We start from the raw sequence: 144,179 nt of genomic DNA on the forward strand, positions 1-144,179 counted from the left end.
TATCGATCTTATTAATTCTTTCAAAGAACCAACTTCTAGTTTTGTTGATCTGATCTACTGTGTTTCTGGTTTCTAATTCATTGATTTCTGCTCTAATTTTAATTATTTCTCTTCTAATGTGTGGCTTAGGCATCATTTGTTGTTTTTTCTCTAGTTCTTTAAGGTATAGAGTTAGTTGTTGAATTGGGGATTTTTCTATTTTTTTTGAGTGAGGCTTGGATGGCTATGTATTTCCCCCTTAGGACCACCTTTGCAGTATCCCATAGGTTTTGGACCGATGTGTTTTCGTTCTCATTGATTTCCATGAATTGTTTAAGTTCTTCTTTGATTTCCTGGTTGACCCAAACATTCTTGAGCAGAGTGGCCTTTAGCTTCCAAGTGTTTGAATTTCTGCCAAATTTTTTCTTGTGATTGAGTTCCAGTTTTAAAGCACTGTGGTCTGAGAATATGCAGGGAATAATCTCAGTCTTTTGTTATCGGTTGAGACCTGATTTGGAGAAAGTCTATTCTGGAGAAAGTTCCATGTGTGCTCGAGAAGAATGAGTATTCTGTTGTTTTAGGGCGGAATGTTCTGTAAATATCTATGAGGTCCATCTGGTCCAATGTATCATTCAAAGCTCTTGTTTCCTTGTTGATTTTCTGCTGAGATGATCTGTCCATTGCTGAGAGTGGAGTATTGAGGTCTCCTACAATTAACGTATTGTTATCAATATGACTCTTTATTTTGGTTAACCGTTGGCTTATGTAGATGGCTGCTCCCATGTTGGGGGCATAGATATTTACAGTTGTTAGATCTTCTTGTTGGATAGAACCTTTAAGAATGATATAGTATCCTTCTGTGTCTCTAATTACAGACTTTAGTTTAAAATCTAATTTGTCTGATACAAGAATTGCTACCCCAGCTTTCTTTTGAGGCCCACTGGCATGGAAGATGGATCTCCATCCCTTCACTTTCAGTCTGGATGTATCTTTAGGTTCAAAATGAGTCTCTTGTAGGCACCATATGGATGGGTCCTGTCTTTTTATCCAATCTGCAACCCTGTGCCGTTTTATGGGAGTGTTTAGGCCATTCACGTTGAGAGTGATTATTGAAAGATATGAATTAATTGTCATCATGTTGCCTGTGAAGATGTTGTTTTTATAGATTGACCCTGTAAATTTCTGTTGTAGATCGCTCTTGGGGTCTTTCTCCTTTTATAGAACCCCCCTTAATATTTCTTGCAGGGCCGGCTTAGTGGTCACATATTCTTTCAGTTTCTGCCGGGCGTGGAAGCTCTGCATCTCTCCATCCATTCTAAATGAAAGCCTTGCCGGATAAAGTATTCTTGGCTGCATGTTCTTCTCATTTAGTACCCTGAATATGTCTTGCCAGGTCTTTCTGGCTTGCCAGGTCTCTGTGGATAGGTCTGACGTTATTCTGATGTTCCTCCCTCTGTATGTAAGGAATCTCTTTCCCCACTGCCCTTAAGATGGTTTCCTTGGTTCTAAGATTTGCAAGTTTTACTCGAATGTTTGTTTCATTCCCCAGATTAGGGAAGTTCTCAGCTGCGATTTGCTCAAATTCATCTTCTAGTCCTCTCTCTCTCTCCACTCCCCCTGGGATTCCAATTATTCTGACATTGGAACGCTTCATGGTGTCACTTATTTCTCTGATTCTATTTTCATGGATTCTGAGTTGTTTTTTCCTGGCCTCCTCTTTTCCCTTTTTATCTATTATATTGTCTTCCAGGTCATTTATTCGTTCTTCGGCCTCAGTTACCCTAGCTGTTGGCTTATCTAGATTGGATTGGATCTCATTGACAGCATTTTTAAGTTCTGCCAATTCAGCTTTCATTTCTGTCCTTAGAGACTCTATGTTGCCATTAATTGATTTCTCCATTCTAGCCATCGTCTTCACAATTGCTAGCCTGAATTCCAGCTCCGACATCTTGGTTATATCTGCATCCATTTGTAAATCTGCAGCATAAGTCATAATCTCTGAGTCTTTTCTATTTTGGGGGCTCCTCCTCCTAGTCACTCTGTTGATGGGTGTTTGAGGGAATGTATAGAGTCCAAATTATTGACCAGAACCCAAGCAAGATGCACCTGTTTTCTTGGGACCTTAGCGTTGCTGGCCTCTTGTTTTCTCAGCCTGTCTTGTGCAGGTGGGGCCTGCCGTGCTGTTACTCAGGCAACCCTGTTTGGGCGGAGTTGCCCTGCCCCCCTGTGGCGGGGGATGGGCTCAGCGAGAATCAGTTTTTGGGGGCTTTTGTTCTCTGGTGGCTTTCCCTGGTGGCTTTCCACTTCTCTTCCATGAGTCAAAGCAGAGGAGACTGTTTCTAACCCTCTGCCTCAGAGCAGAGAGACCGCAGTCTGTTCTTCAGTGAGCTCTCCAGGGCACCCCCTCTCCGTTTCTGTCCATGCTGCTATAAACTACAGGGTCCTGAGTTGTGCGCCCCTCTGCAGCACTCCCAGTCCTGCCTCCAGGTTGGGCACGTCTCTGCCCTTGTGCTTCTAAAACCGTCAGCCGCTCCCAGTTCGTCTGTGTGACCCCGCCGCTCTGGGTTTCCATCCGGGGGGCTACAGTTCGCAGGCGCGACCCTGCTGCTCCAGGTTTCCGTCCTGGGGGCTGCAGTTCACAGGCGCGACCCCGCCGCTCTGGGTTCCTGCCCCAGGGGCTGCCCTAAAGTCCTTTCCCTTCAGCTACTGGTCTGCGAGTCTGTGCCCCCCGTCCACAGTGCAAGGCTGTCACTCACCGGTGGTGTAGGTTCCCCATGGCCAGGCACCCTCCCGCTGCTGTTTATCCTCCGATATCTGCCCACAGAAGCAGGTCTCCCCGCTTCGTACCTCGAAACCAACCGCCTGTGGTATTCTGTTTGTAGAGATCCAGATCTTCTTATATCTCAGGCTGGTTTAGTGGGTGCTCAGAGTGGTCTGGTAGATATCCAGCTCAATTCTGGGAACCAGTTGAAATAGGGTCCCCTACTCCTCCGCCATCTTTCCCCCCTCTCTGTACCAGTTCTTCACAATGGCTTCCAGAAAATAGAAGCAGTGGTACTACTTTCCAACCCATTCTGTGAGGTCAGCATTACCCCAATACTAAAACCAGGTAAACGCATTACAAGAAAAAAATTTATAAACCAATGTCTCTCATGAACATAGATGTAAAAATCCTCAATGAAATATTAACAAGTAAAATCCAACAAAATATAAAAAGAGTTCTATACCACGACTAAGTGGGATTTATTCCAGGTATCCAAGTTTGGTTCAACATTCAAAAACCAATTCGTGTAACCCATCACATTCATGGGCTAAAGAGAAAAAAAAATAATTTGATCATATCTGTTGAGATACAGAAAAGCCTTTGATAAAATCCAGCATCGATTCATGATAAATACTCCCAGAAAACTAGGAATATTATAGCTTACATCATATCTAGTGATGAGAAACTAAACGCTTTTCTGCTAACATTAAGAACAAGCCAGGATATCTCTTCTCACCACTTCTGTTCAACATGGTATTGGAAGGCCTAGCTAATGCAATAAGACAAGAAAAGGAAACAAGAAGTGTATAGATTGGGAAGGAAGAAATAAAATGGTCTTTGTTTGCATATGACATATTGTGTAAGTCATAAATCCTGAAGTACCAACAACAAAGAAAACCCTCCTGGAACAAGTAAGTGATTATAACAAAGTTGTAGAATGTTAATATACAAAAGTCAATTGCTTTACTACAGCAGCAGTGAACAACTGGAATTTATAATTAAAAACTACTATTTTTGTTAGCATCATAGGTATAAATTCATTAAAACCTGTATACAATCTAAATGAAGAAACCCATAATTCTCTGATGATGAAAGAAATCAAAGATGATCTAAATAGATAGAGAGATAATCCATGTTTGTGGATGGGAAGATTCAATGTTGTTAAGATGTCATTTATTCCTAATTTAATCTATACAATCAGTGCAATCCCAATCAGTTATTTCATTAATATTAGCAAACTGATTTTAAAGTTTATACAGAAATGGGGTGCCTGCGTGGCTCAATTGGTTAAGTGTCCTACTCTTGATTTCAGCTCAAGTCATGATCTCAGGGTTGTGAGATCAAGCACTGCATCAGGCTCTACGCTGAGCATGGAGCCTGCTTAGGATTCTCTCTCTCCTTATCCCTCTGCCCCTCACCCCTGCTCATGCACTCTCTCTCTCTCTCAAAAAAAAAAAAAAAAGTTTATAGGGAAAGGCAAAAGATTTAGTATTGCCAATATAATATTGAAAGACAAGAATAAAATTGAAGGACCAATTTTAAGGCAAGGAGAAGAGGATAAAGGTCTTCCATGGGATGTTTCAGTCCAGCACAGTGTGATTACTGAGCCATCCTGGACCAGTGCATTCCCAGGGCACTCCTCCCTGTGTCTCTGACCTCCTATTGGAACTTACTCGACTTATAGGAGCCAGAGTGCAAAGGAATGAGCGGCAGGTAGAGGGGGATTTGTGCAGCATGACACCAAAGCTAAAAAGCATAAAGGAGGGGCTGGCTTTAAGACTTAATTCTATAGTAATCAAGACAGTGTGGTACTGGCGAAAGAATAGACAAATAGATTGAGAGAGCAAAGGTAAAAGCCCAGAAATAGACCCACACAAATATAGCCAACTGATCTTTGACAAAGGAACAAAGGCAATTCCATGAAAAATGTCTATTCTTTTCAAGAAATGGTACTGGAACAATTGGACATCCATATGTACAAAATGAATCTAGACACAGACCTTGGCCATATACCTTATACCTTTTATAAAAATTAACTCAATATGGATTATAAAACTAGATGTAAAATACAAAAGTATAAAAGTCCTAAAAAATAACATAGAAGAAATTTTTAGTGACCTTTGCTTGAAGGTGACTTTTTAGATGCAAAGCCAAAAGCCAAATTCATTAAAGAAAAAATTGAAAAGTTAGACTTAATTAAAATTAAAAACCTCTGCTTTTCAAAAACACTGTTAAGAGAATAAAGAGCCACTGATGGCAAGAAAATCTTTGCAGAACACTTATCTGATAAAGAATTGGTATCCAAAATCTACAAAGAACTTTTAAAACTCAACAATTAGAAAACAAATAGCTCAATTTTAAAAATGGGCAAAAGATTTGAAGAGATACTTCACAAAGAAGATAAAAAAAACAAAAAGATGCTCAACACTATATGCCCTTAGGGAAATGTAAATTAAAACAGTGAGATTCTAGGGGCACCTGGGTGGCTCGGTCGGTTAAGCAGCTACCTTCTGCTTGGGTCATGATCCCAGGGTCCTGGGATCAAGCCCCGCATTGGGGTCCCTGCTCAGTGGGGAGTCTACTTCTCTCTCTCCCTCGGCTGCTAGCCCTGCGTCTGCTCTCTTGTTCACGCTCTCTCTCTCAAATAAATAAAATCTTTTTTTTTAAAACAAAACAAAACAATGAGATTCTATACCTTCCAGAATGGCTAAAATCCAGAACATTGACAACACCAAATGCTCCCGAGGATGTGGTGCAACAGGAGCTCTCATTCATTACTGGAGGGAATACAAAATGGTACAGCCATTCCGTGGAAGGCAGTTTGGCTGTTTCTTACAAAAACTAAACCTACTCTTATGATCCAGCAATCACATTTCTTGGAATTTACCCAAAGGAGTTGAAAACAGGTTCACACAAAAACCTGCACACAGATGTTTGTAGCAGCTTTATTTGTCATCATTGCCAAAATTTGGAGGCAACCAAGATGTCCTTCAGTAGGTGAATGGATAAATAAACTGTGGTACAACCAGACAATGGAATATTCTTCAGTGCTAAAAAGAAATGTACTATCAAGCCATGAAGAAACATAGAAGAACCTTAAATGTTTATTGCTATGGGAAAGAAGCCAATCTGAAGAGTCTATATGCTGTAGGATTCCAGTTATATGACATTCTGTGGAAGGTGAAAGTATGGCGACAGTAAAAAGAACAGTGGTTGCCAGGGGTTCAGGAAGAGGAAGGGAATGATCAATAGGCAGAGCACACGGGATTTTTAGCACAGTGAAATTATTCTGTAATTCTATAGTTGTGGATGCATGTTATCCTACATCTGTCCAAACCTACAGAATGTACAACACCAAGAGTGAACCCAGGTGTAAGCTATGGACTTTAGTGAATAATGTATCAATATTGGCCTTATCAGCTGTAACAAATCTATCGTCCTAATGCAAGATGTTAGTCTGTTAACAATAAGGGAACTGTGTTTGTGGGAGGGGAAGGTGCTGTATGAGAGCTTTCTGTACTTTCTGCTCATTTTTTTCTGTAAAGATAAAGTTGCTCTAAAAAAATAAAGTATTAATTTTAAAAATGGGATTATATTATATAAACTGTTTTGTAACTTACTTTTTCCACTTAATAATATGTTGCAAACATAAAAAAATTAATAATTGCACGGTTGGAGGTTTCATGAATCTTAAAAATTCTCCATTGTTTCTACTTTTTTACAATTTCTAATAGTACTGTGAAGAACATCCGTAAACATGCATATCTGTCAATTATTTCCTTAGGATACATGTCTAGAAAAAGAATCAGTTTGTATCAAGGGGTATGCACATTAAAATTTTTACCTGTATTTCCCTCCATAAAGATTGTGCCAGTGTATTTTCCTCTGAGAGAAATGAAAGGGCTCATTTCTTCCTACTTTGGTCAAAACTGAATGTTCCCAATCTTTTCAGGGTTCATTTACTTGACGGCTAAAATAGTAAATCATATTTACTAGTTAAATATTATTTTTGAATAATAGTAAAGTTAGACATATTTTCCTTTGTTTTCCTTTTTGTTTCTTCTCTTATGAATGTGAATTTAGTTTCATCTTTAAATGTACTGGAATGTTCACCTTTCTCTTATTGATCTATAAGGAATTAAATAAGGATATTAGTTCTTTACTGTCATAGGTTCCAGATGTTTATTTCATAGTTTATCACCTGCCTTTTAATTTTATGTATGATATTGAGACATTTCTATGAATCTTTTCCTTTATGGTTTTTAGCTTTGGTGTCATACTGCACAAATCCCCCTCTACCCGCCACTCGTTCCTTTGCTCTCTGGCGCCTATAAGTCGAGCCAATAGGAGGTCAGAGGCGCAGGGAGGAGTGCCCTGGGAGTGCACTGGTCCAGGACGGTTCAGTAATCACACTGTGCTGGATTGAAACATCCCATGGAAGACCTTTATCCTCTTCTCCTTGCCTCACATCCCAGCTCCCCTACAGCCAGTCCATAGGAGATACTCTGTCAATAGTAGTAATAGAGTTGGCTCAGCTAAAGACCAAGTGTAATTATGCATCAAGAGCAGACCCCACCATGTTTGACGGTCTTGGCGGGTAATCCTGACTGATCTCGGGCGTGTGTTTTAGAACTTTCACAAAACCAGGTATGTTTCCATTCTCTAGGCCGAGCTACATTTGGATTAATTACAAACGAGCAATAAACAAATCTTGGGACATTTAAAGACAGAGCCCTGTCAAAGGATTTTCTTTATTCACTACTTAAGATAACATTTAGATTTTATTCACAGTGATTGCAGCCCTCTACTGGTGAGATGAACTTCTTCTGGCTGAAAAGTCTAAGTTCTGGACGTCCATTTACTTGATCTTGAAGATGGACATTAGTGAGTATGTCCATAGCTCACAACCAGGCTCTGTGGGGTGGACTCAGTGAGAACTGGTCAGGGAAAGCATTGGGGGACCTCCACTCCCTAGAGCAGACACCCGATAATGTCTTGGTGACACCCGAAAATGTTGCTTGAAGCAGGTTCATTTCTGTTCTTTAATAGAAGCATTAAAAACGTGAGCAGCCATAACTTTGGGGTACAGGGAGATTTCCTATGGGGATTTTTCAAGCATCATATGCTCTGTTTCTGTGATGTATATAATTTATCCTTTTGGTAAAGGTGCATGTGGGCCTCAGTGTGATCCACATAAGTATAATTGACAGGAGTTAAAATTTGCTGATCCCCTTTGTTTCCCACCAGAAAGGAAAGAACATCATTAATTATTAATTATATGAGTGTGGGGCCTCCAGATCCAAAGAGGAATCTGAACTTGAACTGGAGTCTCCCAGAGAAAGGGAGAGAGCAGTCATTCATGTATATTAATGGCATCTTATATTATCCCATTGCTGTAAAACATCTGTGATCTCACCGCTGCCCACCCACAGCAACCTTCCAGAAGCAAGGGGATAAATGGGAAGGGAAAGTTTGATCCAGGAGTTTGTCACTCAGTGTTCCTGATGTGATGTGCCGCTAGCTGTCTGCATGGGGGATATTCTGTCAGCCTCTTGGCAGCCTTAGTCGGCCATTCCCACTTTCCTGAAACACTGTCCTCTCTTGGTGCCCATCCCACCTTTTGAGTCTTCACAGGCAGATTTTTTTCTAATTGCAGTGGAAATATCAGACCTGGGCCCTCTTCTGTCCACCATCCTCACTTTGTCCCCAGGAGGTCTCATAGTGTCCTCTGGCTTTAACCACTGTCCTAGTCCATTCAGGCTACCATAACAGGATCCCACCGCCTGGGTGGCTTATAAACAACAGATATTTCTTTCTCACGGTTCTGGAGGCTGCAAAATCCAAGGTCAAGGCACTGGCAGATTGGTGTCTAGTGGGAACCTGCTTCCTGGTTCATAGATAGTTCTTCCTGTGGCGAAGGGGAAGGGAGCCCCCTGGGGCCACATTTTTAAGGATACTCATCCCATTCATGAGGGCTCTGCCCCCATGATGTAATCATCTTCCAAAGGCCCCACCTCCTAAGATCACCACATTGGGAATTAGGATTCAATATACAAACTTTGGGAGGACACAGTCAGTCTATAGCAATTACCATCCATGAGTTAATGACTCCTAAATAAACCTAAGCCCTGACTTCTCACTTGAGCACTTTATTATTTCCATTTGGTGTCTAAAAGACATCCCAAATTACCATGCCTCAAATGGAAATCCCTTTCACCCCCATGGAAATGTTGCCCTGCCTCATATTTGCACAGCCCCACATCAGCCTGCTGCTCTCCTCGCCTTTCTTATATTGACCAGAAGCGCCACCATTCCCCTCCAGTCAGGCCTCAGATCTGGGATTCACACTTGATGGTTTTCCTGCACCTCCCTACATCCAATCCAGCCATGATGCCTGTTGCCAGGAGCAACGAGAAGGGACATAGACTCAGATCAGACCTCAGAGGCTTGATTCCTGGCTCTGCCACTTACTAGTTTTGGGTCCTGGAGAAAGTTCCTTAATCTCTCTCTGTTTTCCCCCACACCTCACAGGGTTTTGTGAGGATTAAATGTAAGTATTACGAGGATTAACCCGAGTTAATACATGTAAAGCACTTAGAACAATGCCTGGCACAGTAATTACTGAAAAAGTGGTAACTGTTAATATTACCTTATCCCCAAAGTAAATGACATACCCCTCCACTCCTCTCTGTGCTACTGCCCACTCGCTACTCTTAGTCGTGATCAGCTTCACCTTCCTGTAGACTGTGTCCCAACAATCCTCCTACTGTCCGGCAGCCAGAACAATATATAGAAAGGATGAATAGGATTTTGTTGCTCCCCTCAAATGGTTTCCTTTTAAACACAGAACAAAAATCTAAATTTATTTCCACGGCCTAGAAAATCCTCCACATGTGGCCCCTCCCTACTGCTTTCACTTCAGTTGTACGAGGTAGATATTGCTGCATAACAAACTACCCCAAAATGCAGCAGCAAAAGCCAACAATGGTTTTATTATGCTCCTGGATCCTGTGGGCTGGGAATTTGGACACAGTAGAGGAGGGATGTATTGTCCCTACTCCATAACGTCTGGGGACTCATCTGGCGAAACTTGAATGGCTTGGAGTGACTTGAACAACTGGGGATGGAATCATCTGGAATTTTAGCAATGATGGCAGGAAAGCAGGGCTCAGCCAGAACTGTCCATTGGAATTCCTACATCGACCTCACCATGGCTTGTGCTTCTTTCCATCATGGCAGCCTCAGGGTACCTGGGTTCCTTACGTGGTGGCTCAGAATTCAGAACATGGTCTTTTATGACCTGTTACTTGGAAGGCAAATAGCATCTCTTCTCACAGACTCTTTTAGTCAAAGCAGTGACAATCCCACTCATATTAAAGGGGAGGGCACTCGGACCCCACCCAAGGTAGGAGGATATTAAAGAATTATGGCAGTGTTTTCATACTGCCATACTTATCGTTGTCTCTCTCTCCTGCTCGCAGCTTTCCAGTCACACCAGATTCCTTTCTGTTCTAAAAACACACCACCTAATCCTAAACTCAAAGTTTTCACCCTTTTTTGTACTCTCTGATGTGAACTCTCTTCTCCCAGATGATTGCATGATTGGCTCCTTCTCAGAGTTTGGACTAGGTCTTCACTTTAATTCACAGAATGACTTCAAAACTTTGCTGCCAGTGATGAAGCCCTAATAGTTCCTTCCAAAGATGAAGTCCTAAACTCAGTTCCCAGTCAACTTCTCCCTGTAGGGTCAAACTCTTGACTTCTGCTGCCTGAGGCTAAGTCCAGAATTTGCCTCCAGAGGCAAAGACCTGATTTTTGCTCTTGGGACTAAATCCCTACTTAAATGTCAGCTGCCCAGAAAGACCTTCCTAAACCCATATCTAAAGTGACTCCGTCTTGGGGCACCTGGGTGACTCAGTCGGTTAAGCGTCTGCCTTCGGCACAGGTCATGACCCCAGGGTCCTGGGATCGAGCCCCATGTCGGGAGAGTCTTCTTCCCCCTCTCCCCCGTGCTCCTGCTCTCTCTCACTCTCTCTCTCAAATGCATAAACAAAATCTTTAAAAAAATAAAAATTAAAAAAAAAGAAAATGCCTCCATCTGTCTATCCTCTGTTTATCTCATGGATAGTGCTTAGAGCAATCTGTAGTCATCTTGTGTATGTTTCTTTACCTGTTTAAGGTATGTAACTTCCATGAGGGCAGGTTGTAAGGTTTGTTATTTTGTTTTTTCCATTAATCTATCCCTGGGCATGTAGGAGGCACTTAATATATCCTTGTTGGATGAATGAATGAAGGTTGGGAGGGGTCAGAAATGAAGATTTCGAAGTCAGAAACATTTAAGTGGTTAAGCTGCTGGTTAATCATTAAACAAGCTCAGGAGATAATAAAAAATCATCAACATTTACAATGGAGTAAGAATGAACACTGAGATAGAAGGGGCATAAAGGTATGAGGGGAGCTAGAAGAAAGGTACCAAGAAGCCAGAGAGGGGAAGTTGAAGAAAAACAGTAGAGGTGATAATGTTAAGTATCATAGGGAGGTCAATTAAGATGAAGACTGCAAAATCTTCCTTACATTTACCAAGGAGGGGGCTCTTTGCCAGAGCCCTTTCAGTGCAGTTAGGAGAAGAGCCAGATGACAGCGGCTGAGAAGCTAGTGGGAGCTGAAATTGAGGAGGTGGAGACCATGACACTTGACTATGAGGGAAGAGCAATGCCAGGGCAATAGCTGGTGAGAACACAGGGCCAAGGGGGATAGGAAAGGCTGGGGAGTGTTTCGAAGCTGAAGGGAACAAGTGGCAGAAAGGATGAGGTTCAGGAGGAAGAGGGTGCGATGCAACAAGGATTAAGAAAGAACACTTGAACAGGCTGTCCTCTTCCAATGAGACTGTAGGCAAGGAGAGAAGATGGGCATACATGATTCTCTGCTAGGAATACTCAGCATCTGCCTGGCCAGCCAGACTGAGGTCCATGAGAGCAGATGGTAAAGGTCATGACAGCTGCTGAGACACACAGCTGAGGATATGAGCAAGTCAAGGCTTTTCTGAGATAATCTGTCCCAATCTTTAAGGCAGTGTGTTTTCTCCGGCATCTCTCTGCAGTATTGGCGCAGGAATAGTGAGTTTCAGGGTTGCTCCAGGATCGGGAGGTTGCAGGGTAAGAGGAATAATGGAAGGATGCTGCTGAGAGTTGGTCATGTGATGATGGACTGTGGAATTCAGCTGGGATGGAGACGGTGACTCAGCTGGCCTTGACAGTGCAGTGTGGTGATGAGGCTACACGAAGCCCTGGAAGCAATGGCTGAAGATAAGGGCAGGCCAAGGTTGCTGGGATCAAGAAGGTGAGGGAATTGAGTGTGTGTGTGTGTGTGTGTTTCACAAAAATTTTAAATCCAAACAGCATTATGATCGGAGTTGATAGAAAGAATATTGCTGCTGTAACAAATAGACCCCAATAAGTATAATGGCTCAAGCACAAGAGGAGTTTATGTCCATATCATATAATAGTACAAGGTGTGTGTTATTGATCAGCAGGCGGGGGTGGGCACAGGGTCCCTGCTCCATGCAGTTAATTAGAGATTCAGGCTGCTGATGGCTCTAACTGCCAACATGTGGCTCCCGAGGTTGTCTGGGGAGCAACATCTCAGTCAGCCAGAAGGAGAAAGGAGCTTGGAAGAGCACAGAGAGAGCTCTGTCTCTAGAAGAGACAACCATAGGTCTCCCCCCCGCCCTGCCCCATTCAGTTGGCTAGAACCCCGCCACATTTAGTTGCTGAGTAGGCTGGGACATTGGTGCACTTGTGTGTCCCAGAGAGGAGAACGTGGATTTTGTGAACAGGTAGCAGCCTCTGCAGTGCCACGGAGAGAAAGACTGATCCAATTGCTTACACCCTGGATAAATGTGGAGAGGTGGCCCGGAAACTGAGAAATACCAGTGCACTGGAGGGGGGGGGGCTTCTGCAGGCAATGGGAGTGTGATGGTCTGGAAATGACTTTGTCCAGTGGACAGATGGAGTGTATACGAGTCAGATTTATCCGGTTTGAATGCTGGCTATGTTACTTTCTGGCTTTCAGTTGGGCCCAGTTATTCAATTTAATTATTTAACTTCTTCCAGCCTTAGTCTCTTCATCTGTAAATGGGATGGATGCCCCTGATTTCACAGTATTCAATGGATAATGTATGTCATAATTTTTAGTGAATAGCAGCAGTTTCGTAAGTCATTTTTCTTCTGCTGCTTATTTAAGGCTCTTCAAAGTCACAGACTGAGAGCAATGTTGTTCAAGAAGTTGGGTGAGGTCCGTGGTTGGCTAGAGCAGACCTTACATCAAGGCTACCTGGAGCCAGGTAGGTAGATGTGTAGCAGTCGTGAATGAAGAGGGTCCAGGTAAATGCTGTATAGTAACTGTAACTCAGTCTCAGTGTGGGGGGAACCCACACTGAGTGGAGTGTGGATCACACAAGCAGAGCCCAGGACCCTTCTCCAGGGGCAGCTGCTACCCTCGTCCAGCCACCTGGGAACAGACGTTAGAGTTTCCTGGATCTTCTGATTTCCAGAAGGTGAAAGTGTGGCTTTTTCATGAGAAGTCTCCTCACTCTAAAATGTTGGCCCAATTAAAAATCCATTGAAAACACGGTATGGTGAAACAAAATATGTCTCTGGGCTGATCTGGCCCATAGGCTACCAGTTTGTGACTTTCATATTCTCCATCACTTAAGGCCAGCTATAAGCCTTGGCTTCTGGATCTTTGCTGACCAACGCAACAGCCATAACCACAAGGAGCTATTTATATTAAAATTAATTTAAATGAAATAAATTAAAAATTGAGCCCCCCCCCCATCACACTAAGCATGTTTCGAATGCTCCACAGCCATGGGTGGGGGCGGGGGTAGTGACTATTGTGTTGGACAGAGCAGATATAGAATATTCCCCTCATGGAAGAAAGTTCTTTTACAAGGCACAGCTCCCTGGATGGAAGAGGCATGAAAGGTAGTTATCACGTTACAAGTGCTTCCCTTCCTTAGACATTTGTTATGTTTTGCCTGTCTTGATGAATTTGGTGTTGTCACACAGCCAAGATGGTGATCAGAAGAAAGACTCGCAGAGTTTCATGTTGTCTCACACACAAGTGTAAGACCCATCTCTGGGCTGTAACTTTGGTGAGTTATGGAGACTTGACTGTGTCGGATGGATGGAGAATCCTCCACTCCCAGCTTGGCTCTCTCCACTGCACTCTGAATGTACAAGATGAGATACACGCCCTGTGTGAGGAGAAGGTGTTACATCCTAACACCTTTCAGGCAGGACGCTTGGTTCCTCCAGTGGGAAGGGACTGTGATCTGTCCTAGGTCCTCCTAAGTTGGAACAGATATGCAAGGAAGGTGACTGTTTGGCAGAGATAGGGACTGGTGCTTTAGTCAGGCAAGTACAGTCCATCAAACAGTTCAGTTCTCTTGCATCCTATTTTAGGCAAAATGGGTAGCAGTGGCAGTGGTTGGTGGGGGGGTGAGGGGATCTCCAAGGTGCAAAGGCCAGTGGTCCGTCAGTTAAGTAGAGCCCTGGGATGGGGTCCAAGAATAGGTCACTCTGAGAAGTACTAGCTGGTAGGCAGGCAACAGCCTTTCTGTGGGAGATCTGCCATTCTGTGGGAGGTCCGCCATTTCTTTGGTGGTCCTCCATGCATATCAGATCCCAGTTCCTGGAATCCACCAGGCTGGGGTCCAGGGCTAGACTTCCATCCTCAAAAGGGAAACTAGCAAGAGCCAGGCAGGACCCAGGCCATAGGGGTTGATGGCACCTGGGAGGGGCTGGGCCCCAACTCCCAACTTCCAGGAACTCCCTCCTTCAAAGGGTCCATGCAGGAGAAGGGGGGGCAGTGGAGAGAGTGGAACAAGAGCTCACTGTTAGCTGCAAAATCCTGAATCCCCTCTCAGAGAAAAATACCTAATATCCAACCCTGACTGTGGCACCTTGCAACACTTGCATCCCATTTGGACTTGTCTGGAAACTGAAGAATGTGGTCAACAATGTGATGGGCATTCATAGGACTGGGGACAGGTATGGATGTTTACAATGCCTTTGAGGCAAACCTCATAAATCTGACAGGGAAGGGAAAGGAGAAAAAAATGAGGAGACAAGGAAAAGAAAAGAAGCCCTCCACATTTGACCAAAGGTCTTTTTTGTCCTCTTGTTATCTGCAGGACATTTGAGGCAAGAGAATAATAACCACACAGAGAAAACTAATGCCTAGAGGGTGGTTTTAAGATGATGCAAAGGCCAGCAAAGATTTTTGTTCAGTTCTGTCTTGGTGGCTTCGGCAATAAGAGCATGAAGCCATTTGGGTCACTCTATTCCTCATGCTTTGATGAGAACCACAGCCTGGAACCTTCCAAATGACACTGTCTCTCTTGGGAATGTGTTTGCTGGTTGGTGTGGGCAGACACAATGGCCATAGGAGAGCTACTTCAGGTTTGCATGTTAAATGGGCCTGGAGGAAACTGTCAGGAGATGGAGAACCAGGCATTTGGTTAGGTTGCCATCCTAGGAAGGTGATGGGAGGATGGGTTGGACCATGGTCCACTGGCCTGCTCATTGCTGTCATCCTGGGCACCAAACTAACTTTCACAAGCAAGTGGGAGAAACTTCCAGATTGTCCCAGTAAGAACTGCTGTTGAGCATTAACCTCAGTGGGCTGAAATAGTGACGCAAGCAAGCTGCATTTTGGCCAACTGGCTGTGGCTATCCGTGGGCTGAGGGGCTGGCTTAAGCCAGGAATGGCCACGTATCCTGATATTGCATGCTGTGTTTTTTATTATGATGTTGCATCCTTGCTAGTCAAAATTACAATGGCCTTGATGTATTCTTCCCCTCTTCTTCTCCACCATCTGACTTGGAGGCTGTCATGTGAGTGCCCAGACCTGGCCACCCCAGCAGAGGAGGACTCAGGAAAGGATCGGTGTGGAGCTCAGCTCTGGCCTTGACCCCAAAGAGGGCTGAAAGAGAAGGTCTCAAACCACTGGCTCTCCAGGGGTCACACTGGAAACTGCTTCTGGCACCCTGCTAGGAATCTTTATAGGGCCCAGTGGTGCACAACAGAAAGAGTGGTCAGATCTCTCTGGGGGCTCAGGAGTGCTGCATAGAGGAGGTGATGGTGTGAGTGGCCAGAGAGGGGTGCGGTGCTGGGAGAGGTGGAAATATGTGTACAGACACAGACTACAAACAGCCTGACACATCTAGGGAAGATGAAGAGCTTGACGTGGCTGGAGCATGGGGGGTGGAACAGGGATGCCGACAGCGCCCAAGAAGGCACGAGAAGTAGGCAGAAGCCAGACTATGCGAAAAGCCTGGACCCAGTACTGAGGACTTTGGACTTTGTCACACGGGTATCGTGGAGCTGTGGAAGCATTTTAAGCGGGAGAGTAACAAGGTCAGATTTGCACTGTGGGGCAAGTACTAATTCAGGACCGCATAAGATCCAGAAGCAGTGGGGCCCTTAATTCAGCACAGGAAAGATGGTGACACCCCAATGAGACAGTGGCCCTTAGTCTCTTGGGCCCCCAGGATTACTTTCTTCCTGTGTCAGCCAATCACCTTAAAGCGGCCATTTTACTAGTTGAACATCATTCCTCAATTCCTGAGGCACTTCACCTCCTCCCCTGGTTTGACTGCATGCCTACACGAAGTCAGTGTGGCCCATACCTATAGAATCCGGTTTAAAAGCCCACATATGTGGTGGGCAGTCTACTCCAGTTGGTGTAGCTTTCAGTCACCTCCTTATCTGCTTGTGTCCTATCGGGTCCTGTTCTGCTTCTCGAGGGAGGCCAGGCATGCTCAGAAGTTGGGGGTGCTCAGTCTTTGGTGGGTGACATTGTGGGGGCCCAGGCCCGTGGCAGAGGGGCACAGCTTCTCTGGGGCAGTGGGAGCACCATGTGTCCTCAGCCCATGGCCTCGCCACGCACAAGGCCTTGCAACCCACGGAGGGGCTGTGCGTGAGGAGCTTGTGAGCTTACCTCCCGATTACCCTTTGGTCTTCTTGGGCTGGTACACTGTGGATAATAAACTCTAACTCGGAGACAAATGGCAGGTGGGCAGGGGAGAGGGGAGTGAGGAAGGGGGGCAGGAAGCCTAATCTGATGAAGGGAAAATTCAGCAATTCTTTACATCTTTACAGTATCCAAATGGACTACTTCCAAAAATCCATAGACCAAGCTAATAAATCGCCCCCCAAAGAGGTCTCTAGGGAACCTGTTTGGACGAATGGGCTAGAAGCACAGAATGTTTTTAATTAAGTGGGTAGTTCTCAATATTTGAACACGACTTGATTCTTCTAAGAGAGTGAAGCTCCTGACATATTTGGACTCTCTGGACACACAGTTCACATGTTTCCTGAGCCCTCTGTAGAAATGACATAGCTTCTGAACCAGGGAGGGCCCACATGGACGAGCAACTGCTTTATTTCCTAACTGTGTTGGAGCCCGAGCCCTAAGCGTGGGCTTGGGAAAGGGAATCCACCTGCAGGTACCACGGGCGGACCTGCATCTGGAGTCATGCTTGGTGAAGGCCAGGCCCGTGCACCTGAAGGCCAGGTCCCAGTGGGAGAGAAATCTGCATTCACTGCCATGGGGGTGGGGTGGGGGTGGGGGGAGCCACAAGCCTAGGTGACCCAATCCGGTCAGGTGAATTCTTGCCCTCTGGCATTTTAAACACTCGGGTGAATGAGGACTGGCGGGGTGGCAGGTGCACGTCAGAGAGGCAGAGGTGGAAGGCGAGGCCTGGGTCGCCTAGGCTGGAGGGCCAGCAAGCTGGGGCAGGGCAGTGGGAGGCAATCTGCACTGGGTTGCCAGAGAGGCTCTGCTGTTGGGCTGCTCCCCCAGCTCGTGTTTATGGGGTGCTGTGAGCTCTTTGCTGGGTGGGGTGGAGAACAAGGTGGCTTAGGGAGGCTGCAGTTGTCAGGTAGAGACTAAAAAATACAGATGGAAACAAATACACAAAGTACTTCCGCCTGGGATCCCTGCTGTTGAGGGGCTGCTGAGATAGGGAAGGTAGCGAATATGTGGGCGGACTTCAGATAGGGGGTCAGGGCGAGTGTCCCAGAAGAGGGCACTGAAGGGTGAGAAGGAGCCGTCCCTGCAGTGGATGGAAGAGGAGGGGACAGTAGCAGCTACAGGAAATCCGGGTGCTGAGGAGGGGAGGCGGGGAGGGCAGGATGAGGCCGGGAAAGAAGGAGGGCAGGATGAGGCTGGGAAAGGATGTCCAAACCAAAACAGTTTGGACAGTTCGCATTTTCTTTAGGCAAGCCGCCCGCCAATCAGGGTCTTGCCCTTTTAGCTCCGGGGTAGCATTGTAAGGGTTCAGTGCTCCTTTAAAAGTTGGTGTTCATCTATTATGTTTCCAATGAGAGGAGAGCTGACCACTGACAGAATCTGAATCTTGCTGGATGATGAAGAAAGAGAGATGGAGAATTAATTTTGGGACGAGGGGCAGTGCCGATGGAATGTACTAAGTCCTTGGAGCTTCGAGTGGTGGCAGCCGGGGGAGTGGGACAGGGGGTAAAGAAAGAGACAGCAGGCCACCCACACCCACTTCTTTCACAAGGTGGGTCCTGGTTTCTGCTATTACTTTATCGTTTAAAGAACTAGCGCCTTGGGTTGTGGGGTCACACAGATCCGGATTCGAGTCCTGTGCTCACTCTTGCACGCACCTGGGCCTGGAACAAGAGGTTTCTTTGAGCTGTATTCTCCTAGCTATACAATAGGGATGTGAAGATTTCCCTAGTAAGATTTTTGGGGAGGATGAAATAACATGTATTTAAAGCACTCTGCTTCACGTAGACTACAGTAGGTGCTCAATAAATATTAGTTGCCTCCTGCTGACTACATGAGTGTTTTACTAGAAGGCAATCAAGTGGAAGGATAGTGGGAATATTTACTACTCTTTCATAAGATGTTTCCATGGGGTACAGAGCAGGGCCACTGATATGTATTTTGGGGAGTGGAAAAGTCCTGGGTAGGCCTGAGACCTGAGTGCTCGTCCATGTTCTCCCAGCTTCCTCTTCTGTAAAAAGCAGGGTGTAGTGGGCTACTAGCTGGAGGTAAACTGGTTAAAAAACATCCCTGGGCCTTATCACTGGAGATTCTAAACAAGAAGTCTGGCGGGTCCAGCTGATTCCAATGCAGAGGCAAAATCACTCCAGGAACCCTGGGACCAGGCGCTTTCCTAGTTCTGAGTGGAGGACAGAGGGGACCAAAACTGCACTCTCCTCATTCAGCACCAGAGGGCGGGCCTGAGGCATGACGGCCAAAGCAAGCTGCTGTCTCCAGCCCTGGGCGGAAAAGACCCCAGAGAAAATCTAGAGTTACACAGAGGATGATGTGCAAGGTAGGTAAGGAAGGAGTGATAAGAGGAGAAAGCCAAAGGCTACTAGATTCTGAAGTGTATGTTTTCCTCTGTGTCCCAATGTCTGACGGGACGGGGACAGATGAGCCTCTTGTCTTCACCCAGTAAGGACTTTAGTCGGGATGCTCTCATAGCGCCTACTGAGCTGACCAGTACTCTTTTCTGCAAAAGCGGCATCTGGCTCAGAGGGCCAGTCACTCCCACCCTCATGGGTCACCGCTCCCCAACCCTGGGTAAAGGATGCACCCCGTGGAAAGGCTTGGACGGGCTAGCCCTTGGCTGTCCCTCTGCAGGCTGCCCCTTCAGGGTTATGCACCCAAACAAAACGACTGTTATGGCCGGATTCCATCTGCGGGGAAGAAGGCATCATTTCCAGCTCAAGTGTCCTCGTCAGTGCCCTTAGTTTTTGGCAAGGAAGAATTCCAGCACCTTCTCTTTACCACTGCATTAACTGTAACCTCCTCTGCAGACTGCATTTAAAGCCGTAGCCCCTGGCGGCAGTCCTGCCGTGATGGGGGAACTTCGGGTGTTCTCTTCTTTGCCCCTTCTGGGCTCTGTTCTTCTGATCAAAATGTCTGTTTTGGGGTTTCCCTCCTCTGTGACATCCTGAATGTTGCACTTCCACAGAGAGAGGCCTAGGGGGTCCGTGGAAGCAGAACTGGCAACTGCAGCTTCCCAAAGGGGGAAGCTGAAACCAAGAGCAGTGGTGGGCCTGGTCCGAGACGGGTCGCGGAGTGAGCCGGCTGCTGAGGAACTGAAAGCAGCCCAGTCACCCTGCAGTGTCCCCGGTGACAGCACTTTGTCTCCCCACCCCCAGTGCCCGGCGAGCTGTATGACTTGAACATCTTAAAAATCCTGACTGGATGTCATCCCTCTTGAGCAGCCCCTTCCCCCCCCCCACCCCAGGCCCTGTAAAGGGTGAGACATGAGGAAGCGTTTGGAAAGAGTTCCTAGTCTTTGCGAGCTCCAACTTTCAATGGAAGGAAAGTCCTGCTCGCGTCGTCATGGTAGAGGTGAGGATGGTATGGTGTAGGTGGTAGAACGTGATAAAGGGTAACATGCAGGCATGTAGAAAGAATACTGGAAGGGTGAAGAAGAGAACGGTTTAAGAAACTTGAGCTCAGGGGCACCCGGGTGGCTCAGTCGGTGAAGCGTCTGCCTTCGGCTCAGGTCATGTCCCAGGGTCCTGGGATTGAGTCCCGCATTGGGCTCCCTGCTCAGCAAGGAGCTTGCTTCTCCCTCTGCCTGCTGCCCCCCCTGCTTGTACTCTCGTGATCTCTGTACCTCTCTCTCTTGCTCTCTCTCTCTGGTAAATAAATAAATAAAATATTTTTAAAAAGAAAAGAAAAAAAAGGAAACTAGCGCTCAGGAAAAAATGACCTGAGATGCCTTGTAGGACTCTAGAGCTCTGAACTGGATGCTCTCTCCCTGGATTTTATCAGGCGTGGTGGTATGTGGCAGCTTTGTTTAGGGGATGCTTAGCTTAAAATCCAGGCAGCTACGCCCACACAAGGAATAATGAGCTGCATTATAACAAGGTTCTCTTGCAGTTTCCGGGACTTGGAGGAGAGAAGGAAGACCCAGCAAGCAAAGCGACAGTGCTAAGAGAAAGGCTGAGCTGAGGATTTTGTTGACATTAAAACTCACTGTGGCAGTGACATGGAAGAAACGTGGAAATTCTCTTGGAAAAGCAATGACAGCATTTAGTTATATACCAAACCTTGAGGGCCCCTGCTACAGGTCAGGCAGTGTACTGGTCACTGGAAAAAGAAATGCCCAGCTCTTGGCTTTTAGGAGTCATGCTCTGACGGAAGAAAAGGACAAATAATTACAATACGGAAGGACGTGTGTTCCAGTGGTGGTGAATACAGGAGGTTGTGCTTAATGTTTTCGGAGGCAGTAGGGAGGCAGACGGCACCGAGGAGGTGACCTTTAAGCTCACTTTTAGAGGAAGGGTTGAGGGAAAACGGAAGGAGATGAAGGAAACATGGGGCAGGGCACGGATTGGAAAAGCCGCACGGCCTCGAGGGGCAGCGTGTGTGCTGGCCCATGTGTGCATGCACCCCCTGAGCCTGGGGATGGAGACATGGGTGTCAAGGGACGGGAGGTGAAGTTGCAGAGGAGGCTGTGGGCAGAGACTGATAGAGATCCTGGGTACAACGCTCTTTTTTCATGTTTGATACACATTTAATTTTTAAAAAGATTTTATTTATTTATTTATTTATTTGAGAGAGAGATCATGAGCGGGGGGGGGGGGGGGGGAGTCTAGATGGAGAAGCCGATGTGAGCCTGGATCCCAGGACCCTGGGATCACGACCTGAGCTGAAGGTAGATGCTTAGCAGACTGAGCCACCCAGGCGCCCTGATGTGCATTTAATTTTTTAAAAGTTTAGAAAAATCATGCCCGAGAATAGGCTAAAATATTTGGTTCAGGGATAATGATGTGTAACTTTACAGGAATTTTCGTTGAGTGTTTATCTAAAGACAATGTGAAAAAACAGTGTATATTAACAAGCCTATCAGTGCAGTGTGGGTGGAAAATTCTTCCCCACCCTCTTTACTTTTCTGCAGTGCATTGAGCAGTATGGTAAGAAATGCGGATTGCAGACAGTTCCTTGGCCAATTAAAACTATTTGGTATCTTCTTTGTGCCAAATACTCTTAGGCTGTAGTCGGAACAGACAAATCAATTTAAACTTAACTCTTTGGATATGTATGAGTGGAAATGTCAGTTATCATGGACTAAGAACCTCATATGGAAGGCTATAGAAATAAGGCTGATACAAATAAGACTGACGTACAAGTTTTTTTTACAGGGGTGTCTGGGTGGCTCAGTCGGTTGAGCGTCCAACTCTTGGTTTCAGCTCAGGTCATGGTCTCAGGGTTCTGGGATGGAACCCTGTGTGGGGCTCTCTGCTCGACAGGGAGTCCGCTTGGGATTCTCTCTCTCCCTCTTCCCCTGCCCCTCCCCCTACTCTCCCTCTCTCAAATAAATAATAATTTTTTTTTAAAGCTTTTATTACAAAGCAAAGTACTCACTGGCAAAGTAGTAAATAACAAGATAAATCTGTTAAGATCAAACAGTTCAGGAGCAGGAAAACTTAACAAGAATATTTAACAATTTAATTAGAAGTCATTCTGTTTTAAATTAATTTGAATCTCATTATTTGTGTGCTTGCCTAGTGGTATTTTACTCATGATTTTTTTTTTTAAAGATTTTTTTTATTTATTTGAGAGAGAGAGTCAGAGAGAGAGAGAGAGCACAAGAGGGAGGAGTGGGAGAGGGAGAAGCAGACTCCCTGCTGAGCAGGGAGCCTGATGCGGGACTCAATCCCGGGACTCCAGATCATGACCTGAGCCGAAGGCAGTCGCTTAACCAACTGAGCCACCCAGGCGCCCTTTACTCATGATTTAATAGAACACTTACCCCCAGCCCTTTTGGAACCTACAGTTGGCTTTCACTTGTAGCAGGGCACATTTTAGCTTTCTCAGACTTGTGACTTTAACCCTTACAGCTTGACACCAATACCTGCTGACATCAAGTCACTTTGCTCTTAGCACATCACGTAGTTCGAGGGGGGAGTGCTTCCACTTTGTTTTCAAGATGCACAGCTAATTGGAACTTGAATGAGTTAACCAGCTATGAGTTTTGCTGCATGCCCCCACAGCTCTTTTCTGGAACTTTAGAATTTACCAGAATAGGAGTGAAAGAGTACAATCTTATACAATCTTACACCTTCTGGACAGACAGGTAACCATCCAAAGTGGCCGGATGCAGAAAGACATTGGAACGTGGCCCACAGTAGCCCCAGGATTATTTTGTATTTATCTGGTTAATCTTTGCTGAGCAGGTATGAGCCAATTAAATAGACTCTTATTTTTTTCCCATGGCTGCCTGATGGCCTAGATTATGGAAGGATTCTATCAATCGTTTGATCTCAAGCAGAGAAACCCAAAGCCATGGGCCTCCCTAGATGTTTTAGTCATTGCACCTGCCTGGGCGACATCTCCAAAGAGACCCCTCGTAGATTGCTCGGGATCAAGCGGACTGGCTTATTTCTCCTATTCTGAAGTACAAGCGCCAGTATACGATTTGGACCAGCAAAGCGGAGGGGTTCCAAGCGTGTTCAACTGGTAGCGCCGAGAAGACAGGCTTTGAACGCCGTTTGAATTGTAACTGGTATCTCTGAGTGGGGAGTGAAGAGTGGCCTGCGTTTTTAACTCTGATTCCGGAGGTTTTCTCCATGACTTAGTTTCCCCTTCTTTCATTCCTCCAGCCTCCCCACAGTTCATCTCCGCTTTGTGCCCCATTGTGTGACGTGGAGGCCCGTCGACAGCACTGTAATGCCAAGCTTTTCCTTGACAGATCTGCAGGCACCGGTGAAATGCACCCTCTATTCCCCCAAATGGGTCTGGGTGGGCGTGGCCGCTCAAGAGAGCTGGGCCCTACACTGGGCCTCAACGGGCGGCCCGCGGGCACCAAAGGGCTTTCCGGGCCAGGCTTCCCATCTCTCTCCCAGCTCCAGCAGCCGACCACAGGCTTCCCGCGGCCTCCCTTCCCTGCTCGCAGTACTAAGGGCTATGGGGTCTGCTGCCGGCCGCCAGGCCACGGAGGCCTGCGGCCCGGCGCCTGCCCTCAGGCTGGCTTTCCTCCCGCAGCTCGCCTCGCCTCGCCTCGCCGCCAGCGCCCCAGGGAGCCCGACCGCGCGCCCGACGCCCCCGCGCCGCCCGGCTCGCAGGCCGGCGTCTAGGCGCCCCTCGCGGGGGCTGGGCGACGGACGGGCGTGGCCGGCGCCGCGAGCCCTGCCCGCTCCCCGCTCCCCTTCCCTCCGCTCGCTGCCATTTGAATTCCCCCGTCGACTCCTGGGCGGAGGCCGAGCGAGCCTTCGCGAAGGGCGAGGGCGGCGGGAGGAGGGCCCGGGCGCCCCTCCCGGGCGGCGCGGCGCCGGCCGGCGGCGCAGTCGCGCGCTCGCCGCCAGCAAAGCCATTGGCTCGGCGCAGTCACCCCACGCGGGGCTGCAGCGGCGGCCTCCGCGGATTGGCGCGCGGGCGGGCATCCAGCGGGGCGCGCGCGAGCGGGTGCGTGCCGCACGGGCTGCAGCGAAGCCCGCCGTCGCCGGGCTGGGTTCCCCCGGCCCGTAATGACCACCCTTCCATTGTCCTTGAGTTGCTGATGCTGGTTTTGGGGCGGCTGCCAGCCACAGTCCCTAAGGCTCCGGCCTAAAGAAAGGGCGCGAAAGGCGCGCTCCCCGCTCGGGCGCACGCACCGACCGCCGCCCTCGGCGGCACACTGCAGCATTTCGCGCTCTCGCGCCGCTCCCCTCCCCGCCTGCACTCGTTTGCATATCCCACGATTATGGCCAATCAGGGCTCGTCTCTCTCGAAGCGGATGGCTTTTGCCTGAGAGGAAAGGGAGTGGCTGGCGGCGCATGCGCCGCGGTGGCCGACTTGAACCGAGGCTTTTATTGCTGTAGTTTATTTCCACCCCTTCCCTCCTGTTCTCTCTCTCTCTCTCTTTCTTTTTTTTCCGCCCTAGCTAGGGCTGTGTTGGAGCAGAGGAAGAAAGAAAGATAGAGAATTGCATTTATCCCTTACGTTCCTGAAATCTGCTATCAGCAAGACCAGCTAAGCGGTTGCAGTTTTTTCAATCCTGCAAAAAATACCATCTCTTTCCTGGCAATTTTTGCTTTAAAGCTGTCCTCTTGAAATTATTTTTTTTCCCCAGGAGAGAGATGTCTTATCAGGGGAAGAAAAATATTCCACGCATCACGGTGAGTTTGGTACTTGGGAAATCTGCGGTCGGCCAGCAACCTTTTGTGGCAAAGAACATCTAAGGAATTTTTTAAAAGGAGGGGGAGGAAGAGGAGCACAACTTTTCTTTTTTCTTTAATCTTTTTCATGTTGCTAAAGAAGGCGATCGGGGTGGTGGGAGACGCAATCATATAGAATTGTAAGCTACATAATTTGTGAGGCATTAAAATAGGAGCGTAAGTGCATTAAAGGACGTCTTAGATAGCGCGCCAGATCCGCTGTATCCTTTTATTGTCAGTGCGAGATGCTGCAGTGCTGGCCTGCGGGGTGTAAGCAAATGGATGCCAGATTGAATATGCATGGTTGAAGCTCGGATATTGTTCTCCGGGCTGCGTGCTGTGAGGCTGGACTCCAGGAGCTGGATGGGGGAGATGGAGAAATGGATTCTCCCTGTGCCTCCCGCCCCCACCATAAAGGCTTTCTGGAGCCTTCCTCTGGCTTCTTAGAAAAAGGAGCGGGTTTCAGCCCGGAGGCGTAATGACAGCAGAGGGATGCTGGAAAGGGCAGGGAGTACCGGGATGATGTGGAAACGGGAAGGGAAAACAGGGACGCGGTGATGAGCAGAGGAGGGTGGGGGGCCAGGCGTGGGCTTTTTGTTGATCAGGGGCTGGTTTTCGGTGGCCCTCTCGGCTTCCTCGCCCTCGGTTTGGGGCCGGAACCCTGGCAGGGCTCTGAGCTCGCTTTCCTGTGTCTTTCTGCCCCTTCTGCAGCCAAGGAGGAGCCTGTGTTGGCGCATACAAAGCGGGCTGGGAGGGTGGGCGTTGGGGACAGCGCCGAACCGGGCTCGCGGAGGTAATGGCGCTGCGCGAGGCGCGGAGCAGATGGCCCGGCCCGGCCTCGGCCAGACAATGATCGCAGCGGCGGGAGGTGTCGGCGCAGTTCTGGGGCCTGGGGTTGTTGGTTTGTAAATCACGAGAAAAAAACATCCAAGCGATGGATTTGCGCTGCTTTAGCGCTGAACCACAGGTTCTTGCCTTCACCGCTCTCCTGCCCCCACCCTCTCCCCATCTTTTCCTGGAAAAAAATCGCACCAGCCCTAGTTCTCTACATCCCCGAATAAAATCCCGGGGAGGGAGGAACGCGAGGGAAATTCATTGTTATATAATGATGTGCAATTGGAATTGGCCAGTTGATTGCTGGGTAGAACCCAGGGCTGAGGCAGAGACCGAAAGAATCCTGGTAAACTCAAGATGTGTTTAGGGCTGGATTTGAGGGCGCGCTTTCGCTCTGGTTTCCTCCTTAGCCACGGACACCCCGGCTTTCTCTGGATGCACAAGGGCACACCCATCCGCAGGAGAGAGACGTGGAAACAAATGCAGAGGGGAGGGGGCGTGTGCTCGGGAGGACTTTATGGGATGAGCCAGGCTGTGCTACGGCGACGGTGGGTACTAGCTTTTTCTTGAAGGCCGAAGACCCAAGATCCGAAAGGGCCGGGCTGAGGGGCACCGACCCTACGTTACGTGTTCCCGGCTCCGGAGGAGGGAGTCTGGGGAGTAGGGGTGGGGAGCAGATGTGCTGCAACCTCAAATAATTTGTTGTCTTCGTGAATGGAAAAGGCAGTTTCATTTTGACAGTGTGGGGAGAAAAAAATTTAAAAAGCAAACAATCAAGACTTTTTTTTTCCTTTAAAGAGCGCCCCCTCTACGCTTAAAAATCTGATTGCATTATTTTAGGACCTATATAGCGTGGTTTCCCTCCTTCCATCATCATGGCCAGCATCTTATGTAAGAAGCCTTCTGGAAGGCACTAGAGTGGACGGGGCTGTGATGTCTCTTTTTTTCTTAGCATGATGTTGGCTCGGGGATTCGCAGTGATGGCTGGGACAGGTACCGCAGTGACTAAGGGAGCTGGTAATGAAGGGCAGGGCTTCTCCTTCCCTTCTAGGTGAGATTTATCCTGTTAGAGCTGGAGACTTGGGGAAAGGGGGAAAGATCATTATAGACGGAGAAAAGGACACTGGAGCAGGTGACCTTGAGCCCCTCAGCCTCTGTTTGTTTATGTGTCATAGGAATAAGAATCTGGCCCCACCCACCTCACAGATGTGTTTTCGAGGCTTTGGTGACTTAGGGTACATGACAGGATTTTGTAAAGGTCTTTACATTTACCTTATACAAGTCCAGGAATTACTGTTGGCTCTTTATTCTCATTTGACTTTCCAAAGTCTGTAGCAGAATGAAGGACCCTACGGTGTACAAAATTAAAATGATCTTACTGTTTTTCATAATGTTAGAGAAACAATAAATACTTTCTGTACCCGGCTGTGTGTGCATTTATGTGTAAAAGTATCTTTTTTTCCCCTAGGTGTCTAGCAGCTTATTTATTTATTTATACCTCCCACCCCCTATATTTTTTAAAGATCTCTATAATTTTCTTTTCTTTTGGTGGGTACTAACTATAAAAGAGCACTTAGTAAGAATACTGGTTTGTAACTGAATTAAGTTCACCATTGTCAAAGTGAATGTCATCCTCTGAAGTGTTTTGTATATTAAAAGAGCAGTCTGTGGTTCAACTTGTAACCCAGTCTGGAAGAATACAGGTGCATCCACTGAACCCAGGCTGTTAATATCACATTCCATCAACAGCAGTTGGGATAGAGATGAGTCATCATGTAACATTTCTATTGCATTTCTGGCCCTCATGTGCTGCTTGTCATAGATCTGTGTTTTTTGCCAATTAAAATACAAGTGCATCAATAATGTAGATTTTGGAACTTGCCTTTTCATCTACTTGATCACAAAACTCTTAGCTTTTTCTTAACAGCTTGGTATTTAAAGTGGTGTATATTTGAAGTATATCCCCCCCTTGTTACAATCTCTGATTTACCTCAAAGGTAAAAAGCAAATATAAAGAACATACTGAAATGAAACTTTGCAATGGTTGAACCAAGTGTGTTTGTATAGAGTATCCCATGACAACAAACTTGGTTAATTTTTCCCCGACACCAACCTTGCCAAGAATTGACTTCCCTACATGTGGGTGTATTTTTTTTTTTAGAATGACGTTTAGCCTAAAGCCATTTAAAAAATATTGTCTTCTTTATCTGAAATGTTTTCACTGCTCTTTAAAGGGAGATTGTTAGGTATTCTTTCATTTTCTTTCCGTGGAAAGGGATCTTTTTTTGTTTTGTTTTGTTTTTAAACCAGGATGAGCTTTGAGCTTTTGCCAGTATGTTCTGATTCATCAAGTGATGAATAAGTTGTCATTTCAGGTTCACCTTTGTCACTGAACCTTTCCAAAATTGACTTATTTTGAGCATCTCTTTGGAATAGTGAAAAATATGTCCTTAGCTCATTGTCTTAGTACCAGTGTTTCTCATCGGTCAGGTATGAATTGTGACCTTATTACTTTCTTTGTTTCAGAGCGATCGTCTTCTGATCAAAGGAGGTAAAATCGTTAATGATGACCAGTCATTCTATGCGGACATATACATGGAAGATGGGTTGATCAAGTAAGTGTAACTCAGAGACGAATTCGTGTACCTTCCTGTACAGCTCACGTACATAGCATCAAACTTTGGTGACTTCAAAGACCCGACTACCTTAGGGTCTGTTTAAGCTCATTTTGATTGGTGGTAATCAGTGAATTTGAAAACTCAGATTTAGGGAATTCAAAGCCACAATTAAATGCGCACCCATTTCTTTGTGTTGTGCAATTCACTGTTTTAACTGAGGTGACACAATATCTTCTTGTTGCCAGTTCAAATACTTGGTTTATGATCTATTGAATATATTAAAGGTTTTTCCTGGAATGTAGTTGTTTCGGTAGATTGCCCAATCTAAGACACAAGCGGTGTTCCAGCCTCTTCTACCAAGATAACACATCTGCTTTCTTAATTAAGAATCCAAGTTGCGGGTGCCTGGGTGGCTCAGTTGGTTAAGCGACTGCCTTCGGCTCAGGTCATGATCCTGGAGTCCTGGGATCGAGTCCCACATCGGGCTCCCTGCTCAGCAGGGGGTCTGCTTCCCCCTCTGTCCTCTTCCCTCTCCTGCTCTGTGTCTCTCATTCTCTCTCTCTCAAATAAATAAATAAAATCTTTAAAAAAAGAATCCAAGTTGCTGGGGCCAATGGACAGCAAATTAACAACCAAGTAACAAAGTACTGCCTCATCCTGAGGGAATTGTAGGTTTCATTCTGTAACACAAATAAGACTGCCCTTGTGTTTATTGTGTATTGTGTTGCAGAGGAGAACCAACAGAGGGTTAAGTGAGCTGAGTATATACCAGTATCCTCCTGCCCTTCAGACTGGGACAGCTCACAGGGCCCTGGAGAAGGAGCACATCTGTTTAAAGACAAACACTGTAGCAAATGACATCTTTTAAATAAGCAGCATTCATCAAGTGCTAGCAGCAAACCAGTCCAGAGGAGTGGAAAACTGGAGTGGATGTGTCTGTTGCTTGGAAACTCACACCCTGATTTATGAACCTAAAATAGGTTTTAACATTTCCGCATTTAATGTTTTCTCCATGTGTGTTTGCTTGTGACATTCTCCGCTCCAGGCTCTCAAATACCATGACTTTCATGTTCCATTTTCCCCCAATTAGAAGGCAGCATGATACTGGCCTAGAAGTGAGCAAGCCTGCGTGCTATTTTTAGTCAACACTAATTGTTTTAGAACTTTATCAACTCCTCCTTGATTACTTTTTCCTTCTGGAAAAAAAAAAAAACAAAAACTGGTAGCAAGATGTAGCCCAGATGTTTTTTAAAAATTGGAAATGAATCCATGTCCCCCAACATAGTATCAGTTTTTCTTTTTTTTTTTTTTTAAGATTTTATTTATTTATTTGACAGAGACACAGCGAGAGAGGGAACACAAGCAGGGGGAGTGGGAGAGGGAGAAGCAGGCTTCCCGCTGAGCAGGGAGCCCGATGTGGGGCTCGATCTCAGGACCCTGGGATCATGACCTGAGCCGAAGGCAGATGCTTAACGACTGAGCCACCCAGGCGCCCCATAATATCAGCTTTTCTGTCCTTAGTATCTGAGTTGCTGAGCACATGCTTCCAGATTTTTAAATAGTTGTAATCATCCTGTTCACTTTTAATGTTTCATTTTGTTTTTTCTTTTGCTTTGTCCTACTACTACCTTTCCACCCCTGTTTTTTCAGGGTTGAAAATAAATGTAAAGTGCAGCCAGACCTGGAGAGAATTGCTCTACGATAATTAGTTCAACTATGTGTGTTACAGCGAAAGTGTTGTGACCTTTTATGTAAATATCTTGGGCTTTGTTATCATTTGATCTTAGGGGTTTTCTGGCAACTAAACCTCTTTGATCAGGGCTTCTGGTGTCTTATTTAAATTTTGTTTTCTAGTATGCTCTGCTTTGCCCCTTGGTTGGGCATAGGGACTGGGGACCGCACATATTATGAAAACGAACAATAATGCAAAAAGTCTACAGAACCTAGGGAAGGATGGTTTCTGACTGCGTGAAATGTCTTTCAGATGCCATTTGATTCAGGGATGGTTCATTTATAGCCGTTATCATCCATCCTGTTTATTTAGGCAAATAGGGGAAAACCTGATTGTGCCAGGAGGGGTGAAGACCATCGAAGCCCATTCTAGGATGGTGATCCCTGGAGGGATTGATGTCCATACCCGCTTCCAGATGCCTGACCAAGGAATGACCTCCGCCGATGACTTCTTTCAAGGCACGAAGGCAGCCCTGGCTGGGGGAACCACCATGATCAGTAAGAGAGCTTAAAAATAATCATCTTAGAGCTTGGTAGCCATTATTGTTTGAAAATGAGTCTTTGTTGTTTGATTCTTTCCTTCTGAAAGTTGCTGAACTGAACAGTGGATTGATAGACTGCAGAAGGGGGTGGGGGTGGGCCAGCTGTTTGTCTGGGTGTCCTTGTCCTCATTTTCATGTCCAACTCGGAGTTGTCCAGTTGAACTGGAGAATACGGTTCTAGAGAATTTGGTAGGATAGAAGGAATGGCTTCTTGCTTTCTCTGCTTGAACTTTTGTCTTCCTTAACCTGAAAATGTGATTTGTTTGTGGTCACTTTAAAGACACAGCGTTTGGAGTAGGTGTCAAAACTACCCGTTTTGAGCCTTTGCTCCAAAGTATTTGATTTGGGTTTTTAAAGAATTCCTGAGGGTGCATCTTACTGGAATGAAGATGGGGTGCAGTAAATGAAATGTTGAAGCGGGAACTTCTCTTCTACTGCTGAGAAAATCAAATGGGGGGAATATTTCCTGGCCTGGCTTTGACATAAATGGATTTGGGCAGTCCTGCTTGGAGAGGGAGCCACAGATATTATTAATTGTCATTTAGATATGAAAATTGCTGGCACCAACAGCTGAGTGTCCATCGTGCATTGCTGCGAAGAATTTATGCTTTTCTTTCAGCTAAATCTAAACTGTATTTCCTGGAGTCCTAGCACACGTGTTAAGAGTTTGCTTGTAGAATGGCAATTTCCAATGTGTCTCTTGATGTCTCTGTAACAGATCTTGTTTTTGAGGAGGTGAGCAAGCTACACAGTGACCTGTCAGACACATAGGTTAAAAAAAAAAAAACAAGTTTATCTGAGAGTGAAAGTAATACAGCCTATTTTCAAAACTTGTAGTTCAGTTCAGAAGAGGATCAAAGTAGAAAGAACTTCGCTATTTTATTCCTTAGAGAAACCCCTTTTACTGCTTATTTTTCAGAATGATGGTCTTTTCCCCTATGACTTTATGGTCCAGTCTCTCACTTCCTCTTTTCTATCCTACCACCTAGGTGAACGTTACCCTGCCATCCCCTCCTAGTTCGGAGTTCCTCTACATTTTAAATTGCGCATTCCTGGTCTTCTCTCAGTCCCCGTCTTCAGAGTGTCTGAAGGATCAGGGACCGTTCTCTCCTGGTTCAGCTCTCTAATGATACAGCCTGCAGGTTTAAGCCTTATTACTTCTTTGTTTTTGCTGCACACATCACCTTCTAACCTAGTGGGGGACATTCTCAAGGGGTGAGGGGACCCCCCCCCACACACACACCTCAGGACCCTGACCTCCTGGAGAAGGCTGCCATTTTGTCAGTGACGTCTGTTCACACTTACTTGGTACCAGTGGGCATGGCTGCCTGTCCTTCAGCGCCGGCTGCAGAGCCTCCAGGGCCAAATCAAGGCTATAATCTGCCTCCGTTTGGAGTTCATATGAGGGCCCTGTAGGCCCCCACTTTGGTCACAGAGTATTAAGAAACCATAAATAACATTTCCTGAGTGAGTGGTCAGTGGTGTCTCTCACTAGAGGGATTGCTGGGCCAGAGCGCTCCATGGTAGAAATGCCGCTAACCCGGAGTCTGACGTTCTGGTCTCCATCCAGCATTAAGTTGCTGTGTGACCGTGAGCAAGTCACCTCCCTTGGTGGGGCTGCTCATCTGCACAATGAAAGATTTGCTCAAGATGACCTTGGATGTCCCTTTCAGCTCCCACATTTGGTGATTTGCTGAGCTCAGACACAGTTTGTCTGTGATCCAATGCACTTCGCTCAGCAGATGCATAAAAACCCTGTTTCTTTTCAGACTTATTTGAAAGACCCCATCATTCTGTTTTCTCCTCTCCTGCATCCCTGAATGTGCCTTTCACTCCTCACACTTGACCCATTCTTTGGCCCCCCCTTCCCGCTTCTTGTCTCTTCTCTGCGTTCCCATCCCCCACCACCTTCACCACGAGTCAGGGCATATCCCTTCTTGCTGATGCCTTGACTTTCTCTTTGACCTTCCTCCTCAGCAGCTCTGGGGTTCTTTCCCTTCATTCAGGGTGGGCTCCTTCTGAGCAGGGACAAAGGACAGCTCCACCAGTCCTGCCTCTGGCCTGGGGGCTGAGAACAGTCAGCGGAAGGCCTTACGGCAGGTCAGAATGAAGGGGAAGTGAGAAGTCGGACCGCCTGCCTTACTCAGTTGGGCAGAACGTGATCGTGTTTTATTGTAGGGTTTGTGATACAGTCAGTTAGGCCAAAGAGTAGGGGAGTTTAATGAGCACACCCCAAAGAGTGAACGTCCTCAGCGGTGGTGGGGATGTGGTCAGAGTTGTCATACCCCAAACTCCACTGCTTTTATAGCCTGAGAAAAATACTAACTACCCTCGCAAATAACCACCCGTGGTTACTGACCTCTACAGAATGCCCACTGGCCTGCCCTTCCCTGAGGATGTAAGTGGGAATAATACAGGTGAGGAAGTCAGGATTTTTTCTGCTTGCTGGTCATATGTTCTGCACTGGCTTCCAGTGAGTCCCCGGCGTGGGCACGCTTTACGGAGACAGTTTTGCAAAGAGGGAGAGCTATCTTTACGTGACTTTGTTGGTACCTTCGACCTCCTCCTTCAATGAGATCGTAGCTTCTTCAGTGAGTATGGAGGCCAAACGGAAATGCTTAGGGCACTTGAAAAGATTCAAGTGAAAACTTGCACAAAGAAGCCATCGAAGTAAATTGGTGCCCCACGGCCCACACCCCTGTGCTTCCATCTCTCCGTGTTGCTACAAGCCTGTGCCCTTTGCTGTGTGCTTCTCAGGTCCGTCTGCATCGGCACTGCCCAAGGTGGAAAATGTAGCTGAGCGGTCCAAGTTTAAAAATGGAGGTGACACGTCAGCAGCAGAAAATAATATTATTGCCATCAAACAGAGCCTCCCATTGAGAATGGCACAAGGAGATCTTTGTAAGGCGTGCTTAGTGCCGGGCAACTTTGCCCTTCCCATCCAGTGATGGGTGGGCGGAGCCTCCAGACGTGCTCTGCAGGCGGCTTCTAGACCGGCTGCGGGGTCGCGGAGGTGACGGAGTTGCGTCTTGGGGAAAATGCTGCTGGCCTCCCCGGGAGCTTTATGATCATCCGAGTTAAGACCCCAGCATCTCTGGGAAGCAGATGGGAATGGTTACCTCCATTTTATAGAGGGGAAATCTGAGGCCAGAGGGAAGCGCATTATTTGCTGACACTTTACCATGTGCGGTTAGTGTAGGTGGTAGGTGTGGAAAACACACCTGCAGCTCTGGCTTCACCCTGCCAGCTGTGTGACCTTAAGCCTCAGTGGCTTCATCTGCAAAATGGGGAAAGTTACAAAGATTGACTTGGAGACATCGGAACAGTACTTGGCCCGTAGTGAGCACTCAGATGTGGTAAGTTACTGTTATTCCATCTGCATTAGGTGCCAGCAACCTCCCATCTCCGTAGAGACCCCCTCTGGATCTCTACTTTCTTTCTTTTTTTTTTTTTTTTAAGATTTTACTTATTTATTTGACAGAGAGAGAGACAGTGAGAGAGGGAACACAAGCAGGGGGAGTGGGAGAGGGAGAAGCAGGCTTCCCGCCGAGCAGGGATCCCGACGCATGGCTCGATCCCAGGACCCTGGGATCATGACCTGAGCCGAAGGCAGACGCTTAACGAACTGAGCCACCCAGGCGCCCCAGGATCTCTACTTTCTTAACGGAGCCAGAGAAGAGGCTCCAGTTGCAGGAGGAAGCAGGGCTTCTCCAAGCGTGGCCAGCAGGCTGTGAACCCCTATGTCACCTGCATGCATCCTAAAACATGCAGTTTCTTGGGCCCCACCCAGCCTATTGAAGTAGAGAGTGTGCTGGTGGGACCCATGAACTTGTATGGTGATTGTCACATGCACTTGAGCTGTTTGCAAATATGGGTCTCGGGTCCAAGCCAGCTCTCCGGACTCTAGATGTCCAAGACCAGGAGCCACAGCTCAGAGAAGAGAGCCCGACTGTCATTTCTGCTAACCTGAACTCCAGGCTTTCCGTGGAGGGGCGGAGCCCCAACACAACACACCATACAGCAGAGATCCGGATAGGACTTGAGCACGGAGAAGGTGAGGACAGACTGCTGCTGCAGGCCTGGAAGGGGCCTCTCTCTCTCTCTGAGCTCTGGACTTGTCACCTTGAAGATGGGGCCGTCTGGATGTGCCTCAGGCACCTCCATCCACCTATCCCCAGGCAGCCTCTCCTGGTGCCCAACCCCAGAGAGGGCCTCCGTCACGGTCATGCTGGCTTGAACCCATAAACTCACCGTGTGCTGAGGTGAGAATGTTGTCTCTGTATTATCTCTGGCACCCATCCCATTACTGCCACTGATTCATGCCTTTGTTGCCTGTACTGGACTTTTGCCCCAGCCTCCTGAGGAGGCTCACTGCCTCCAGGAGCCTGTCTCTGCAGCCTGCACATCTCCTTGCACCCTGGGCTCTTTGTCTGGCCCAGCGGGGATCGTGCCATCTCCCTCCCGTGAAGCCCTCAGCGGGCTCCCTCTTGCCCAGAGAACGCAGCTCTAGCAGCAGAGCCCTCCACGACGTGACGCAGCCCCGCTGCCCCAGTCTGGACTCACGTTGTCACCTCGGCCAGGGATGCCCTTACCTTCTTTTTTTTGTGACCCTTGGAGGCCCTGCTAGGTGTTACCTCTGTCCCAGAGCCCCTGCTCAGCCCCCTTCACTGTAATGCACTGCGGCTTCTCTGTGCCTCAGCAGACGTTGGGTCTTTATCCCATGGCCCTTATGGCATGCATCCTGTGTTACCGTTTGATCAAGCCTCCTGCCCCTTTCATTACCATCCTCCCCACGCACCCAGCTGTGTCTCACCCTTCAGGCACTCCACTGACGCTTCCAGTTGAGTGAATGAATGAATGAGTGAATGAGTGAATGGAGACTCTAAGGGGACTTGGTTTCACGCTTCATCTGAGTGCAATGCCAGAGTCCTGAGAATCCCAGGGTAGGGTTAGCGTGTCTGATGTCTGTCATGGTCATCCTGTTGATCAGTTGGGGGAGGGAGGCAGGAGAGGAGAGCCCGGGGCCCACGCCTGGCCTAAGGTCATGATCAGGGACAGCTCCCTCCTCCCCCTTCATCTGGATCATTCTTTCAGGAGGAGGTGGGGTTGCAGTCTCACACAGTCGTCCTGTGAGAGAGCTTGCTCTTAGCGCACAGGGTCTGATCTGTTTGAGGAGGAGTCCTGAGCACTGTGGGAGACGCAGCGGTCCTTGCCCGACACCCCTTGGGCAGGTCCGTCCCAGTCCTTTCTGGCCAGCCTTGGCTGTGGAGGCGGGAGGCCTGACAGAAAGGCGAGGTGGCTTCCCACGGCCCTGCTGGCCGGGCTTTCCTCAGGAGACGTGGCTCAGGGTGTCACTGTGGTACATCCACTGCTTGTCATTTTTTCATCCATGTGGCATTTGGGTTCACTCCCTGCTTCTGATGAGGACACATGTGTGAACACACACACTCTATAATATGAATTGTCTGTAACTGATACTTTGATTATTCCCTTTGCACCATTCATTTGACTTGGGTTAGAAAGTGTTTACAAAAAAGGCCAACCACATCAGACTAAAGTTTCAAAGTCCAGGACCAAAGTCACGGCCACAGAATCTGCCCGTGGCCTGGTGATTAGAAAGCCACGTTAGCCGATGGGCTGTCGGTGTAGGCTCTTCCTGTCCGCTGCTCACGTCTCCCCAGGCCCACGTTGGTGAGGTCACTCTGTGAGCAGACACCATTGGAAAGGGCCTGACCAGGTGGCGCCATGCAAGTCTCAGGCAGGAAAGGCGGGATTGGAAGAATCCGTCTACTTCCCGCAGTGTTTTGGGCTGATCACCTACTACCTGCTGCTGAGCAGAATGGAGGAAGGGAGGGGAAAGGTGAAGCATCCTGAGAGATGGCTCAGCTCTTCCTGAAGGTCCGCATATACACTTTATTAAATGCTGTTTTCATTGAAGGAGGCCGTTGGGTTGGGCTTGACCAGCCAGCCTCACAGCCCTGTGGGTTTAGGGTAAGGCCCCTCCAGAAGCAGGGCTGTTCCTCTTTGGGTCCCTAGGCCCTATGTCATGGACACTGTGTCAGTTATCCTAATCTCCTCGGAGTTTGGGGAGTCTCAGTACTCGGATGCTCCCAGACTTCCCATACAGCGGGATGTTTAGACTTTTGGGAGCTTCCTATCGACCCTGTTGCCCACAATGGCAGCTAGAGCCAGGAATGGTAGCGGGGGAAGTGGAAATGTTGAGTTCCAGCAAAGTCTTCCCAGTCTCCGGATGTGGGGGATGGGCTTCCATGGTCAGCATCCTGCAGGATCGGGGTTCTATGTGGTTAAGTTAGAGCCTGCATGACACATACATGTCCGAGGACACCCTCGTTCTGTGTCCTGGCTCAGTAAGCTGGGCAAAGACTTCCAGAGGGCACACATCATGCCCTATCCATTCATATATGGCACCTAGCATAACGTGGACGCTGCCTCTCCTGTCTGCCTGATCAAGAGCTGATGAGCCTGGACCAAAATCCGGACCCCATAGCTCCTTCTGCAAAGAACTTGGTAGCTTAACGTCGTTGTCCTGGGACCCCTCTTCTCATGTGAAATCCTACATGGGCAGCCCTCTCCCCTCCCGCCCCTCACCACCTGGCAGATAAGGCTGATGAAGGCAGAGCTGCTCTGGCTGAACAGTGGGCTGTGGGAGAGCCCAGGTCCTCGCTGTGCTCCCCGTCTTGGCAGCTCCTCTGTCTTTGGGGAATCCTAGGGCTTGGGGAAGCACAGTTCGGAAACCACCCCATTCCATTACTGCCTTCCCCATTGCTTCCCTTCCCTACCCAGCCACGTGACGGCTCCCTGCACAGCTCCCACATCGAGTTGTAGGGGAGGAGGGGGTTTGGTAGGAAGGGACATACCCACTGGTCATTGAAGAAAACTCCTAACCACAGTGGAAGTTTGGGGTGGTTTTTGTAACATACCTCCTTCTGTTCAAGACAGGAACTGGGACAGAGCACCCATGTCATTTTCCCTGCCTGGGTTTGCACTGCTTTGCTGGGCTTTTCATGAAAGCCCATAATAGGTAAACACTATGTCCTCATTTGCAAAATTAATGATACACAGTGTTTTAAAGGGACCAATGCCTGTCTTAGGGAGTGGCTGGCCTAGGTGTTTGCGTTTTCCTACCTACCATTCATAGTTCTGGCCCCAGGTCACTCCATTTGGGCTCCTTGCCCCTTTTTCCTCTTGGAGACCTCCGTATTTTTTCTTGGAAAATGATTATTTGTGTCTTTGGGTTTTGAGGGCTCTGCCTCTGAGTTTCTGCTCTTGTTGGGTGAAGCCATTTACCCAAATTTCTTGCTTTTAGGCCATCCTAACTGCCATGGTAATGATAAAGGGTAATTACAGTGAGTAGAAATTAGAGTTCTTTCTGGTTAACCCATTTGGGAGGCAGCTTTCTTCGAATGTGACTAAATGTTCCCCTAATGATAGAGAGGATGTGGTGGGGGGGCTGGGGCTGTGGCCGAGGCTGCCTGTCCAGGGAAGGGAATTTTGCAGGGAGTCAGGGCAGTAGTTACAAACCTTAATTGCACACTGGGATCCCCTGGGGAGTTTTCACAAACTGCAGAGACCAGAACTTCTGACCTAATTGTTCTAGGTGGCCTGGGCATTAGTTTTTTATTATTATTATTATTATTATTATGTTAATCACTATACATTCCATCATTAGTTTTTCATGTAGTGTTCCATGATTCATTGTTTGTGCATAACACCCAGTGCTCCATGCAGAACGTGCCCTCTTTAAGACCCATCACCAGGCTAACCCATCCTCCCACCCTCCTCCCCTCTAGAACCATCAGGCTCTTGGGTGGCTCAGCCCGTTAAGCGTCTGCCTTCAGCTCAGGTCATGAGCCCAGGGTCCTGGGGTGGAACCCCACATTGGGCTCCTTGCTCAGCGGGGAGCTTGCTTCTCCCTCTGCCTGCCACTCTCTTGCGCTCTCTCTCTCTCTCTCTCTCTGACTGATAAATAAAAAAAATAAAATCTTAAAGAAACAGGATGGAGCTGAGCTAATGTTACCGAAAAGGCCATCCTCCTTCAGTTGCTGTCCTTGGTGTCCTGGAAAGTTGTACTTGGCTAACGCCCTAATAGGGCACTGGTTAGGACTTGGAGGAAGTGGGGTGGGAGGTTGGATGGGGGGGAGTGCTGAAGGCAGGGGAGTGCTGAGTGCTAGAGCTGGGATGTGGACTGATGTCCCCAGCCCTGTGGGCCACCTGCTGTGCTGGTTTCCCTGAGAAAACCCTACTGTCTTTAGCTTGAATCAATAGTGTTTATGACCTAATCTCCCTCTAATGATAGGGTGAGAACTGGAATCCTCCCTTGTCGGGAGCCTGTGAGGGAAAAAAATCAAAAGAGCCTGGAAATAACATAGAATCATAGACTCTTAAGGCAACCATTCAGATTTTCTGTCCCTGTCTCTGTCTCCCAGCTGGGTGAAATTTACTGGACCATGCTTCAGAGGGCGACACAACAGGACAGGGGTGGGAGAGCTCCAAGGGGCCGAAGACTTTGGTTTAGTTTCCCTTTCTAGGACTCGCTGCTTGAGTGTGATCATGTGATACCTTAGTTCTAGATGGCCGTTTCCATGTCTATAACATGAGAACAATGCAGTCGATTTGTTGGAGTTATATGCGAAGTAAGTGAGGTTGTTTGTACCACTATTTGGAAATGATTACTGTGACACTTTTGGCACGTGTGACTCGACTGATCTATCCATCTACCTATTATGTGTCTGTCTGTCTGATCTCTGTATCTGTCTTTCTGTCTCTCATTTATCTCCTCTCTCATCCCTGTATGTGATTTATCATCATCTTTTCTATCCATCTAGTCTATGCATCTAGATAAATCTATATTATCTCTCTAATCCATCCGCGTCATCTAATGTCTACCTGCCTATCGATGGGTCAGCGTGTCTATTGATGAGCTGTTCATCTCTCCTGCTCCAAGCGTGCAGTCACGTGCCAGCTGATTCCTGATGGCTTATCTCCCTTTGCTGCCACCTGGTGAGTTCAAGGCTTGTTTTGTCTTCAAGCCCTTGTAATGGACATTGCGTTCTGAACATAGCAGGAGAAACCACTATCTATCTATCCATCCATCTGTCTATCTGTGAAGCCCTCTAAAACGGCTTCTTATACAGAAATTGAAAATTTTACTTTTCAAGTCCCGCCCCTCCCCAAATAATCGCTGGAAAATTTGGGGCTCAAATTTCTTGACAACACACTCCGCCCCATAGATGCAAAGCGATGTCACCTGGAAACAGCTCATCAAGTCAGTAACTCTTGCTAGATTTGAATTTTCAGCCAAACAGGAATTCAGACGAGGCCGACTTGATACTTGGCTGTGACTGAGCTGGTTGGACACCCGGGCCCCTCTCTTTCCCGTGGTGGACTCGTTGCAGTCTCAGCAAGGATGTTTGCATTCCTTGCTGAACCTGCGCAAATACCTCCTTTCCCTCTGCTCGCGGAGCTCACCGAGCACAGCCCGGAGTCATTCCTCTGGTGGCATCGGCGACAAATTCTCCCCCAGTGGGTGTCCCACCAAAGGAGGGCTTTAGTCTTATGGGGCCCAGCACTCAGAGAGCGTGGTGAGAGAGTCCAGGCAGGATGCTGAGCTCTCTCCTCTCTGGGCAGGCATGGTGAGTGACCTGTTTTTGACTTCGAATGAAGGGACCGTGTCAGACCCCCTTAGAATTGAAAGCGCCCGTCCCTGATCCATTATTGGCCAGTTCTGGCAGAGACAAATAGTTGCTTTCTCTTCGACATGCACATCTCCTGCTGCTTTCATCCAGCAGGGAGTCTTTATTATTTATTATTTATTTATTTCTTGCCTGGATTCACCAGCAACAAAATCACCAGGGACAAAAAGCAGATGGAACAAATCCATCGTGAAGGCAAGAAGAGAGTTTAGTTAGAAAATTGTGCCCTGAGGAGTTGACAGATATTTTGGGGATACACTGAGCCCAAGGGAGGGGGGATGGCATTGGTATTTGGGAGGAAATGTAGTTTTTGCTTTAGAATTTCATATGCAAACCCGACAGAGTGTTGCAGCTCAAGCCCAGGATTGGTGGTGTGTTTTAAGTGTCATTTTACACCATTAGATGGGGGGCTTCAGCCCTATAAGTAGGATGGGCATTACAGTTCTGGGAGCCGGGGGGGTGGTGCTCCTGATTATCACCCCAGGACAACATGGTCAATCAGGGTGGTCTCAGGTAAACCCGAATGAACATCACTCCTCCTCTGAGAGGCTTGCAGAGGGCTTGCATTGACTTCTCTTGCCTGCAGGGATTCCCAGGGTGGAGCTGCATGACTGTCTTTTGCACTTGAGATGGTTAGAAGAATGTGGGGTAACTGGGAGGGAGCAGGTAATCAGTACTACTTACTGGGGCATCGATGCTCGGCCAGCCCTATGCCCGCCATTTCTAGTTCTTCATCAGCCCTGAAGATGGGTGGGCTTCTGCTCATGCCATAAATGAGGAAATGAATGGGAAGCCCAGAGAAGCCAGGTGACTTGCATAAAGCCATGGAGCTTGCAAGTGTTAGGGCTGGGATTCTGATCCAAGCTCTGGGCTGATGGCACTTGCAGATCACAGAATAAAGGGGTACTGTTTGCTTTTTAACAATTAAAAAGTGTGCTCATGAATGCTGTTCTGTGCCCAGCATTGTGCAGGTGCTTCGCACATATCCCAGATGCAGCCCCCACCTTGACTTTGCGATCAGGCATTGGGCTAATATCCATCCCCAAGAAACAGAAAGATTTTGGTGTTCGAGCTCTATATTGCTCTTTGATCCAACTTTCATTTATTTACTTTTAAAAAAAAATTATTTATTTACTTATTTGAGAGAGAGCCAGCTAGAGAGGGAACACGAGCAAGGGGAGAGGGAGAGGGAGAAGGAGAAGCAGACTCCCCGCCGAGCAGGGAGCCCGATGCGGGGCTCGATCCTGGGACACTGGGATCATGACCTGAGCCGAAGGCAGACGCTTAACTGACTGAGCCACCCAGGTGCCCCCCCCCCCTTTCATTTAAAAGTATTTTTTCTGTAACATTAAGGGAGGGAGTGATCAGATAGTGATCATCCTCTCTAAGCAGGAGGCTGTGCCCAGTGGGGGAAGATGCTCATCAAGGTGTGGTGGTAGGGGAGTATCCGGCCGTCCCAACAGAAGCACCGGATTGGTGCCCTAGATTGCCCCCCTGAGTCCCAGGGTGTATCCGGAGAGTGATCAAGAAGGGTAACCAATGCCATGTGTTCATCAGCTGAACTTGACCCTTCTTCTGGGAGGCCCGGGAGCTCTTTTCTGTGCAGGGCCTGATTGTGCTGAGTCTGTCACCCAAGCTGTTTCAAGGGTCTTCTTGCCCTTGCCTGGGCCTTGTCTTTCCTCATTTCTCTGACTCATTTTGGCATGGTCCCCCCTCGAGGTTCACTGGGCTCAGCTCTTCTCGAGTCTGATTGGGAAACACCTCAGGCAGATGGCATCGTTTGAGGAGGAGCAAGGACAGGGAGGAAAATCCCACAGTTTTTCAGAGTTGGGATTGCTGTTCTGCACATTGTGTTTTCCTTTATGGAAATAATCCAAGAGAAGCATGAGGTGGAGTGGAAAGAATTTGAGGCCTACACTTCTTGACGACACATCTTCACAGAGCTAGGAATCGGGAGACCTTAATTCTGGAAGGGACTCTGCTGCATATTCATTAGCTCAGGCAGATGGTCCCTTATTTCTGTCTTGGTTTTGTCAGTTGTCTGAAGGGCCTGGGTCAGACTTTCTTGCCTGATAGGATTGCAGGAAGGGTTCAGTGGGGTGGTGCATTTGACAGGGCTTGGGCAGGTTACGGGTGGGGGTGGGGGTGTGGGGGTTGACCCTACAGTCCAGTTTTGCTCCTGACAGTGAATACTTTTATCATGATGAGTGGACACTGAAATATTTGAAGGGGGACATTTGTTTTGTAGTGATCGACTTCAGCAGTCACCTCGCATTTCATCATCTATACACCTCGCCTTCTTTCATCGAGATTCGATCAAATGGTCAGGGTAGCTCTGAAGTGGTTTTTTTTGGACATTATGGTAGCACATCCTCTCCATCACCCAAATTTCTTTTCTTGCTAAAAGCATTTAGCTCTGTTATTGGAGAGTTCTCCCCTGGCCCCAGGAAACATAGTTTCCACCTTACTTTGGAAAAGAAGGATTTGCTTTGCTGAATTTTATATCCTGCTTAGTGGGAAATTTAAGATACCTGATCATTTTCTCCCTTATATTCTGGGAAAAGGCCCATTTGTTTAATTAGAAAAAGGTACTTTTAAATAATGGCTGGCTCCAAGGACAGGTAAAATTTTAACACCAAAATCTTTGCTCCTGGGGGATGGATGATAGTGCAACACCTGATTGTGAGCCCCAGGTGAGGGCTGTGTCTGGGATTTAGAGATTGTTTATTGCTATCTCTTCATTTTGCAGCAGGGAGACCAAAGCCCAGGAGGTGGGTGACCTTGGGGACAGGACAGAGACCGCTGCTGTGCCCTGTCTCCCATGGGGCATGTTTCCATCTGTACTAGGCATGTCCTATGTGTATTTTCGTTCACTAACAGCAGTGAATGCTGGCGGAAGTTCCCTCATTCTTCTCACGAAGAGAAGCTTTTCTACCGTGCAAAGCTCATCTCTTCGGAAAAGCTTCCTTTCTAGAGACTAGCTGGAAAAGGTGTCATTCCTCTTTGTGGTAAAACGGGGGATTTCATTAAATGGCCAAGCCTCTTAGCCTTAGAAAGACAGACTGGAAAAGCTGATAAATAAAAAAGAAATAGATTCTCTTCTCTAGGGGGTCGGAAAGTTTTTATCCAACTATATTCCTGCTGCCTTTGGCTTGAGTGAGTAGGCATATGACTTTTATGTCTCAGTTCTGAGAGTCAGATGATCCCGAGACCATGTTTCGTGCAACATTTCTGTTTCTATGACATAAATCCCCGATTTCCATTGTCTCCTCGCCAGTTAAAGGTGGCCTGTAGCGACTGTTGGGTTTTCCACCCATGACTGTGCCAGAAAATGTTATTTTCCTGATTGTGTTCCCTCTTTATGGATTGGCTTGACCCTTGCCTTTTCTCATTCTCTTTGTCCTGAAGGCAGTTTGCACAAAAACCTGCCTATCCATTCTGCTTGTTCCTAGGAATTTCATCAAGAAGAGATGCTGAGTAACAGTCTCATTAGTTCAGGCTTGCTTCCTTCCTTCCTTCCTTCGTTCACTCATTATTTATTATTTATATGTTGGTTTGCACAAAACTTACTCTTCAAGTGTATAAATAAGTGGTTTTCGGTATATTCATAGAATTGTGCAGCCATCACTACCATCTGATGTCAGAACGTTCACCCCCACAAAGAAACTCCATATCAGTTAGCAGCTACTCCCCACCCCTAACTCATGCCAGACACTCAGCTACTCTCCCGTCTCTGTGGATTGGGATATTTCACATAAATGGAATCATATAACATGTGGCCTTTTGTGTCTGCCTTCTTGTGTTTAGCAGAACGTTTTCAAGGCTCATGCCTGTCGTAGCATGAATCAGCACTTCATTCTTTTGTATGGCTGAAGAGTAGCATGTTGTATGGATGGACTATGTTTCGCTCATCTGTCGACCAGTTGATGGCATTTGGGTTGTTTCTACTCTGTGGCTGTTGTGAGTGATATAATGTTCAGTGGGTGGACAGATTTGTATGTGCACATATGTTTTCGCTTGTCTTGGGTATATATCCAGGAGAGGATGTGCTGGGGTTTATGCTAATTCTATCTTTAACTTTCCGAGGACCTGCCAAACTTTGCTAGTGGCGCCATTTTCTGCTCCCACCAGCAGTGTAGGAAGGCTCCAATTTCTCCATAGCCTTGCCAACACTTGTTATTGTCTGTTGTTTTGATCACAGCCATCCGGGGAGCTGGGGGCGGGTGGGGGCGGGGAGGGGATATGTCATTGTGGTTTGACTCTAGGGCTTTATTTTGAGGCCAGTTTGCTTGTTCACTGCCTCTTAGTCACACTTGTCTTGATCTGTGATGTGAGAACTTGGTTTTGAGTATGTTTTCCTAGTCCTGCATGCGGGCATCTGATGTGACAAGTACAGGGATGCTCCTCTCTAAGAGACAGAATCACTAAAATCAGGTCTACCCCAGAAAAGCAGTGTTCACTGTCCTGGTTGGCTGCCTCTGCCCCCTCCAGATTGGTTTTTGTCTCACTGCATGGCCCAGAGTGAGTCCTGTTTTGCTGCCTTTGTGACCATCCTTCATTCTGCTTTATGGTGGGGTGGACAGGTCACTGCCCTGTGCCAGGGAGGGAACTTGGCAGAGGCTCTTTAGCCTGCCAGGCCCGGGGAACTCCTGACTGAGTACTGGAGATCTCCCGGGCCAGTCCATTCCTGCCTCAGATGGGCATCCCCCCCACCCCATACATAGGCCAGATAATTACCTTCTGCACTGATAGTTACAGAGCCCTTTGCACACAGCCGCTCTCTCCCGGGACCCTCCTTTTCACATTCTGTAAGATAGGGTGAGAAATGTCTCCCCCCCCCTTCCCATGAGGAAATTGCAGAATAGAGAGGTTAAGTGACTTCCCCAAGGCCACCCAGCTAGTACAAGGCCAGAAGCAGACTCACGTCCTGGTCATCTGGTGGCATGTTGCTGGGTCTCTTGTCATCGGGCTGGGGGACATCAGGCATGTGAATGTGGTTTCAGGATGTGCGCTGGATTTGAAGTGGCTCCATCATTTGCTTTCTGGATGTTTCTGATGTAACGGCGATGAGAACCTGCTGGATCCGAGAACTGACAGTGTTGTGCTTAGGCGGCTGAGGCTGCATTCATGTGGGCTGGTGGAGGGTGATAACGAGGATGTGGTCACTTTCCCGGTGGCATCACAGCTATTGCTTTGTTTAAACAAAGTTAATTAGCACTGTGGTTTCCCCTGCTAAGAAAACCCTGTTCATTCATCCATTCAGCTGATGTTTGTTATGCCACTTGGTAGGTACCCGTCTAGGCATTAGAGCTGTGGTCCCTGTTCTCAAAGAACTTGCAGGCTCTTGGGGAGACCAACAAATGAAAGCTCACCATGTAATGTGGTAATCCCAACAGTAAGGTTCAGGGGCAACTGAGAAGAAGAAGTCTTTAAAATCAGCCCGAGAGGGTCAGGGGGAGACTTCCGCCGAGGCTTGAAGGCGGGTCAGGATTTTGCCCTAGAGTCCGGTTGTGGGGTGGGCAGCAGGAGGAGGTTGTCCAGACAAAAGTGAGGCATGGATGAATGGATTGAGGCATGTGGGACCTGGTAAATAAGAGTCTGGCATGCTTTAGAATTTTAGAATAAGTAAATCAGTATTGTTGGGTATTTAAAAAAAAAAACAAGTTTTAGCCTGAAGGGCATGGGAGGAGTCTAGAAGGAACGGGAGTGGGGAGTGGAGGCTGGTGGGGAAGGGTACACTGTAGAGAGCATCCTGTTGGGGGGGTCAGGGGTGTTGCCTCTGATCCCTGTGGTCAAAGGAGAGCCCCCGCCACCTGTTTTTTCCCCGCTACTCTCCAGTTTCTGTTCCCTTCCATTTATCATCACCATCTAGCCCGTCCTGTCACAGGCAATGCTGAGGGACTCCAGGTTGTAGAGAGTCAGTTCCTGGAGCACAGAACCAGGGCATTGACGGGAAACCCTCCTTGTGCAAGGACAGGTCTTCGGGAGTTGCAGCCTTAGGCGCCGGGCAGGTCCTGGGGAGGTGTGACAGACAGATGGGCTCCGGATTTGCCTGGGTGGTGGTTGAGTCCTGCCTTCACTGCACACCATTTGGGCAAGTGCTTTTTATTTCTCTGAGCCACAGTTTTCTATTTCTTCCTTTTTATTTTATTTTTTTTTTAAAGGCCCTAACACATACATAACGGAAAGTTTACCATTTTGGCCATTTTTCAGTGTCCAGCTCAGCGGCATTAAGTACATTCCCATTGTTGTGCAACCATCACCACCGTCCATCTCCAGAACTTGTTTATCTTCCCAACCTGAAACTCTACACCTGTTAAGCACTAACTCCCTGGCCCCCCTCCCTGCAGCCCCCGACAACCGCTATGCTACTTCCTGTCTCTATGAATTTGTGAATTGTTGAATCATACATATTTGTCTTTTTTTGTGCCTGGCTTATTGCACTCCGCATAAGGTCTTCAGGGCCCATCCATGTTGGTGCATGTGTCAGAATTTCCTTCCTTTTAAAGGCTGAGTGATAGTCCATTGTATGGATACGCCGTATTTTTCAACCTACTCATCTGTTGACGGGCATGTGTTGGGTTGTTTCCACCTTTTGGCTCTTGTGAGCAATCTTCTATGAGCAAAATACCTGTTGCAGTCCTTGCTTTTGATCCTTTGGGATACATACCCAGAAGTGGAGTTGCTGAATCATATGGCAATTCTTAGCCACATTTTTCTGATATGTAATATGAGGTTTCAAGGTTACCGTGCAGCTTAAATTTGATAGATTATACAAACTGCTGAGCATATGCTTGGCACACAATAAATGCTAATCCCTTCCTTTCTGAAAGGCCCCTTTGTGCCCTTTAAAACAAAAGGACTTTTAACTCTTTTGATGAAAAATACCTCTTCAAAGGCACCTGGCTGACTCAGTTGGTAGAGCATGTGAATCTTGATCTCGGGGTTGTGAGTTCGAGCCCCACGTGGGGCATAGAGTTTACTTAAAACAACAGAATAAAATAATACGAAATAAATGTTCTTTGCTGTTCTCATGCATTAAAAAAAAAACAAAACCTCCTCAGGGGTAGTGCCTGGTTCCTTCTAAGTGAAGGGAATCGAATAATTTAAGCCTTTCTTGATGCCTCTGGGTTATTGTTAGGATCTATGTTAGAGCACCGTGCTGCCTTCATAGAGTTGGGCTTTTAACAACTCCCACAAATGGTCTCTAGCTGTTGGGAATATTTGTCTCCATTTCATCATTTTCCTGCCTCCTCCCTTCCTATCCTTCTTAGTGCTGTTAGTGTATCTATCTGACTGTGGTTGCCACCCTCCCTCATTCAAGTTCATGTTTCAAGTCTTCCTTCTACTTGGGGACCAAATGACTGAGACTCTCACTGTTGTGTGAAAGTAGGAAGAGACAGGTGCTGAATGAAATTCTATAACCACCATTCCCTGAGAGCAGTTTGTTTTGACTGAGTAGAAGTATTTTTTGGCAATTTTATGGAGCTTGAGTGAGGAGTCAGGTGGCCGGATTTGGAGAGTGAGGTGTCATTGCGTCTTGGAAATTCTGCCATGGAGGAGGTGAAAGCCAGATGAGTACTCTACCAGGTCCGAAGGGCAAGTGGACAGTTTCCATCTGGATGGTCTTGGAAGACTTCTTAGAGGAGGGGGAAATGGGCCCAGTTGGGGAAAGAGGAGGTGAATACATGCGTGAGAGAATGTATCTCCCTCCTCTGGAGTCAGAGGAAGCACAAAGCTAGGAAATCAGCTCCTGGCTGCCCCTTGGGCTCCATGGCCACTATGCTTTGTCACTCCTTCAGTGTAGGTCCCAGGAAAAGTCTGACATCTGACCATCTCCATTCTACCCTTTCCCTGTTAAGTCTTGTATTTACCATAGGAAATATTAGCATTGTCTTCATTTGGTCTGTTTTAGTATCCGGTATCTTACGTGTTCCTCAAAGGCATTTTTGTTCATTGTGGAAAGTGTGTAGAAGCCGGTGTCTTCTCTTTGCTTTGAACTTTAATTTTGCATCAGGTCTCTGGGCCATGGAACTTGGGCAGGAATACTAGTGCTGACCCAGCACATACTTCAGTGTCTCCCTCCCTGCTGAGTAAGAGACTGGAATGCCAATTATTATCTCTGTTATTTACATTGTTCTGGAAGTCCTAGCCTGTGTAATAAGACAAGAAAAATAAGCAGTGAAAATATTGGAAAGGAAAAATAAAGTGATTGTTATTTGTTGGATGGCCTTAAATATTCAAAGGAATTCACTGAAGGAAGTATTGGATCTAAGAAGAAAGTTTATTAAGATGACCAGTTTAAAAATATGTATTCAAAATTAACAGCTTTCTCCTATGCCAGAAGTAACCAATTAGAAAATATAATTTAAGAATCCCATTCATAATAGCCTACAAAATATAAAATAACTGGGAATTATAAGAATACATTCTTACATATGGGAACAGAGAAAAGACATTAATAAAAAAAAAATACTATGTTAATGAATAGAAAGACCTAATACTGTAAAGAAGCAAATTCTTTAAGGATTAATCTATAAATTCAGTGTGATTCCAAGGAAAACCTCAAAAGGTATTTTGGCTTTTTGACACTTGACTGAATCACAGACAGTAAAAGCCAAGAAAATATTTTAAAAGAAAATAATGAAGAAGGGCAGGAAGCCATGCTTAATGGGATATTTTAAAAACTATAAAAAATGTCATAAAGTGGAATGACACTAGCTCTGGGTGAGACATCTACATCAATGAGATGAAGCAGAAAATCCATAAGTGGAACCAACTATGTCTAAGTATTTAGTGTATGAAAAAAGGAACATTTCAAGCTCATGGGGAAATGATGGCACAGTCCTAGTATTATGCTGGCATAGCTAACCATTTGAAAAACAAAGAAAGGTAAATTTTGTGCCTTACATCCTATATCCAAATATCTTTCAGATGGGTTAAATTCAATTTAAACAACAAAGTCAAAAGAGAACCAGAAGAGAATACAGATGAAGAGTCCTGTACTTTAGATATTTTATCGGAGGTAGAATCAGAAAAGACAGAGACATTTGACAACATAGAAATGAAAGAGTCATCATCAGAGTAAAATAATTAAAAGGAGCATCAGAAGTAGGAAATTAGATTTGCAAAATATGATAACGGGTTGATGCATTTAAAATATGAAATCTTAACATTTCAGTAATAAGATGAACACTAATAGGGAAACTAAAGGATATGAACATGGTATTCATAAAAGAAGAAATAATTCTACCATTAAACTTATGAAAAAATATTCAACTGAATAATGCAGAATACAAATTAAAATAACAGTGAGCTAAGTTTTTGCCTTCTAAATGTTCAAATATTGAAAAGAATTGTAATACCTTGTTAATGTGAAATGGGCACTCTGCAACTGAGGCTGAATATGGCCTTTCTGGAGGGCAGTAGGACAATATCTTTTTTTTTTTTTTAAGATTTTATTTATTTATTTGTTAGAGAGAGAGAGCGCGCACAAGCAGAGGGAGCGGCAGGCAGAGGGAGAAGCAGACTCCCCGCTGAGCAAGGAGCCCGACATGGGACCAGATCCCAGGACCCTGGGATCATGACCTGAGCAGAAGGCAGACGCTTAACCGACTGAGCCACTCAGGCATCCCAGTAAGACAATATCTAACAAGAGCTTTGACAATATATAAGCAGAGGATATTCATACCGTTTGACTCTGAATTACCGATGTGCAACATTTCCCTCTAAGGGTGTTCATTGTAATATTTATAATGAGAAAAAATTAAAAACAAGCTAAATGAGCAAAATAGGTGATAGGCTAAGTAAATGATGGCCATCTGTAGGAAAAGGTAGGGTGTAGTCATTAAAAACCATAGTGGGAAATGTATATTAATATGAACATGTTCACAGTATATTGTAGTATATTGAATATTGATGGAAGAAAGCAGACCATGATCACTATGTCCAATTTCATACTACTTTTTCTAAAAAAGAGCTTTATTGAAATGTAATTTACAGACTAAAATTAGGATACCACTTTTGTAAAGAATATATAAGCGGGTGTGTAAGTGGGTAGGAATAAAGATTGGGTAGACATACATCAGTATGTATTTTCTTTGGATGATGAAATAACAGAATTTTGGGTTTTCCCTAAATTCTTGTTTTCCAGGTTTTTGGCATTTAAGTACTTTTTCACTTAAAGGAATTTTATAAAAAGAAAAGTTTCCTTGGAACTCTCCTTTGCATCTGGGTATTATCTCTTACCCCTGTCGTTCTTGGGAAGGAAGAGAACATAATGTGAGGAAGTGTTTGAATTTTATGCACAGTGGTGGAGGCTGGTGTTGGTGAACTTTCAACTACCCACACAGTTGTGAGGTTTAATGAAAGGCTCCCTGTGGGTGCCTGGGTGGCTCAGTTGGTTGAGCATCTGACTCTTGATTTCGGCTCAGGTTGTGATCTCAGGGTCGTGAGATCGAGCCCTGCGTCTGGCTCCACGCTGAGCATAGAGTTTGCTTAGGATTCTCTCTCTCCTCCTCCCTCTGCGCCCCCCCCCCCGCTCTAGTGCATACACGCTTTCTTTCTCCTTCTCTTAAAAAAAAAGACTGCCTGAACAACTGGTTCCCTTATCAGGCTTAAACCTCATTGTCCAGATACATTGGCTGTTATTCAGAGACTTATTAATCGACTAGGGGAAAAAGACCCATTGAACAGTTAGCCCTCAGCCTGAGATGGAGAGCACATGATGGTACAATGACCATGGTTCAGACTCCAGAGATGTTATGCTATGTTTTTGAATTCAGTCCAGGTTCCTAGGAGGAAAACACGCGTCAATTATGTTGGCTCTAGATAGGGCCCAGTCAACATATGACATCACCAACTCTTCCCTGCGCAGCTTTCTTTGGAGGGGATGCAAGGAGGACAGTTGTGTAACATTGGAATAAATAGAACAGATACCAGGCCCCTCACGCTTTTGTTCTGGGTTGAGCTCCAATCCAGTAGCTGATAACGTTCTTCTCCAGATACAGGGAGATTGTCTCAGCAGCTTTGTACAAGGGTGGATTAGCTGCTCGTTAGCTTATTAGAGTCCTGCGTACATGTCGGTTCTTATTTGAACTAGATGCTCTTGTCTTTTTTATATTATTTGGTGTGTGTCCATAAATGATGTCCTGAAATACAGTGGGCGTGAACATTGTTTAAGACCCTATTTCCGCACAGAGATGATTGTAATCAGGTCATAGGGTTTGTCTGATTAGCTACTTAAATAAGAATGTAAACATGACCCTGTTTCTTTAATTTGCTTCCTGTTTTTTCCTGTTGTTGACCTTGACCTTGGGTCTTCGGCTGTAGCATTGGACACAGTTCTACCCATTATGTATGTGAGTACAGGGGTTTCTGTTGGGCTCTAACGAGGAAGCTGCAGGTCCTTGAGTTTATAGTTGGATTCCCTTTCCAACGAGGGACCAGCAGGAAGGAAAACTGAGACAAACCCACTCTGCACGTGAAAGCCTTGCAGTGTGACTTTTATTTTTTTGTGATGTTCCACACAGCCCTGTAATCTCTTATTTTTGGCAAGCCAGCACTGAAACTGTGGTCCGGTAGCCCTGGGCAACCAAAAGCTGAGACAAACAGAGGAAGTGTCATTACTCACATGTTTCCCCGGCCACCTCATCTGGGCCCGTCGCCGCTAGCTGCCGCCCCTTTCTGGAGGTGGAGCTCCTAGGTGCGGAGTCGGACCAGGCCCCACATGGAGACCCTGCAGGTTGTCGCGCCCTGACCCCTGAGGGTCCCTGTGGCTCCTTACTTTCCTGCACTCTTTCTGTAATTTGTTCATAGTCTGGATTTTATTTTATGGCAGACTTTGTGGTAAAAACAGGGAAGTCCCCATTTCCTTAAAGCAGCCTGAAGGCCCCGGGAGGCGGAGGGAGCTCACCTCCTACCCCGAAGTCCCTATCACACTCACACAGGCATACACACGCACGTGCACACGCACATACACACGTACACATGTGCACACTCTTGCGTCTGCATGCGGGTGTCCAGGATATTGGGTCTTGTAAACAGAGCTGATGGGAGCGGGTGTGCTCAGGAAGTCTGCAGACCCCTGGGCTGCCTTTGCTAGCAACTCTTAGGAAGCTCACCTCCTGCTAGCTAGGTCCTTTACTCCCCAAAGGGGACCGGGGAGAACCAGATCCTGGATCCCAGCCTGTGGTGCCCATATATATCCCTAGGGGTTTTTGAAAATATAAATCGTTTCAATGTTTTAGAAGCCGGCTGGAGACTTAACTGAAGTGATGTTTCCAGGGTAGGCCCAGGTTTCTTTGCTTGTGATTGGAATTACATGGACTCTGTTAATGGTTTATGTTTTCTGTTCTGATTGGGTTGTTTTTCTTGTATTTGACTCATAATAAAATGGGGATGAGTTTATTCATTCCTAATACATTCCATTTGATAGGAAGATTGTTTCCATCGTAGTATCCAGGGTTTAGGAGGGGTTTGGAGAGGGAGGTTCCCTGGGTGGTGAAAAGTCTACATTTATGTTGCTTGAAAGAGGGTCTCTGATTCTTCCTGCATTAGCATTTACTGTGTTGGATTTTATAGCCAGTGCCTACTTGCTGTATCAACAGGACAGATCTGTTTTGCTTGTCTTGGTCTTACTCTGTTTTATGCAAAAGACTTAAAGTTCCATGCCTTTCTTGTGGCCTCCTCCATTCAGTAAGGGCTTTTTCCTGTCCCTTCCCATATCCTGTTACTCCTCGTGGGTTTTCTACCTGAGCCTACCCCGCTGAGCCCTTCCTCTGCCCCTGGCCCACCTGCAGCACTGGAGAATACCCTCGGCCTCCTCGATTCTCTACCCCCAAGATGCCCGAAGCCCTGGCCCCTTTGTGTGATACCTCTCAGTAAAGTGGAACATTTAGGGAAGGCTGACTTCATGCCAGGAATTGGTTCAAGCAGACTCTTATCCTCAAGACAATCCTATTTTGCTTTTAAGTTAACGAATGCTTATGTAAGACCTTTTGTGCAAGCACTATCTTTAGCCCTTTACAAATACCATTTCATAACGACCTTGTGAGTGGGTGCCATTAAATAAATCTCCATTTTACAGGTAAGGAAACTGAGGCCCAGAGAAGGACAAGGTTGCTAAGGTTATACAGCTCGTGGATGGATGATAGAGCTGGGGTGCCAACTCAGGCAGTCTGACTATGGAGTTCATGCTTTTAACCCCTATCCTAGGAAGAAGTCACTGTTGCTGTTCTGATTTTGCAGATGGGGAAACTGAGGCACTTTTTTTTTTTTTTTTTTTAAGTAACTTGCCTAAGGTCCTAGAACCTAGTTGGTGGTAGGGCCGGGGATTCAAGCCCGACAGGTGAGCTGTGGATCCTGCACCTTGGCGGCACACTTGCCTGTGGGGTTTTTTTTTCTTCCGTTCTTGTCTTTTTTTTTTAAAAAGATTTTATTTATTTGAGAGAGAGAGAGGGAGAGAGCATGAACAGGCAGAGGGAGAAGCAGGCTCCCCACTGAGCAGTGAGCCTGATGTGGGGCTCGATCCCAGGACCATGAGCTGAAGGCAGATGCTTAACTGACTGAGCCACCCAGGCGCCCCTGCCTGTGAGTTTTCATCACACTGTGTTTCCAGCACATTCGGCATGGACACTTACAGCATCAGAGACCATTCCCCACACAGCACTGTTCCCTGGTTCTCTGGCATTTCCTTCATGAGCGAGAGCCCAGCTTTGCAGATGGTGGTGCTGAGGCCCAGTGGTCCGAGCAGGGCATCTGAGAGCCAGCAAGCCGCAGGGCCTGTGAAGCCCTGGAGGGAGGAGTCACTCTCCAGGACTTCACGATGCTCCTCCGAGGAATTCCAGGATCAAAACGCTAGCCTGAAGCCAACTTTGTGGTTCTCCCACTGGTGCATGGATAGGAGATGCCATAAACCTGGCTTTTCTTCAGACTCCGAATGCCTGTCTAATTACAGGAAACAGAAACCTCTCCCGCTGTTAGCCAATGATTTCAACATCTCTTGGAGAGCGTCTCCATGGATCTGAAGTTTGAAGCTTTGCATTCTAACGAATTTGGCTGGGATTTTCACCTTTGGCTCTCCTCACCTTCTCCCCGGGCCACGATTTCATCATCGTGCTTTGGGGATGGCACTTCCTCTTGAGTGTCTGTCTTCCTGTGAACATACATGGAGCTGAGACAAAGCTCAGCCTCTCTCTGCACCTGGGGCTGGGGGGTCTGGGCCCTGTCCAGCTCTGCCGCTGCCCTACCTACATCTCGGATGCTTGGCAAGGCAGCCTTAGTGGGAGTCGTCTTCGGCCTCCCGGGACAAAGCTGGGGGAAGGATTGAGGGGTACCAGAGCTAAGATGGTGGATGTGGCCATTTAATCATGTTCTTGTTAGATTGTCAGTAACTTCTTTGTACAGCTGGTTGGTCTGGTCTCTCGTGTATTACTCAGTTCCCGATTTGGGTCTTGGAAGGTGGCCATTTATCTGAAACAGAGAAGACAGCATAGCAGAGTGAAAAGAGCTTTGTTTCTTACCCCCTTAAACGGTAAGCAAATAAAATGAAAATACCAGCATTGGCTGGGGTGACATCCTGACGTGTTGCTGGTGGCAGCGTGAAGGGGTGACACTTTTGGAATGTATGTGGTCATCTCTATTAAGAACCCTAGTTCATCCCAGCTCTAGGACCCTCTCCAGAGAAAAGCACCTAGAAGAGGGGAGAGGTATTTGCGTAAATGTGCTCCTGAGAACATTATGTAACACGGGAAAACTGGGAGCAGTCTACAGGGTCAACAGAGGGGGATGGTTCAGAAAGTTATAGGAGATTCCTCCCAAAACAGCTCTTAGAAAAAAATGGAATTATGAAGACTGTAAAGGCAACATGGAATTAAGGAAATGTGAATGTGCCCTGTCATTATCCCCGTATAAAATATAAGCACAAGACAGATCTGGAAGATGATAGAGAAAAAGATTCATGGCTACTATTAGGACGGTGGGATTATAGGTACTATTTTCTCCTTTTATATATATATATATATAAAGTAAAGGCAAGAGCACAGATTTTGGCTTCAGACCTAGGATTAATTCTGGTATTACTCATCTCATGTATCTTTTAGCAACTCTTGAAACTTCCCTGGGACTCAGATTTTCTCATCAGTAAAAAGAGCAATTTCTAAGCATCCTGGATCTGAACCTGCTTCTTGCCACTGATAAGTCTTCATGGAGAGTCTGCCAGACTTACCCCTATCAGTAAGACAGACTCCCGGGCACTCAGGAGCATCATTGCGCACCAACAATTGAAGGCCTTTAAGCATTCTTGGTGGTTAAGCAGTGCTCCCACAGATTTGTTCTCACCATTCATGGTTTGAGGGAACCTTCCCTGTGGGCACTACGCAGCCCAGGCACATCCTTTCTGAGTGAATTTAGAGCAAACTACCAAGTCCTACCCCAGAGGCTGATTTTGAAATAAACGCTTCTTGGGGAAGTGGCTTTCTTCTCTCCCTCCCCAAGCCCCCTGGTCAACTCTGATGGGCCCTTCCTGGGAAGGCTGAGCCTGTCCTGCCTACAGATGGGCTCTCAGACTCCCGCAGTCTCTCCACGTCTGCCCTTGCTAAGTCAGGGAGAGGATTCTGCCCATGGTGTGGTTTGTCACTCTGAGAGGATTTACACGTTATAAATGACCCTTTATTGCCACACACAGATTTCATTAGCCTGGCCTTTGATCTTGCGGGCCATGTGCTCGCTAGGCCATGGTGCAGGCTACGCCAGGCCTCAAAGAAAAGGGTTGTACGAGGTGCGGACATTTTGACAAGCTTTTTATCTGACATCCCAAATTGACTGTCACCGGCTCACATTGGCCATTTCCTCCTCTGTCCACTCGGTTAAGGTCATTAGCTGTGCATGTAAGTGAACCTGCAGCTGTTTTCGATGATAGAAAACAGCCTAGGTTTGAAGACTTGAGGGGAGTGGTATTCATGGAAACGCCGAGAAGGTGGCCATCCGTAAAGGCTGTAAAGGAAGGTGGGGGTTAGACTCCAGCTCTGTGAGTTGGTGTCTGCTTGTCTACAGGCAAGTCTCACGGCCACAGTTGGTCTGTGATGTCAGCATCGGAAACACGTCTGCCTCCCTAGTGTAAGCATCCAGTGAGGTAAGGCCTGTGCCAGCACTTTGTGAATTGTGGAAAAGCTGTGCCCGTGGGAGGCTGATATTCTTGCCATCAAATAAATGCGAACGGCTGTATGAAGTTACATACTTCTGGAGGGGTGGATGTGTTTCTCTGATGCGGGGAGCTCTGGTTATGCCACTGTCAAGTTGTGAAGACGGAGGAAAGCTCAGGATGTCTTTCCAGGATTGTCTTCAGCATCAGAAAGAATGCTGGGGTTTGGAAGCTGGGCCTTCTCTGGCCTGCTCCCCACCTCTCCTTTCCCACCCTCAGACTCCAGCTCTAGCTCCTGGACTCCCAGAGTCATCTTCCAGCAGCCTGGAAGGAATGGCAATTTCATTCTGGTGGGCGCAGGCCACAGGAAGGGAAATGGGTGAGCAGGAGGCATGGACTGCAGGTGGGAAGCTCCTGGTGCCCACCCCCAGCTCTTAGATGGGCAGCTCCCTTCACGTGGCAGAAGCCAGCCCTGACAGGTGCTCTAGTCCTGCTTCCAGCTGCTTATCCCAGGATTTGCCTGAGACTGAAGAGAGTCCCAGTCCCCAGATCTGTCACCTGTCAAATGCTGAGCCCAAGATGCACTGAGGAAGATTGCAGGAAGCAGAGGAAGGAGGAGGAAGATCAGGAAGGAGAAAGAGAGGACATGGCTGGGGGCAAGGAGAACAGAAAAGAGACAAGAGCAAGAAATAAGGGGCCCTGTGCCGGCCAGCTGGAGCAGGGCCTGAGGTTCTGCTGTTCAGATCCCCGGCTCAGGACCTTTTGAATAAATGTCAGACATGTGAGTGGAATTTAATGAAGTCGGACAGAGCTCCTGGGGACACCAGCATTGAAAACGTTGGGGCCCAAGGGGGACCAGGGGACAGTTATTCAGAGAAAAGCAGAGGCAGACATGCGGAGTGCTGTCTGGGAGCTGGGGCGGGCGTGGGCAGCAGGATGCAGCGGAGGGCGGTGATGGTCCCCAGGGGATGGGAAGAATTGAGAGCTCGTTCGGGGGTGTCGGCGCGGTAAAGCCAAGGGTGCAGTGGGCCGAGAGTGAATGGGAGGTGACAAAGTGGGACATCAACAGCATTCAGCTTTTTGCAGAGCTTGGTGAGAAGGGCAGGGTGAGGGTAGCCTGAGGATGGAGCAACATCACTTCCTCCCTGCACTCTTGAATGTCTTTTTTTTTCCCCCCCAAACTAGATTTTCAACATTTTAAGGGTATGGTTTGTACCTTCTACCTCTTTGTTTTCCTCCGAAGCTGGCTGATTGATCATCAGATCACGTCAGAGGTTGTTTGCTTGTTTTATAAATACATTTTACTGGATCTCGCTTCAGCCCTTATTCCCTCCAGATTCTGGCTTAATGATTCTAGCAGTGATCACTGGATGCTGAACAATTACTCCTGGCTCAGCTTACTTTGTATGACTGTACTTGTTTAGCTTTAGAAGCAAGATTACATTAAAGAAAGTTTGGCAGAGAGAGAAATGAGGGGACTACCCTGGTGCCTCCAAGGTCGAGCAGTTAGGAGCCTGAGTTAATATCCCTGGACTTGTTAGGCTAATTATACAGTTTTCTGTTTATTGAATTAATTGAGCTACATGCTGTAGTTATAAAATATAAAGGGATAAGGCTCCATTTCACATCTCAGTGATCCAGCCCTCTCCACTCTTTTAAGAGTAGAGGCTCTGGAGTCAGACTTCCTGGGCTCGAATTCCACCTCTGCTGGTCAGCCGTTTTACCGGCTATGGCCACGTTATTGACCACCTCCTAGAGTTCTCCCAAGGGCCTTGCTTGGCTGAGGCACGGGGGTATGAATGTTGCACACCTTCTGTATGCATCTCTGCATTTTTTTTTTTAACGATTTTATTTATTTATTCATGAGAGAGAGAGAGAGAGAGAGGCAGAGGGAGAAGCAGACTTCCCACAGAGCGGGGAGCCTGATGCGGGACTCGATCCCAGGACTCCGGGACCATGACCTGAGCCGAAGGCAGACGCTTAACCATCTGAGCCACCCGGTCGCCCTGCATCTCTGCATTTTAAGGAATATGAGCGGGTTACTTAACCCCACTGTCCTCAGCTTCTCCACCTGAAAACTGGGACCCCCACTGGCTCCAATCGTAGCGGGCCAGTGTAAGGATTAAACGAGATAATCCACGAAAGTTGCATAAAATCGAATCAGACATAGGAAGTATTCGATAAGGATTATTTTTACCGTTCCTCCCGTTTTGAAGCGTGTGAGTTACACTTAGGTTAAAGGTAGTCACTGTGGTGAGTCCCCTTGCCAGCATTCAGGAGGGCTGGGATTTCGCAACCAGCCGCAGTGAGTCTATATGGCAGACGGACAGGAAAGCTGTGCGCTCCAAGAGCTTTCCCAGGGAGTGCTAGGGATCCACTGATCAAGTGTTCAATCACAGAGCCCTGTGGCTGGGCCTCTTGGAGGAAGAGGTTCCTCGGTGCTCTGGTCCTAGAGTGAGCCAAGGACCTTTCTTGCCAGAGGCATGTGTGACGTTTGGTCTCTCCTCTGCTTATTAAGCACCTTCTGTATGCCAGCCCTCTGCTTGGTGCTCTGGGGGACACAGGCAAGAGGATGTGCTCATACTGGAATAGCGCTTTGTTGTTAACTAATACCACCTCACTGAGCACTCACAAAGGTGCTGGGAGATGATACTCTCACTGGTTTGTAGATGAGCATGTCAGGCACAAACATTCCAGGTGGTTCCAGCTCTGTGGGAAATGCTTCTTGGCATTGCTGGAGAAGCAGTACGTTTGTGCAAGGCAAGTAGGGAGCCCTGTAAGCGTGTGCTTTAGAGGCAGATGAAATACCTCCTGACGGGGTTTACGTGTGGTAGTTCTCCGTACAAAGGAGTGTCACTGTCTCCCTCCTGGTGTTTATTGAGCACGGCTCCGTAGCAGGCATCTTCTAGGGAGTTCCCACGCTAACTCATTACACCTCACTGGAACCCTGTGGGTTGGGTACTGGTGTTCGCTCCATTTCTCCACCACTGCTCCTCGGGGGACCCCTTATGTTCCCAAGGGCAGGTGCTTTCTCTTCCCTTTCGGCTTTTTTCCAGAACAAAACCATGTTATTCTAACTGGCAGGCCGGGGGCCGCTCCCGGAGGCTCTTATCTCTCCACCAACAAAAGCCGTTCTCTGCTGAATAGGTCACCCAGCATCTTGCTGAGTAGGTAGCAGCTGGATGCCCCATGGATGAACCATTGTCTTCCTGATGGTTTGCTTTTAATTCAAGTCCGCTGATTCCATCTAGGTCGAGAATGGGAGAGGCAGGCAGACGCACAGATAGCTAAGTGCAGGGACTAGAGAATGAGGCAGGGACGATTCTGGAAGGGGAGGCAGGAGATGGGCAATTCTGATAGAGTAAATGCCGTGGCGAGTGCGGGGTGGTGTGTGTACTAAATGGAGTTTCTAGAACTACTGCCCTCCGTGCAACCATGTATGAGGCTTCAGAGAGCCTGGGGCCAGAGAGGGACCCAGCAGGGCCATCCCCCTCTTTCTCCTGCTCCACCTGCTTCTCCCCAGCAGACTTTTGGGATGGGGTTCCTGCTCAGCCACCTCAATTCCCGAACAGGGACTGCAGTGATGACTTTTCTGGCACCTCTGTGTTTTCAATAACTCTGGCCCCTTGAGAGCTGGTCACAAACACCAACTGCTGGCCTTTTAAAAAGTTGGGGTCTTGGATTGTGTCGAGGCGGACGTCCTGGTTGTGATGTCGTGTTAACATGAAGCAAGATGTTACCCCTGGGGGACACTGGGTGGAGGGTCTGAGGATCTCTTACAACTGCATGTGAACCTACAGTTACCTCAAAGTAAAAAGTTAAAAACGTAGGGTCTTCTAAATCCTACAAACTCCAGAGGAGTTCTGTATTTGAATTTTCAAGGAGCAACTTATTTCTTTTGAGTCCAGCACCTTGCTAATATCCTATAAATATAAAAATAGGGTACCAGAAGCACTCAGGGCAGTAAAGAGGAATGGAGGGCTGACCTGCTCCAATGTGGATGAACCTTGAGAACATGATGCTGAGTCAAAGAAGCCAGACATTGAAGACCACATACTGTGTGATTCCATTTACATGAATGTCCAGACGGGGCCAATCTATAGAGACAGCGAGCAAATTAGTGGTTGCCTGGGACTGGGAGCAGCAGGCTTAGGAGGGAATGGGGAAGGACTGCAGACGGGTATGGGGTTTCTTTTTTGGGTGATGTTCCACAATTAGATTGTGGCGATGGTTACACAAACTCTCTGACTAGCCCAAACACCATTGAATCATACAGTGTAAATGGGCGAATTGTGTAGTATGTGAATTACATTTCAATAACACTGTTAAAAAAAAATTGGGGGTCTTTTGACAGTTTTAAGAGAAGTAATAATAGTTGTTTGGAAGTAGCTGGTGTCTTCTAGATGCAGGCACTTCCACACCCTGGTTGTGACCCCTCGATTCAGGCCACTGTCCTGGGGCATGTTCTTGGCTCCCTCATCGACCAGATTCATGGGCCTACCACTGAAACCGCTGAAATCCCTGAGGAATGTAAACTTCAGTGTGTGCCAGACATTTTGCCAGGTGCTCTCGTACACGCTTTCTTAAACCTCCGGCAGCCCTCACTGCCCATGTTTTATGCATGAAGAAATGGAGTTCCCAAAGAGTATACACAGCTGGGCAGAACTTCAGCAAGAACCAGCTTGCTGACCCCAGGGTCATTCTCTTCCCTTCCTGGTGGAAGGCTGGGTTGATGAGCTTTCTCTCACCTATTACATGAGCGGAAAAAGTCAGCTGCAAGGCAGGAGCCAGGCTCTTGCAGGGACAGATAGCTTAGGAAAATCACCAGAGGAAAGGCCTGCGAGTTCTGGGCAAATCCTTTGCAGGCTTGTGTCTTCAGTGGGGAATCTCTTCTCCCTCCGGAAGCGAGGATGACATTCTGCCCTGTTCCCTGGAGCAGCTTTTCCCCAGAGAGAGCTCCTATGGAAAGAGGACTGTGGGAAAACACGAGGAGGCTTTTCGTGGCCGCGTTTCTTGAGTGTCATTAGTTCTTAGCGGAAACATGTGGATTTCCCTGGAGCCCTCAGCTTTGTCTGCATCCTGAATTTGCAAGAGTTTGTCACTCTAGGGGCTGTTTTTGGAAATGGAGGGAAGCCATCGATTACAGCCACAGGGAACCTGATATTTTTTTGTAAGTGATCATGCTGGTGGGTCGTACAACAGGACCCTCATGGTAAAATGGGCAGGAGTGAATTCAGGTAGTAGGAGAAGTAAGTGGGAAAAGATTTGCACTCAGTGATGTTCACAGTGGTCCAAGGCAGACATATCCGCTCCAAGAGAGATTATTAAAAATGCAATTTCTCAGGTTTCAGCACAGACCTACAGAATCTGAAACTGTGGGGATGATGTCTAGGAACCTGTGTTTTCATAAGCTCTCAAGAGCATTCTTAAACACACTCAAGTTTGAGTAGCTTAGCACCAGACGACCTTACATATACTTGTGGGTGAGCAGGAAAATCTGGTCACATTCCCGGGAGAGCACCTCCTTCTGGGCTCCTTCTGTGCAGATCTTGTGAGCTGGAAGGGAGCATTCATTCATTTATCGAAAACGTTTATCGAGCACTTCCTCTTTCCAAGCATTTAATCCCTGTGCTGAGGGAGTTTACATCCTAGTGGGGAGTCAGATAGCAAACGAGAGGAACCGGGGCAGAAATTACTGCAGATGGGGAGGCGACCCTGGGATAGTGACAAGGAGGCGGGGATGCCGAAGTAAAGAGCCAAGGGAATGGGTTTCCAGAGAGAGAGAGAGAACTGCTGGTATGAAGGCCTGGAGGTGGGGAGGAGTCAGGCAGGTCAAGGTATGAAAACTGGGGGCTGATGGTGGTGAGCAGGGCAAGGGGGTGGAGAGTACATGGTGAGATGAGACCCGATCTGCAGGATCAAGGGAGGGGATTTGAATTTGACTCCTAGGGTGGTGGCCAGCTACTGAAGGATTCATCAGCAGAGTGGTGGGACCTAGGGAAAGATTTAAGAAGATCCATCTGGCTGCTTATGCAGGCTGGTGTGGTGGGATGGGTGATGAAGCCAGGGACGTGACTACGGAGATTCTGTGATGGCCACAGAGTCATATTTTCTTCTCCTCCTCTTCCCCCTCCCCTCCCCTCTTCCTCTCCCCCCTCCCACTCCCCGTTCTTCTTCCCGTGTGTGTGTGTGGGGGGGCGGACACAATTTAAGAAAATCGGAATTGTTTTGTCAGGATTTCTATGTTAGCATTTTACAGATGGAACCAACTTGCTTTACAAGTGCACGTCCTCGTTGCTTTCACTAGAGAATACTCTATGTGTTATAATACCAGTGGTGCATGGACCCATTTAGTTACATATACTGTTACTTATTAAAAAAAAGTACATTTCATCAAAAGAAAATTCAGCTTAGAGGTCCACATTTTGGAGACCTATAAAACCAAGCTCAGTTGATTATTGTTCAGCAGCATCTGCAAGATTTGAGCCATTTCAGAAATTTGAGCTCACTAGAGTTCCTAGGCTGGCATTTTCTTAGCTGAGAACTGCTTACCTGGCTGTAGACAACCTAATATTTTATTTAGAAGAATGATTCATTGCTTTAGGTGTCTAGAGTCCTGGGTTTTATCTTCTTTGTTGCATAAGTTTGGTTTGACCTTGGAAAAGTCTTTTCACTTCATATTTTAGTGTCTCTGTGCAGAAGATGGGGAGTAATTGTTCTGGCAAACCTCTCCTCATCAGGGTAACTGGGCAAGAGCTCTCTGAGACATAGAGATACAGTATCTCTGCAAAGGCCCTGTGGCAGGAGGGAGCAGGAACTGAAAGATAGCCCACGTGGTTGGAGAGCAGAGTGCAAGGTGGGAGATAATCCAGAGTGATGTTGTACATTGTAGAGGTAGGCAAGGGCCAAGCTGGGCAGACTCTTGTGGACCCTGTTGGGGGCTCGATTCTTTATCTTTTTTTTTTTTTTTAAGATTTTATTTATTTGACAGAGAGAGAGAGAGCGCGTGCGCGAGAGCAGGAACACAAGTAGGGGGAGTGGGAGAGGGAGAAGCAGACTCCCGCTGAGCAGGGAGCCCGGAGCAGGGAGCCCGATGCGGGGGCTCGATCCCAGGACCCTGGGATCATGACCTGAACCAAAAGCAGACACTTAACGACTGAGCCACCCAGGCGCCCCTTGATTCTTTATCTTAAGACCAAGGGGAGACTGTTGGAAGATTTAAATAGGCGAATGACAAAAGATCGATAGATATGCTGATTCATTCAATCCTCTTAAGAAATGTGTGTGGCAGTTCACATCCCCATTTTAAACCACTCCAGAAACTTAGGGTGGTGGAGATTAAGCCGCTTACCCAAGAGCACGTTGCTGGTAGGTGGTGGAGCCAGGAGACCAACTCAGGTCAGCTGGAGTCCAAAGTCCCCTGTCCTCCATCTCAGCCTAACTCAGTAACAATATAACAATAACCACCGTTTTAAAAGACGCTTTGAACTCTTAAGACGAAAGATCTCCCTTAAATTACAAAGTGGTATTATGCGGCAGAAATATGAGCGGTGCGGAGAGATTGGATATGCCGGGAACCTTTCAAAGCCCCAGTCTGCGTGGCTGTGGTCCAGCATCTTCAGCTTCCATGCTGTCTGGTGGGGGTGTCTTACTGGCAGCTATCAACACATGGGAAGGGTTGGCAGCCCCGGCCGGCCATCTGACACTGCCATTGTCCATAAGGACTCAGTGTCCGTGAAATGTACCCGAGGTATGTGCTTTCAGGGCCCTTTGAGCTGGGCGAGCAGATCCGGGCGGTGCGCGTGTGGTTTCACCGGAGTGATCACGCCATGCCGAGTTTCTGCTTTCTGCTTTCTTCCTCTTGGGGAGTCCGCTGGTTTCAGTGGATTCTTAGAAGCTGGCTATAGAGATCACCATCTCGATTGTGAACCCAAGGAGCCTGTTCAAGGTTGCAGTGGGAAAACGGCTGCTGGCCCGTGGCCCTTGAAATTTCTGTTGGTGACGACCAGTGTCTCTTCTTTCCTAGTTGACCATGTCGTGCCCGAGCCCGGGACAAGCCTGCTGGCAGCCTTCGACCAATGGAGGGAATGGGCTGACAGCAAGTCCTGCTGTGACTACTCTCTGCACGTGGACATCACTGAGTGGCATAAGGGCATCCAGGAGGAGATGGAGGCCCTGGTGAAGGACCACGGTAGGTTGTGCTGACCAAATGGCCCTGGGGATATTCCCAGTTCAGTGCACGAGCCAGCAGAGCTCTGTGAAGGACAGCTCTGTGAATTGCGCTTGCACATCCCTTCTGTGCCTCACCTCCATGCCTGCCAGGAGAGAGGGTCGAACTGCAGCTGGTGCCCATTGGAGGTGACCAAACCCAGTGCAGCAGTAGAAGCTTTTGCGGACAAGAGAACCTGAGCCTCACCACGGGGATCGGTTCTTATGTAACAACGGCTCACAGCTTACTGGTTTGAGGGAACTGCACCCAGCCGGATTGCAGAGTTGAGGCCGAGAATGCTTATGCCAGTGATGATTCTGGGCAGTCATAGGTGGGGGCCGGTGCCCAGGACGCTGAGTGGGCGACTCAGGCAAGCTCTTTGTACAAACCCATAAGAACCAGGGTAGATTTGAGGGTGAGGAGGCTCTGGGACAACCTGAAGAGCCTGCCTGCCTGCCTGCCTGCCTTCCTTCCTCCCTCCCTCCCTCCCTTCCTTCCTTCCCTCCTTCCTCCCTCCCTCCCTCCCTTCCTTCCTTCCCTCTCTCTTCCTTCCTTCTTTCCTTCCTACCTTCCTTCCTCCTTTCTTTCTTTCTTTCTTTCTTTCTTTCTTTCTTTCTTTCTTTCTTTCTTTCTTTCTTTCTTTCTTTCTTTCTCTCTCTCTCTCTCTCTCTCTCTCTCCCTCCCTCCCTCCCTCCCTCCCTCCCTTCCTTCCTTCCTCCTTTCTTTCTTTCTTCCTTCCTCCTTCCCTCCCTTCCTTCCTTCCTTCCTTAAGATTGATGGATTGATTTAAGATTTATTTATTTTAGAGGGAGAGAGAGTAGGAGAGGAGGGGTAGAGGGAGATGGAGAGAGAGAATCTCAAGCAGACTCCCACTGACCACAGAGCCCAAAGTGGCTTAACCCTGAGATCATGACCTGAGCCAAAACCAAGACTCAGACACTTAACCAACTGAGCCACCCAGGTGCCCCAGGTCTTTTTTATTCCATAGGACTATTTTAGGGAGTAGGATTCCAGAGGTTGGGCCCTGGAAGATTCCCGGGGAGGCTGGAGGAATCTGGACTACCTTAAGGTCCCTCCGGGATTGTTTTGTCCACAGGAGCTTGGGAGTTGAGGTGGTATCGCCGAGTCCCATCATCTTCTGGGGTCCTCTTGAGCTTGGCTATAGACTAAACTCCTAGGGTGACATGTTGACCTTATTGGATCTTAACTGTCAGGGAAGCACCTATTGCTTTCAGGTTTCGAGACTTCTAAGCTCAGAAGTACCATGAGCTGTGAGTAAAATAGCAGGAGGGAAATCTCTAGGCATGGGTATGGTAGGTATCCACAGATATGGCAGAAAATGCCCAGAATGAAAGTCTGGAGTCTTATGACCTTGGGGAATTACTTAAGTTTTATGAGTCTGAATTAAAACAAAAACATCTCTCACATGAGGGTTTTGGACTAGATATCCTAAGATTCTGGTACAAAGGTCCCACCTAAAAGAAAACAGGTAACCCTTAACCTTTCTTACTTTTGAGAATACTGAGGCTCAGCGGGGTTTAACTTTCCATACTGAAAGTGAATTGACTTCAAATCACCCCACAAGGGTTACCATAGCAACTGTTGCCGGCAGGAGAGAAAGGCTGGGATGTCCCGAGCCATTGAACCCCGGGGCAGCGTCCAGCACCCCCAGGTGGCTTGAATTAAGCTGCAGGACTAGAGGTTGTCAGTACAGTTGTTTACCATCATGATGGATATGGGGCAGGGATGTTTGGTCTGGTGCCTTAGGTGACAAGGACTCTGAAATGCCAGGGTGAGAATTGCGACATCGGCTTGTTGGACCCTTTCTTACTTAAAAAGGTTTCTTAAAAATCAGCTTGGCTTGCAGTCTGTTTACCAAAGAAAAGACATTTATTATAGCTCTTCATCCACTGAATCTCTAATTCGTCATCTTCTTAAAGTCACAACAGTCAAGGGCAACTTTTGTTTTTATTTTTTAATTTTTAATTTTTTTTTATTTTAATTTTTTTTTTTTTAAGATTTTATTTATTTGTGTGAGAGAGAATGAGAGAGAGCACATGAGAGGGGGGAGGGTTAGAGGGAGAAGCAGACTCCCTGCCGAGCAGGGACCCCAACGTGGGACTCGATCCCAGGACTCCGGGATCATGACCTGAGCCGAAGGCAGTCGCTTAACCAACTGAGCCACCCAGGCGCCCTATTTTTTAATTTTTTAGATTGTGGTAAAATACAGCATAACATGAAATTTACCATCTTAGTCATTTTTAAATGTACAGTTCAGTGACATCAAGAACATCTACATTGTTGTGCAATCATCACACCATTCATCCCCAGAACTTTTAATCTTTCCAAACTAAAACACCATACCTGTTAAACACAAACCCCCCCATCCCCTCCCTCTTCCAGCCCCTGTAACCCCCATTCTACTTTCTGTCTCTAGAAGTTTGACATATTAATGGAATCCTACCTATCTGTCCTTTAGTGACTGGCATACTTCCCTTAGCATCATGTCCTCAGGGTTCATCCATGTGACAGGATTTCCTCCCGCTTAAGGCTGAATAATATTCTGTTGTATGGCTGTATGACATTTCGTGTATCCAGTCATCTGTCCGTGGACACTTCTGCCCTTTGGCTTTTGTGAATAACACTGCTGTGTATTTGGATGGGTATACAATACGGGCAACTTCAAATTTTGATAACCTTAGAGAACAGCTGTCAGGGTACTAAAAAGAACTTTTGCACCCTATTCCCAGATTTTTTTTTTTTTTTACACCAATTCTTTATATTTTACCCCATTTGCTCTATCCTTCTTTCTCTGTCTCCACCTCTGTCTCTGTGTCTCTCTCTTGTCCTTCCTCTCTCTCTATATATACACATATACGTTGTATCATACCGTTCTTACTTGCTTCCAGATTATTTGGTTTATTGATTAAAGTCACGTCTCCGCCTCTCTGTTTTGTCTGTCCACTAGGGGTAAATTCCTTCCTCGTGTACATGGCTTTCAAGGATCGCTTCCAGCTAACTGATTCCCAGGTAAGAAGAGTTGGCTTTTCTGCATAAGCTCACTGGCATTTGGTACATCGGGGCCAATGCTGTTGTCTTGGAAGCTGCCCTTAGCTTCGTGGGAAATGGCTGGTGGATGAGGGCCCTGGCGTAAGTTTACCTTTAGAGAGGGTATGACCCCAGTGCCCTGGCCCCCCCGGACTGGTGTTCCACCAGGCTCTGGAGTCAGCCTCGGAGCTACCTCTGTGGGACAGCATGGCCCAGAGGTGTCCTCAGAGCCCTCTTGGCAAACCTGGCGCAGGCCCGAGTGTCCTCTATGAGCCTCCCCTACTCTGCGTCCTTTAGGTTATGCTGCCTCTTGATTCCTGAGTGGTCCTGCTCTGCCCCGGGTGACCAGAAGCCTTGACCTTGGGGCATGTCAAGAGAGCTGGCTTTAGTAGCCGCGGGTGCTGTTTCTGACCCCTGTGGCTGGCAGGGGAGTGGCTGTACTCAGGAACAGGGAGATGGACCTCCCTACCTCTGCTCTTCCCCCTCAGATCTATGAAGTCCTGAGCGTGATCCGGGATATCGGTGCGATCGCCCAAGTCCACGCAGAAAATGGTGACATCATTGCAGAGGTATGGCGCTTTCCTCTTCGAGGTGTCTTCATGGCCTGCAGGGCGAGAGGTGGGCTCTGCAAAGGGAAGCCGCTCTGTAGCTCAGCTGCAAGGAGGAAAAGCAGGGTGACCTGGTGCCACCGTCCTGGGGCACGGGGCTGGTGGCAGTCTCACCAGCAGCATGGATGTTGGTGACCCGCGCCTCCCTGGGTTCCGTGGGACACTCAGCCTGTTCCCTTTCCGCAGAGGAGTCATTTCCCTCGGTGCTGGGACACAGACACTGTGGCCCAGGGCTGGGCACATGTGGGCTTTCAGCATCCCGGGGGAAGAGCTGAACTCACGTGGGAGCTCAGGCAGGACTGGGGACAGGGTCGTGAACCCTTCTTCTATTCCCGAGGTCCTGGGATGAGGGCTGGGCGGTCAGCAAAGCCGTTTTTACATCTTGCCCGAGTGACTTTTGGGTAAAAGATCTCTAGCCATTTTCAGTCCAGCTCTCCCTGATGCCTGGCTTTCTTCAAACCTTGCAGGAACAGCAGAGGATCCTGGATCTGGGCATCACGGGCCCCGAGGGGCATGTGCTGAGCCGGCCTGAGGAGGTGAACATCTATTGAATGGCACGCGTGACTCGGTGTCCCTTGGGTGCTGCCGGCGCCACATAGAGCCCATACCCTGTCGAGACTGGGGCTTCTCAGGATCTGAATTTGGGCCTTCTGAGAAGTCACAGGTTACTTGTGTGGGTGTCTACGTAGGCAAAGTGAAGTCCTCGCCTGAGCTGTGGAGTACAGCGGTCGGGGTTCTTTAGCCCGGAGGCTCTCCTTTGTGTCTCTGATTCTCTACGCCCTTCTTTGGGTAGATACAAACAGCTTTTTATTAGCATCCTGCAGCGTGGGTTTCGTGGTTCATAACGTGGGGGCCTCCAAAATCTCACCATCACCGAGACATAGTCACGGGGATCTAACAGCTCTTCTAAATTGCTAAAAAGCATAAGGGGAATTATAAGTTTTTCCGTGCTAAGTCTGCGCGGGTTATCAGCAGAGTAGCAGACGATCTTCCAGACCCAGGAGGGATCACTGAGATCAGGAGCATAGGCTGAGGGTCACTGTCTTGGATGGTGAGGCTTGGAAGACAGAAGGGAGGTACTCACATCTTACGTGCTGGGGAATCTGTTTTTCTAAACTTAGAATCTGTGACCTTTTTGGAAATTGGCTCCTTGACGAAAGGTTCCAGGTCAGACTTTTGAGGGCCTGGCGGCTCTGAGCAAAGAGAATGCTGGAAATGAACAGACTTTTCTCCTTACAGGAAAGAAGTGACAGGCAGAGAAGGGCAGATAAAGTCCTCAAGCAACTGGATGTTGACTTAACAGTAGGATTTTTCCTGGTGGAGACAGGTGGAGGGAGATGCTTGCTCAGAGGAGTATGAATGGGACCGGTGCCCCCAAAGCACAGAACTTGAGAACGGGGAGGTTCCCTCCGGCTCTGGGAAGTGTTCACTTCAGGAGCCGTGGGATAGGGGGCACCTGCTCTCCCTAAGAAGAAAATAGATTCGCAAGGGTTTGAGACCAAAGGTGCCATTAATAAGTTTGTCCAGGTTGGGGTGGGAGGGCAGGGTATCCACAGCCTTTTTCCTCTGACTTTGGGGGAGAAGTGAGGCTGGAAAAAGAGAAAGAATGTCAGAAAGAGGCTGAAAAAAGAGAAGGGGGAGGCACTTGGAATGTCCCGTGCCCACTGAGGATTTGCACTTCCTTGTCCTGCCCTTCTTGCTGCACGTGCGCACACACCAGGGCACCTTCGGCACCATCTGTGGCCCTGAGGACACTCTCCTCTTCGTCAGTTGAAGGACGGAAGCTGTGACATTCTCAGGACTGTCCGGTCCCTCTTTAGGGTGTATGTAGTTCCTCTGACACCCTCCAAGCTTCCACGCACACTAGAAAGCCGAACGGATGAGCCGGAGCCAGCACACAGGCGAGGGAGGTTGCAGGTGACCTCTTTTGGCCCCGGGGTTAGGGCTGCATGCTGTCACTGGGGCTGGTGGACAGGGACTTGGGGAGGAGCTTATCGGAGAGAGAGGGCGAGAGTCTCAGTAGCTGATGCTCAGAGTACCTGGGGTTGGCTTTGTGCGCTAGTGTGTACGTGTAACACGCGCACGCACAAGCGTATACGTGCACACGTGTGCAGTCATGTACACACGTGTACACGCACACATTGTAATGCTCGCACTTACATGTTCGCATGCGTGCACGCTCCTGCGCACACAGACACGACACTCGGGAGCCCCAGCTCGCCGTAAAGCCAGTGGGCCCTGGTAACCAGGTGATGACACCTGGCTTAGAAAGTTTGCTCTCGCCTTCATCCAGTTGTTCCAGCTGTGCAGGTAAGCGAGAATGTGTTGCCCTCTGAGAAAAGCCAGTGCCACTTAGCTTGTTTCACGAGGCTACTTCTGAGAGCCAAACTCTTGTTGAACTTCTAAGAGCCTTCCTGGGGGCTTGCTTTCCTCTTTCCCGTCTGCTCCGCATCCCCGGATCCCTGCAGGCTTGAACACGGGACACGAGCCCGGGGTTTACGGAACGGGCAAAAGCTATCAGAGGAGAGTTGTTCTGGTTGCTGTTTTGACCACAAAAGTCAAACCCATTGTTCCATGATTAGACACAGGAGATTTCTCTTGTAGCAGTTGTTGCATGGAGAATTTCGGGGTCCCCAGCGGTGGATTATGAGGCCTTTGGGGGCTGGCAGATCTGGAGTGCTTTAATTCGAGGAGCTCTTGGCTTTTGGGGAGGGTCCTCTTGTCTCACGAAAGGCTGTCTTGGGTGCTTTCCGGGGTCACCTCTTCTTAGCTGATGCAGAGGCACCTGCTCCCTGTCAGCCCCAATATTGGGTGCTTCCCCTGAGCAGGTGCACCCTTACGATAGCCCCATGAACCGCCAGGCATGAGCTGGCGCCTTCTCCCTCAGCTCCTGGTGGTGATTTTTCTGTTCGTCGCCAGGGATCTGTTGTGTGTTAAACCCTCTGTGGACAATGAAGAGAAGAAAGCAGGAACTCGAGCTGGACAGGGTCGTGAGGGAGAGCCCGCCCATACACCGGCAACAGCGGTTAATAACATACAAACACGTCAGACAGACAGAGACAGAGTGTCTTCATCTGTCAGTGCATTGTGGTGGTGAGCTTGGCTTGAGCTGCACAAAACGTGCTCCTGCCCCTCTCTGCTGTTCCCTCCAGCCCACCATGTGAGATCGCCAGCAGGGTTCTTCCAGGTCCCAGCTGGGAAGATTGAGAGGGAGACACTGCCGGGAACGCGGAAGTCTAGAAACCACCTGTCTGCCGGTGGTGCCCTGCACGTGTGACGCCTGGGCCCTGCTGGGACAGCGAGATGCATGAGGAAGGGATGGGGGATGAGTTGGAGAGGAGGAGACGGGGGGAAGTTGCTAGGGAGGGCAGAAGGTGACAGGAGCTCTGGGCCGAAAGGCTGGCACCTGGGAAGAAAGTTGGGGACACGGAGATGAGGGTGACGGTGACAAAGAATCTTTCCCAGAGAAGGGAGCTTTCCAGCTGGGCCTTGTGGGAACTGTGACTGGAGTATGCAGACAGTGGGGGACTGGGCGTGAAAGGGTGTGTTGTGTACAGACACTATTGTGTATTTTGATTCTCGTGTGTACTGACACTGTTGTGTGTTCCTAGACAAGTGGCTTTCCTCTCTGGATCTTGGGGTGCCTGATCTTAAAAATCAGCAAGGCTAGATGACCCCCCAAATCCTTGATAACTCTATAATAAGGCAGACAAAAGTTTTTATTTTTGAGCTGTAAAGCGATTTTCATAATATTTCTTAAATATTTTAAGGTTTTCATAATATTTTAATATTATGAAATTAATATTTAATATTAATATTTAATATTTAATATTTAAATAATAATTTAAATCCATTCGCTGCGTGTAAGGGGCATGCACAGGTACACACAGAAGGGTAAATGTGGGTCCTTCCACGGTTCTGGGTGGAACCCAGAGACTTGGGGTTTAAGTGACCTTCTCTTTCCATGAGGGAACCTTGTAGTTAGGCCTGTGCCCTCGCCCGGGCGTGTGCTGGGCCAGGGGAGGGGTCAGAGCTCACCTCACAGCGGATGAGCGAATCCACACAGAGCCCTCGGATGCCAGTCCTGCAGGGGCAGGGCCCCCCATAGAACCGGCACTTTCGCTCCATTTACTTCCTAATTAGTCTGATTTCACATTCCAGTTCACCCAGGACAGTCCCAGTCCATACCCATTGCTCCCATGGAGTTATTAATAGTGCCTCTGTTCACTTTCAGAGGTATTGGTGTTGGGCCAATTAATTGGGTAGTCACTGGCGCCCCCGGGAAGCCGTGAGGCTTCTAGGGGAGTCCTTTCCATGCTTCCCACTTTGGACTCTTGAAGTGACCGCAGAGATTCAGGCCATCCCTCCACTGTGCTTCTCCGGGCTGGAGGCACTTCTATTGTAACTGGAGTCAAGGAGAGGGAGGGCCGATGGCTCAGCTATTCCAGGAATTAAAAACATTTGGATGTTTAATGAGCTTTTTCAAGAGCCATTTGGTTTGCCTTTGAATTTTGAGACCTCTCTCTTCACGTAGTTGATGCCCGAAAGGGCCAACGCGAATGAAGTTGTCTTCGTTTATTAAATTAGATTACCAGTTAATGCAATTACAGAACTTCAGCTCTCTGCCAAGCTCCTGTAGAAACTCGGTTAGCTAAGATAATTCAGTTAGGAGCTCAGCTATGTCTTATGAAAAGTAGCAGCTCTGTATGGAACAGCCTCGCTTTAACCATTAACATACAATAAAATATTTTATTTGCTCAGTAAACATTTTGGGGCGACTGCTGTGTACTACGCTGGGAACTCTTGGGGGTGGGGCGCAGGAGATAGAAAAAAATCCGAGTCGAACCCAGCCCCTTGCTGCGAGGAGTTGAAGAAGCCACAGCTTCTACCAGGATTTGGGGAGGGAGCAGAAGGCCTTTTGAGATCCATCATTCTACCATTTCACGTGTTCTGCAGTTGCCCATTCTAACACACATGTATCTATAGGATGTACCTTGATCTCCGTAGTCTTACCTGGCCAGGTAGGTAGCGGTAATCACTTGGGGTCTTTGGAATATTACTTGTTGAAGCCTCGGGTTTAAAGAATCATATTATTAATTGGAGCAGCTCTCCCATCTCGCATTGAAGGTCGTACCAGCCTGTGCAACCACGGGCATGTTTCCCATACTGAGGACCATTGCTTGGCACAAATCTGCCTGCTCCATTCCCGGAGCCCTGTGAGGTCGCGTTGTTCCTTGGTCCCATTTGTGGGTGTCGGATAGAAGCCCAGCACAAAAGTCTCATCACTGACTTGGGGGCAATCCCTTTCCGTGCCTGGTGGTTTTCTCATAGGAGCAAGCATAAAAATCACCTAGAGCTGTTAAGACCCACATTCTGGGTCCCATCCCCAGAGTTACTGATCCGGCGGGGCCGGGGGTGGGGTGGGGTGGGGGAATGTCCAGGAAGGGCCTGAGAATCTGCATTTCTTATCAACTCAGGGCTGATGGTGATGGTGTCAGTCTGCTGGGCACCCTTGCAGCCACTCACAAGGTCTAGGAAGAAATTGCCCCATCATTTCCACCCATCAGTATTGAGTGACCCTGGGAAAGTCCCATCCCCCTCCTGTGGTGCCACTCAGGGCAGAACCTTGAGGACACAGTGGGGGCCGCTCGTTCCTCTTGACTTCCCTCGGTGGGTTGAGGGCAAAGACGGGCTCGTGGGGTGGGCACAGATTGGCCCCCATTCTCAACGTTCACGTGCTCCTCTGCAGGTCGAGGCCGAAGCCGTGAATCGCTCGATTACCATCGCCAACCAGACCAACTGCCCCCTGTACGTCACCAAGGTGATGAGCAAGAGTGCGGCTGAAGTCATCGCCCAGGCCCGGAAAAAGGGTGAGTGTTGCCTTACCAGCTGTCTGACTGCAGGCAGGTTCGCAAGGGAGGAAGGCTCCTTTTCCAGACCTGCATGCCAAGTGGGCTGCGTGCATCACGTTCCAGCATTAACCTAATTACCGCCGAGCAAGACCGGGAGCTCCAGTTTCTCCCGGCTGTTCCACTGCGGCCGACTCGTCGCTGTCTATTTAAAGCCGCGCACAGCAAAGAGTGGGTGGGCAGGCACGTTTCCCTCCTGCCCCCACTTCCATAGAGAAGTTGGACTTAATTCGATGCAGTCTCCATAAACTAGGCACATACACAGATGGCGTCAGTCTCCATCTGCCCCAGAATCCTTCTGGGGAACATTCTATTGCAAAATGAGTCCCTGCTCCGTTGCTGGTAGTGCTTTCTGCCCTGGTAAGTAAGAGAGTCTTGTGGGGGCATAGGGCAGGGGACTTTGCCCCGGGCCTCCTCATGTCTAGTTCTCCGGGTGCTTGAGTCGCTCCCTGTAAATTATATTGACATATTTGGGGCTGAGGCTGGTTCTCTGTAAGAACTAGGGAGTCCGTTGAGAAGGTTCTTGGAAAGTAATTTACTAAGTACAGCTTCCCCTGCTGCTTCCAAAGGCTGGTCCGTGGCGCACCTTATACGTTATAAATGCGGCAGAACCCTCTTGTCATCTGCCATTGACTAAGTCTGAGTCATCACACCAGCCACGTGTCCTGCGCTTAGAAGTCTAGCTCCACGGACAGCCCGATAGCGCGTAGTTTGTGAGGGTGCGCATCCTGGCCCCATCATTTCTCTCTTGATTTCTGTCTAGCTTTCTCCTGGACTGTCTCACTCTCTTTCTATCCCTTTCTCTTTCTCTGTGAAGAAGGGAGCCGTTTGATCTCTATGCTTCTGTTGCTAGTTCTCCGCGAGATGTGATCCGCGTGGAGGAGGAGGACTATAGGAGTTTCTCACTGGCGGGTGACTCGGTGCAAGACCGAGAACAGATTGCTCAATGCCCACTGAGTCAGCTTGTCCCCAGAGATGATGGCTTCCAGACGGACCCAGCAGCTCCTTCCCCGGGCTCTTTGGAGCTCTCCCCGGGGGCCTCTGTCTGGAGGCTTTGCCAATGCGTGGTTGCTGCCTTCCTATCTTCCTGGACACCTGCCCTCTCCTGGCAGCTAGTAGGAATTGCCTTTTTGAAATAAAGGGACATTTACCGAAGTAACGGCATCTACTCAGAATCAGCGTCGAGTTGTTTTCTAGGAGATGCTGTGGATGATTACTGTTGGTGACCCTCCCTCGCCTGGGCCCTTTGTCACCTGGGCACATGTTTGCCTCAGCCCCAGCCCCCAACACCGATCACAGAACTGCTGCTTTAATGGAGCATGGGACAGTTGGCTGGTGGCTGAAAAAGGGAAGTTAGCAGGCAGCTTTATTTATTTTAGGAACCATACTGTACCCAGATGATGATAATAAGCAAAGAGTTAAGAGTCTTATGAGGCATAGGGCGTAGGGCATTTTAACATAATTTTAATATAATTAAATGTTCCATGTAACAGATGGAAAACCCGAGAACCTGCTTTCTGATTCAGACTTTTCACTTGTCCAAATCGGAGGGTGGAGGAGTCAGTCTCTCATGAGACCCTGGGCCTGGCGGGTGGCACTAGCCCTGGTCTGGGGCGCAGAGTGCTGGCCTGTGAGCCAGCCCGGCCAGCAGCGCTGGGGCTTCTCCTTCCTGTGCCTCAGTTTCCTTATTTGAAGAGGTAGAGCGGGAGTATGTTACTGTAGAGTCCAGTCCTGCTCTAATACTCTCACCTCAGTGCCTGATGATGTCCCTCTGTTGTCTTTAGGACTTTGATCCTGTGTGTGTATTGGGTAGTGAGCACTAAGAAGGGACTACTTCGGTCTATTTGTTCCAGAACCTTCCACGTGTGAGTCCCACGCTGCCTGCATCATGGTTCCTGGGGTGGCTTTTGCATTCCAACCATACCCCTTTAGTCTGTGAAACCCTTTGCTTGAGATGGGCCTGAGCTGCCAGAAGGGAATTTCCGGTGCATTTAGGTGCTAATGAGCAAGAATGAGAGATCCTTGCTTGCTTGTGGGCTCTTAAGGTTCTTTCCATCTTGTTGGAACTTCATCATAACAACTTTGGGAGGCAGCCAAGGCAGGAATTTTTGTACTTTGGTTTACTTTGCAGCCAAGTAAACTGTAGCTCAGAGCTAATGAATGAGTGTTGGGATTGGGCTTTGATTGTCAGGTGCCTGACTTCAGGCCTGAAGATCCACTTGAGTATCTCAATTGCCTTTCTGTTTTGAGATTATTTTAGTATGAGCAATGCTGGTATCTCTTGGGGTTTAGTTTCTTTCTTTCTTTTTTTTTTATTTTAAAGATTTTATTTATTTGACAGAGAAAGAGAGCGCACAAGCAGGGGGAGCAGCAAGCAGAGGGAGAGGGAGAAGCAGGCTCCCTGCCGAGCAAGGAGCCCGATGCGGGGCTCCAACCCAGGACCCTGGGATCATGACCTGAGTCGAAGGCAGATGCTTAACTGACTGAGCCACCCAGGCGCCCCTGTTGGGGTTTAGTTTCTTAACAAACCTGGTAGAAACTGGAGCTTGTCACCCAGTAGACTTGTGTATCATATAGAAGAAAAGATTCCCAAACAAGCAAGAAGGAAAACAGGATAAGGTTTTATTACTCATTTGCACTCCGGGACCAATGTCCTGGATCAAATCCCAGCTCGCGGGCACTAGCATGTGATGCCGGGCAGCTCCCTTACCATCGCTAGGTCTCATTTTCCTATCTGCAAGGGCCGGGGCTAGCGATAGTGACTCATCTTTTAGGGTGAGGATGGTGCCTAAACTGACCTAATGTATGTAAAGACATATATAATAACTGTAGCCACTGTTCTCATGATTAGAGAGTAAAGCATTGGTTAGAAGTACAGCAAGGATGCCTGCTGACCCAGGTCAGGGGTTTTCTGCTAGGGATTCTATTTCAGGTGAGTTCTTCGGGTCCCCTGGTGGCCAGTGTTAAGGCACTGCCAACTTTCTGCTGCTTCTTTTCTTCATCTGTAAAATGGAGAGAGTCTTCATTTATTCGGCAAACTTTTATTATGTGATCCTGCAGGCTTTTGCGCTGGAGGCAAGACATGGTCCCAGCCCTCAGCTCCTTTACTTGTAGGGGTGGGACACTTGGATAGAATGTCACAATGGGAAATGGTCAGTGTTGTAGAAGAGGTGCAAGCCAGGTATGGTTAGAACACACAGAGGAAGGGGCCACTGTTTATAGACACATACCCCACCTGTCTCAGGGAGGTCAGGCTGCATAAAGAGACTCAACATTTCTCTACAGTGGGAGCGATTGAAAGATCATGATTTTATGTCTTATTAATGCCCGTGTGCCTCCTCACCTAGAAGCCTGCTGGTCCTAAATCTAAGACAGGAGGTATAGGCTAGTGAGGATGTGAGATGAATGTGAAGGAGAGTATTTTCTATGTGCACTTGACCCAGGGCGACCACCTGCCGTCTTCCCATCTTCTCGAGAGACTGCATTGCTCAGGCTGCCCCCGGCGCACTGTGCCTGTCAGCAGGACCGAGGATCATCAACCCCATTCTGCAGATAAGGAACTGAAGACACAGCCCGGAAAAGAATATTTGGGGCAATTTTTACTCTTCAAAGGAACTTAGGTGTTGGTTAATTTAATAAGCTCATTTCATGGAAGAGAAATTAAAATGCAGAAAGTAAATATCTTGCCCCAGATCGTCCAGCCCATAGTTCCAGATTCCTGGCCACCTCTCTTTCCACTGAGGGTCCAGTGTGAGGATTTCTCTAGAATGGACTCTCTCAGACTCTGTTTGTCCATGAACGGAATCTAGTGTGGCTGCTGGTGCCTTCTGTGTATGAACTGTAGTGTGTCGGCGTGCCTGATAAGCTCATCTGACAGACAGCCTTCTCCGTCCTCCTCCTCGCCCCACCCCTGTAACCCAGATGCGGAAATGTTTAGAACATCTGGTGACTGCTGAGGCACGTTAAACCCTGGGAACCCAAACTGGAGCCAAAACTTGCTATGCCCTGTGGGTCAATCGGAATGACTCTGGCGTGATGAGAAACTTGTGTTCATGGGGCCTGCGAAGACCACCCCAACTTGGGGACGAAGCCTTAGCATTAAGCTAATGCACAGCCTAACCATCTTGACCTGAAGAGTGGCACATGGGTTGACTTGTGAATATCATAAGTTCTTACCAAAATTTGGATCTGGGTTAGGGCTCTTCAGAGAAACAGGGAGAGAGGGGGTGGGGAGAGAGGGAGGGAAGGAGGGAGAGAGAGAGAGAGAGAGACAGAGAAGGAGATTGATTGGTCTTAAGGAACCGGCTCTCGTGGTTGTGGGTTGGCAGGCCTGGAGACTCAGGGAGTCCGAGGCTGTCTGGAGGCAGACTTCCTTCCCAAGCAGTGTCCTTGCCAGGTTGGGGGGTCAGTGCTGAGTTGTGGTGTAGCCACTTTCCGGATGAGACGCTGGGGTTGGTTTGCAGCCATCTAAATTCTAAGACTACTGGAGATGTGGCTCTCTTTCAGGGCAGACGTGGAAACTTCTGTGTCATTTCTGTAGCCACTCGGGCTGGGAGTTTGAATCCCCGGACTCGTCCTTTCCTTTCCCCCACTTTGTCCAATGTAATTAGGAACAACCAGCCAGTCTTGTTAGACTCAGTTTGACAGAAATGTTCTAAGGAATCAAATCCACGGTCAACCCAAACTTAGCCTCTTAGGAGAAGTATTTGATAGGAGAATCCAGGGATGATATTTTGTGCTTCTCTATTGCCCCAATACGCCATGGACTGGTAGTGCTCGCCTTACTACCAGGAATAGAAGCATTAGTACCTTTAAATCAAATCAGATTAGAGAAGTAATTCTAGAAACCCCAGGACTGATTCAGAAAACTTTTGATTCTATTCCACTGGAACCACTCTTGGTACCCAAATCTGACAGGGTTATCCATGGAGAGGCCCTAGGCTGTTGAATTCTGGCCTGGGCTCTCTGAGAGGAGAGGGAGAGTGGCTGAGTGTGTGTGTGTGTGTGTGTGTCCATGTCCCAGTTGGTTTTTTACTCTGCTTTTGTGGCTGCCTTTTGAAATACACATACATGGTTTCCCATTGTTTGTACCCTGGATTTGTCCTCCTGCTTCGTTCATGGGAAATGACTTAACGGTCAGAGCTGGGAGCTGTCAAACATTTCTGAACCCCAGCCTTGCATTTATTCTTCATGAATGCACGCAGGCCCCAGGCTCGTGGTGAATAAACACCACCCCCAGGGCCTTGCAGTTCCCGGCCATCCTAGAGAGCCTGCCAAAGGCTGGCTCAGGGTCACATCCTTTAGTTTAGACTTTGCCTGGAGAAGAAAATCATGAAGGTCTGTCGCCAAGAAAGAGTCAGCAGTGTGTTTAGAGGAGTGCGTAAAGGCCATTTCAGCTTATTTCATGGTTTATTATTATTATTGGTAATTCTTTCTGGCACACAGTTTAATGGTGTCTGTGGCCTGATTGAAGTCTGAGAGCTCATCCACGGCTCCCTCCGGTACAGTGTTTATAAAATGGGAGAGGTGCCCTGGGAAGGGACTGGGAGGCCATTAGGACTGGGAGGCAGAGCCCCCCACTTATGATCCCACATCTCCGTGGAGGTGGAGGCCCCCTACAGGATGGCTTAACTCCTACCCTGTCTTTGGGAGCTAAAGAAAAGAAATCAACCGAAAGCCAGCAAGAATCCCTGAATCCCTTGGAATGTGAACAGGACAAAGCAGAAATGAGCCACAAGATGCCTCTCTCCTTCTCCAGGATCCCCATCTTGGCTTGGCCCTGGGCCAGGAGTCCTGCTCAGCCTCGGTCTAAGGAGGCAGGTTCTGGTCCGTGATGGCCTTGAAGCTCTGACCCAGTTCTGGGCTTTCCGGGGGCTGCAGGCTGTGTTCATCCCTTTGCGGGGAGGTGCGTGTTCCTGTGTACAGAGAGAACGGGAGCCGCCCCCCCCCCCCCCCCCCCCGCCACTCGCCAGTCTGCGTTGAATTTCACAGAGTGAGATCAAGGCCACGGTCAAGGGCACTCACACTTGTGGGATCCAGGAGGTGTTACAGGAACCAGCTGCTCCTTGCACGAAAGTTTCAGGGAGATGATGAGCAAGAGCAAGTTACAGGAAAATCAGGACAATGTTTATGTTAACCCACAGATTTTTCAGAGACAGCCTAACCACTCTTGTTCTCCGAGTGTTCTGCTCTCAAACCTACTCATGTCCACATAACTGGGAAACCTTTAGGGTGGGATCCTTTGGTTCCCTAATGACTGGCAGAGACCTCCCCTTTGTGCTCAGGCGGTATCGGGACCTCCAGACCTGGCTGGGTCAGAAGGTGCCACTGAACGTGCAAACCAAAAGCTGGGAGCCTGAGGTCCTGTGAGAGCCCAGGGCCCAGCCCTGGTCTGCTTGGCCATTTGCATTTATACATGGTGCTGGCAGCAGCTAAGGGCTTCTATTGTGCAGTGTTTTTCCACTTTGGGATGAGCTGGAGCTGCTCGTGCAGCCAGGCTGGCTCCTCGGACCAAATCCTGCCTGGGAGGCTTTGAGTGGGTCAGGAACTCAGGAGTCCTTCCAGGTGATTCTGAGCATTGGCCTTTGCCGGCTGGGGGCTTCCTGCTGTGTGAGGCTTTCCCCTGGGTTCTGGAGCCAGCCCTCCTGCCTGGGGGTTGTTACTGATTTTGCCCCAGTGAGCTGCCTGCCCTGGCCTCGAACACTCCCTTGGCTGGAGAGCCACTCCTCCGTGAAATTCCTGAGGCTGGAGGGGGCAGCCGGGAGGAGCCAGCTCTAGAGCTGCAGGAGGGAGGGTGTTGTGGTGTATTATCAAGAGATAAGTCCTTAGAAGAGGCTGGGGAGAGGAAAGGCGGTGCATTCCTGACTGGGAAGTGTTTGGCCTTGAGGGCCCTGTGTTTGGAGAAGAGGGAACCCTGTGGCCGACTGCTGTGGGGGTGGGTCAGCCCTGTGTACGATGGGAGGAGGTGGTGAGGAGAGGTGCATTCCTGGTGGCGGTCAAGGCTGGAGGAGGTCAAATTCCGGCGCTGATGCCTTCCACTAATGAAGTATTATGCCCTTCCATCAGTGTGACACACATTTATTGAGTGCCTACTGTGTGCAGGCAGACTCATTTTCTTCAGGAATTCTCCCATCAAGCGGAGAATCAGAAAATTCAAAACTGGGTGATTATTGGATTATTGGAGGGGAGGACTGGGTGAGCTGTGGATGGTGTTGGGGAAGAGATGAACTTTGATACGAAGCTGGATAATGAAGGGCATTAGATGCTTCCTTGGGAAGTTTGTTTCAATTCTTGAAGGCAGAAGGGCTGCTTAGGAGGAGTTTATGCAAGAGAATGGCGGGGGACGTCTTGGAGAATGAGCAGAGGGGTGGGGAAGAACGTGGGGAAAGCAAAAGCAAATCTGAACTGTGATTGGGAGCCTCCGCGGAATGAGCCGGGGAGAAAGGAAGAAGCCCTGATGGAAAGGAAGAAATGTGGGGGGGCCAGGGAAGGATGTATTTAAGGTGTCGAAGCACTGGCATTCGGTGGCTTTATGACTCCTGATTTTCCGGGTTGCACTGGAACAGACAGAGAGGAACACCTGATTTGAGTGAGCATCAGAGAATTGACATTCTCGGACGATGTATTACGTTAGACTAAGCTTCTGGAAACACTGACATCTCAGTAGTGTAACTGTGCAGGGCCCTTCATTTCTCAGTCTTACCAAGTCGGCTGTACCTCTGGTGGCTCTTGGGGACAGCTGCCCTCAGGTGGTGACTTCGGGATCCCGGCTGTCTCTTGGACCCACCCAGAGGGCTGTAGATGTGTTCTCAAGGGCTTCAGCCCACTGATCTCATGTCTGACTTCCCCTCTCAGCCCAGAATGGGGCTGTGCAAAGGGGGGCAATGGGGCAATGTTGGGAGAGCAGGGAAAGGGTTTGGTGAGCAGTGAGGTTAAGCTTGAGGTGCCATGGGGTCACCCCAATAATCGAGTCTAGATGGCATTTGGGACTGGGTGCTTGGATGCACTCTGAGCAGGAGGTTGTTAATAGACGTGGGAAGCATCAGTGTCAGAGGCGGAAGAGTGGGGCCCAATGGGGGAGTCTTGGGGAGCACACGTTGGATTGGTGACATTGGCCGGAGGAGGTATCTGGCCATCGGCGTCCTCACCTGCGAGAGGGGGCTGGCGCCTCCTTGGAGGGGATGGTGAGAGCCCGTGGCAAGCGGCCAGGCGGGTACTGATTCGCACCGGGGTGGTTTCTTGCCCCTGCTGTATCGTGAGTACTCAGCCTTGTCCTTCTGTTTGTCAGGAACCGTGGTGTATGGTGAGCCCATCACTGCCAGCCTGGGGACTGATGGCTCCCACTACTGGAGCAAGAACTGGGCCAAGGCCGCCGCTTTTGTCACCTCCCCACCCCTGAGCCCTGACCCGACCACTCCGGACTTTCTGAACTCCTTGCTGTCCTGGTGAGTCTTGGCGACCTGGTCACGCTCCCCATTCCCAGCCTCTCCCCGGACCGACTGACCGGTCCGTCAGGGTACAGCCTGGTGGGCAAAATCAGCCTTGCACACAGAGAGACCTTTGTTCTCGAAATTCAGATCACTAAGCGGGAACGGGGGATTATCGTGCTGACGTTGTTCTGCGGGGAAGTTCCAGATAAAACCCGGGCCATCTTGAAAGTCAACCAGCGGGGATGAGGTATCAAAAGGGTTCCACTGCGGTGCAGAGTCACCCTAAGATAAGCTATCTCACAGAACGGATTTAGATACACACAGCCTTATAACGAAGCTTCAGTACCGTGTCACTTCCTCCTGAATGTCCTGTCTCCTGAGGGGGGAGGAGAGGCTATTTCAAAAACTCAGTGGCTTGGCAAATTAAAAATCTGTCCAAGGATGCTTTGACGTCGAAGATGAGTTAAAAGCCGGCTGTGTGTTTTCCTTCCAGCGGAGATCTGCAGGTCACTGGCAGTGCCCATTGTACATTCAACACTGCCCAGAAGGCTGTAGGAAAGGACAACTTCACCCTGATCCCCGAAGGCACCAATGGCACCGAGGAGCGGATGTCCGTCATCTGGGATAAGGCTGTGGTAAGGAGCCCGGGCCTCGCTTGTGGCCTGGTGTCAGCTTGCCCCCGCCTCCTCGTCTCACGGTCATGGGTCTCATGGAGGCCTTGAAATGGCAGTGGAGAGAATTCTAGAAGTTGGTCCTTGTGTGACAATATTTTTTCGGTTTGGGAATCCACGACCGCTCCTTAGAGGTCATTTCCTCCTAAATATTACATATGTATTTATTATCGTTGTCCTCTGTGGATCAGTGGAGACTGAAAAAAAAAAACCAAACAAACCCAGAGACCCTTTAAAAATAAGGACTTTTTTGATCACTCAGGAAAAAACTTTCTTAGCAACCCGGTGACGGTCTCAGTCAATCTTCCACTCTGGGAAATGGACTCAGTTTCCTTAAAACTGTCTTTTAGGGCTCTCTGGAGTTAGCCTTTCTGCCCACTGCAGGCTTCTGGCAGGCTTGTTTTGAACGTCCCCCGACCTTTCCGGGGTCCTTTGGGCTCTTTGATTTTCAGTGTTGTAAAACATAAAAACAAAACCGGTTTTCTGGTTCTTAGGATTTTTTTTTTTAGATGATGGAAACAATATATCCTTATTCCAAAAAGAATAAGGAAGTGAGTAAAAATCCCTCATCACACCATCTTTCAGATGACTGCAGTGAACATTTTGGCAAACGTCCTTCTAGTTTTTGCCCGTGTAAGAGCACACGTGTATGTGGGAGTGAGTAACACTGGCTTCCTCTGTACTATTTTGTGGCCTGTTTTATGAAAACTGTCTATCATGAAAATGTCTCCACATCCTTAAATGGACTTGAAAAACTTGGTCTTTAGTAGCAGAAGATTCCATCTTAATGCTGGACTGTAACTCATTTGTCATTCTTTGAACATTCACGTTGTTTCTGATTTTTTTTCTTTTACTGGGACGAACATCTTGTATACACATCCTTAGACAGATCTTTAATGATGCTTATAGAAGAAATTTCTAGAAGTGGTATTCGTGGGTCAAAGGGCGTGTCTATTTTTAAGGCTGTTGCTATATATTGTCAAAGTTCCTTCCAGAAAGATTGCATCAGTTTTATGCTGCCATGGCGTGTGCCATCTTCCAGGTCCAAACTGGTATTATCATCAGCAAAACAGAAGTATTTCTGATCTGGCTGGTGAATTTGTTTTACATTTAATCTCTTCAGTTACTGATTACAGTGAATTTCTTTTTCACGTCCTTATTGGACATTTGTATTCCTCTCTCCTTAATACCTGCTCATTTCCTTTGCTTATTTTTCTACTAGCTTCAGAGTGGGTTCCCTAACTCAGAAATAGGCAGAAATTTCCTCAGATTCTCTATTTAAAGGGAAGAGACGCACAAGCGGTAGAGTTGAGGAGCTGCAGGGAAGGCTGTGAGGAGACTGGGATTAGCGCCTACAGCATGCCGCGGACAGCCAGTCACCAGCCTGGGACCTCTAGCTGGGCCGGACTGGAAGCCTAGGACTGGGCCCGTGGTTGTGAAAAGAACAGTCATTCAAGCCAAGTGAGGTTTCCTGAAGAGGCACTGCAGCCCCTTCAACCCTTTTTTTTTTTTTTAACTTTCCACTTTGAAATAATTGTAGATTCAGAGGACGTTAACAAAGACAAGACAGAGGGGTCTTGGGTACCCTTCATCCGGTCTCACCGATGCGTGATTATGGCACCATATCCAAGCCCACAGAGTGATGATGTTGCAGCGTGTGCGTGTGGTTCGGTGTCATTTTGCCCTATGTAGGGTCATGTATCCACCGCCACTGGCAAGACCCAGATTTCGTCCATCACCACAAAGACCCCCTTTGTGCTGCCCTGTGACAGTCACACTGACCCCTCGAGGAATCCCCACCTCGCCCCTCGTCCGTTCTCCATCTCCAGAATTTCGTTATTTTGAGAATGGGCTAGAAATGAAGCTGTATGGTGTGTGGCCTTTTGAGATTGGTTCTTTCACTCTGCACAGTGCCCTTAACATCCATCGAAACTGTTGTGTGGATTCGAAGTGTGTCCCTATTTTGGCTAAGTAGTGTTCCACCCTTCCACTTTTTAACTTGCTTTTGGGTGTGTGTGTGTGTGTGTGTGTGTGTGTGTGTGTGTGTCCATCCGACTCCTCAGGTCACTGGGAAGATGGACGAGAACCAGTTTGTGGCTGTGACCAGCACCAATGCGGCCAAAGTCTTCAACCTTTACCCTCGGAAAGGCCGCATTGCTGTGGGATCCGATGCTGACCTGGTCATCTGGGACCCCGACAGCGTCAAAACCATCTCTGCCAAGACGCACAACAGTGTAAGTCCCGTTAACTGCATGGACCCAATCCTGAATGAGTTATAGTCCTAGAAAGGGACTGAGGCAGGGACAGTCCCCAGAAAGAGCTTGCAGTGAAAGAGCTGAACTTTTTCCTAGGATGTATTATAACTTGTAATTTGTTGAGAAAAAAAAAAAAGCTATCTTCTTATCTTTGGTCAGGACAGTAAGACTGTTACTCTTCTCAGCATTTTGGAGTTCTTTTTTTTTTTTTTTAAGATTTTATTTATTTATTAGAGAGCGAGCGAGAGAGAGAAACAGCATGAGACGGGAGAGGGTCAGAGGGAGAAGCAGGCTCCCCGCTGAGCTGGGAGGCCGATGTGGGACGCGATCCCAGGATTCCGGGATCATGACCTGAGCCGAAGGCAGTCGCTTAACCAACTGAGCCACCCAGGCGCCCCAGCATTTTGGAGTTCTTTACAGGTAGAGTTCTCTGTCTATAGACCTTCAGAGCCTCCAAAGTCATGCCAGGACATCAGAAGCTTCTAGAAGTCAGGCACCGTCCCATTTTAACGGTTGGGGGCAGCACCTTTCACGGCAGTGCCTGCCACAAGGGACCCGCAGCAAACATTCAGATGCCCATTGGGCACTTTTATTCTTTTAAGCCACTGCTTAGCGTTACAGCCGCACCTCCTTGTAACTTAGATCGCAACCTCTTGGGGGTCCAGAATGGCCTCTGCCGGCAGAGCTCCTAGGGTCCTGCCCAGTGAACCTTACCTGTTCATCTGCATTAACAACACAGTCCCATTTACTCTTCATGGGGCCTTCTCAGTAAAGACATGGCACCATTACCCCAGTTACTTAGTGGGAAGATAGTACACGGAAGCTTCGAGAGCTTAAGTGACCAGTCTGATGCTACAAAGCTACTTCGTGAATTACAACCCCACATTGTCCAGGGTTCTTCCCTACCAGACTGCATATGCAGCCTCTTGGCCAGGCTTAGATGGAGAGAATGCTTCCCCAACCTGGCAGTCCCTTCTGCAGAGGGGATGGGTGAACTGGGCTCATTATTTAAGCTGTGGACGACCTAGCTGCGGAGTTTGCATCTGGAGCCCTGACCGTGGCAGAAGAGAGGATGTGATGGAGAGATGATTCGAGAAGATGCATCACTCCCAAACCTTTCCGGAGCAATAGCACTACCCTACCTTTACCTCCAGGCAACCCCATGTAAGGAAAATGCCTCTGTTCTGTCCTCACCTGATTCGGAGAGTCCACACTAAACACATTTGTGCAGCATTAATCATCCGGGAAAATACAAATGAGAGGCTTTCCCTGCGTAATACAGTGTTTCATACCACTGGGCTAATTAGCTTTAATTTGGAGCATTTAGCTAACTATTACTGAGCCCCGTTGCTAAAGCCTCTGCTTGGGCTTTTCAGGCATCCAGCCAGATGAGTCATTTTAGGGAGCCAGGGTTGGATGTAGGTTAAAAATGTTTATACCGGGCGAGCAACGAAGCCTCACTGCTTCGCGGTTTGACAGAGGGTCGGTTCTGTGTACCCTGAGCTGGGATCGGACCACTGGGCTTGTTAATTTTAAGTGACATAGAGTCATGGGGCTGGTTCTTCCCATCTTTTAAAAATGGGGGAATGGCTCAAAGCCCTTTTAGGCATTTGTGATGTGTCATTTACAGGCAATTAAACTCAACATAGGCGTCTTATGATGGCTTTGTCATTAAAGAGCTTGCAGTCTTATTGTGAAAGCACAATAAAAAAAAAACAGACAGTGGATGAGGGAACATTTCCTAAATGCCTAGTCTGTGCCAAGTACCGTGCTGGATGCTTTTGTTCATTTTATTTCCTTGAATCTTGGCATCAGTCCTGCAGGGCGGGCTTTATCCCTGGAGCTGAGTCTCAGGAGTGTAAGGGACTTGTCCGAAGTCACACAGCCGGGGTGTGGCAGACCTGGGATATATGAACACAGGGTTGTCGCCAATCCTCCAGTAGGAGCTTGTCAGAGTGTAGACACAGCTGCGGAGTAAAAGATGGGGCTTGGTGCCCTCAGGATGATGCACACCCTGTCCAAAGGTCACTTCGGAGATGACAGAATTCTGACAGCGTGAGCTACACACGTACGTTGCTTTTGTGTTGTCATATCCACGTAAGCCGCATGGGACAGGCAGATGGAGAACCTGTAGTTGTGAGATGGGATTCAGGTGATCTGCTCAGAGTTCCACACACAACTCCCGGATTTCACCAGATCTGAGATGCCTTCGATTTGAAGCTGTTCCCTGAGTTTGTATACCACCGTGAAAGAAGAGACACCGCTTTGAGTCTGCTACAAGACTCCTTTACAGATAGACTTTGATACCTAGGGCTCACCTGTGCTTCGCATAGGATAACTAAGAGGTGAATCTGCCCTGGAGAAAGGGGGAACAAAGACTCTTGTGTGTCTCAACACTGGCATTGGGTGCCGAGCAGGCAAAAATGGCTCCTGAGAAGAGGAGCTGTAAGCCGGTCCTCCCGCACATTGGTGGTCTGAATTCCTTCTGCCACAGTGGTGTAGAAAAATGCCACGCCGAGCATTTAATGTAAAATGGCCTCAGTGTGGTCATCCTCTGGGCCAGTGGGAAAAGCAAAGCCAGATCCCACTGGCAGAGCTCAGTTCTGGGGAGACTTGACAAGGGGTTGCATAGCTCCGTTGCTGTGAGAAACATACTGATTCCAGGGATGAGTGTCTTCAAATGGGTAAAAGACAGTCCCAGACTTGGGGACACACTCTGGTCCTGGAGTGTGTGTGTGTGTGGAGCCCCCGCTCCCCCCCCCCCACCCGGCAGGTGCGTCTCTGCCTCATTCCTTGGGTAGCTTCTACAGGATTCTTTGGGGGTCTCAGAACAGTGCCGATAGCCTTTCCTTGCTGTTTTCAACCAACACCACAGCATCCTGAAACTGAATGCGAGCTGTGAAGCCAGCCCGGGGCTTCCCCATCCTTCTGAGCCACTGCGCCAGGCAGACATGTTCTCCTGAACCTCACTGTCCCTGTTACAGCTCTTTCTCCGCAGACCGATTCCTTAATGCTGATAAGCTGTCTCACTTTCCCCAGAAGGCCACGCTTTCTTTCTTTCTCTCTGGTGAGAGCTCCCTGTGAACTCTCCAGCCACAGCCGTTCGTGCCCGTGAACAGGGCAGGCAGGAAGAAGCGCGGGGCATTGTGGAACCTGGGGAAGGAGCACGGGGTGAGCCGAAGCTGGGGGATGGGCCTGTGGCACGTGGGCTAGTGCCCCCTCTTTTCTGTTGCCTTCTTCTGTAACAGCAGACTCACATGCACGTGAAGATCCCGCCTGTTTTCCAAGAGGACGCACGGATAGGTCACTCTGCAAAGCTTGATGCTAAAAGGATAGCCGCATGGTTCCAGAAGTTAACTAGACACCAACATTTTATTGAAGGCATTGGCTCGAGTTCCCACAGGCTTTCCATTCAGGGACTGCCGTTGAACCACGTCGCTAACAGACTGGAAAATTAGGACCGCCGGTGGGAAAACCTGCTCGTGGATGGCCCATTTTGAAATTTAGAACTTGGTCAGAGAAGATCTTGGGATTTTAGCCCGATGGGTGCTTAAGTCAATGAGGACAAAGTCGCTGCTAATACAGGGAATCACTTCCTTTATGTTTGTGTAGCATTTACAAACCCTCATGCTTTTTTTCCACACAGTTTTTCTGTTCAAGTATTTTTCCCCCAGTTTTTTGAGAGGCAGGAAAAGATGATTCCGTATTCCAGACAGGGAAATCGGGACAGAGATTAAGTGCCTGCTGGGGTGGCCAGTCGGGACAGGGACTTCATCTCTGGGCCTTGCTTTTGTCTACGAGATCTTGGGCAAGGTGTATGCTAAAGTTTATGTGTTCTCTCTTCCTAGTCTCTCGAGTACAACATCTTTGAGGGCATGGAGTGCCGTGGCTCTCCACTGGTGGTCATCAGCCAGGGGAAGATTGTCCTGGAGGATGGCACCCTTCATGTCACTGAAGGCTCTGGGCGCTACATCCCCCGGAAGCCCTTCCCTGATTTTGTTTACAAGCGTATCAAGGCGAGGAGCAGAGTGAGTAGCTTTGATCTTGCAAACTCTTTTTATTATGGGCTAAGTTCAATTCCATACATGCTGAGGAAGCACTTTGAGTTAGAATATTGAGATGGGTATGGAGGAGGGGGTGGCTCAGGAATAAGGGATACATGATCTTTTTTATTTCTGGAGTTCAGAATACCAGTGGATGAGTCAGGTGTGTGTCCATAGCCAGCCAGATTGAAATAAGACTGTGGTATGTGCTGGGATGAGACATGTACAGTGAGGTTCAGAGGAGGCAGCCACTGCTGTGGAGTCTTAGGGGAAAGTGTCATGGGGAGAGGGCATTTTGAGTTGGGTTTTGAGGGTTAGGTAGGAGTTTGAGAAGTCAAAGAAGGGAGCCAAGGGAATTAGAATGAGCATGGAAGATGTAGAGTGTATTCAGGGCATGGTAAGGCACTGGTGCTTGGGGACTATGAGGCAGAGAATGGATGGAGCTGTGAGGGAATTACAGAGAGAGAGAGATTGAAAGGAAAGTTGGGGGCCAGATCTTGAATGTGAGACCAAATCTCTTCACGACGTGTTTGGAGTTTTGGCCTTGGGTGTAAGTTAAAGTGCCCTGGGGGGGGACAATGGAAAGAGACGTTAGTCAGTTTTTGAAGCATAACCAGCTACCCTTGGTCTCCCTTGGGGGAACTGTGGCCTGGAACGGTGGGGGCTGGCTCTTCGATGACATCTGTCCCTGCCGAGTGTGTCCATAAGGGAAGCCCTCTATCCCTACATCTCACAGGCCCTTCCTGACCGCCATTTTCTCCCCTTTGGAGAGTCGCCAGGGAGACTCGCCCTCTGAAGATGACCTGAATCAGGGGGCTCTTGTGTTTTGCAGCTGGCAGAGCTGAGAGGGGTTCCTCGTGGCCTTTACGACGGACCCGTGTGCGAGGTGTCTGTGACACCCAAGACAGTCACTCCTGCCTCCTCGGCTAAGACATCTCCTGCCAAGCAGCAGGCCCCACCTGTCCGGAACCTGCACCAGTCTGGATTCAGCTTGTCCGGTACGGTTATGGTTTGCTTAGGGCCCAGTCCTGCAGGGCCGTGCTCGCAGCGCAGGCCCCACTCAGTCTGACTAATGAGGGTAGAGGCAGGATGTAGGCTCAGTCAGTCACAAGCTGAAACTGTTATTTTATATACAGTTCTACTCTTTCAAGTAAGGGACTCCACCAGCTTTTGCAAGGACTGCCTTCCAGGGTCACTGATTTCTTTGGCTATTTTAGGTCGGCCCCCTTTTTTGTAGCTTAAACTTGCAGTGAGGTTTTGAGACAGGGTCAGAGAATGGGCCTGGCCCTTTTTCTCCTGGGCCGTGCTGTTTGGGTTGAGAGCGGGACCTCGCGGGACCTCGCGGGACCTCGCGGGAACTCTCCGGACTGTTTTTGACCCCCACCCCTGTCTTCTCTCCAGGTGCTCAGATTGACGACAACATTCCCCGCCGCACCACCCAGCGCATTGTGGCTCCCCCTGGTGGCCGTGCCAACATCACCAGCCTGGGCTAGAGGCCCGGGTTGCAGCCTACTTGGGGATGGGGGAATGGGACACCTGAGGACATTCTGAGACTTCCTTCCTAACTTTTTTTTTTTAAGAGCCTGTGATAGTTACTGTGGGGCAGCCAGTTCATGGGGCTCCCTCTTGGGCCCTGCACTCCGTCCCTCACCCGGAGTCACTGATTTCGCTCACCCACTTCCCTATACATCTAAGGAATATCACACCCAGGTCTATCCACCAACCCCATACACGGAACTGCATCCAACACTCAGACATGCGAAACAAAGCAAATCACAACGAGGGCATTTTTCATCTCTAACCTCCGTTGTACTTGTTACCATCTTCCTTTTCATGGGGGGGGGGGGGGGGGGGGGGGGGGGGGAAGATAAAGTGAATTGCCCAGAGCTGCCTTTTTCTTTTTAAATTTTTAAAAGTTTTCTTCGTGGGTCTGGGGAGAGGGTGGGTAGGGGAGGGGGGAGAGTAGTGTTTTGTTTTGTTTTGTTTTGTTTTGTTTTGTTTTAACATACTAAATTGGGAAGCCTAATTCAATATTAATACAAGGGGCTTGAACTGGACATCCTAATGATGCAATTATGTACCCATCGAGCTGGTTCAGGGTGGTTGGCAAACTCATGTCCCTCCTGAGAGGCTCCAAACTGTCCACATTGCAGTCCATCGTCTTCTGGGTCAACTGTTGATAAAGGGCAGGATTTCTTTTTGGCCTAGATTTTGCTGCAGATTACATTTTTCGAGGATTCTCTTCTCCTTTCTTAACGTCTTTTCTGCTTTCTCTCTCTCTCTCTAGCTTTTTCATTCATGACTGTTTTCACGTCTGTCCCTTTTTTTGTGTTTCCTTCAGCCCTTGTCTCTGAGACCCATGTTTTTCTCTCTGTCCCCCCGTGTCTGCTCAGATGACCAGGTCTCCTGTTCTAGTGTGGTCTTAAGAACCTGCCTGGAAGGGTTTGAGCTTTGTCATTGCAACCATAGTAATATGCTGTCCTAGTCCAGACACGACTGGTGCTACCCACCCGACACCAGGATACGCGTTTGAGTTCGGGATCCCCCCAGGGGCAGCGAAGGGCTGAGCTACCCACACTATCACCTGTGGGCTCAGAATAGAACCTCAAACAGTACTGAGATGTTGCAGAAACCTGAGGCTATAGGACATAAGTTTTTTCCTCCATGCAATGCTAACTAGCTAAAGAAAGACACGATCAAATCTGTACCTTGAGCTCCATGACCCAAGTGAGCCAGTCAGCCTCAAGCCAGCCACCAGCTCAGTTTTGAGCTGGTAGGAGTCTGACCCTGGGGCCTGCTGTTTCCCAGCTAAGTATCTTTTGGGATTCCAGAGCATGCTGGGGCTTCTTGCTTCGGGGCAAAAAATATTTTTTCTTGTTCAGTTATTTTGGAAGATATCATTCCGCACCTCGACACGGGGGATACATTCTAAGACCCCCAGTGGATACCTGAAATCGCAAATAGTACTAAACTTGATATATATTGTTTTTTTCCCATACGTACTTGTGATACACTTTAATTTATAAATTAGGCACAGTAGGAGGTTAACAACAATAATAACATAGAATAATTATAACAATATACTATGATAAAAGTTATGTGAATGGTCTCTCTCAAAATATACCGTGCTCACGCTTCTCGTGATGATGTCAGCGGGTAAGATGGCTCTGTGACGTGAATGACACACGCACTGTGACGTAGCAGTGGGCTCCTGCTGACCTTTTGACAGTACGTCAGAGCGAGGAGCACCTGCTTCTGGACTTCAGTTGACCGCAAAGAACTGAAACCTCGAAAAGCAAGACCACAGATGAGGGGGGACTGCTGTATAGGGAGGCCTTCTAAACTCAGAAAATCTTTGGGAAATTCGATTTAGAGTCTGTTTTACTTTGTAAGGGGAAAAATCTGTTGAAGGAGCGATACGTCCCGTCAGAGCTGTTGTGGGGAGAAGATCTTACAAATCGAGCATGTGGCCCCCGTAGAGACCGCAGGTGACCTTGTGTCCACATCCCCGCCCTCGTCTCTGTGACCCTTCCCGCTAGCTGCCTTCGTGCCGGGCCCTGTCTTTGCTGATTCGTGTTGCATTTCCTTCCAAACGCGTTTACAGGTTCTCTTAAGCAATGTTAACGTTTGCAGGCTTTTATCGAACCAAATCTGCTTTTGTAAAGCATAACATGGAAAAGTAGGTCACATCATTACACTCATCTCTCCACACATTTTGCCTTTGGGGTTGTGGTTGGGGTTTATTTTTGTTGTTGTTGTTTATTTGTTATTTTAAAAGTAAATTGCACTTTTAAAGAATAATTGGTTAACTTAATATATTTGCTTTTTTTTTCTCACCTGCACTTAGAGGAAATTTGAACAAGTTGGAAAAAAATTTTTTTTTTGTTTCAATTCTAAGAAACACTTGCAGCTCTTTGAGTATTCACTGAGTCTTCCTGTTTTTCCTGTGCCAGGTCATGGTGATTTTGGTTATTTTGATTGTTTTCTTAAAACGATTTAAAACCTGAAGATTTCTGCAGGCTGTGTAAGCATGTTTACCTGTTGGCTTGCTTTGTGTGTCTGTTCAATGAATGTCATGTGTAAATGCTAAAATAAATGGACAGTGTCTCCGAACTGAAGAACTACAGTGACTTGATGCTCTAAAACAGTGTAGGACTTAATAATAGATGGTTTCTAATCCTTGGAATTGTGATCGTGACCCATGAGTGGAGGAACTTTCAGTGCTAAAGCTGATAATGTGTGTAGCCAGGAGAGTACCTTTTTTTTTTTTTTTTGTAACCACTGTCTTAATGGCAAAATAATTATGGTAAAAAAAAAAAAAAGTCTCGTGTTTATTATTCCTTAAGAACTCTGTGTTATATTACCATGGAACGCCTAATAAAGCAAAATGTGGTTGTTTCAGGGGTGTGTCTGTGTTGAGATGTTCAAGGAGGCAGTTGCTTGGCCCGGCCCGCCTGCAGCCTTCCTTCTGGAAGCATTCACGGTGTCTTTGGCCTGGCTTTGGTGATGGTACCCATTCAAGAGTTTTCACTGCATGTTGTAAACTCGTAGGCAGCTCTGAGCTTATGTCCAGGCCACTGAGGTCTAATGCCGAACAGAACTCTGTATGGCAGAGCTGAGTGTGAGACATTCAGAGACTCTACCCTAGAGAGGGTGTGAGATCTTCTAGAATCAAGCTGCAAGCACAAGTTTGGAGTGGGAATCTGGGGGTGGGGTGGGGGTACGATATAGGTTGGTGTGGTGACTTCTGTGCTCTCTGCATTGGTATAGCTGGTTCACCCTGGGAAAATCTTCAAGCTACAAGGGGCATGCAAGATAAGAGACTGGGGTTGACTTGCATCCAAGGCCCAGTCAAGTAAGCTTGCAGGAAAGCAGGACATAGAGTGCATGTTTCTCTACCCCCAGAGCAAGTGCCAGGAATGCACATTGGGGGGTGGGGTGAGCCACGCCACCCCCAGCAGGCTGGTTGCTAGGTTCCCATAGTTACCTTGTTAACTGACACTGGTATATTGGGTCTGAAGACACTGAAGAAAATGTGTGCTTGGGGCTCCCCAGGTCCATCCTGCAATTGATGAAATCTTTCTTCCTTTCTCTTTGTTTTCTATCCAGCCCTGTCCAAATAGGATATGAGGTGGTTTACAAAAATATATACACCATACCAAGCTTTATAAACTAGAGTGTTTGAGTTAAGGGAAAATAAGATAAGGCCTGAGCGGGGTTCATACCACACCCCTGCCATGAAGTTGTACACTTGGGAGGGAGCTCTAAGTGTTCTAACAGCAAATACAAAAAAAGGGAGATGTGGCCAGAAGACCACAAAACATTTATACACTAGTCCTTCAGAAGAAAAACAGGTTTCCCGCCCTCAGCTCTACTGGCAAGTCCTGGCGACCCCTGTAATCAGTGTTGTGTGTCTAGGGTTGGCTACTGCCCTCACTGTATGAGGTGACAGATCACCGTGAGCTAGGAAAATCAAATCTGTCCAGGAGACGGAGGCAAAAAGGCTCACCCTAAGCTTTACAGAGGACCTGTGACAAGAAAGGAAATCCCAGGCCCACAGCCCGTGCTCCTTTCCCACCTGGCTTCATCCACATCACGAAAGCCCTCCTGCTCATGCCTGTGGACAGCTCAGCCCCATGTCCCAGGAGTTCTTCCCAACCCCTAGCAAACAGCCGCCCCAAGGCTGTCCTCCCCGGCTGTGAGGTCTGCCCTCTGGGAGAGGCCCAAGTAGGTGCTGGGAGAAGACGTGGGTCCATCTGAGCGGGCAATTGCAGGGAAGCCAGAGAGCAGGTGCCCTAAAGAGAAAGTCCTATGGGCGCCACATGGCTAGACGATAGAGTCAGGTAGAGAACTCTTCAGCGGTGTGATTTAATACAAAGATTTTATTTTATTATTATTTTAAAGATTTATTTATTTATTTTGGAGAGAGAGAGAGAGCACAAGTGGGGGGGAGGGGCCGAGAGAAAGAGGGAGAGTGAAAGAAGCACACTCCGCACTGAGCGGGGAGCCTGACGCAGGGCCCGATCTTCCCACCCTGAGATCCTGACCTGAACCGAAATCAAGAGTCGGAGGCTTAACTGACTGAGCCACCCAGGCGCCCCTCCAAAGACAGATTTTAAAGCATCTAGGGAAGGCAAGTGGAATGCAGCCCCTTCAGGAAGGGTTTCTGTCCTGTGTAGCTGTGAATTGAAAGTAATACTCTCTGGCAAGTTTCTATAGCACACGTAAGAAAAGGCAGATTTATTCTTTTCTCATCAATTGAGGTGGGGATAAGTCTGGATGGTGCCACTGATGAGGTCCGCATCTTTCGGAAAGCTTCTATTGGCCTCATTTACCCTTTCTGCAAGATAGAGATGTGATGTTATCTACTCAACCTAACTCTCAGTTTTAGGACCAAATCGGGAAGGACGAGCCATAAATCAGATGTGGTGCAGAGCAGAGGATTGCGAAAGAGCAATAGGAAGCTGCTGGAAACAGTATCCTCAGTGTCTGTCCTAAAATAGAACTAGATTAGCAGATGACTGGTGACGGCAGAGGTCTGTGGTTGAGCGCAGAGACTGCAGAACCATGCCACACCAGAGATGGTGTCGATTGTCAGACGAAACAATCTGTTGCCTAACGCCCCGCTGACTGTAGCTAGCACTTATTACTACATGCCAGGCTCTCTTCTAAAGGCATGTTAGCGCAGTTAGCCTTTGCAGCAGCCCAGGAGACGGCACCTGGGGACAGGGGACGAGACAGAAGCAGAGTGTTAAACAACTTGCTCAGAGCTGGGCTTTGAACCCCTCTGGTCTGGGGCCAGTGCCCATGTTCTTCATCACTATTGTTTTACTATTTCTTATGAGAAAGTTCCTGCTTAGAAGCACGTGGGAAAGCGAGAAGGTGGAAAATGGCAGAGAATAAGCCCGGGCAGGCAGTTAGGCAGACTCATGGAGGGAAATTGTGGACAGGCGAGCGCTTGGCGAGAAAGAGCACGACGATCTCATGCAGCCGACACAGATTTGGAGACATGTGGGCTCTAGGTAAGAGAAAGGAGAGGCCTACAAAATACACTAGGAGCTAGGAGAAAAATGGTTTGGAGGAGGGCACCAAGTGTAAAGGAGAACAATAATAATTTGAGTATAGTTGAGTTTTATACAGAAGATTTGGGGAAATTGTATTGATTTGGTGAAAAATTACAAATCATGTATACACACACATGTACATATATATAATTAATTTTTATAGGGATGTGGAAAGAAAAAAGTAATGTCTATTTTTTTTTTGAAAGATTTTATTTAAGGGGCGCCTGAGTGGCTCAGTCGTTAAGCATCTGCCTTCGGCTCAGGTCATGATCCCAGAGTCCTGGGATCGAGCCCCGCATCGGGCCCCCTGCTCCACAGGGAGTCTGCTTCTCCCTCTCCCACTCCCCCTGCTTGTGTTCCCTCTCTCGCTGTGTCTCTCTCTCTGTCAAATAAATTTAAAAATATTAAAAAAAAAAAAAAAAAGAAGATCGCGGGAGGGGAAGAATGAAGGGGGGGAAATCGGAGGGGTAGACGAACCATGAGAGACGATGGACTCTGAAAAACAAACTGAGGGTTCTAGAGGGGAGGGGGGTGGGAGGATGGGTTAGCCTGGTGATGGGTATTGAGGAGGGCACGTTCTGCATGGAGCACTGGGTGTTATGCACAAACAATGAATCATGGAACACTTCATCTAAAACTAATGATGTAATGTATGGTGATTAACATAACAATAAAAAAATTAAAAAAAAAAGAAAGATTTTATCTAATTATTTGAGACAGAGGGAACACAAGCAGGGGGGAGTGCAAGAGGGAGAAGCAGGCTCCCCACTGAGTGGGGAACCCGATACGGGGCTTGATCCCAGGACCCCGGAATCATGACCTGAGCTGAAGGCAGACACTCAACTGACTGAGCCACCCAGGTGCCTCAAAAGTAATGTCTATTGAAAATACTTTGAGGGGCACCTGCGTGGCTCAGTCGGTTGAGCATCTGACTCTTGGTCTCAACTCAGAGGTCTTGATCTCAGGGTCATGAGTTTGAAAAAAAAAAAAGTACTTTGAAAAGGAGCAGAGGGACCTAGACACCCAAATGCATTGTTTTTGAAGGTTGGATATCAAGATAGGGCTGGTGCGGTCAGGACGAGGGCAGCAGATGCCACCCTTAGTAATGAGGGATGTGGCCTCCACTCAGGGCTTGGGGCCTTGAAGGATGGACATAGCATGAGAGACTCATGAGAGGAAGGAACTCTGGGAGGACTGAAGACCAAACACGATAGCACATAAAATCTTATGGTTCAAATAATGTATTGCATTAAGATGTTTGTGTGATTAGTTTTGGCAGCTAAGCTTTGTCTGTGCTGTAGTTAACGCAAACAGTCCTCATCCTCATAAACTTCATCCTATAACATATAACTATTTGGAAACCTGCTGCGTGAGTTGGGCGTGGGGTGGAGGTCAGAGAGATGTGGCCCATACTCTTCCAGCAATGACCTTGCTGGGGACCAACTATTTCCAGCTTTATCTTACAACTGTGGGGACACCAGGGACCCTCGATAGGACTCAAGTGTAGGTGCCTCAGGGAAGAAGGGGGCAGAAGGGGGGAACTTGTATGCTGTTCACAGCTCTTAAGGGTTGATCCCTCTTCAGAGAAGACTAGATGAACGGTGGACTTTACACTGAGGCTTTCCATTTCTGGTGGTTATTCCCCTTGATTTTTCCTATCACTCCAAACGGTCACCATTTTTATCCCTCAGTCTTTCAAAAGTCCTCTGAGTACGCAATAAGCCTATTACAAGTCTACTTATCCATGGTGTTGCGCTCCCTCTGCTGGAGACAATCACCTTTTATCTTTTCTTACTTATTTAAGTGTTAGGTGAGAAAGCACAGAATGGAATCAAGGACTGCCTTGTTTCTCAAGAGAACAAAGAGGGGGTTAGCTGTCTGCTGGGATGGACTGTGGGTGTCCTGCCTAGATGTAGGGAGATGGGCCCCCAGCTTTATCTTCCACTCTGACCAGCATTCCCACTCATTTATTCCCACTACACCCATGTTTTAATGTCATACACCTTCAGTCTTGTGACTTGGTTGTCCTCTGGCTGTTAGTCTCCCCCTAGCAACTCACCAAGACCCCATGGCAGGCACTTGAACTCTCTTATTAGTTCCCTCAATTTCTTTGAACCCATGTCCTCGAATTGTACCTGTTGAACAAACCCAATTCTGGATTCCTGACCACAGCAACCCTGCCAGCCAGCAGCCCCTGTACCGCTCTGTCTTGATCCAGAGCATCAACCCCAGAGGGCAAGGACAACTGCTTCGGGGTGAAGAATCTCCTCACAATTGCTTAGTTGCTCCCTGGCATCCATGCTATGTGCCAGATCGTGAGGAATGAGAATTCATGACCCACCCCCCAGCAGCATGGCCTCCCTCTAGGCCACGGCTAGATTCTCAGGGGACACCTAGCTTTCCATTCTTTTCTCACTTGTCACCCACGTGTTGTCCTGGGCATCTGTCCTCTTCTGTGCTTCCTCCCCTTGACCAAACCTCCCACTCTCAAAATCTACTTATGTGCTTCATGACCAACAAACTCACTCATATAAGTCAATAAACTCCCAGCCTCACTGAAAATTCTCCTCTACAGCTTTGATTTTAAAAAGAAATCCTGGTTCTTGGACAAAATTTCATCTTTAGTCTTCTCAAGTGGAAGTTCCTCTGTATCTCACTCCCCACATTCTCCAGGATGGTAGGGGGTTGACGTGCTGCTCAAGCCTCTATACTTCCTCCATCCTCTGCCATTTGGCTCTACTGCTCTCACACCCTGCTCACTGCTGTAATCTACTGATTCAGAGACACTTCTCATTTATGGAAGACTTTGGCATCAAACCATGGTGTAGCTTTGCCCTCTACCACAACTCCTGTCATCAGTAGGAGTTACTTCAACATCCATGGAGATGGCCCATCTAGTATGCTAGACCTTCAGTTGTATGATCCATTCTACACTCTACCTTAGCTACCTACTCCCTGGGCCATTTAATTTCCCCAAAATACTCTGCTGAAATTGCTACTGTAGACATTTCGTCTCTAGCCAATCCTCTGATCCTTTTGGCTTGCTATTCAAATACTTCCAACGCTCCTGCTCTTTGGCAGCACCAAGTCTTGCTGTCCCTCATTCCATCTGTCTTCTCTATCCACCAGCTTCCTCCTGTCTTCCTTCCATATCCTACCTAGATTCCATGGTACATCATTTCATTCTTCTCTTGCCAATATTCTAATTCCTTGACGCTTTGTCCTTTTTCATGGTATCCTCTTTGTCAAACCACAACCCTAGAAGAACCCAACCATCCTGCTCTACAACTTGGGCATGAACCACAGAATTCTGCTAGAGAAAATTACACAAGGCAGGTTGCTATCATGAGAAAATCCTGGTCACTGACTCCAACTGAACACTGACCTGTGAACACTTTCCAGGAATTTTTTTTTTTTTAAATTTATAGGCTGGTGTCCTACTTTCCATATCTTGAATCTCTGTCCCCCTTTTTCCCATGTACCCCTCAGGAAATGTTCTTTCCTCCCATTTCACAAGGAAGATATAAACCATCAAGCAGAAACTTCTTTGACATCTCTTTACTAGATGAATAAAACTATCGTAGCTATCCCCACTCACCCTGTCTTCCTCTCCAATCCCACATTTTATCTAACTTATGTGCTTTTTTTTTTTTTTAAATATACAGATATATTTATATTATCAACAGGCCCCCAAAGTGGGGAAGGGGCACCAGGCAGCCTGGGCCCTCCCAGTCAGCCTAGACTGGAGGGGGCTCCTGAGGTCCCCCAGGCCCAGTTCTAGGCTATGGAGAGACATATCCAAGAGCTCCCTCCCAATCCCAGCTGAGTATTCCTTTAGAACATCCACTTTGTGCTGTTCTGGAGTTTGGAACAAGGGGGTGACAAGCACCCTTCCAGCGGGGCCCCAGGGCCTTGGGCCTCTGCAAGGATGGTGGTCCCCATCCTTAGATTTTATCTAAGTCAGGCCCTCTCCCCGTGCCAACTGTGCCCACCTTCTAAGAAAATTTTATCTATATTTTCAATCTCTCTCTCTCCTGGCTAATTTTATCAACATCAAAGCATGCTCAAATATCTTTAATAAATCCCTCCCTTAACTCTACATTTCCATTCTGATACCACTGTCTTCTTCCTCCCCTCTTCAGAGCCAACTTTCTCGGATGAGGTGTCTGGTTCACTGGATCCATATTTCCACATCCCATTTACTCCTTAACCTATTCAAATCCTGACCAGACCACAAAATGACCTCCCTGTTACTAAATTCAAGGGAGATGTTCCATCTTTATCCTATCTGACCTCTTGGAAGCACTTGGTGCAATTGACTTCTCCTTTCTTTCTTTAACTCTCATTTCATTTGCCTAATTTTCTTTCTATCTCTCCAGCCATTATTCAGTATTCTTTGCCAGCCATTTCTTTGCCACTTGACCTGGTATTTAGAATCTTTCAAGGCTCTGGGGCATCTGGGTGGCTCAGTCTTTAAGCGTCTGCCTTCGGCTCAGGTCATGATCCCAGGGTCCTGGGATCGAGCCCCGCGTCAGGCTCTCTGCTCCGCAGGAAGCCTGTTTCTCCCTCTCCCACTCCCCCTGCTTGTGTTCCCTCTCTCACTGTGCCTCTCTCTGTCAAATAAATAAATAAAATCTTTAAAAAAAAAAAAAAAGAATCTTTCAAGGCTCTGTCACAATGGCTCTTTTATTTCACTTCACCCTACATTCTCTCCCTAGGCAATCTATTCTTCCACAGTTCCCTTTCTATCTATATGATAATGATTCCCAAGAGGTCCTGGGATGATGACTTCTCTTCCCAGTCAAACCCATATAATCCAACTCTTACTCAAACCTTGCTTGTATAATTTATGGCCATCTCAAGCACGTGTGAAAAATATAGAGTTCTCTGTCTTCTTTCCTTTACAAATCTGTTTCAACTTCCATGTCTCACGAAATTGAAACACAAGTTTTAAACCAAGAATCTAAACCTTCAATTCCTAGTCATCCTTCACCCATCCTACATAACTGTCCCCAAGGTCTGTTGATCCCACCTCTTCAGTATCTCTCAAATGCACAGTCTCATATCTATTCCTATTATCTTCCCTCTGCTCTATTGCCTTAGTCTCAACCACCATTATGATTTTCCTAGATAACTAAAGAATCTCTTAAGTGGTTTTATTGCATCCATTTGTATTTTTTTTGTTTAACTTTTCTTGACTAAAGTATAGAGACAAAAGATGGTGCAGGTTTTAGGTGTACAATTCTTGATTTTTCTAGATGTATACCCCCATGGAACCGATGCCCCAGTGAAGTATATTTCCATCACCCAGAAAGTTTCCTTGTATGTTTTTCTAGTCAGTCTTTGCCACAACAACCCCGGCCCCAACCCGGGGCAACCAGTCTTCTGCTTTCTAACATCATAGTTTAGTTTTGCCTGTTCTAGAATTTCATATACATCAAATCATAAAGTATGTACTCTTTAGTGTCCAGCTTTTTTTCTCAGTATGATGTTCATGAGATTCAATAACCCTTTCTTTTGTATTAGTAAAAAGCATTCCATTGTATGAAAATACCACAATTTGTCCATTAACCAGGGGATGGATGTTTGGGTTGTTTCTAGTTTCTGGCTATTGTGAATAAAGCTGCTGTGCATTTTATACTGACTTTTGTGGACATATGTTTTCATATGTTTTAGTAGAGATACTTAGGAGTGGAATTTTGGTTCATAATGTAGGTGCATGTTTAATTTTCTAAGAAATTGCTGAACTATTTTCCAAAGTGGTTGTACCATCATCACACGGGCTGGCTATATATGAGAACTCCCGTGGCTCTACATACTCAAAAACACTTGAAATGATCAGACTTTTACATTTTTACCATCTAGAGATATTGTAAAATGGCTGTTTAAATCATTTGCCCATTTTTTATTAAGCTCCTATTATTAAGCTCCATTATTTTTTTATTAAACTCCTTATTTCTATTTATATTCTTCATTTTATCACATCCGGCTCATAAAAATTATTCAAAATTTTTCTGGACTTAATTGAGTTAAACATCCCCTCATTCAAGGGCCAGATAGACATGTTCCTTTGGCTACATTTTAAAGAAGTTGGCAAGACCCAGGCTTAGATGCTGCAGAAGAGAAAAGGAGAAAGAAAGCCAAGGCGAGTCTAGCCAGTGTCCTTTGTGTCTTTTCTCATAGACCTTTTCCTGACTTGATTTACATTTTTGACTGGTTTTCCGCAGCCAGGAGCAGCTGCTTACTTTAGAAAGCAGAATGTCTGGGAAAATATTTGGATGAAACTATACAATTAATTGCACAATAAATCCCACCAGGTACAGACTCAGTACTGAGGTTGGCTGGTACATGAGTCGACTTAACAGGAGCTACTTTGGTTGAAGGAAAAAAACAGTTTCTCCTCCCCAGGTCTCATATGCTAATTTGAACTTGGTATTTCTAAGGCTTTATTTCACTGAATTCTTCACATTACCCAAATGAAATCTCTGCTTCGGCCAGACTACTCTCATTATTATTTTCCAAACATGCCAGTCCCTTTCACTTCCTTTGTCCCATCCCGTCTTCATCCCTGGTGTGAAGGGGACCTGTTAGCAAGTAATGCTTTGGAGTTACGCTAATGAGAGGTGATCCATTTCAGCAGGAGAAGCTGAGCTTTTTCCCCTGCTGTTATACAGGTACTTGTCTCTGAAGAATGTAAAAATCCATAGCCTATGATATAAAAGATGTTGCTCAGTGGGACTTGCTGGCTCACACACAGGGAGGAGAACAGGATAAAGCTAATGACCCAAAGTTAGAAGGTAGGGAAGGAAGGTTGCAGAGGGACGGTGGGGGAGAGATTCGTGGGAGCAAGCCAGGAAAACTGGCTTTGATGGGAAGGTTTCTGATAACACAATAAAGAAACGTACCCACCAGGTGTATTTACAATTAGCTGACTCAGTAAGATTGAGTTCTTTCTTATAACTAACAGACCTCCCAAGACATTTTGTGGCAGGGTTATTATACATACTTGTGAGTTCTACCTCAGCGTGCTTGCCCGAAACACCATCCTTCTCTATTCTTTTGTTTGCCTCCGTATCTAATGACAATACCAGTGATAATAATAATATCGATGATCCTAGCCCTAAATACAATTTAGTGAGTGGAGGAGACATCGTTAGCTTCGTTTCATGCATGATGAAACTGAGGCTAAGGGAAGCTCAATAATGAGCCCAGCTCCCTATTCCTGCAAATGGCAAAATTTGCAATCTGTGAGTCTCATCCTGGGCTCTTTTTTGCTGAGTCACGAGAGGCGACAGACTAGTGGGTAGGCACGGGGGCTCTGCAGCCAGGCTGTGTGGGTGCGAATCCCAGCTTAGCCATCTCCCCGCTGAGTGCGTGGGCGAGGCATTGAAAGTCTGTGCCGGTTTCCTCCTTTGTAGGATGGGGACAAAAACAGTACACACTTCATAGGGCGGTTGTGAGGCTTGAATGTGCCGGCGTGTGAGAGCTCGCTTGTGCCCACCACGAGCTCAATAGGTTCTTGCTACGCTCACTGCACCGTCAGTGCTCCGTTCTTTGGCCTCTTACGCTACTGATCCTCAGTACTCAGTGCTCGATACTCAGTACTCCTCAGTAGATGCTTCTCAGTTTTATCTTCTATGTAAGCTTTTTAATGATAGAGACATGCTTTACGCATCGCCCCCCATAGCATTTAGCACGGTTTCTTGCACAGGCAGATGCCGAATAAGGGTCCCTTGAACCGTCTTGTAAAGCAGCCAGCATGCTATTTAGGAACATAGACTCTGGAGCCTTACTAATCTGGGTTCAGATCCCAGACCTGCCGCTTACTAGCTGTGCTCTTGAACAAATGACACAAGCACTCTGAGCCCCAGCTTCCTCATCTGAAAATTAAGGATAATCAGTATTTCCCACCTTGGAAGTTCACAGTAAGGACTGGAGAAGTTAGTATACGTGAAGTGCTTAGGACAATGCCAGATTCATCATAAGCACTATGTAAAGTGCTTGCTGTTACTGTCATTTTCTTTTTAAGGTGCCTGTATTATCTCTCAAGTGGATTGTAGGCTTTTTAGAACAAACAACCTTCAAATCTCAGTAGCTGACGCAGCCGCTGTTCATTTTCATCCCAATTCATGCAAATTCCAACATGGCTGTTCCACGCCAGAAACATTGGCTTTCCTGTGTGTCTTTCTTCTAAGGGACCCTGGTTCCTGATTTCATGGGGACCCTGGCTCCTTTAGTTTTCTGAAATCACCATCCTTAGCACATGACCTGCCAGAAGAGAGAGAGAGATTTTTAGGTCAGGCCTGGACACATCCGCGGCATTTTGCTTGCATTCCCTTGGCCAGAACTCATCTTAGGACCCACCTCCGTGCAAGGAGCTTGGGAAATACAGGCTTCCTGTGTGTCCAGGCGGACAGTGTCATAGTTCGCTTAACACAGAATATGATCTCTGCCACACCAGGGACGAGAGAGTTCTCCGAAGGAAAAGCAGGGTGATAGGAGCAGAAGAGGAGTGGAAAATGCTGTTGATGTCACTACGCTCAGATTATTTAAAGATTATTTGCAAGGCCCAAGTGCCTCTCCACCATGTGATACTCTTATCGCTTTCATTTAAAGAAAAATGGGAAAGTGATTCCAAAGCACTCCACCCTGCCGCTCAGCCTCCACGCATTCCAGGATGCCATCCTGTCCTTCTGGTCCTTACTTAGAAGAACAGCCCTTCACCTGATTGCCTTTAAGTGCTTAATTCCACTTTCATAGGGAGTCCTGTCTGCCCTCGCCATGCCCTTTGTGCCAGACTGCATGGATCCCAGCTGCATCTCAGAGCTCTCTAGGTTGTGGGCCTCAGCTCTTGACACAATTGTCCTCAGTGCTGCATGGTAAATTCCCCTCACTGGGGCTCACTGGGCAGAGAGGAGAGGGCAGTGTAGTGTGTATTATACTCACCTCCAGTGCACAGTTTGTGGAGAGGTAGACCTGTACCAGACCCAGGGGCCTGGGGGCATGCCCACTACAACAGCAAATGGATCAGATGAGGTTTCGTTCTAGAGAAGAAGGCAGACTTGTAAACAAACAATTCAGATTAGTGTTGCAACAGAACTATAAGCCACAAGATACACAATCAGGAGAATGTACTAATTGAGGGAAAGGGAAAGATTTCACAAGGAATTAATGAGTCTTTTTTTTTTTTTTAAGATTTTATTTATTTGAGAGAGAGAGAATGAGAGACAGAGAGCATGAGAGGGAGGAGGGTCAGAGAGAGAGGCAGACTCCCTGCCGAGCAGGGAGCCCGATGCGGGATTCGATCCCGGGACTCCAGGATCATGACCTGAGCCGAAGGCAGTCCCTTAACCAACTGAGCCACCCAGGCGCCCCGAATTAATGAGTCTTAAACAATGAAAATGGAAGAAAGACAAAAATGGGGAAGTCTGCTCCTGCAGAGCAGAGACCCCCAGGCCCATTGTATCTATACCTCAGGCCCAGTTCATCTCCAAGGATACTAATCTGATGCTTGAACTTGAGCTTTTTATGTAACTGTGTTAGGACCGAGGTGACCAGATGTCCTGTTCCTCTGGTCCTTCTGTATTCCCCAAGAAATATTTGTCAGTTCTTAGTAATCCATTTGCAAACCTGACACTTATTGAAACACTATAATTTTCACAAAGGATTACCCCATTGGAATTATTAATGCCCTTTCTGTTTCTCATTCCCACTTCTTCATCTTCTCCACACTCCACCCTGCCGCTCAGCCTCCACTCATTCCAGGATGCCATCCTGTCCTTCTGGTCCTTACTTAGAAGAACAGTCCTTCACCTGATTGCCTTTAAATGCTTAATTCCATTTTCATATGGAGTCCTGTCTGCCCTCGCCATGCCCTTTTCTTCCTGGATGCCCGGCTGAAGACATGACAGTCTCAGTTGACAAAATATTTGGTGAGGAGTTTGGAATGAAGGGTATCAAGAACTCCACTCTGGCAAGTTGCACAATTTCCCCACTAGATGGCAGCAGTGTAGCAGCTCTGCAAGAGCAAGCCTCTGAACACTGGAAACAGAGAACCCAACGCAACGTCTAAGTCAGGGCACAGCCCATTCCTTTTCTTTTTTTTTTTTTTTTTAAAGATTTTATTTATTTATTTGAGAGAGAGAGAGAGAAACAGCATGAGAGGGGAGAGGGTCAGAGGGAGAAGCAGGCTCCCCGCTGAGCCGGGAGCCCGATGTGGGACTAGATCCCAGGGCTCTGGGACCATGACCTGAGCTGAAGGCAGTCGCTTAACCAACTGAGCCACCCAGGCCCCGGGCACAGCCCATTCCTAAACAAGCACCCAGCCCACTATATATGGAGACGGGCTGTGTTCTGTCTGTGAGGAGACCAGTGGATGACTCTAAGTTTGGAGAGTTATGTGTTAATACAAAGTGGTGTGGAGAATTAACAGGAGTCGCTAGAAAAGCTGATTACTAGGGGCCAAAGTCTCAAGTCCCCCCATTAAGTAAGGTGGTCTTTCTGTTGGGGGTGGCTTGTTTTCAGCAGTGTTGTCAGCTATAGGACACTATAGGAGTTGGGTGTCCCTAGTAATGTCATTTTTAATGGCCGGTTAGTACTCCGTTCTAAAAAAGTATAATGTATTTGACCAATCCCCTGTTCTTGTTGATTTTCATTCTTTTCTGTTATAACTCATTTTTTTTTTTAAAGATTTTATTCATTTATTTGACAGAGAGAGAGAGAACAAGTAGGCAGAGAGGCAGGCAGAGGGACAGGGAGAAGCAGGCTTCCCGCTGAGCGGGGAGCCCAATGTGGGGCTCGATCCCAGGACCCTGGGATCATGACCTGAGCCGAAGGCAGCAGCTTAACCGACTGAGCCACCCAGGTGCTCCTGTTATAACTCATTCTTTAACGAACACACTTGCAGATAGATCTTTGCATTCATTCATGATTTTAGCCTTAGTACAAATTACTAGGAACCAAATTCTTTAGTCAAAAGGTATGCCCATTTTAAGACTGTGATATGCATTGTCAAAATGACCTTCAGAAAGTGTTTACCTGAGTTCCCTCACATCCTCACTAACACCGAATATACTAAGTTTAAAAATAGTATTTGCCAATTGGATAGGCAGGAGAATTCTATTTTTTGTGCTATTTATAGTTCTTTGATTACTGTTTCTTATACTTACTTCATTTTCTTATGTTTATATTTATTATTTATATTTGTGCTTATTCTTTGTAAATTGCATATTCATGTCATTTGTCCATTTAAAATTTATATGTTTATTATTTCCATTGATTTGTATGAAGTCTTTGTATACAGATATTTACACTTTCTCTGTAATGTATTTGCAAATATTTCCTTAATTCGTCATTTGCTTTTAAAAAAAAAAAGACTTATTTATTTATTTATTTGAGAGAGAGAGAAAGAGTGTGTGTGTGTGTGTATGAGCGGGGGGCAGGGGGCAGCAGAAGGAGAGAGAGAAACTCGGGCAGACCCCTGCTGAGCATGGAGCCTGATGTGGGGCTCAATCCCAGGACCCTGAGATTATGACCTGAGCTAAAACCAACAGTCGGCTGCTTAACCAACTGAGACACCCATGTGCCCCATTCATCATTTGCTTTTTAAATATATTTAAAAAGTCTGTTAGTTCTTTAACAGCTTCATTGAGATATAATTGAAATATACTAAACTATACATATTTAAAGTGACCAATTTGATGTTTGGACACCTGTATACTTGTATGACACCAACAGCAGAATAAAGATAATGAGCATATGGCCCTGTGTTTCATTGTGCCCGTGTAAATCCGCCCTGCCTTCCATCCGTAACCCCAGGCAACCTTTGATCTGCTTTCTGTCACTAGCAGCTAATTTACATTTTCTAGAATTCCATATAAATGGAACCCTATAGTATGTATGATTCATTTTACCTGGCTTCTTACTCTTAGTATAATAATTATTTTTTTTTTTAAAGATTTTATTTATTTATTTTGACAGAGAGAGGGAACACAAGCAGGGGGAGTGGGAGAGGGAGAAGCAGGCTTCCCACCGAGCAGGGAGCCCGATATGGGACTCGATCCCAGGACCCTGGGATCGTGACCTGAGCCGAAGGCAGACGCTTAACGACTGAGCCACCCAGGCTCCCCAGTATAATTATTTTTATATTCATCCATGTTGTTGCATATATCAGTAGTCCATTCCTTTTCATGGCTGGACAGTGTTACCTTGCATAGATAAGTTGTTTATCCATTTACTTGTTGAGAGTCATTTGGATTGTTGCCACTTTTTTGCTGCTACAATAAAAACTGCCATGAACTTTCAGGTACACTCTTTGTATGGACATTTGCTTTTGTATGTAAATACCTGGGAATGGAATGGCTAGATCATATGGCATGTTTCACTTAAAAAAAAAAATAAACAGCCAAACTATTTTTCAAAGACCTTGTACCACTTTACATTTCCACCAGCAGGTATGAGAGTTCTAGTTGCTTCTTCCCCTGACCAACATGTGGTATGATCAGTCTTTTTAATATTTAAATTGTATTTTCCCAATGGTGCATAATGTCAAACATCTTTTCATATACTTATTTGCCATCTGTATATCTTCTTTTTTGTTATAACTCATTCTTCAACGAACACACTTGGACACCTGTATACTTGTATGACAGCAACACCAGAATAAAGATAATGAGCATATGGCCCTGTGTTTCACTGTGACACCAGAACTTATCCATTTTTGAGGGTTTGAGATATTCTGGATTCATGTTTTTATTAGATATATATCTTGCAAATATTTTCTCCAATCTGTGGGGTTGTCTTTTCATTCTCCACTGAAATGCTTTTGTACTTCTATTAAAAAGCAGATGTTCATATATGTGTGGGCCTATTTCTGGACTTCTTATTTTGTGGCATTGACCTATTTGTGTATCTTGATGCCAGTATTTCACTGTCTTGATAATAAGTCTTAGAATCAGTTAGTGTTAGTCCTCAAAATTTTTTTGACTTTTCTAGGTCCCCTAAGTTTCCTTAGGAATTTTAGAATGAGTTTGTCATTTTTTACAGAAAAAGCCTGATTGGGATTGTGTGGTAGATCAGTTTGGGAGAGAATGGAAATTTTTACAACATTGAGTTATCTAACCCATAAATATAATATATCTCTCCATTTTTTAAGGCTTTTATAAAATAACCTTCAGCATGTAGACTTTTATTTTAAATCTATTTTTACTTTTCATAGTTTTAGAGTTACAGAAAAATTGTGAATATAGTACAGAGATTTCCCATGCCCCCCACACCTAGTTTCTCCTATCATTAACATCTTATGTAAGTATGGTACATTTGTCACATTTAATGAACCAATATTGATATATTATTAATAACTAAAATCTATATTTTACTCATATTTCCTTAGTTTTTACCTAATGTGCTTTCGATGATATGGGATCCCCTCCAGTGAGACAAGTTGTCTTGTCTCCTTAGGCTCCTCTTGGCTGTGATAGTTTCTCAGACTTTCCTTGTTTTTGATGATCTTGATAGTGTTGAAGAGTATATGTTAGGTACTTTGAAGAACGTCCCTCAGTAGGGATTTGTCTGATGTTTTTCTCACAATTAGCCTGGGGTTATTGGTTTTGGGAGGATGACCACAGAGGTAAAGTATCCTTATCATTACATATATCTCATCACATCATATCAAAGGTGTATATTATCAACATGATTTATCATTGTTGATGTGAATCTTGATCACTTGGCTGAGGAAGAGTATTTCAGGTTTTTCTTCTGTGAAGTTACTATTTTTTTCCTTCCTTACACACTATTCTCTTTGGAAAAAAGTCACCATGCACATCTTGCACTTAGGAGTGAGGAGTTATGGGCCACTTCTTTGGGGGTAGAGTATATAGATTTTTAATGTACAGATCTTTAATTAAAAAAATTTTTTTTAAAGATTTTATTTATTTATTTGACAGAGAGAGAGAGAGAGAGAACACAGAAGGGGAAGCAGGAGAGGGAGAAGCAGGCTCCTGGCTGAGCAGGGAGCCCGATGTGGGGCTCAATCCCAGGACCCTGGGATCATGACCTGAGCTGAAGGCAGATGCTTAACGGACTGAGCCACCCAGCCCCCCCACCCCCCGATCTTTCATTTTTGTCAGATTTTTCCCATTTTGTATTTTTGATGCTATTCAAAGTGGGATTGTTTTATAAATTTTAATTTGTTGTTAGTGTTTAGATATACAGTTGATCTTTATATATGGATCTTGCAATCTTGCTAATCTTGCTTATTTGTTTCAGTAGCTTTTTGTAGATCCCATTGAATTTTCTGTTGAGACAATTAAGTTGTCTGCAAATAAAAACAATTTTACTTGTTTCTTTTTAATCTAGGTCCCTTTATTTCTTTTTCATACCTTATTACATTGGCTAGAACCTCTAGTTTAATGTTAAATAGAAGCAGAGAGAAGAGAAATCTTTATCATGTTCCTCATCTTATGGGGAAGACATTTAGTCTTTTAAAGTATGATGTCGTCTGTAAGAATATCTGTAGATACCTGTAGATATTCTTTATAAGTTTGAGGAAATTCCCTTCTATTCCTTGTTTCCTGAGAATTATTTTTTTAAGTCACTACCAATAAAATACTTTATTTTTAAATTGTATTTATTTCTTTATTTATTTTAAGAGAGGGAGAGAGAAGTGGGGAGGAGCAGAGGGAGAGTGAGAGAGAGAATCTTAAGCAGGATCCATGCCCAGTGTGGGGCTTGATCTCACAACCCTGAGGTCATGACCTGAGTCAAAATCAAGGGTTAGACACTTAACTGACTGAGCCATCCAGGCACCCCTTGAGAATTTAAAAAAAAATAAGAATAGATGTTAGATTTTTTCCAAGTGCTTTTTCTTTATTTATTGAGATGACCTTATGCTTTTTATTTTAAAATTTTTAGTATGATGGATTACCTAGATTGATCTTCAAACCTTGCATTCCTGGGAAAAACTGCCCTAATGTATTATCCTTCTGTTACATTGTTTGATTCAATTTGCTAAACTTTTATTTAGAATGTTTATATCTTGTTCATGGGAAATAGTGATCTGAGTTTTCTTTACTTGTAATGTCTTTGGTTGCTATCCATGTAATGTTGGTTTTATATAATAAATTTTGAAGTATTTTCTCCTCAGTCTCTAAAAGACCTTGTGTAGAATTGGAATTCTTTCTTTCTAAACTGTTTGGTAGAATTTACTATCAAAGCCATCTAGTCTTGGAATTATCTTTGTGGTAAGATTTTTATTTTTTTTATTTTTATTTATTTATTTATTTTTTAAGATTTTATTTATTTGACAGAGAGACACACAGCAAGAGAGGGAACACAAGCAGGGGGAGTGGGAGAGGGAGAAGCAGGCTTCCCACTGAGCAGGGAGCCCGATGCGGGGCTCGATCCCAGGACCCCGGGATCATGACCTGAGCCGAAGGCAGATGCTTAACGACTGAGCCACCCAGGCGCCCCTGTGCTAAGATTTTTAGATTACAAATTCACTTTCTTCAAAAGGTAGAGGGCTGAGTGCCTGGGTGGCTCAGTTGGTTAAGCGACTGCCTTCGGCTCAGGTCATGATCCTGGAGTCCCTGGATCAAGTCCCGCATCAGGCTCCCTGCTCGGCAGGGAGTCTGTTTCTCCCTCTGACCCTAACCCCTCTCATGTGCTCTCTCTCATTCTTTCTCTCTCAAATAAATAAATAAAATCTTTAAAAATATATTTAAAAAAAAGGTAGAGGGCTATTTAGGTTATCTATTTCTTTTTGCATACACTTTGGAAATTTGTGTCTTTTAAGGAACTGATCTATTTCATCTGAGTTGTTGAATTTATGCTAATAAATATTATGTTAATACTATTTCCTTATGTTTTTGGTATCTGTAGAACTTGTACAGTGTCACCATCTCATTCCTGATATTAGTAATTTGTGTCTTCTCTCTTTTTTGCCTGATCACAATGGCTAGAAGCTATCAATTTTATTGATCTTCTCAAAGAACCAGCTTTCGGTTTCATTGATTTTCTCTATTGTGTTACTCTTTTCTATTTAATTGATAATGTACTCTGATCTTTATAATTTCCTTTGTTCTATTTACTTCGAGTTTAATTTGGTCTTCTTTGCTAGTTTCCTAAAGTGTATCTGAAATATTTCTTCTTTTCTAATATAGGCATTTAGTGCTATAAATTTTATTTTGGTTAGTGTTTTACTTTCTTTTATTGAGAAACAAACCACAGTCCCTTAATTTATAATCTAGTTATAGATTATATATTATTTCAGTTTATTGAGAAATGTGGTATTTAGTTTCTAAGTATTTAGAGCTTGTGCAGAGATCTTTCTGTTATTGTTTCTATTTTAATTTCATTATAACTAAAGATCATATTTTCTGTGACTTAAATAACTTTTCATTTATTGAGAATTGTTTTATGGACCTAAATGTGGTCCATCTTGAAAAATGTGCCAAGTGCACTTGAGAAGAATTAACTTTCTGCTGTTGGTAGATGGAATACTCTGTGAGTGCCAGTAGGTCAAATTGGATGATAGAGTCATTCGAATCTTCTAATGTTCACATTGATTATCTGTCTGCTTCTTATATTAGTTCATACCAATATGGTATACCTGAGAATAATTTTTTAAAAAGATTTTATGTATTTATTTGACAAGAGAGACACAGCGAGAGAGGGAACACAAGCAGGGGGAGTGGGAGAGGGAGAAGCAGGCTTCCTCCAATCAGGGAGCCCAGTGCAGGGCTCGATCCCAGGACCCTGGGATCATGACCTGAGCCGAAGGCAGATGCTTAATGACTGAGCAACCTAGGTGCTCCTACCTGAGAATAATTTAATCTGAAGTTTTAGAACAATGTTAAAGTGGAGTCAGCAGCATTCCATTTTGTCGTCCATATTACTAGGGAGACCATCACTACAACATTTTCCAAAGTGAATTTCTATAAAATACTAGTCTGGTGACACACTCGGTGGAAATAATATGCCATAGGATCAAATGGATATGAAACATATGCACAGTTAAAATACATATAAACACATAAAAGCCTGTTTAATTTGGTTAATTGATCATTTCTCAAATTTATTTGTTCAAAGCACAATTTAATACTTACTAATAAAATCCATCAAAACTAAAATTATTTGGAACATACTTTAAGATATACCAAGTAAATATAGCTTTGGCTGTTGTGTTAGTATAGACATTCTTTATCATGTTAGGAAAATATTTTTAAAATCCTATTTTGGATCTGAATTTTATCATATCCTATTGGGATAATTATATTTAAAAAATCTATTGAAGTGATAAATCAAATTAATTTATGCATATTATTTTTAACATAAAGATGATATCAACTTGTTAGAACTTTATTTGGATCAATATTTATTACTAAGAATGATCTAATTTTTATGCATATGTCAGTTTTATCAGATTTTGGTTTTAGGGCTATGGTATCTTCTTAAATTAATTTGGATTGTTTCCATTTGTTTCTGTGCTGCAGAATAGTTTACATAGCACAAGAATTGTCTATTGTTTGAAAGTTTGGAAAGACTTGCCCCCCAAACTGTCTGAGCCTGGAGCCATAACTAGATTATAAATGCGAACAATTAAGGGACTGTGGTTTGTTTTGTTTGTAAAGACTGGAGGAGAGTTAATTGCTTGACATGTTGAAGCGGTCTGCTTAGAGTAATAGAGCCTCTTGACACTAAATATAAGTAAAACATTGGCTCTCTATGTTCTCTGACTTAAAAGAGTTTCCTTTTATCAGGTTGATACACACAGGACTGATCAGCCATGGCTTTATGTAACAGGTATACAGGTATACTGTACTTTGACTAGGACAGAGGCCTCTGGCTTTATCTTGACCAACGGCAGAAGAAACTATAGTGGTTAGACCCCTCTTAGCACTGGATAACCTGCTACTGCTACAAAGTGAGCTGAACTGAGAGAGGTGGCTGGGAACAGAGCATCCCACCTGAGCAAAGGCTCACTGCCCTGGAGATAGCAAGCACAGCACAGGCCATGGTTCCTTCCTACAATCCTGACAGTAAGCACCCAGTTCTCGATGTCAGGGTATGCACCTGGTCGTCACCCAACATCAATTCTCTTCTTCGTGGGCAAATCACTTCCTGTCGTCTGTTTCTCAGGGTCTGCTCTGTCTATTTGATAACTGAAACACAAGCCTGTAGTCTTTGGAGTGGGATTAGCTCCTGGCATCAGAATCAGGGTTGGACTTAACCTCTTAGTCGCCATTTCTATTTCTTTTCTCTTTTTCCTTTTCTTCTTCTTCTTTTTTTTCTTTTTCTTTCTTTCTCTTTGCTTTTGAATATCTTTACCATATTTAAGTATACACTTCAGTGGCATTAAGCACATTCATACAATTGCGCAACCATCACCCCCATCCACCTCCAGAACTTTTCCTATCTTCCCAAACTGAAACTCTGTACCACGAAGCAACAGCTCCCACTCTCCCCTCCCCCCAACCCTTCTATTTTAGGTCTCTACTAATCCCACTACTGAGGGTCCCTCATATAGGTAGAATCCTATAGTATTTGTCCTGTTGTGACTGCATAATGTCTTTAAGGTTCATTGTAGCATGTGTCAGGGTTTCTTTTCTTTTTGAGGTTCAGTATTAGTCCGTTGTGTGTATTTGAACAGAGAAACGGAGTCTGACAGTCGGTAGAGCTGAGCCGTAATAATGCAGCACACAAGGAAAGGTTCAGTGCATTCCTGCTCCGTGGGCTCCCGGACTTTGTCTTCCTTAAGGTATGGCTTCTTAATTCTTACTAATTCAGTGTTTCCCAGTACAATTCTTCCCCGCCCCCTTTGAAGAGCTAACCGGAGTCTGTTGCTCATAACGGAAGAGCCTTGACTACTATGGCCCGGGATCCTTTTCATCCAGGAAATGCTGAGACTGATCATCATGGAAACCATTGTTTCTTCGTGGCTGAGAGTAAACTGCTGTCCAGATTCATGTAGATGGTTCACACCTGAAGTGGCCCTGTAAATTGAATTCATGGCTTAATAAACAAGGGCTTTACATAAGCACGAGAGAGTATGCCGCAAGAAGAAATTACTCATGAAAAATCTCTTGAGGTGTGAAGTCCTCTTTACCCTATGATGGGTGAACGCTAAAAATTCAGAAATGACATGAAAACACTCGGATCTTAACATTTAAGATCTTTTAAAGAGTGCTTCCCCTTTTAAAGAATTCCAGGAATCAGAAAAATGGAGCAAAAGGATTTCAAAAAGATATAATTAGGGAAGAAAGGCTCAGAAGGGAAAAGAGGCCAGTGGACGACACTAAACCATGCTGGGTGTGATGGGTTTATGGAACAGGCTGACCTCGGTGGCGTCCAAACAGGAGGTGACTTGTATCGCCTCCCGCACCGCCTTCAGACTGGCTCTGCGATGTGCTTCCTACTCTTCGGCGGCGTCTCCTGCAGAAACTGCGGCATTTAAAGTGCTTTCAGTAATAAAAAACAAGTCCCATTTGACAGTCGTAACCTAGTTTCACAATGAAAAGGACCAGCCCAAAATACCACATCCTGCTTTTTCACCCTTCATCCCAATTCCAGGCTGATCTGTGGCTGGGGACTAGGGTAGTTTGTTCGGGCTTCAAAGTCCCACACATTGGGTGCTTTAAACAACAGAAATTTTTTTTCTCAAAATCCTAGAGGCTGTGGAGCTTGAGATCAAGGTGTCAAGTTTCCTCTTGGGCCTCTCTCCTTGGCTTGCAGATGGCGGTCCTTTCCCTGGGTCCTCACACGGTCTTCTGTCTCTACATGTCTGTCCTTCTCCTCTTAGAAGGACCCCAGTCGTATTGGGTTAGGACCCACTAATCACTTTATTTTTTAACTTAATGACTTCTTTAAAGGCCCTGTCTCCAAATACAGTCATGTTCTAAGGTGCTGGGGGTTGGAACTTCAACATATGAATTCTGGGGGGACATAATTCAGAACAGGACAAGCCCCAAACAGGACCCACAGTGGGGAAGGAGCATAATCACATTTTTCTCCTTTCCCCATTTCCTTAGGTCTCTGTCGTTTTCAGGATCAAAGGGGGTGGGGATGAGGAAAGGTTTGAGGAAAGGAATTTTAAAAAAGTATTTTTAGGGCGCCTGGGTGGCTCAGTTGGTTAAGCGACTGCCTTCAGCTCAGGTCATGATCCCAGGGTCCTGGGATCGAGTCCCGCATCGGGCTCCCTGCTCTGCAGGGAGCCTGCTTCTCCCTCTCCCACTCCCCCTGCTTGTGTTCCCTCTCTCGCTGTGTCTCTCTCTGTCAAATAAATAAATAAAAATCTTTAAAAAAAAAAGTATTTTTAAATTTAATTGCTATAGCTTGCTCTCGGCTAAACCTGGTTTGCAATAGTGACACGCTTTGTCAGTGCCAGGCATTTCAATTCTGGCTCTTTGGTGGGGCTCAGGTGTGGCTTCTTCAGAGACTGTGAGCTGGGGCATGGGATTGAGATACGGAGGAAACTCAGCTTCCCGTTAAAGCCTGTAGACTTAGTGTTTGATCTTATATTTGCCATGAGTTAAGTCTCTTTCTTTATTCTGAAGGTATGTGCATAGGCGGCATCTTAGGATGTCCAGTACCTTTGCCCAGATGTACTGAGAAAGAAAACTGCTAATTGAAGTAGGCTTTACCAGATACACAGCCATCAGGCCAATGTTTCCATGAGTCCAGACCAGCACTCCTTGCCTTGTACCTTTCACTTGGAAGAACACTTAACGCAATAGCACTCACGCCTGTGACTGGTGACCGCTTCCCTACCTCCCAAGTGCCAGACAGGTTCTCAGACAGCCTAGTGATTTCTGCCCACAACCTTATCTCCCTTTGCCTTGTCTATTACCCTGGCCTTTGAACCTGTGTAACCTGAATGTCCCACATCTCACCAGACTGCGGAGGTGAAAGAGGTCCTTTTAAAACTGCCACCCAGATTTTGCTAACTTCCTATCTCCCACGTGCTGATGTGAAACTTTAGCTTCCTCAGATTCTCCTCTAGTTATTTCGGGGACTCCCCAGTGTTTCCCCCACGTCCTTAGGAATTAGTCTGCCTCTCTGTCTCTGGTGGAGATGCAGTGACACACTTGAGACCGGCCTGTTTCTGGTAATGTCACTGGCTGCCGTCTGCATGCTGCCTGGTGTCAAAGCTGCCCGGTGGAGGGGAGCATGGTGAAGCTACAGCTGGAGGAATGATCTCTTTCCCGATTTCATCACACTTTGGGTAGTGGCCGTTCATCAATAGAAATGATTCTCCATCTCGGCTGCTTATTGGAACTGCCTGGGGAGCTTTATAAATACTGATGCCTGGGTCCCAGGATCAGCATTCAGATCTCATTAGTGTGAGGTAAAGCCCAGCCCTTGGGGGTCTTAAAAGCTCCCCAGATTCTAACATGGTCAAGGTTGAGAACTACTGCCTGCTACTTAAAGTATGGTTTGTAGACCTGCAGCATGGGAAAGGGAGGGGTCCCTAGAAGTGTGTCGGAATGAAGAAGCTCTGGCCCTACCCTGGCGCACTGAATCAGAATCTGTGTTAACAAACTCCCAGCATTTGTACACACAAGAAACTTTGAGAAGCACTGACTTCAACTGCATCCGAAATTATAAATGAGCTGACAGTGATCAGGTGAGTTCTGTTGCAGTAGTACATGCATCCTAACGTCAGTGCACTTATATGTGCCTTATTGAGTTGAAAATATCACCTGGGTCTCTCCCATCAGGAAGCGTGGCTGCTCAGAGCTCAGAGGCATTCCTGAAGATTCTTTGGCTCCCCTGACCCTGCAAACTTCCGGACTTATAGGCTGAATTATTTCCCCTCCCCCAATTCATATATTGAAGTCCTAACCCCTAGTACCTTAGAATATGACTGTTTTTGGAGATAAGCTCTTTAAAGAGGTGATTAAGTTAAAATGAGGTCATTAGTCATTAATCTAATATGATTGTGTCCTTGCAAAATGAGAGAGAGACACTGGGATGTACACACAGAAGAAAGACCATGTGAGGACATGGTGAGAAGGTGGCCACCCACAAGCCAAGGAGGGAAGCCTGGGCAGGAACCAACCCTGCTGACACCTTGATCTTAGACTTAGAGCCTCAAGACTTGTGAGAAAAGAAATGTCTGTTGTTTAATCCACACAGTCTGCGGTACTTTGTGATGGCGGCCTGAGCAACATAAAACAGGGCTCTTCAGAGACTGACACACTCCCTCTGGTTGCAGAGCTGTCTTTTCATCTCCCTAACTTACACCCTTACAACTAGTGCGAGCAGGTTGTGTACTCTCTTCATGCTCCTATGGATTTAAGCACTTGCATGCAATCCAACAAACTTGATCCCTACAGATTTGTTACAGTCTGTCACCTGGGCCTGACTGCTTTCTGTTCGCAAGGACTTGCAAGAAAACAGCGACTGACTTTTCTGACTTTGCTCCAGGATGGATCAGAATCAGCCCGTAAGTCTAGGTGGGAAGAGATTTAATGCCATCTCCTCTCTTGTCCCCATCTCGCCCCAAGATGCCCATTCACAAAACCATCCCTATTCCTCTAGACAGTTGGGGAAAAAAAAGAGCACGGCATGCGTGTCAGATGCTGTCTGTTGGCACTCAGCTCCATTGCTGCTTTCTGTGTTCTCCTCTATTTTGCAGGGGGCCAGAAGTCTGAAAACTGCCTTTTTCAGGCTCCCCTGCTGGCTGTTTAGCAGGTAAGGCCCATCAGCAGGAAGCACGAGATAGAAGGCCCTCCCTGTGTCCGGCACCGGAAGCAGCAGCAGAAGCAGGTGATGGAAGGGTCCAACAGCACTGCTGCAGCCACAGCAGTGACAGAGTTCCAGAAACCACAGTGGCAGCAAGTGTGGCTCCAGCTCAGGTAGCAGATTCCTGATCTCTGGATAATCCCCATCCTCATCCTATTTTACTTCCCCAGTTCTGCCAACACATTTGTAACCAATTCGCAGCATTACATCCCATTTTCTCTATCCAGAGTGGTTTCTGTTTTCCTGTCTTGATATTGACTGAGACAATATGCAAATTATCTGATATAAATAGATCCTGATGAGGGTGCATAGGGTGAGGGTGTAGAGGGGAGGGGTCGCTGCCTTCCCAAGCCAATCTCTGTTCTACTCACTCTGACCATTTTAGCCACTGTGGCTTTTTATGGCACAGGTGTGACCCTTGTCACCACCAACCACTCAAGTTGGTTCTGTTTTGAGTTTGACCCCTAGTAATTGACCCTGGCTCCACCCCTAAGCCCCATGCTTTGCTTAGTGAAAGCTTGGCTGCTACCTCTTTGGTGCTAACTCTTGGTTACCTCTTGTTTCAGGCTTCTTGTGCTCCATACATGCAGCATATGATGTTCCTGCTCTGATTTCTCCAAGACAGGCTCCATGCCCAGTCTGCCCCATTCCTCTCCCTGGAAGCAGGCAAAGTTCATTTTAAAATTCCAGGTGTGTTAGTGTGTTTAACCAGAGAAGTAGTACCCATAGGAAAAAGGACCAAAATATGCAAAGGGGTAGGGGATCAAGGGATTGTTACAGGAATGTGGCCCCACACATTTGGGAGAGCTGGTTAAGCAGTCTCTGTAAGTCTGTTTTCTCCATGTCTGATGCTGGAATTTCACGTCCACAGGACAGGGATTCAGGAAGGGAAGATGGTTGTCAAGGGCAGGCTAGAAGCCAGAGCATGGACTGGAACCCCAGAGGATGGTCTGAAACCACGTCAGTTCCTATTGCCTCTGACCTTGTGGTATATCTGCAGAAGCTGAGTTGAGGGGATGGAGCTCGGAATATAGTGTGGCAATCACACTTAAAGCTCACAGGTTAGGGGCGCCTGTGTGGCTCAGTCATTGGGCGTCTGCCTTTGGCTCAGGTCATGATCCCAGGGTCCTGGCATTGAGCCCTGAATCAGGCTCCCTGCTCTGCAGGGAGCCTGCCTCTCCCTCTCCCACTCCTCCGCTTGTGTTCCCTCTCCCGCTGTGTCTCTCTCTGTCAAATAAATAAATAAAATCTTTTTTTAAAAAAAGAAAAGCTCACAGGTCAGAGAGTCAGAAGAGAACTGCACAGAAAGAGCTCTGATGATCTGCAGAGGGTCTGCCTGGAGTTGTCAGGTGAGTACTGAGCAGTGCATGCACATGAGGAAATTCCCCAAGCCTACAAAAACCACCTAAAAGGATTAGAAGGAGCAATAACTGAGCTCACATAATATCAGGAATAGTTCCTAGTCCCACTGAGCAGAGTAAAAAACCCTCATAATTCACAGGGAATCCAACAGAATACCCAGAAAGGTTAGGTTTGCCTCAGTATTGGGGCAGAATCAGCCCTAGACTAACACTGTCTGGTCTTACCTAACAAAACATAATCTAAGACATGAAAGGGTCAAACCATTTCCAAGTAATTTAACTGCATTCCAGAACAAAGCTCAGGGGAATATTTGCAGGCATTACAAAATATCTAGTACCAAAGAAGGTAATACAATGTCTGGCATCCAATAAAAAATTATCAGGCATGCAAAGAAGCACGAAAATATGACTCATTATGAGGAGAAAAATCAGTCAATAGAAACAGACACAGAAATGAAACAGATGATAGAATTAGTAGACAAAGACATTAAAACAAGTATTACAGCCAATCTCCATATGTTCAAGGAGGTAGAGGAAAGATGGGCTGTGTTAACTAGACATATGGAAGATTTCTTTAAAAAGGGACTCAAATCAAAGATCTTGAGATGAAAGTTACAATGTTTGAGATGAAAAATACACTGGATGGGATTAACAGAAGATGGGACATTTCAGAAAAAAACATTAGCAAATTTGAAGACATAACATTAGAAACTATCCAGAATGAAACTCAGATCAAAAGATAAAAATAAACAGCATCAATGAGCCACGAGGCAATTTCAAACAGCCTAATATATGAGTAACTGGAGTTCTCAAAGAAGAAGACAGAAAAAGGCAGAAAAAAGCATGCAAAGAAATAATGGCTGAAACATTTTCAGGTTTGATGAAAAGGATAACTGCACAGATTGGAGAAGCTCAGCAAATTCCAAGCACAACAACAACAAAAACTATATCAAGGCACATCATAATTAAATTGCTTAAAACCAAGGATAAAGCAAAAATCTTAAAAGCACCAGGGAAATTTCACTTGTATTTTATGCCCCAAAGGATTGAAAGCAGAAACTCAGATACTCACACACCTTTGTTTATAGCAGCATTATTCACAAAAGCTAAAAGATGAAAACAACCTAAGTTGTTCAATAAATGAATGGATAGAAAATATGATATATACATATAATGGAATACTATTCAACCATAAAAAGAAATGAAATTCTGATACATGCTACAGAAGGAGTGACTTTCAGGACATTAGTGAATAACAATGACTGAAATCAACCAGACACAAAAACAGGATATTATATGATTCCACTTATATGAGGTATCGAGAATAGGCAAATTCATAGATGCAGAAAGCATAAGAGAGGTTACTGGGGATGTGAGAAGGGGGGGAATGGAGAGTAATTATTTAATGGGCACAGAGGTTCTGTTTGAAATGATGAAAAATTTCTGGAAGTGGATAGTGGAGAAGATTGCACAACTCTGTGAATATATACTTAATACCACTGAATTGTATATTTAAAAATGGTTAAAATGGTAAATTTTATGTTATATAAATTTTATCACAATAAAGACAGAGCACTTAGAGAAGGTGAAACTATAGAAACAGGGAAAAAGTTTGGTCATTGCCAGAGATTCAGAGGCAGGGAGAGAGGGAGAGATGAATAGATGGAATATAGGAAATTTTTAGGGTGGTAAAATCATTCTTTGTGGTACTGTAATGGTGGATACATGATATTATGCATTTATGAAAACTGATAGAACTGTACAATGCAAAAAGTAAACCCTAATGTAAGGACTTTAGTTAATAATAATGTATCAATATTGGTTCATTAATTGCAACAAATGTGCCATACTAATGCAAGGTGTTAATAATAGAGGAAACTGTATGGGGAGAGGAGAGAAGGTATAGGGGAACTCTCTATATTTTCCTCTCAATTTTTATATAAACCTACACTGCTTTAAAAAGTAAAGTCTATTAGGGTGCCTGGGTGGCTCAGTCAGTTAAGTGGCTGCCTCTTGATTTTGGCTCAGGTCATGATCTCAGGGTCCTGGGATCGAGTCCTGTGTTGGGCTCAGTGCTCAGCAGGGAGCCTGCTTGAGGATTCTCTCTTTCCCTCTGCCCATCCCTCTGCTCACACACTCTCTCTCTCTTTAATAAATAATCTTGTAAAAAAGTAAAGTCTACTAATAACAATAAAAAACAAAAAAGAGCAGTCAGAGAAAGAAACGTATATGAATAAATAATTTAAGAATGACAGCAGACTTCTTCTAGGAAACAATGCAACCCAGAGGATAGTGGAGGAAGGTACTACCAGAAAAAACTATTAACCTAGAATTCTTTACCAAGCTCAATACTGTTAAAAAATGAAGATGAAATAAGAACTTATTTAGAAATAAAAAAGGCTGGGGGCACCTGGGTGGCTCAGTCGTTAAGCGTCTGCCTTCGGCTCAGGTCATGATCCCAGGGTCCTGGGCCCAAGCCCTGCACTGGGCTCCCTGCTCCGCGGGAAGTCTGCTTCTCCCTCTCCCACTCTCCCTGCTTGTGTTCCCTCTCTTGCTGTGTCTCTCTCAGTCAAATAAATAAATAATTAAATCTTAAAAAAAAGAAAAAAGAAATAAAAAAGGGTGTAAGAATTTATCACCAGCAGACTCACACTGCAAGAAATGTTAAAGAAAATCTTTCAGGCAGAAAGAAAATGATGCCAGATGGAAATCTGGATTACACAAAGTGAATGAAAAACAAAATAAATGGTAACCATGTGGATAAATATAAAGGTATGTGGGTGCTGCCAATGCCTGAGTTTTGGGGGGCACTCTGCAATGCTAAAAGGATTTATGTTAATGTTAAATAACCTTCTTGATGATTCAATCTTTGTGAGTTTGTTAAGTCATTTACGTCTTTATGCCATGAAGCCATTTTGACAGACCATTTGCTTTCCTGATTCCAAAGATTTTTTTCAGTTGTCAGCTATTTGGGAAAATATCTCATCTGTTGCTGCATATCAGAAACAGATGAAATATAAGTATAATATTCAAATATTAAAAAAATAAACAGAGCATCAATGAGCTGTGGGGTAATTCTTCCTTCACATTCCATGTCCCTTGATTAAAGTAGGTTACCAATGGGCCTTCACCTCAAATTTATTCTTGTTAAGTGCTGTAAATCCCCAATTAGGTCTAGAAGGGGTTGATGAGCCCATTTTCCATCATAATTCAAATCTGAATCACTTATTTAATAAGAATATTCATATTTATGAAATACTTAAGTATTTGGACATTTTGGACTGAAAATGTGATCATGCAGTTATTATCAAGAGTAGAAAGTTGTGTGAGGCATTAGAGAGAAGCCCTTCTGGTTCTAGGCTGGTTAGGGATCAGGGGTTCTGGGTTCTAATTCTAGTTTTCTCAATACTAGCTGTCTGTCTTTGATTAATTAACATCACTTATCTGTATTTCACTTTCTTCATCTATTTTTAATGATGGAGTTGGGTTTGGGGGAATTTAAACATTTTATTTTCCTTTAAAAACATTTTCTTTTATTCTGTGACAATGGAGACAAATCACATTTTTCTCATCCAGTTATGAAATAAAAATAAACTCTGACCACTTCGTGGAGATGCTTGTCATCACCATATCCAATGAATCTGTTTATTCCCCCAGCATTTTGTGACATTCCACCTGTGATCAGAGATCAGGGATTGGGTATTGGGTACAGTGGTCCAGATGGAAGATTCATGCATGAATGAAGAAAGGGATCAGCAAAGAGGGCCCTGTATCAAAGGAGGTAAAGAACTGCCCAGAAAGCAAAGTCTAGGTTACACAGGCTTGGGGGGACACAACATGGACCAACTGACTGGTACTTACCTTGAAAGGAACAAGGTAAGGTTTACAGGAGCAAGGGAGTCACACATCACCATCATGGGACAGTAGCATGGCCTGGTTAGACTAGTCCTGTACAGGGGCAAGCTGAACTTGCAGTGGGGGGGCAGGAGATACCCACTGAAGTGTTGATAAACAGATTGTATCAGTTTCAGAATTAGGAATCTTGGTCATTATAGGACTGATCAAATCAAGGCTGATAAAAAAGGATTTCTGGATAAGGTAACTTTGAATCAGACACCTGTCTTCTCAGCATCTTTTAAGTTTAAGAATTGGTATTTATTTAGTGCTAGGCACTTTTCTAAGCACTTTGCATGTATTTACCCATTCAATTATCACAATACGGTGTGAACTATTTCATAGAGTAGGAAACTGAAGCATAAAGAGTTAAAATAATCTACCTAAGTTTATATAGCTGCAAAGTGGCTTTGCTGGGATTCAAAGCCAGGCTGTCTGTCTTCAAATCACACTCCTAGCCACCATGCCACTTCAGTAAAATTAAATAAACTTACCAATCAATTTTGGAAGATAAGACAATGTGTTTAACTTCATTAAAGTTATCAAATAGATTTAATACAGTTTTATACAATTTTTCAGTTTTCCAGGGACCAAGGCAGCATTGTCTTTGTCCACCAGAGGGTGCTTCCAGCACAATCCCCAAGTTCATGGCTCTCAACCTCTCTCATGGTTCTAATAGATTGGGTCCCTGCAACTCTCTACTGATGACAGTGGCCAGCCTCACACAGTTGTCCATCTTTGACAAAATTCAAGAGTGTTCAAAGCAAGGGGCAGTAAAACCAAAGGAATTCTGTTCCCTGTGGTGTTGTTCTGTTTGTGGCTTTCCTCAAGGAGAGGAAACTGGGCAGAAAAGGACATGTAAATCTGATTCATGGTGATGATTCTGTGTCCTGTGAGGGGGATCCCAGAATGATAGCCTAAGTCGGCTGTCCTGCAGGCACACACCAGGCCAGGATGATGGGGCACATGGGGCAGACTAGGAAGGGGGTCCCAGCAGGAGGAAAATGTCAGGACATCTTAGGAGCTAAGAGTCAGCACATTGACTAAGACCTCTCAGTTGCTAGTTAATAAAATCAACCCTTAAAACCCCGTGCAGGGCCTCAGGTAAGGAAGAAGTTTCCTGTGATAAGCCAAAAAGAGAGATTTGTTAGGGCTGCCCTGTTGTGCTGGAGAAAGTTGAGGAAGCCACAGATTAACTGGTTTTTTTTTGGCTTTTTCTTTGTGTTAAGTGCATGTATGTGACTTTATTGTCACTGGACAAGTGGTCTGTGAAAAATATGTTACACTGATATTAGGGAAACATGAAAGTAGGAATTTTCAGTATTCTAAGCATAACACACACATACACACACACACACACAAGAGGATAGCTCAACAAGGACACCTTTTCTGATAATTTTTTATGGCATTGACCATCATTTTATAAGATGGAGTGTATCTTATCCAGAGAAAATGGATATTAAGTCATCTTAGAAAAACTTTAAAATCCTAGTGCATATTTTCAAAAACGTGGGGTTCAAAGAAAGCTGAAAAGACATGTTCTCCCACCACTTTTTAAAAAATTTTTTATTGTTATGTTAATCACCATACATTACATCATTAGTTTTTGATGTAGTGTTCCATGATTCATTGTTTGTGCATAACACCCAGTGCTCCCATGCAGAACGTGCCCTCTTTAATGCCCATCCCCCAACCCCCTCCCCTCTAGAACCCTCAGTTTGTTTTTCAGAGTCCATCGTCTCTCATGGTTCGTCTACCCCTCCGATTCCCCCCCTTCATTCTTCCCCTCCTGCTATCTTCTTTTTTTTTTCTTAACATATAGTGCATTATTTGTTTCAAAGATACAGATCTGTGATTCAACAGTCTTGCACAATTCACAGCGTTCACCATAGCACATACCCTCCTCAATGTCTATCACCCAGCCACCCCATCCCTCCCACCCCACCCCCCACTCCAGCAACCCTCAGTTTGTTTCCTGAGATTAAGAATTCCTCATATCAGTGAGGTCATATGATACATGTCTTTCTCTGATTGACTTATTTCGCTCAGCATAACACCCTCCAGTTCCATCCATGTTGTTGCAAATGGCAAGATCTCATTCCTTTTGATGGCTGCATAATATTCCATTGTATATATATACCACCTCTTCTTTATCCATTCATCTGTCGATGGACATCTTGGCTCTTTCCACAGTTTGGCTATTGTGGACATTGTTGCTATAAACATCGGGGTGCACGTACCCCTTTGGATCACTACATTTGTATCTTTGGGGTAAATACCCAGTAGTGCAATTGCTGGATCATATGGTAGCTCTCTTTTCAACTTTTTGAGGAACCTCCATACTGTTTTCCAGAGTGGCTGCACCAGCTTGCATTCCCACCAACAGTGTAGGAGGGTTCCCCTTTCTCTGCATCCCTGCCAACATCCGTCATTTCCTGACTTGTTAATTTTAGCCATTCTGACTGGTGTGAGGTGGTATCTCATTGAGGTTTTGATTTGGATTTCCCTGATGCTGAGCATTGTTGAGCACTTTTTCATGTGTCTGTTGGCCATTTGGTTGTCTTCTTTGGAAAAATGTCTGTTCATGTCTTCTGCCCATTTCTTGATTGGATTCTTTGTTCTTTGGGTGTGGAGTTTGATAAGTTCTTTATAGATTTTGGATACTAGCCCTTTATCTGATATGTCATTTGCAAATATCTTCTCCCATTCTGTCAGTTGTCTTTTGGTTTTGTTGACTGTTTCTTTTGCTGTGCAAAAGCTTTTTATCTTGATGAAGTCCCAATAGTTCATTTTTGCCCTAGCTTCCCTTACCTTTGGCAATGTTTCTAGGAAGAAGTTGCTGCTGCAGCTGAGGTTGAAGAGGTTGCTGCCTGTGTTCTCCTTTAGGATTTTGATGGACTCCTGTCTCACATTGAGGTCTTTCAACCATTTGGAGTCTATTTTTGTGTGTGGTGTAAGGAAATGGTCCAGTTTCATTCTTCTGCATGTGGCTGTCCAATTTGGCCAACACCATTTGTTGAAGAGACTGTCTTTTTTCCATTGGACATTCTTTCCTGCTTTGTCAAAGATGAGTTGACCATAGAGTTGAGGGTCCATTTCTGGGCTCTCTATTCTGTTCCATTGATCTATGTGTCTGTTTTTGTGCCAGTACCATACTGTCTTGATGATGACAGCTTTGTAATAGAGCTGGAAGTCCGGAATTGTGATGCCGCCAGCTTTGCTTTTCTTTTTCAACATTCCTCTGGCTAGTTGGAGTCTTTTCTGGTTCCATACAAATTTTAGGATTATTTGTTCCATTTCTTTGAAAAAAGTGGATGGTATTTTGATGGGGATTGCATTGAATGTGTAGATTGCTCTAGGTAGCATAGACATTTTAACAATGTTTATTCTTCCAATCCATGAGCATGGAACATTTTTCCATTTCTTTGTGTCTTCCTCAATTTCTTTCATGAGTATTTTATAATTTTCTGAGTACAGATTCTTTGCCTCTTTGGTTAGATTTATTCCTAGGTATCTTATGGTTTTGGGTGCAATTGTAAATGGGATCGACTCCTTAATTTCTCTTTCTTCTGTCTTGTTGTTGGTGTATAGGAATGCCACTGACTTCTGTGCATTGATTTTATATCCTGCCACTTTACTGAATTCCTGTATGAGTTCTAGCAGTTTTGGGGTGGAGTCTTTGGGGTTTTCCACATAAAGTATCATATCATCTGCAAAGAGTGAGAGTTTGACTTCTTCTTTGCTGATTTGGATGCCTTTGATTTCTTTTTGTTGTCTGATTGCTGTGGCTAGGACTTCTAATACTATGTTGAATGGCAGTGGTGGTAGTGGACATCCCTGCCGCATTCCTGACCTTAGGGGGAAAGCTCTCAGTTTTTCCCCATTGAGAATGATATTCACTGTAGGTTTTTCATAGATGGCTTTATGATATTGAGGTATGTACCCTCTATCCCTATACTCTGAAGAGTTTTGATCAAGAAAGGATGCTGTACTTTGTCAAAAGCTTTTTCTGCATCTATTGAGAGGATCATATGATTCTTGTTCTTTCTTTTGTTAATGTATTGTATCATGTTGATTGATTTGTGGATGTTGAACCAACCTTGCAGCCCAGGGATAAATCCCACTTGGTTGTGGTGAATAATCCTTTTAATGTACTGTTGGATCCTATTGGCTAGTATTTTGGTGAGAATTTTTGCATCCATGTTCATCAAGGATATTGGTCTGTAATTCTCCTTTCTGATGGGGTCTTTGGTTTTGGGATCAAGGTAATGGTGGCCTCATAGAACAAGTTTGGAAGTTTTCATTCCATTTCTATCTTTTGGAACAGTTTCAGAAGAATAGGTATTAATTCTTCTTTAAATGTTTGGTAGAATTCCCCTGGGAAGCCATCTGGCCCTGGGCTTTTGTTTGTTGGGAGATTTTTGATGACTGCTTCAATTTCCTTAGTGGTTATAGGTCTGTTCAGGTTTTCTATTTCTTCCTGGTTCAGTTTTGGTAGTTGATACATCTCTAGGAATGCATCGATTTCTTCCAGATTATCTAATTTGTTGGCATAGAGTTGCTCATAAAATGTTCTTATAATTGTTTGTATTTCTTTGGTGTTGGTTGTGATCTCTCATCTTTCATTCATGGTTTTGTTGATTTGGGTCCTTTCTCTTTTCTTTTTGATAAGTCTGGCCAGGGGTTTATTAATCTTGTTAATTCTTTCAAAGAACCAGCTCCTAGTTTCATTGATCTGTTCTACTGTTCTTTTCGTTTCTATTTCATTGATTTCTGCTCTGATCTTTATTATTTCTCTTCTCCTGCTGGGTTTAGGCCTTATTTGCTGTTTTTTCTCTAGTTCCTTTAGGTGTAGGGTTAGGTTGTGTACTTGAGACCTTTCCTGTTTCTTAAGAAAGGCTTGTATTGCTATATGCTTTCCTCTTAGGACCGCCTTTGCTGTATCCCAAAGATTTTGAACAGTTGTGTTTTCATTTTCCTTGGTTTCCATGAATTTTTAAAAATCTTCTTTAATTTCCTGGTTGACCCATTTATTCTTTAGTAGGATGCTCTTTAGTCTCCATGTATTTGAATTCTTTCCAACTTTCCTCTTGTGATTGAGTTCTAGTTTCAAAGCATTGTGGTCTGAAAATAGGCAGGGAATGATCCCAATCTTTTGGTACTGGTTGAGACCTGATTTGTGACCTAGGATGTGATCTATTCTGGAGAATGTTCCATGGGCACTAGAGAAGAATGTGTATTCTGTTGCTTTGGGATGGAATGTTCTGAATATGTTTGTGAAGTCCATTTGGTCCAGTGTGTCATTTAAAGTTTTTATTTCCTTGTTGATCTTTTGCTTAGATGATCTGTCCATTTCAGTGAGGGGAGTGTTAAAGTCCCCCACTATTATTGTATTGTTGTCAATGTGTTTCTTTGCTTTTGTTATTAATTGCCTTATATAATTGGTTGCATCCCATGTTAGGGGCATAGATATTTACAATTGTTAGCTCTTCTTGTTGGATAGATCGTTTAAGTAGGATATAGTGTCCTTCCTCATCTCATATTACAGTCTTTGGTTTAAAATCTAATTTGTCTGATATAAGGATTGCCACCCCAGCTTTATTTTGGTGTCCATTGGCATGGTAAATGGTTTTCCACCCCCTTACTTTCAATCTGGGGGTGTCTTTGGGTCTAAAATGAGTCTCTTGCAGACAGCATATCGATGGGTCTTGTTTTTTAATCCAATCTGATAGCCTGTGTCTTTTGATTGGGGCATTGAGCCCATTTACATTCAGGGTAACTATTGAAAGATAGGAATTTAGTGCCATTGTATTGCCTATAAGGTGACTGTTACTGAATACTGTCTGTGTTCCTTTCTGGTCTATGTTGCTTTTAGGCTCTCTCTTTGCTTAGAGGACCCCTTTCAATATTTCTTGTAGACCTGGTTTCATGTTTGCAAATTCCTTTAGTATTTGTTTGTCCTGGAAGCTTTTTATCTCTCCTTCTATTTTCGATGACAGCCTAGCTGGATATAGTACTCTTGGCTGCATATTTTTCTTGTTTAGTGCTCTGAATATATCCTGCCAGTCCTTTCTGGCCTGCCAGGTCTCTGTGGATAGGTCTGTTGCCAATCTAATGTTTCTACTATTGTAGGTTACAGATCTCTTCTCCCGAGCTGCTTTCAGGATTTTCTCTTTGTCTCTGAGACTCATAAGTTTTACTATTAGATGTTGGGGTGTTGACCTATTTTTATTGATTTTGAGAGGGGTTCTCTGTGCCTCCTGGATTTTGATGCCTGTTTCCTTCCCCAAGTTAGGGAAGTTCTCTGCTATAATTTGCTCCAATATACCTTCTGCCCCTCTCTCTCTTTCTTCTTCTTCTGGGATCGCAATTATTCTAATATTGTTTCCTCTTATGGTATCGCTTATCTCTCGAATTCTGCCCTCGTGATCCAGTAGTTGTTTATCTCTCTTTTTCTCAGCTTCTTTATTTTCCATCATTTGGTCTTCTATATCACTGATTCTCTCTTCTGCCTCATTTATCCTAGCAGTTAGCACCCCCATTTTTGATTCACCTCATTAATAGCCTTTTTGATTTCGACTTGGTTAGATTTTAGTTCTTTTACTTCTCCAGAACGGGTTTCTCTAATAACTTCCATGCTTTTTTCAAGCCCAGCTAGTATCTTTAAAGTGATGATTCTGAACTCTAGATCTGACATCGTACTAATGTCCATATTGAGTAGGTCCCTGGCAGTCGGTACTACCTCTTGTCCTTTTTGTTGAGGTGATTTTTTCCATCTTGTCATTTTGTCCAGAGGAGAATAGGTGAATGAGAGAACAAAATGCTAACAGGGTAACAACATCCCCAGAAAATATACTCTAAACAAATCAGAAAAGAACTGAAGCCGGGGAAAAGAAAGGGAAAGAAAGAAAAAAGAAAAAGATAAGAACAAACAAAAACAGAACAAAACAAAAGAAACCAGAATATGATCAAATATGATCAGCTTGGTGCATAGATCAGTGCCACACACTAGATTTTGGGTGTATTTTGGTCTGTTAGAAGAAAGTGTCTCCCAAAATTTTAAAGAAAGAAAAACTTATATATGTACAAAAATAAGGGTTGATATGATAAAGGGATGGAATATGACTGTAAAGATGAAAATTATAAAAAATTTTATGAAAGGAATTGATAAGTTGTTTGAAAAAAGAAAGAAGAGGATTTAAAAAAAAAAAGAAAAAAAAGGGAGAGAATGTGATCAGACAGGAGACTAGAACAAAGCCATACACTAGAGATTTAGGGTATATTTTGATCTGTTAGAAGAAACTGTATCTCAAAATTTTAAAGAAAGAACAACTTATATATGTATGCCAAAAATAAGGGTAACTACTATGAAGGGATAGAATATGACTCTAAAAATGAAAAATAAAAATGTTTTTTAAAAAAGGGCTTGATAAGATGTTGGTTGAAAAAGGGAAAAAGAAAAATTCAAAAAAAAAAAAGACAGTTAAAAAAAAATTAACTTTGAAAGAGTCATGGTAAAAAAGCCATGGATTCTATGTGCAATATTCCCCTAGCACTGGAGTTCTGCCATTCTCATTGATGGGTAAACTTGGTCTTGGCGGGCTGTTCTTGCTGATCTTCTGGGGGAGGGGCCTGTTGCCGTGGTTCCCAAATGTCTTTGCTGGAGGCAGAAATGCCCCGCCCATGCCCACCTCTTACTTACTTAGCCTCTGGGCTAAGTAATCTGCTCAGGTTTGCTCTCGGGAGCTTTTGTTCCCTGCAAGCTCTCCGTACAGCTTTGGAGGCAGAGAGTGAAAATGGAGGCCTCCCAATCTCCACCCTGGAGGAGCTGAGAACTCGGGGCCCCGCTCCTCAGTGCGCCCCCAGAGAAAAGCAGTCAGTCACTCCCGTCTCCCCGGCCTGTGACCGAGCGATTCTATCTCTGGCACCCGACCCTGGGTGGAGTCTCCAAACCCAGCAGATCCCTGCGGTGCACTCTCGCGTGGCTCCTCCTGGGGGAGGAAGGTGAGTCTCCCTGGATCTGCCACTTGTTGGGTCCCTGCTGGAGGAGCAGGGCCCCGACTGTGCCGCGGATCACGGTTTATGGCCACCCCGAGCTGAGAGCCCGCGCCTGGCCTCCGCCTCTGCAGCTGGCTTCCCTGCTCCGTTACCTGGGAGCTCTGCCCCACTCAGGCACCCCTGGTCTTTCTGTGACCCCGAGGGTCCTGAGACCACACTGTCCTGGAGGGTTCCACCCCCCGCTTAACCACCAGAGTGACGTCCCTCGGTGGAGCAGACTTTTAAAAGTTCCGATTTTGTGCTCCGTGGTTCTATCACTTGCCAGAAGCGGCCGACGGAGGCCCCTCCCCCGCCGTCTATCCTCCCGAATATCGCCTCGGATTCACTTCTCTGCATGTCCTACCTTCCAGAAAGTGGTCGCTTTTCTGATGAGAGAGTTGTTGCTCTTCTTTTCTTCAATCTCCTGTTGAGTCTGTAGGTGTTCAGAATGGTTTGATCCCTATCCAGCTAAATTCCTGGGACCAGACGAAATCCAGGTCTCCTACTCCTCTGCCATCTTGCTCCTTTCCCACCACTTTTTGATGCTTGAGTCATCTCTGTGGCAACCCTGGCCTTCCAAGGGTTTTCTGGCCTATTCTTGAATTTCATGGTGGCAGACATAACTGCAAAGGTATCCCCTTCCAATTTGGGTAACTCTGGGATTTAGAAAATGAAATCACCTTTCCTTTCTATCCCCTACTCTCCAATTTTTAAAAATTGCTGCTAGTGTTTATTGAATATTGGGAGCTGGTTATTCTCTTATTTTCTTCAAGGGTATCTGTCTTCAAATCACACTCCTAGCCACTATGGATACCTTAACCCCATAAGGTATCTCTATGGATGTATTAGTTTACTAGGACTGCCATAATAAAATTCCACAGACTGGGAGGCTTAAAAACAGAATTCATTTTTCATAATTCTGGAGGCTGGAAGTCCAAGATTAAGACCTGGCTGGTTCAGTTTTAGCTTCTGGTGAGAATTCTCTTCCAAGCTTTTAGATGGAAAGCTTTTCCTTGTCTTGTCCTCACATGGCCTTTCCTCAGTGTGTGTGCTGGTGGGGGGAAGGGGCGGAGAGCACTCTCTGTAAGGAAACTGATCCTGTGGGATCAGGGCCCCACCTTTATGACCTCATTTAACCTTATTACTTTTTTAGTGGACCCATTTCTAAATACAGCAGTATTGGAGGTAATGGCTTCAACATAAAACTTTGGGTGGTGGACACAAACATTCCATAATAATAGAGTCTGTAACAATGGGGCAAACATTAGTATCCTCATTTTACGGAGACGGAATCTCTAAGGAACTGATTTGCTTTCTCATGCAATGAGTGTTGTGACTGGAATTGAAACCAGATCTGCCTGACTACAAAGCTGGTGCTCTTTCCACTTGTGCCATGGCCTCATGTTCCTTTTTCTCATTTTTTTTTAAGATTTATTTATTTATTTTAGAGGGGGTAGGGGCAGAGGGAGAGAGAATCCTAAGCACACTCCCCGCAGAGTGTGGAGCCCAACACAGGGCTTGATCCCACAACCCTGAGATCATGACCTGAACTGAAATCAAGAGTCGGTCGCTCAACCAACTGAGCCACCCAGGTGTCCCTCATGTTCCTTATTCTTGAAATAGAAAGCTATTCCACCTTAGACTTGAGACAACTTGATGCCAATTCCTTGCAGTTCTTACTTTGTCCAGCCCAATTTTCCAGAGTAGGAGACTTGATAGGGGTTTGGGACCACATCTCTATCTAGGAACAAAATATGCATTTTTCTGGAGTGAGGTCAAAGGAAGAGGGGCTGTGGTCATGGCAATCAAAGACTCACTGTATTAGTTTGCCAGGGCCACTCTAACAAACACCACAGGCTGGGTGGCTTAAACAACAGATTTATTTTCTCACAGTTCTGGAGAATAGATACCCAATATCAAAGTGTCAAGGTTTCTTCTGAGGTCTCTCTCCTTGGCTTATGGATGGCTGTGTTCTCCCTACATGGCTTTCCCTCTGTGTGGACTCTTCTTATAAGGACAACAGTCACATTGCATAAGGGCCCACCCTAACTGTCTTCATTTAACCTTAATTACCTCTTTAAAGGGCAGAACTAAAAATAAATCACATTCTGAGATCCTGGGGTTAGGACTTCAACAGATGAATTTTGGAAGGGATATGATTCAGCCAATGACCCTCAGGGTGTGTCCATTCACCCTCAGAATCCTGATCAACAGAGGGCATTAACGCTTGCAGTGCTTCCCACCAGATCATCACTCTGCCTTTCAGAATGCTTCCTGAAACACAGCTTTTTTCTTCTGGGTGTACCCCAGTTTACTGTGTACCTCCCACCCATTTCCAAATGTCAGGGGAAGTAAAAGAGAGCAGAACTTTTAATGTGATAAAATACTGTGTTCTTTTTCAACTCTGGGATTGTTTTCTGTTACCAGAAAACATTTTTTTCTCCATTAGATAGCATCTCTGTGAGTATTTTATTTGCTTTTTCTCCTAGCACTTGCTTTCTATCCCCTCCCATCTGGAAATTACCAGTTCGTTACATAAATTGGTCTCCTTACCTATCATTACTCATAGGAGGAGCTTGACCTGGTACACAGGGTACACACTGTCCTCTGAAAAGGGCACGGAGTTATGAAACCAAGTTATACCAGGACTTTAGAAATATTTGGAGGGATATACAGAAGCACCCATGGGCTCACCACATGGAAACAACCATCTTCACCTTGCATATTGCTTGTGGTTTCTTAGTTGCATGCTCACATATTGTGGTCAATATCTATAAGGATCCAGGTGGGCACATAGAAGCTAAACTAATTGTTTTAACAGAGAAAATTTAATATAGAGAATTGGCTAAGCAGGAGTTGGAGAACTGAATAAGCACCCAGGAGAAACTGAAGTAACACATAAACAAGAGTTGCAGGGAGCAACTCCCACACTTGGGACTGGGGCAAGGGAGGGGAAGGGGGGAGATGATTGGAAAACAGGAGCTTGGAGGGGGTCTCTGTGGGGCTGGGACCACCTTTCAGGTAAATGAAGATGCCGGGACTATCCCCACTCCAGTTGGAGACAGGAAGCTCGAGAGGAGTCAGTCATGGCACCCACCTCTGGGTGATAATTATTACTTCCCAAATTCAGTTAGGCTCCCTCTGGAATATTCTGTAACCTAAATGATAAATTGACAGTTAACCACTACCAACAATTTTTACATGAAATAAAAAGAGGAAAGTAAGAGAGAGGGAAAAATTAGTTGATGTATACTATACACACAGCACAAGAAAGGGAAAATATGCATAAGCTACTAGAGTGCTTGTTTCCTTTTATTTGTTTATAGGGCTATAGTTAATATTTAAAACTTCCTTTTCCCAAAGTTATAGATAAGTAAAGGGGAAAGGCTAAAATGAACTCTGTAGCACTGGGCTTAAGTTGGAGACATCAATAGGAACTCAGGTTCATTTAATGTCTATATACAGATGGACAGATCTAGAAACAATTATAGATGTGTGTATACACATGGGGTATACACATATCACCTAGCTATGTCCACTGAGAAGGTCTAGAAACAATGACACCCGAGTAGCAATGAGGACACCCAGTGCCCAGATCTTGATTTCTAAATTCTATTCTCTAACAAAAGGAATCACAGTTCTTTGGAGAAATGACTGATTTTAGATCTGGGGCAGGGAAAACATGGGATGAGCCCGGAGCATCTTGTAGTGCCAGAAAGTAAGGAAATGCTAAACAAACAAACAAACAAACCCAAAAGATGGGGGTATGTCAAAGGACATGGGAACCAACTTGAGAGGGCTTCCTATGGCCAAAATGGACCAATTTGAGCTATAGAATAGCAATGAGGACACCCAGTGCCCAGGTCTTGATTTATAAATTCTATTCTCTAATAAAAGGAATCACAGTTCTTTGGAGAAATGACTGATTTTAGATCTGGGGCAAGGAAAACACGGGATGAGCCTGGAGCATCTTGTAGTGCCAGAAAGTAAGGAAATGCTAAAAAAAAAAAAAAAACAAAACCCAAAAGATGAGGGTATGTCAAAAGGATGTAGGAGCCAACTTGAGAGGGCTTCCTATGGCCAAAGTGGACCAATTTGAGCTATAGAACATAAAGTAGCATTGGATTATAACCCAAAGTGTAAATGAGCCCATACTGATATAAATAAATGACTGAGGGTGCCTGGGTGGCTCAGTCGTTGGGCGTCTGCCTTTGGCTCAGTTTATGATCCTAGGGTCCTGGGATTGGGCCCCTCACCAGCCTCTCTGCTCGGCGGGGAGTCTGCTTCTCCCTCTCCCACTCCCCCTGCGTGTGTTCCCTCTCTTGCTGTGTCTCTCTCTGTCAAATAAATACATAAAATCTTAAAAAAATAAATGACTGAATAAATAAATGGAGAGAAGAGACAACTATTCTTTATAGAAGAATTCCATATAACGTATGTGGATGCTGTCCTCCTTCCAAGAGGGGAAGATTAGTTCTGCCCCACCCTGCTCCTTGAGGTTGGGCTGGACTTGGTGACTCACTGTTAATGCATACGGTATGGAAAGGGATAAATAACAGCTCAACTGTGTGAAACCTGGCAAACACAACCTTGACAAAGAGATGAAGGCTAACATCCCCCTTGACGCCATGCAAATGTCATGCATCCCCTGATATGATGTGACAAGAAGGGTGCTTCATCTCAGAGGTATTTCCCAAATTCTATTACCCCCATCTAATCATGAGAGGAATGCCAGACCGACCTAAATTGAGGGACATCCTTCAAAATGCCTGAGCAGTACTCTTCAAAACTGCCAAGGCTATGAAGCACAAGGACGGGCCGAGAAACTGTCATAGGCCAGAGAACACTAAGGAGACATGACAACTGAATCTAGAATCATATTATGGATTGAATAGACTAGAAAAAAGAACACTGATGGAAAAACTGTTAAAAACCAAACTGAGCCTGGGGTTTGGTTACTAGTAATATACCAATGTTGGTTTCTTAGTTTTGCAAATGTACCACAGTAATGGAAGATGATGGCATTAGCAGAAACTGGGTGACAGGCATAGATATTCAGGCCCTCTCTGCACTTTTTTATATTCTAATATAAAAATGTATTAAAAGCTTTCATTGTTCCCCTTTTCCTCAACTGCTTGGGGTTCTTTACCTGTTAGGGTGACCCAAATCTTTATTCCTAAGGGGCCTGAATCCTCCGTGGTCTTGTCTTTTTTTTAGTTACTGTAGTTTTTCATTAACTATCATCGCTGAGGAGGGTGGTACTAAGAAAATTTTGGAGAACCCACTGGAACCACAGGGTTCCAGAAATAGCCCCTTCCTTCTATTGTATAGAAATAACCCAGTTACTGGAACTCAGCACCAATCACTCTAGCTAATTCAGGAGTTTCCTTTTTTGCCATTGGTTCAGAGGCATGAAGACTCCAACATGGTGGGGTGGCAGTCATCATGGAATCATCGTGTCTGTGCCTGGTGGATGCATTCCTCACAGGAGAATGAATGCCTGACAGGCTAGGCCGTGGCAGTGGCTAGATTGACCTTGGTGGAGAGAGGCTCAAGTTAGTGGGTTCATGCACAGCCCCTGTGATGGGTTGAATATTTGTGTTTCCCCACAAATTCATATGCTGAAATTGAATCCCCAGTGTGATGACATTTGGAGGTTGAACCCTTGGAGGGAGATGATTAGGTCATGAGGGCGGATCCCTCATCAATGGAATAAGTGCTCTTATAAAAAGAGACCAGAGAGCTTTCTCTCTGCACCTTGTGAGTATCACCTGTATCATCAAGAGGGTCACCATCTACAACTTGGAAAAGCGCCCTCAGCAGGCATCAAATGAGCCAGCACTTTGATCTTGGACTTCCAGCCTCCAGAACCATGAGGAAGAACTGTCTGTTGTTTAAGCCACTCAATCAATGGTATTCTGCTAAAGCAGCCTGGCCTGATTAAGACAGCCCCTTCCCCAACACCAGAGGCTCTTGCACATGCACAGATAAAGAACTGGGTGTATGGGAAACAGGCTGGCTCACTCTCACCTAATTAGTAAGAGCCTCCACTGTCGTGATGCCCTATAGTTAACATTCATATGGGACACATATATCGCCACACCCCATGCTTATTCTCAGAGATCCACCCACATACCTCTTTGACAGCAGACAGCCTAGTCTCCTGCTGGGGGCCTAGTCTCTTCCAATCCTGTTCTAAGTCCTTGACACCTGCCAAACCATTAGCTGCTCCCCATGAATCAGCAGAGACTGTGCCTCTGGCTACCTCTCCAAAGAGAACAACAAATGTTCTGATTGGAATTCTTCCCACCATCTTCCAGGAGCACTCTTGATTGTGTTGTAGCCAGCAGCAATCCATGTCTGCTTCATGTATTGTGCAAAACCATCTGACACAAGGGAAGAGCCTTTCTCCACCTCCCATCAGTGAGTCCTAAGCAGCTCCCTCTGAGCTTGTACAAGGGGACTGAACATGAGCAGATGTCAGGGAAGTCTGAGACAGACACTCAATGCAAGGTACCCTTGCCTTCTCAACCTGCTTGAACCTGATTCATTGTACCATTTCTACTCGGAAATCTGCATCTCTGATCTTGGGCATCCCCCATGTTATGACTAAGTATATATCAGATAACACTGGTACATGATGGGATACTCAAGTCCCATAATCATATGATATCCCATGGCTACGTGTTCAGTCCCTATGAAGTCTGGTAGAAAGGCAGGAGCCATTTCTCCAGAGGAGAATAATTATCCATGGAACAGGCCAAGGCTTTGCTCCCAAACCTTAAGGTTCTGCACTAAGACACCCTTATTGAAGCTTGTCAGAGTCTTCATACCACATTGTTAGTTTCCATAGAAACTAACATGCATCATGCCTCATGGATATTCCTTGCCACAAGGCCCAAATGACAGAACAGCTTGTCCTGGAGTCTGGGCCTGCTGCAGACTCCCTCTTGGCCTCTGGTCCCCACTGAAAACCAGAACTGTGATGGGTCAGAATAGCACATTTAATGTGACGTGTTCCCTTTAAAATAAAAAAGGATCTTCCAAGCATTATCATTTCTTTTTCAGTGGTAAGAGGGGGAAGGTGCAACTTATTTTCACTTTGGAGAAGATATCCCAACATGCTCTGCTTAGACCTCAGGGCTCATCTCTCCCTCCACCCCTGACTGGTATGCATTTTCTTACTCAGGCATCTAAGGTACCTGCTACTTCATGTGCATTGCATCTAATAGGCATAATGTCGTTGATACAGCAGACTGGTATGATTTTTGTTGGATGTCAAGACCATTAATATTTCTACCCTCTGGCAAAATTTGAAAGTGTACTGTTGGCTCTGCCAATGAAAGCAGATTGATTCTAGTGGTCCTTGGAAACTGGAGTAGAGAAACCAAGAATCTGCCACATCAAGTACTGCATACAAGATGCAATGAGTTGTTCCAATTTGTTCTAGGAAAGATTTCACATCTGGAGCAGCAGCTGCAATAGAAGTCAGCACCTGTTTACATTTACAATAATTGACACTCTCTGAGATCTCTCTACCTCCTGATGGGCCAAATAGACCTATGGAATGAGATAAGTGGTACGTTTCACCCCTCCTTCTTCCTTCAAGTGTAGTGCACTGATTTCTTCAAACTCCTTTCAGGATGTAGTATAGCTTTGGGTTTACTATCCTAGCAGAGAGGGGATGTTTTGAGGGCTCTGTGTAGCCCTTCCTAACACAGTAGCTCTTACCCTGTGGGTCTGAGAGCCAATGTGGGGATTCTTTGAGTTGAGTGTGCCTATTTTAATTATACGTTTAGGAAATGGAGAAATAATAATAAGGATGGTTGTCAGACCTCCTGGGCCCACTGTGATCTAGACTTCAGCTAAAACTTCACTTTTTAGCTCATGATTTCAACACTTCACTTTGATTAGTGGATCATAGAGATGTTTTATGTTCTTAGGAATAAGCATCCACTCTGAGCTAGGGTCTTATACTCCCCACAAGGTCTGGATATTCTCCTTCCCCTGCTTGCAGTCACCATTTATCAGGCTCACATGTCCTTTGGGAGAGAGCTTGGGGGAGTATAGACTTGTGATCATGTTGAAGGGTCTTTTCTTTCTTTCTTTTTTTTTTTTTTTAAAGATTTTATTTATTTATTTGAGAGAGAGAGAAAGCATGAGGTGGGGAGGGTCAGAAGGAGAAGCAGACTCCTCGCTGAGCAAGGAGCCCGATGCGGGACTCTATCCCGGGACTCCAGGATCATGACCTGAGCCGAAGGCAGTCGCTTAACCAACTGAGCCACCCAGGCGCCCTGAAGGGTCTTTTCTTAAGGTGACCCAGTCCCTCCTTCAATCAAGTGTTTGTGAAATAGACTGAATGTAGGAAGTGGAGTAAAGTTTTTCCATTGTTGTGACTCCAGTCATGTGTCTGACCACCAGATCTGGAGTTTTCTTTTTATATAGACCAAGACACATGTTAGTAGACTATTACTCACTCCATCTATTCTCTCCTAGAAACATTGTGATCAATGAGCCACATTAGATCAAAGACCAAGCAGATGAAAAGGGTCTGATCTACCACATCACCCCTGCTGCCCTCACTAATTGTGCCACTTTGTCTCTGACATCTAGGTGCTGCCATCAGCCTCTGCTGCTCTGAGATCCCATCATTCCCCTGGAGATGTCACTCTGGCATCCAGGAGAGAGCCTCCAGTGAGGTTTGTGAGGGTACGGGCGCTTTGCTCACCACTGCAGTCTTGATGCCTTAGAGGGGAGGTGTCCATTGAGTCCTCTTGGGGAACACTGAAGGGGTGTGAATAGGTGTGCAGGATGTGTATGACAAATCTACTCTAATGTTCCTATCTCTATAACCCTTTGGATTCCTTCCTTTACGTTATGCCAGAAAAGTTCTAGAATCCCAAACACAGTGCATGTAGGCTACTGCTGAGTCCAGGGTTCGGTTGCCCAGCCAAGCAGACTGTGAGAACCATTTCCAGTTGTAATAGTTGACATATAAACCCTGCATCTCAAGTATTTCACCCAGATCAATACTGTTGGCCCAGTCCTATGCTATGTTCTATCCCCTTGGTGTAGCCTCCTTACAACCTGCTTCTACACATGTTACAAGTTTCCTCCTGGTCTTGATGAGCACAGTCTTGGATTTCATTTAGGGCATACACTATTTCTTCCAAGGTCAGCTTTTGTATTTGATCATCTGGAGTGTCCTGAGGAGAGTTTAGCTTTTTATTTTTATTTTTTTAAAGATTTTATTTATTTATTTGACAGAGAGAGACACAGCGAGAGAGGGAACACAAGCCAGGGGAGTGGGAGAGGGAGAGCAGGCTTCCAGCGGAGCAGGGAGCCCGATGCGGGGCTCGATCCTAGGATCCTGGGATTATGATCTGAGCCGAAGGCAGACACTTAACGACTGAGCCACCCCGGCGCCCCAACTTTTTTTTTTCCACTTAACAGTTGATCATCAGCTTTCCCCTCATTGTCTGCTTAATTGCTTTTAATGGTTGTGTTCTATTCCTTTGTATGGTAATATACTTTTCCAACCTATTCTAATATTGAGAGGTTGTTTGCAAAAAATATTTTAAAAAATATTCTGAAATTGAATATATAATTATTTCATTATATATCCCGAGTCTTGTTTTGCTAAGAAAAAATTAAAATTGGGGCGCCTGGGTGGCTCAGTCGTTAAGTGTCTGCCTTCAGCTCAGGTTATGGTCCCAGGATCCTGGGATTGAGCCCCATATCGGGCTCCCTGCTCGGCAGGAAACCTGCTTCTCCCTTCCCCACTCCTCCTGCTTGTGTTCCCTCTCTCGCTGTGTCTCTCTCTGTCAAATAAATAAAATCTTAAAAAAAAAGAAAAATTAAAATTAAGATGAAATAATGAAGGAGAAATATTCTATTAAATGAAAGTAGGCAAACATCTGTAGAGTTTAGGTCACACTTAAGTTTCCTGACATGAGAAATGGGTCGAGTCAGAAAACAATAGAACACCTTAGACCAAAGACATTGAGAGTTGAGGTAGAAAAAAAATCCAAGAAATTGTTCTACTGTCCTGTATTATTTTTATAGTTTTTGGGTCCATCATCAAAATATTTCTCAGAAACAGTCAATCAGAATGACAAGATTGGGGACTGTCTGTTTTCCAGAAGAATGTAAATGATAACTTTTTATCTTCATGGCTTGTACTAAGAGTCAGCATCAGACAGCTGTGCCTGGCCCTAGGCCCATACGGCTCAGCAGTACACCCCTTTTGCCCTTCGTAATGGCCAGGCCTTCCTAGGGGAAGTCACTGATGTTCTCCAACTTGGTTTAGAACTTCCTACTTTGGAGTCAGAGCAGGAAGGCTCTCAGAAATGAAAGCTTTGGTGCTCACTGACCTTGTATGACTTACATGACTCCTGGACATCTATATTACCTTTGAGTCATACCATTTCTTATTTCTCCAATGCTTTATTACTGGACTTCTGTCTCTATTTCCCTTCTGAAACTGGAGCTTTGCTTCAAATTCCATATAGTTTAGGTCTTGACTCCCTGCTGATGCCTAGGGTCTCCTTTCTCCCAGGTCTTGGTCCCGCTCCTTGGGGACCCTCAATTGCTGACTGGGGCTCTATTGTTCATGGAATCTATGTGCTATAGCTGACTGTAATCACGACTCTGACTCTTCAAATCGGATTATCTATAGTTGGTGCTTGCCCAACCATGCCTGATTTCCCTTTGCTTTTGATTATTTGGTTGCCTTTATCAGTGTAATTAGACAGTTTCACTCACCATAATTCCTCTTTGTAAGAGTACTTACTTTGTTTCGGAAAATAAACTACCAGGGGTGAGGATTTTAAATGGGATCCCCTAGAGCATGCAACAAGATAAAAGATGGTGTCTAGCTACCTCTGTAGGAGGGTGGATCCAATAAACTGGCAGACCCCAGTGATGGTTTTGGGCATGAATATTGGGTGCAGGGGCAGGGGCACCAAGAATCTTTTTTTTTTTTTTTTAAGATTTTTATTTATTTATTTGAGAGAGAGAGACTGAGAGAGAGAGAGAGCATGAGAGGGGGGAGGGTCGGGAGGGTCAGAGGGAGAAGCAGACTCCCTGACGAGCAGGGAGCCCAATGCGGGACTCGATCCAGGGACTCCAAGATCATGACCTGAGCCGAAGGCAGTCGCTTAACCAACTGAGCCACCCAGGCGTGGGGCACCAGGAATCTTTTAATGAAGATTTTAAAGAGTGGGCTATGGGCTGTGTAATGTAACACAGGTCTCTCCACTGTCTCCTTTGTGAGGTCTTCAGTAAAGTTCATGTTAACTCCTAATGCTTTGTGTGAGTGGATTCGTTGGAGGGGCACAGGCAGATCTAGCATATAGCCAAATCCTAGGCCTTCAGAACATGTGGAGGC

At 46.1% G+C, this 144,179-nt stretch overlaps 1 protein-coding gene across 1 annotated transcript; it reads left to right on the forward strand.

Moving 5' to 3' along the window:
* Positions 1–24,584: 24,584 nt before the first annotated feature.
* On the forward strand, positions 24,585–94,095 carry LOC118022107 (dihydropyrimidinase-related protein 2). Its single transcript, XM_035022598.1, has 14 exons — positions 24,585–24,904; positions 28,304–28,392; positions 30,440–30,624; positions 64,549–64,713; positions 67,700–67,761; positions 68,268–68,348; positions 68,855–68,923; positions 74,137–74,257; positions 82,584–82,740; positions 83,219–83,360; positions 85,460–85,630; positions 89,500–89,679; positions 90,527–90,692; positions 91,096–94,095. Exons 1-14 carry the CDS (start codon positions 24,866–24,868, stop codon positions 91,185–91,187), a joined length of 1,719 nt encoding a protein of 572 aa, XP_034878489.1. The 5' UTR covers positions 24,585–24,865; the 3' UTR covers positions 91,188–94,095.
* Positions 94,096–144,179: the final 50,084 nt, after the last annotated feature.

Source organism: Mirounga leonina, unplaced genomic scaffold, assembly GCF_011800145.1.
Source record: "Mirounga leonina isolate KUSES-001 unplaced genomic scaffold, KU_Mleo_1.0 Mir_176, whole genome shotgun sequence".
Classification (NCBI taxonomy): Eukaryota; Metazoa; Chordata; class Mammalia; order Carnivora; family Phocidae; genus Mirounga; species Mirounga leonina.

Bases quoted from the DNA above. Each gene is read 5' to 3' on its own strand.
- LOC118022107 (XM_035022598.1), top strand. From the start codon at position 24,866: ATGTCTTATCAGGGGAAGAAAAATATTCCACGCATCACG. The intron at 74,258-82,583 runs GTGAGTGTTGCC...TCTGTTTGTCAG, and splicing joins CGCCCAGGCCCGGAAAAAGG to GAACCGTGGTGTATGGTGAG. The intron at 83,361-85,459 runs GTAAGGAGCCCG...CCGACTCCTCAG, and splicing joins TCATCTGGGATAAGGCTGTG to GTCACTGGGAAGATGGACGA.